The sequence below is a fragment of the Nelumbo nucifera genome, chromosome 2 (genome assembly GCF_055504915.1).
Source record: "Nelumbo nucifera cultivar China Antique chromosome 2, China Antique-T2T, whole genome shotgun sequence".
NCBI classification, from domain to species: domain Eukaryota; kingdom Viridiplantae; phylum Streptophyta; class Magnoliopsida; order Proteales; family Nelumbonaceae; genus Nelumbo; species Nelumbo nucifera.
This window is the reverse complement of record NC_142650.1, coordinates 44286672-44430850: the sequence shown is the minus strand read 5'-3', so window position 1 is coordinate 44430850 and position 144179 is coordinate 44286672. Positions and strand designations below refer to the sequence as shown.

At 38.0% G+C, this 144179-nt stretch overlaps 4 protein-coding genes and 1 long non-coding RNA gene across 15 annotated transcripts; all 5 read right to left on the bottom strand.

The window, feature by feature from the left end:
- Window positions 1–151: 151 nt before the first annotated feature.
- Window positions 152–13870, bottom strand: LOC104602668 (cell number regulator 8-like). The gene is made up of 4 exons (XM_010266452.2): window positions 13717–13870; window positions 13180–13533; window positions 11578–11780; window positions 152–611 (listed from the first exon to the last, which is right to left on the bottom strand). The coding sequence occupies exons 2-4, from the start codon at window positions 13451–13453 to the stop codon at window positions 378–380; spliced, it is 711 nt and encodes a 236-aa protein (XP_010264754.1). The 5' UTR covers window positions 13454–13533; window positions 13717–13870; the 3' UTR covers window positions 152–377.
- A 13474-nt stretch (window positions 13871–27344) lies between these two features.
- On the bottom strand, window positions 27345–28108 carry LOC109115044 (uncharacterized). The gene is made up of 3 exons (XR_016082221.1): window positions 27929–28108; window positions 27626–27810; window positions 27345–27513 (listed from the first exon to the last, which is right to left on the bottom strand). It is a non-coding gene; the product is annotated as an uncharacterized LOC109115044 (long non-coding RNA).
- Window positions 28109–45515: 17407 nt separating this feature from the next.
- Window positions 45516–53803, bottom strand: LOC104602669 (POLAR LOCALIZATION DURING ASYMMETRIC DIVISION AND protein). 2 transcript variants are annotated; one of them, XM_010266453.3, is made up of 4 exons: window positions 52935–53803; window positions 46784–47244; window positions 45895–46189; window positions 45516–45754 (listed from the first exon to the last, which is right to left on the bottom strand). In XM_010266453.3, exons 1-4 carry the CDS (start codon window positions 53482–53484, stop codon window positions 45609–45611), a joined length of 1452 nt encoding a protein of 483 aa, XP_010264755.1. In that variant the 5' UTR covers window positions 53485–53803; the 3' UTR covers window positions 45516–45608. The 2 variants fall into 2 exon arrangements, with proteins under 2 accessions (XP_010264755.1, XP_010264756.1); XM_010266454.3 differs by having other exon boundaries at window positions 52953–53803.
- Window positions 53804–58039: 4236 nt separating this feature from the next.
- On the bottom strand, window positions 58040–102581 carry LOC104602710 (E3 SUMO-protein ligase SIZ1-like). Of its 5 annotated transcripts, none has more exons than XR_016082352.1 (18): window positions 102307–102581; window positions 101905–101966; window positions 100060–100140; window positions 99275–99317; window positions 95034–95112; window positions 94372–94534; window positions 92404–92534; window positions 82589–82657; window positions 72632–72719; window positions 72442–72517; window positions 71240–71313; window positions 70992–71099; window positions 62803–62964; window positions 60818–60922; window positions 60655–60735; window positions 59393–60575; window positions 58379–58840; window positions 58040–58247 (listed from the first exon to the last, which is right to left on the bottom strand). XR_016082352.1 is itself a non-coding variant. In XM_088897563.1 (17 exons), exons 2-17 carry the CDS (start codon window positions 101926–101928, stop codon window positions 58695–58697), a joined length of 2613 nt encoding a protein of 870 aa, XP_088753689.1. In that variant the 5' UTR covers window positions 101929–101966; window positions 102307–102581; the 3' UTR covers window positions 58040–58694. The 5 variants fall into 5 exon arrangements, 3 of the variants coding, with proteins under 3 accessions (XP_088753689.1, XP_088753688.1, XP_088753690.1); XR_016082351.1 differs by having other exon boundaries at window positions 101905–102028; window positions 102307–102508; XM_088897563.1 differs by having other exon boundaries at window positions 58040–58840.
- Window positions 102582–107462: 4881 nt separating this feature from the next.
- LOC104591137 (transcription factor GTE6-like) lies at window positions 107463–142206 on the bottom strand. 6 transcript variants are annotated; one of them, XM_088898251.1, is made up of 9 exons: window positions 141771–142206; window positions 140147–140302; window positions 138676–138885; window positions 112216–112293; window positions 111607–111831; window positions 111301–111399; window positions 110323–110381; window positions 107950–108100; window positions 107463–107830 (listed from the first exon to the last, which is right to left on the bottom strand). In XM_088898251.1, the coding sequence occupies exons 2-9, from the start codon at window positions 140300–140302 to the stop codon at window positions 107636–107638; spliced, it is 1173 nt and encodes a 390-aa protein (XP_088754377.1). In that variant the 5' UTR covers window positions 141771–142206; the 3' UTR covers window positions 107463–107635. The 6 variants fall into 6 exon arrangements, with proteins under 6 accessions (XP_088754377.1, XP_088754379.1, XP_088754380.1 ...); XM_088898253.1 differs by having other exon boundaries at window positions 111313–111399; window positions 141670–142188; XM_088898254.1 differs by having other exon boundaries at window positions 111313–111399; window positions 141771–142188.
- Window positions 142207–144179: the final 1973 nt, after the last annotated feature.

Sequence of the window (144179 nt, the reverse complement as noted above, 5' to 3'; positions counted from 1 at the left end):
GAGGACCAAATCCTATCTCGCTTAGAGATTCACCAGCCCTGCAATCCTGGCCAGAAAGATGAGTTGAAAACATTGCCACGCCACTGATCATCCTAAACAAACTACATTTATACCGGAGCTAATGTTATCACAATCCTAGAACACTTTAAGCTTATTTTAATATAAAATAGATTATAATTTATAAAATATAAACATCAAACTATTTCCTCTCTTTCCTGTTAACAATCTTTATTTTGCTGAGCCAAAAACCACATGGTTGTCTTGCTCGCATCAGACAATACGAATACAAGTAATAGTTTGTCTATGTCACATACATAATAACATCAAGTACATATATAGGCGTAGCCTATGAGAGAAACGGGATCATCTCGGGTGCCCTAACGGCCCATCGTCTGCTCCATTGGGGGGATCATAACCAAGACAGGTCGACTATTGAACCCAGGATGAGGCAGCCTACGGCGAAGCTCTCGCCCTTCCTGGCAAAGGGAACATGTGTGGCAGAAGAAGTGAGTTGCAAAGTCACATGCTGACTCACAATTCTCGCGTTGCATGTCATCCTCTATTACACCTCTGCAGCACCCACATGATCTAGAGAGCGCCTCGCAGCTGCCCTGTTTTTGCGTCACCATGACCAAGAGGGCAAAGGGTCAAAAAGTAATTATAATTATGATCAAGGAGAAAGAAAAAAGAAAAAAAAAAAAAAAAAAAACCATAACCTACCTACATACATGCCTACCTATCATTCTCATAAGCAGAAAGAAGGAAAAGAAAGAAGAAAAGTCGATAATACATCACATAAGATGAGTTGTCCTTCAAATCTTAATTTTTTTATCAAGAATTAAAACAAAGATATAACAGAATTGCCTTCTTACCCCCCAAATAAAAACATTGCCTAATAAGCATATACAAAATATGCAGAAATATCTGTCGTCTGCCATAAACAAAATTGGTCTCAAATTCTCGCCGTAGTCATCAATGGAATCTCGAAACTAATCGTGAATATCCAGGTACATCTGAGCGCATCTAATGATCTAAGACTAATTTACCTTATTTGAGTCCAAGAGTGACTAGGGATGGCAATTTTCCCCATCCCCGACCCAATTTGTTTTGGCGGGGTGGGGGTGGGGGCGGGGATTAATGGAATCCCCGATCGAGGTCAGGGTCAGGGATGGGGATTGAGGTCCCCGCCCCACCCTGCCCCCGACTATATATTTAAATGTTATTTATATTAAATATATATATATATATATATCAAAATATATTTAAAACATAACTTATAATTAAATTTTTTTATTTATTTTAAGTAAATTTATTTTTCAAAAAACTATTATCTAAAAAAATTTCAAGGATTCGAACCCCCATGGGGAACCCATCCCCATCAGGGATCGGGGATGGAGGACAAATTTTATCCCCAGCAGGGATCAGGAACAACCCAAAATGAACATTGGCGTACTTGGGTTGGGTCTGGTCCAGGCTTGGTTTGGTTTGGTCAATTGGAGTCAAGTAGGCCTGTCAATGTACTAAAAAAGTTGCATAAACCTATTTATCATCACTAATTTAAACCTTTAAATAGATATTTTGTATATTTTGCATATAAGCATGCATGCATGCATGTGTGTAGTGTATGCATCAACATATGTAAATTATGTATGCAAAAAATAATGGATCTTTAAACTGCAAATGGGTGATCACCACCTAATTCTTGCCTATTCTCACTTCCTTTGGACGAAGCCTACTCTCTCTGCCTTGCAGATGAGCTAACTGAACACATCCAAGGTGAATAAAAATGGGCATAGTGGATCTCCTTACCTAAGTCTTCCCCTTGCAAGAAATAAATTCTATGTTGAACCATTAACTAATAAGTAGTGACATGACCGTGAAATAAATCCTTTGTTGAACCATTAACAATATATAAAATCATGATTTAAGCAAATTATATGGCATGCCCACACTCGTATCAGCGTTTGAGATTTTAAGAAACAATGTCATATCCCTTCTTCCATATTTGTATGTGTACATGTTCACATATGAGCATCATAGTTGTAGTCCGCCTTTAAATCACCTCCTTCATCTTTCCCCAAAACTACACATCAATCACCATATCCAAAATGGAACAATCCTACCCAAATATCTTGGGTACATACATTGGTTATAAGAATCTAGCCTATTATTTATCTCCTCTGAATGGAAGGCCTCTTGGAAATGTGAAATAATGGATGGGAGAACCACTTTGAACTGGAGTGAGAGAACCTTAGCAACTATTTTCTAATAACTTCTTTTATAAGTAAAAGACTAAAAGTAAAATTTCATTAAAAGAAAAATAGAATATAATCTGGATGCGTGTTAAGGCAACACCTAACAACAGCAACAAGTACAAAACTACATGTCTTCAATTATTTTTTATAGTAAAATTTGACAAAATCAGTCTCACAAACAAGCCGAAAACAACTCCTAACTATTGACTCCTTGCTTACCAAAAGCATCAACCATTCCATTTGCTGATCTTCTTGCCCATTTAAACCTCACGCCGATCTCCCTTGCTAAGCTCAAGATTTCTCTTAGTTGTTGTCTGAAAAGCCACGTAACCAAGCTTCTTGCTTGCAACCAGCCCTTAAGGAGTCCCCTACCCAATGATTTAAAAGGCATGCCTAGGCACAGAGGCGAGGTGGCTAGCATAGGTCAAGGCAGCTGGACTTTATAAAAGGCGCTAAGTCATGCGCCTTAGGCCAAGTGCCAGGAGGCCCAGGCGAGCACCTATTTAAGTTGTCAATTTTTTTATTTGTTTTTAAATTTTAAGTTTGTATATTATTATAATTGTCCAACAAAAGCATTTTTCCTTTTATGTATCCAAGTATTGCAAATTGTATGGCAAAGCATGAAATAAAGAAGACCAAAGGCCAAATCGAGAATAGGAAAAAAATTACCATGCAAGCAAAGAGAATCAAAGAAGCCAATCTGTCTAAGTCGAACAAGCTATATTTAGAAAATCTTCTTCGTCCAAAATGGCAAGTCCAGGACTCTTCAACCATCAAGCCATCGGCGCAAGGTGCGTTTTTCCTCCTTTTTTCTTTCTTTTCTACCATTATTTTGACAGTAAAACAGTTCACCTCTTCTTTCTTTCTTTCTTCCATTGATTTTGACAGTAGAATAGGGGCTCAGCCCATTCTTTATTCTCACATCTTCATACAAAAACAGGGGCTCCGCCCAACTTTTTTCATCACATTTTACATTAAAAACAAGGGCTTTCTCCGCCCCACTATGAAATGCTAATGGGTCTAAAAATTAATCTGTCCAAGAGTACCAATTGGAGTCAGGGAAGTAGAAAGGGAGGTGCTGGAAGTGTGTTGCAGTGTTGGAATGTCGATTAGGGGAGTTGCCTTTCCTCTATTTGGGTCACTCCTGGTGGGGACCAAGATTTCAAAAGTAGGGGTATGGAGGCCAGTGCTAGAAAGGGTGGAATTGAGGGCTTTCCTCAATTAGGGGAGTTACCTATCCTCATTAAAAGTGTCCTTTCAAGCATACTAACATACTATTTGTCACTCTTAAAGGTTCCAAGGAAGATGACGACAAGATTGAAAAACTACAGAAAGAATTCCTTTGGGAAGGAATTGAGGGCCAAAAGATGTTCCATTTGGTGAATTGGGACAAGGTATGTAGACCAAAAGGAAAAGGGGGTCTGGGGTTTAGAAGGGTAAGGTTGTTTAATAAGTGCCTATGGAGGTTTGAGCAAGTTAGAGAAAAGAATTCTTTATGGAGGAGGGTGGTAGCCAGAAAATATGGCGTAGTGAGGTTTGGATCGGGAATCAAAGAAAGTTCCAAATTCCTATGGGGTGAGTGCGTGGAAGGGGATAATGAATTTTAAAAGAGAGTTCAAAACTTTGGTCAATTTTAAGGTGGAGGGGTCAAGAGTAGATTCTGGGAAGATGAAGGGAAGTTGTAGTCCAAGACTTTATAGACTCTTAGAGTAGTAGGTGAGGGTAAATCAATGTTTAATAAGTGCCTACCATCGATCATCTCACCTTTCCAAGGTGCCTTTGTGGAAGGAAGGCAGATTGTGGATCAAATTCTAGTGGCCAATGAGTGTGTTGTAGAAAAAAGAAAGGGTAGAGGAAAAGGGTTGGTGTGTAGGACCTAGAGAAAGCCTATGATATGGTTAACTGGGAAGTTCTTCTTCAAATGTTAGAAAGGTTGGGCTTTGGAACCAATCGGGATCTTGGATTAAAGGATGCCTAAGTTTTGTCCAGTACTCAATTCTTATTAATGGTGTAGCAAAGGATTTCTTTCTGGCTAAGAGAGGAATTAGGCAAGGAGACCCTTTATCCCCTTTTCTCTTCACTATAGTTGCTGAGGTGTTAAGCAGAATGGTGGCGAAAGCTGCTTCCCAAGGACTGTTCAAAGGGTGGAGGATAGGTAGAAATCAAGTGGTTGTTACCGACCTCCAATTTGCAAATGACACAATATCCTTTTATGAGGGTGGGAATGAGGAAGGAGTGGTAAACCTAAAATTACTATTGGATAACTTTGTGGGGGTGACAGGTTTAAGGATAAATTGGACTAAAACAGGCATTGTAGGGGTTAATCTGGAGGAAGGGGAACTACATAGATTCGCAGAGACTTTGGGGTGTGAGATTAGAAGTTGGCCAATGAGCTACTTGGGGTTACCTTCAGGAGGCAATCCTAGGTTAGAAGGTTTCTGGGAACCAGTTATTGAAAGATTTGCTAGGAAGCTAGCTCCTTCATGCATAACATTTGGGAATTTTTTTGTACTCTCTTTGATTGCAGGTGGGTTTCCCCTCAAGATGTGGTAGGACTCTTCAACCAGGACTTTTTGAGTCAACCAAAGAAAAGTGGGAAGGTTATGTGGAAAGCTACAAAGGTAGCTATTTGTTGGGTGATTTGGAAAGAAAGGAACAACAGAATAATTTTGGACAGAAGTAGAACAATGGAGGAGATAATCGACACCATCAAAGTTAAAGTAGCTCACTGGGTAAGATCTATGCATATCTTTCAAGTTTTCTCAATCATAGACATTATGAGATCTTGGACAGAAGTAGCACAATCCTCAAGAGTAAAAGAGAAAGTAAGGATGGAATGGAAACCTCCAGATGGTATGCAGTTGGTTTCTATTTGAAACTGAATTTTATTATGATGATGTGGAAAGAATTGATTCAGATGAAGAGATTATAAATGGACTCTATAAAGTAATCCAGAAAGTGACAAGAACAAATTGAATACAATCATTGATGAATTATCAAAATATAAGAATGTAGAGGGAATTTTTTATAATAACATGGCTATTTGGTAGAGAAAGATAAAAGTACTAGGTAAATAATGATATCTAGTCAATTAATATTTTTTGTTTATTATTTTAGTGATTGTTGTTTTTATTTAATCAATTTGCTAGTTTAATTATTATTTATATTTTTTAGCTGATTGGTGAATAGCATTTGATGCTCCAGCTCCAAGTCTACAAAAAATTGATACCAAAATTCCAAGTTTAACATGTAGTGCATTTGGTTACAAGCAAAATTGGAGTGTGTTTGAGCATGTATGTTTAATTAATAAATTTACCTGTTTAATAATTTATATTAAAATTATATTTTAGTTTTACATTTAAATTTTATTTTTTTAGTAATTCAATGCTATTTTGTGAATTTATAGACTTGTACTAAAAAGAGGTTGGATCAAAAGCAATTAAATGATTTGGTATTTATTAAGTTCAACCAGATGCTGAAAGAGAGTTTTGATTCACATAGTTACACCGATCCTATCTCTCTAAAAGATATTGATGAGAGTAATGAATGGTCATAGAGAGAGATTGATAGGGCCGAAGATGATTTGGTGTTTGAGGGTGATTGATTAACATAGGGAGATGTTGCTCGTGCTTCTGGTTCTGGAGTTGAAGAGCTAATAAGATATACAAGATCTAGATGTTCAATTTTGCAGTTACTAGCAAAATCAATCAATGCCAAAAGACCTAACATATCAAGTTCCTAATTGCATTGGAAGATGAAGATGAATTTGACATAGAAGAAGAAATAGAAGAGATAATCAATGACTACAAATTTGATGAGTATGAAAATGATGTGGAATTTCCAAGTGAAGAGGAAAATCATGAGGATGAATGAGTGTTGAAGTCTTGAAGAAAGAAGGATCAAGAATGGATGAATGGACATAATGAAATAATATGGCTTTCAGATTTTGTAGGCAATAGACTTACTTTTTATATAGGTTGTGCATTGTGATAGTTATGAACTAATGATGAAAGAATCTCTTTATAAAATTCAAGATTTAAATAGAAACCAGTTCCATGCAATGGTTGGTGGAGTTGACACTCCCACCCCTTATCAATAATCTCAAAAATTTCTTTCCAAGATATTTTCTTTTTTACCATCAAATGCCTTCTCAATTGCTTCCTTTGCCTTATCAACAACCTAATAGATGTAACCCATTGTTGGATTGTTTTCACTATCTACCAAGCGTCGAACACGAATAAGAGGGATGCACACCTTAAATATATACAATATTATTTCAAAATGAAGGCATCCTTGCTATCTCTGCAACCTTTCTACCCTTGCTTTCCTTTGCCTATTTGCGATCACTCCACTCAATAGAATTACATTTCCCTCAAGTTCCTCCTTTTCTTATAAATGCTTTGTAATGTAAGGCAGGAGGTAGCAAATGGGTTTTGGCCAGCCTAGCCAATTCATTTTGACTTGTAAACCTTTTCATTTAGTTCAATAGGCCCGGATGATTATATATGTATCCCATTAGTGCCATAACCCTCTCAATAGTCCTCTTGGCAATATGTAATTTGCCAATGCCTTCCAAAATGAGATCCATACAATGGACAACACATGGTGTCTATGTCAATTGAGGATACTTAGCCATCAAATATTTTCCTAATAACACAAAAATAACAATTTAAGAAACAAGACAAGAAAAACTAAGTAAAAGTTGTGAATAAAATAAGTTACAAAATTACCTACCAAAAACAAAGTTCGAAGCGTTATCATTAATGACTTGAATGACATTCTTTTCACCAATTGAAGCTACATAGCCCCCTTATTTTTTCTCTTTTTCTTGCTACATTTCTTGTTATTAAACATTGAAACTAATATATTATGTAAATAATATATTTATAATGCCATGTTTATGTTTTTATATGAAATTTATAGTTAGTTACTCATTTAAATGGTTTTATTGCTAATAGGTAGTATACAGGCATGTTGGTTAGTATAAAAAACTAACAAAGTAGCTTAGGAGAAGTAGGGATCTTTAGATTTTATGCTTTCAAATTCAATCGCCTAGGGTGCCCTGTGGTTGCCTAGGCGAGCCTAAACGCTTTAACAACTATGGCTACCACCCTCCTCCATAAAGAATCCTTTTCTCTAACTTGCCCAAACCTCCATAGCCACTTACCAAAGAGAGCCCTATTAAACAGCCTCACCCTTCTAAACCCCAGACCCCCTTTTCCTTTTGGTATGCATACCTTGTCCCAATTCACCAAATGGAACTTCTTTTGGCCCACAATTCCTTCCCAAAGAAATCTCTCTGTAGTTTTTTTATCTTGTCAGCCACCTTCTTTGGAACCTTTAAGAGTGACAAACAGCATGTTCGCAAGCTTGAAAGGACACTTCTAATGAAAACTCTGCCCCCAAAAGACAAGTATTTTGCTTTCCACTTCTCCAATCTTTTTTCCACCCTTTCTAGCACTACTTTTGAAATCTTGGTCCCCACAAAGAGAGACCCAAATAGAGGAAAGGTAAGTCCCCTAATTGACATTCCGACACTGCAGCACGCTATTCCAGCACCTCCCTTTCTACTTCCCCCACTCCAATTAGTAGACTCTTGGACAGATTAATTTTCAGACTTGTTAACATTTCAGAGTTTGCCAGTATATATAGTATAGCCCTTAAACTCAGAACTTGGTCCACTGAGGCATCTAAAAAAGACAATGTCATCCGTGTACTAAAGGTGAGAGATGTAGAGCCCCTCCAAACCCACTCTAAAGCCTTCAATCAATCCCAGTTGAACATCCTTCACCAAACACAAATTTAACACCTCCATAACCAGAACAAAAAGCAAAGGGAAAATTGGATCTCCCTGCCGTAAACCTCCAGATGCTTGAAAGAATTCTGATGAGACTCCATTGAGAAGAAGAGAAAAAGACGTTGAAGATGCACAAGCATACACCCAGCTCCTCCATTTCTCCCCAAAGCCCTTCAAACGCTGCATTTCCTCCAATAAATCGCCTTCCACGTGGTCATACACCTTTTCAATGTCAATCTTACAAACCAGACCTGGCCTCCCACTTCTCAGCCTAGAATCAATACATTCACTAGCCACCAACACCCCATTAAAATTTGCCTTCCACGAAGGCCATCTGGGTTTCTCCCATCACTTCAGCCTCCATGGTAACACCTTAGCCAAAAGCTTATAAGAGCTGCTTATTAAACTGATTGATCTGAAACCTTTAATATTCACTGCCCCATCCTTCTTTTGAATCAAAGAAATAAAAGTGGCATTGAACCTTTTATCCAGCTCTTTTGTGTCACAAAATTCCTTGATCATTTGAACAAAATCCCCCTCCAAGAAGCTCCAATCAGCCTTAATGATGCTAAAGTTAAACCCATCAGGCCCTAGAGCTTTGTCTCTTTCAATCCTTTTCAAAGCTTCACTGATCTCCCCAGTCTCTACCTCCCTTTGTAACCACACTGTTGAGCTACCATTCAACTTTCTAGGCTCCAAGCCCCCCCAAGGACACCCACCTCCAACCCCTTTCTAAGAATAAATTCTTGTAGAAATCTACCACCTCTTGTTGTATATCCTCCCATAAGTCCACCACCACCTCTCCTACCTGAATTCTCGAAATGAGGTTCCTCCTATTCCTTGCGCTTGCAAAAGCCTGAAAATATGATGTGTTCTTACCTCCCTCCCTCAGCCAAATTGCCCTCAACTTTTGTCTCCAGCTCACCTCCTCCCTCAAAATTAACCTTTCCAGTTCTCTTTCCAAGGAATCCTGCTCTACAAGAGTCTCTCTTGAGAATTGCCCCTCTTCTTCCAGCCTAACCAATTTTTCTAGCTTTTCCAAAACCTCTTTTTTCCTCAATTCAGCCCTCCAAACACCTCTGATCTTCTACCCCTCAATTCTTCTTTTAGAACCTGAAACTTTCTCAATATCCTAAGAGCTGCTGAACCTTCCAGGGTTCCACCTCTCCTCAGCCCACTCCAAAAATTTTGGTTCTTGCAACCAAACAATTTCAAGTTTGAAAGATCTCACTCCATTTACAGCTACAAACTTTCTTAACAATATTGTTTTGTGGTCTAACATTCTTAGAGTCGAGGCTTCTTGAACCACCTCCCCCACATACTCCACCCAATCTCCTGAGAATAGGAAATTATCCAGCCTTCTAAGGATAGCTGGAATTTGACCGTTTGACCAAGTGAATTTCCCACCACTTAAAGGTGGACCAATAAGCCCGTTTCCTTCAATAAATTCTCCAAGTTTTCTCATTCCCACCAAAAACCTTCTCTCCCTTCCTCTTTTCATTTCGCTCCTCCTCCTTACCACATAAAAATCTCCTCCTACCACCCAAGGACCACCCACAACCCCCTCAGCTCCTCCAACTCTTCCCAAAACTCAGCTCTTTTTCCCTCTGAGTTTGGGCCATAGACGTTTGTTATACCCCAGTGCGATTCTCCATTCACCTCTTTCAGACAAACCGCCACAAAGAACTTTCCCACCTTCTCACCCACCTTTCTGAATACCCCTGGATCCCAAAAAATGAGTAAACCGTCTGACAAACCCACCGCACTCAGCTCCAGCCATTCCCCACCATTCCTTCCCCAAATCTCCTCCTTCAAACCCAGATTAAAATATTCCAGCTTTGTCTCCTGAAGCAGCACAACTGTAGGGCTATGTTTCCTAATTAAGTCTCACAGTCACCCTTCAAACCCCCACTTTTGTTGGACAGTTATAATCATATACAAACTTAAAATTTAAAAACAAAGAAAAAAAATTTACAACTTGAATAGGTGCTCGTCTGGGCCGCCTGGCGCCTGGCTGAGGCACACAACTTAGGCAGAGGCGAGTACCTTTATAAAGTTCAGCCACCTTGACCTATCAAGGCGCCTAGCCTGAATGCACCCTCGCCTTTGTGCCTAGGCACACCTTTTAAATCACTGAAACAAGGTACCTTGTCTTATTAGTTATTTAGAGGGAGTCATCTTGATACCTTGCCTTGTAATAGTGGAATTCAGGCTTTGAATCCTGGTGGATCCTTCTCTTATGTCACTCTCTTTTTAAGCTGTCTCTCTTTCGTTTCCCAATGGCTTTTCCTTTAATGCATTTGAAAAGGTTCAGTTCCTCCAAAAATTAAAGCTATTTGTTGGGAGAAAATTCATCTAGAAATTCATACTCATGAGGTCCTTTAAAGAACAAGACCTTATAGGTAAGTGACACCACATATGCATTTTTATATAAAGCAAACTTTGAGGCTACATTTCATTTACTAAACTCCTGCACATATGTCTCCAATATTTGGGAGTTCTCTCAATTCAGATGCAGGTGGGAACTTCTCATGGTTATGAAGAGACTATTTTTAGAAACCTTATTCTCTACAACAAAGAAGATTAGGAAAATCATGTGCCAAACTGCCAATGCACTCTGCCTGCAATTTTTTGGACAGATTGGGAAGAAAGAAAACAATATGGAGCTTCTAGTGTCTTGTGGCACACCCACCCACCCATATGAAATTTCAAAATATTTCATGATTAAGATACATGCAACTGCCTAATCCAATTAGTATGTCGACAATGCACAGACACAAATAAAGTAGATAACCAATAACACAGCTTCTAGAAAAGACACAACAAATCCAATTTTTTATCAGCAACACAGAAAATATTCATTAATTAAAAAGATCATGTACAACAAGTTGTGGGCGGACAAGAAGTCCAAAGTATCCCACTAATTACATCACAGCCCCAATCATAGCCCAAAGGACAATTCCTTTAATTACAACACAGCCCCAAAGGTGATCAAAAAGAAAATCCCACTAACTACAACATAACTGTAACAACATACTTTGCATGAAAAAGACACAATTATGGTACTAATTTTCATGGGCATTGAACATTCTACAAAATATTTAGCTGCCTCAAACCACTAGCAGGTCTCCTATATGCTCATTAGTCATTACCTAGCTAATCATATATATTATGCAAATAAAAGAGCAAAACAAATGGAATCCATTTTCACCAAGTTCATATCATATTAGGCAACTCAAAATTTTTAAAATCAGTAAGTTGATGTGGTCTTATAAGTAATCCAAAACAGTGATCAACATCTCATAAACTGGAGAGTTGTTTGCCAACAATGAGGCTCAAAAAGATACCTAGAACTCAAGCAACATATTGTAGTCATTGGCAATAATCAACACAATATATGCAGATAAAAGAAAAGGCATTCATTCCCAGACCCGTATAGCTTTCATTAGAGAAGAACTAAACAACACATAAAAACTAAACAGTTGATAAACATACCAACTCAATAAAAGAGTCAAAGAAACTTGCCTCAAGGTTGAATTTCCTGCGAATTGCTGTGCGGCTGGGATAAGAAAACCATGGAGCCAGGAAATTCGAACCAAAAACAGAGTTCCCAAGCATATAAAGGCCAGTGTAAGCTAGGCAGTGATTTGCAAAAGTCCCTGAACCAGATCCTAGTCTCTCCACATTACTCCCATATAGAATACAAGGGGCAAAGCTTCCAAGAAGACCTACCCAGATTATTGTTCTTGTCAGAATAAAAATAACCAAAAGCATATGGTGATTATGACAGAAACAAAGTTGGAACTCAACAACATTTTAGCAACTAGAAAAGCTTAATCTTAAAGTAAATGCACAAAAGAGCTTCTACCCATTCTCTTTAACTAACAAAAATAGAAATTAACACTGACAGCACTAGAAAGTCTCTTTTGTTTCAAAATGACTCTTCACTGCTTCAAAATATTAGACTATCAAGGCAAACCAGATATTGTATATAAATGGATGGATATAATGAATGTTAAATAAGCATCTTAATTTATTATTTAATCAGTATAAGCATCGCAATTTATTAATTATTACTGAATGTTTTACAATAAAAATTGTAATTTAATCACGTGTTTTTTCTTCAATTGGTTTTAGTCGATTGGCTTTGGATCGTGGCAATGTGAATTGCATATTGAGACCTAGATCGGCCCAATTTGCCTAGAGCTTAGGTGAAGTGAAATTCAAATAAGAAGCCTGCTTAGGTGAGATCCACCTAAGCAGAGAGTCTGCAGACTAATGCAATGGATCATGATTCTTGAATCAAAGACCAGACAAGCAAGCTCAGCTGGGCTCAGAGCTTATTGGGCACGCTAAGTATGATTTTCCACTTAAGCAAAACTAGGAAAAAGATACGCAAGATGGACTCTTGAAATCGTCATGTGGTTGAAATTATGCTTTATGCAAAATGCAAGATGCAAATTACGGAAGACACTCCGTCATCAATGACATCAACCAGATAGTTTATTCAGTCCAGAAGCTACAAGTGCCACCGAACATAAAATTCATAGAAAGTTATGCAAATAGTATTCTTTTCATCAGTCAATGAGAAAACACCATTAGTTTCCCAATACATGTATCTATCATCAAAACAATTTGGAAAAAACACGTACGAATAACATTCTAGAAATACCAATCGTTATTTACGAGTTTTTCTCTGTTTCTTTGGGCTATAGTGTCACTAGAAGGTTTTAAAGATCATTAGCATTCATCTAACGCCTAATGCCTTTATTTTGCAAGTACTTTTTAGCAGGTAGATTAATAAGTCTCTTTGTTAGTAGATTAACGCCTAATGTTTTCTGTTTTATAATATCTATCTATCTATATAATTGGCGCATCAATTTTCCAAATACCCCTATAGCAATACACTATTTTGTCATGCCTGGAAAGTTAATTGAATATAAAACCGCATCCATAGAAAGAAAAGCCTTAAACCTTGAAAAATATGGCGGAGGGCATAACAAAATCATGATGACCAAGAAGACGATCCATTGGAAAGTCCCTCCATAATTTAATCAAGGAAAGGGATATCTAAAACGAGGAAAAAAAAAAAACAATCAACTAGACAATTGGAAGGACAAAACTTACAAACTTCGAGATCGCTGCTGCAAAACTCATCGTTGCGACCAAGACAAGCGAACAGAGAGGAATCCCACTGAGCACGAGACACCGGCTCACCAACTACACTCCCGTATCCTAACGGCAAACCATCGGCAGTCCATCCTGCACCCCGGCCGACGTTCTGTCCAGATTCCACCGACACTGGTTTCGTAGGCGCCGCCTTTTTCTCGCCGTGCTTAGCATTCCTCTCTCCATCGCCTTGCTTGGTCAGAAGAGGGTTTGATTCTTCTGGATTAGCCATTGATGCAAGCCCTAACAAACAGACCGAACGAGCAAGAAAAATGCGAGTGCTCGGATAGTCGGATCAAAGCCGTGTAGACTCTGGCAATTATAAAATGTGAAGGAAAGAAAAATCAGATCCAAACCCTAACGAACGAACAAGAAAATAGAAACGTGACTGCTTGGATCGAAGCACTGGAGATGCTGGCAATTACAGAATGTGAAGGAAAAGAACAGAAAAATTAAAAAAGAAAGACTTCGAGTTCTGGTATGAGTCAAACGGACCCTGTCAACCGCCTTATGTTCGACGCTAGGCTTTTAACAGACACCCGCGGTTCTCTCACCGGACCAGATAATTTGCTACCGTATAGGGCTTAATCCAGACTAACAGGATGTATGAAACCGATCATAGTCCATCTTGACCGTCAATTATGATGGTCCATGGTAGTTTGGATAAGATAACATCACACGAATGAGCAGGTGAGACACTCTGTCCTCGAGCGGACTGAGACACTCTGTCCTCTATTGTGTATCCATTGAGGACACCCGTCTGCTCATTCTCTTCTAAATTAAACGGAATCATATCCGAGGCGTTAACTATCTAAATCTAAAAAACTAAAAATTAATGCGTTTTTTACAAAGACCCCCTGATACCTGAATCTTTATTTGCCATAAAAATCCCTATTCGTTAGAGTTTCATCAGTCAACTTTGGAAAAAAAGTCTCATTAAATTGTTTACATTTTTAAATCCCTAAACTATTCTTCTTATTTATTTGAATGGTGATTTATAATTTAATTACTTTTCATTGAAAATCCCTTTTTGTTATTCCTGTAGATTCTTCAAATGAAATTGTAGAAGTTTTTTTGTGATATATATAAAATTATGGCTTCGCTTCATCGCTTGGCTTCTCTTAATTTATTATTGAAAGGAATTGATAATTTTTATATTTTAAGATGGAGAGAGGCATTCATGAGAGAGATCTCAAATCTATTTTCGTTGTCATCACCATCATCAGTATAGGTGACCTCCTTCTTCTTCTTCTTTTCTCTTTCTCTCTCAAAGTCTTCCTTCTTTTCTAAGTTCTCTCAGCCAATAAAGCCTCTTCTCACTCTCATCCTCAGTCCCATTCTCATGATATTTATATTCATCTTACCCAGTATTCTAATCCAATGGGTAAGATGAGATATACATGATTTTTACTTATTGAAACATTTGAACCGTTTAACCAAGATGATCGAACCACTGACCTGGAAATTGGTGGTCAAATAGGTTGTTTTTTAAAACCTTGGTGGATATATGGGATCAAACCTATATTCTACAGTAACATGGTTGGTCAATGGTAAGGGTGCTCACGGTTCGGTTGGGCTAATTTTTGAAATCAAACCCGGGTTACTGATTTTTGGAAAACCAACAAACCGGTAATCGAAACCGCACCAAAGTCGATCGGTTAACCGGTTGACCAGTTCAATTCGTCAATTTTTCAATTTTTTTTATTATTTACAATATTTATTATAGAAAAATATATAAATATATAATAAAATACTAAAAATATATATAATATTATATTTTAAATAATAAATAATATATTATATATTATAAATATATATTTATATATAATGCATATTTATTAATTTATAATGTATAGAAAATATAAAATATATATAAATATATGTATACCGGTTTGTTGGTTAACCGAAACTGAACTGGTACCTTCAATTTTTTTTTAAATATTGAACCGAAACCAAATCGACCGATTTGGTTTTGGTCAGTTTTTTTTTTTTTTTTTTTTGCTCACCCCTAGTCAATGGTCTTCATCATGGCTCATGTGCATCCTCCCTCTGTATTCCCATTTCCCATGTAAGCACAGAAAATGTACACATTGAATAAGCACTCTATAAATTTTGTGACATTTGTCGCATAGAAAAGGGGTTTTAGGCAGGGCTATAATTTTAGATTTCTAAGGTGGACTGCAATCTACTTATCCCTAAAGAAAATTGTAAGACAGTTTTCAAAATATTTATTGAGTGCTTACGGGATATGCTCACAATGGTGTATCTACCCAACCTAGGGCTTGTTCATTTGCTTTGGAGTCTAACATCTGAAACTGCAATAATTACATTAAGAGGTATATTGGTATTAGTGAACTTTTCTTTCCTTTGAACTCTAAATGGAGAGAATGTTGTTTTGAATTTTGAAATTTGAATTCTTAAAATTATCAAATATCCATTTTGACCCCATATATGAGAGTTTTTGTTTATCTTTTTGGGGGCATCATTGAAAAACAAAAGTTATATAATTGCACTTTAAGAGATAAGAGGAAACGAACACCCATTTTTCTCTTAAAGTTAAAAGATTCCTCTTAAGAGATAAGAGTTGAGAGGAAACGAATAAGCCCCTAGTCTCATTTACAAGGGTTAAAGAGCAACAACTTCTGATTTCTATAAGGTAGGTCCCACCTAAATAACCTATTAAGTTATATTTAGTAAAAAATTCATATAGCCCAAACTAGTTGTCAATCAGCTATCTCAAGGTTATCCACTTCAGTCGCTTTTAATGGCTTAATTAAATAGTTTGGGTTCAATTTGAGTTATTTTCGGGTAAATTATACTAGTTATTCAAATTTGAATTTGAGCAATATAATATTTGGGCCTTATTCATTTTTTCAAATGTTATTTATCTAGGTAAATGCGTTTATCCAGATTTCAATTAAATGTTTTCTAGAAAATACATATCTAGGTAAGTTAATTTACTCATGTTCTTCTAATAACTTTATTACCCATAAAAAAGAAGCCATTAAAATGGAAAATTTTGTCCCATTATGTTTTGTAAACTTTTATCAAAGGTGAAAAAGTTATGCACTTGGGAGGTGGGTATCACTTACCCGGGTAAGTGATATATAAGGAAGCTTAGTTTACTATGGGGCCCATAGCTTACCAAAAAATGAATAGGGCCACGGTTTGAAATTTTGTAAATCTAGTTCAGTTGTATTAGAATAAAAATATTAGTTTTTCATGCTTTTGAGTTGAACTTGAACTTCTTAACTTTTAGTCAGACTGCAAATAGAACTTGAATGGAACATGAGCCCCACCCATAGAAACCTTTATAAGTCATTTTTCCTCGCAATAAGTGCTAACTCAATAATAATAATAATAAAGGTAAAATACAAAAAACTCCCTGAAGTTTCTAACAATCATAAAAACCTCCCTGAAGTTTCTGACAATCATAAAAACCTCCCCTTTAGTTTCACTTTAGCAAAAGTCTCCCTTGAACTTTTAAAGAACTCAACAAAAACCTCCCTTTCGTCATTAATTCATACGGTAAACACATAATGGTACAAAATTGCCCTTGATTAATTGTCAAGGCATCATTAAAAACATTTTAAAATGCCAAAATTACCCTTGTTTGATTAATCTACTTTTTACACTTTGTTACGGTTAAATTGTTTTAGTATTTAACTAAAGCAACTGTAAACGAAAAACCAAAACCGTAGCTAAAATTAAAATTATACTTAAATTGTTTAAGTATTTAATTACTCAAAACATAAAAGTTGTTTAGTACATGAAGAAAATTCAACAAAAATTAAAATTATATATGTTTGAATGGCAAGTCTTCCCCTCCTACCATAAAACATTTTTTGTTCATGGAAAAATTAAGGAGCTCACAACGTCTATCCCCTAGGTACAGAAAATTTTCTATCCCATCCAATTATGTTCGAACACATCACACTCTCCTATGTCATTTTGAAACTAATGGAGCTAAGGATCTAATGATAATATGGATGCCAAATTTTATCAAATATGTTTAACACAATCCTACCTCTCCCTTCGCTCCATCATTCCCGCTATTCTCTTCCCCTCCCTCCCCACCGCCCCTTCACATTCATTGACATCAAATTGCGAAACTCATTCATCGTCATCGGAGACGATTCTACACTCGAGCCATTGCAACCCTCGCCATTCCTCTCTCTTCTCTTCTCCTCCCTCCCGACCGCCTCTTCACACATGCATCGCGAATCATACCCACAGTCGAAGACAACTCTACAACCTCCTCGCTACTCCAATTAACCCCCTTCTTTCTCTTTTCTCATTCTCTCGTCCTCTCTTCTTCAGCCCAAATCTCCTCTGCCAATACAACACCTCCATCGGAACTGCCACTATCACAATAATCGGGCTAATGTGACATTAATTCAGTGTTGAAACCATCATATTGTCCCACTTTTGAGGTTAGGTTCTTGTGCCCACCATTTTTATTAGTAAAAAAAGACACCAGTGCAGAAGCAACATACGTTAATTTGTTAACGTCAATACTTACATGGTTATTGTTTATATCAGCAAATTCAATATTCTTGATTGTATTGAGTTCAACTACAACAACATGGTTGGAAGAGTTTCCATTGTTGGAATCGTTGAAGAGGCCTAGAGATTGGATTGGTAGAGATCTCGGGAGGCCTCTTGACGGTGCGATCATGAAAGCCATTCCATTGCCACCTATATCTGAGTACTCGCGCTAAGGAACGATGCTGAACAAGAAACTGGTAGAGAAAGAGAAGACTTCACCGTTCGATTGATTCTTGAACTAGAGCGAATAAGGGTAAAAGGCATGGCCTAACTGTTGTACAGAGCAGTTGGTTAATACCAAGGCTTCTTGGTGTTATTTGTGCTAGACCATCCATGCTCAAGTTAGCACCTCGAAAGCCATTGTAGATGAAACTGAAATTTTTTTAGTCTGCAAATGAGCCAACCAAAAGCAAAAACATAGACGACAACTCTGCAAGCGTAACAAACATAATCAAGTGCATTCTTGTTGATTAATTTATGAGTGTCATAGTTCCTTTTGAGAACTAATACAAACCATTTTCAATCAAAAGTAACGAGAAAAAGTTTTGCTATCATCCAAGGGGCATTTGTCTCAAATTTCTCTCCAATGTTCTTCATGGAAAGAACGAATGAATTCAGTATAGAGTCCTTTGGAAATACTAGTCAAGTCCCCTATTTCAACCTTCTATTGTGCGAGTTTTCTTTGTAGCCATAATAACCAAGTTGAAGTAGAAGAATTTGAGTAATTGATTCTTACAAGGAGGCGAGGGTTGCAAATCATCTTCTACAGCGGTGAGATTCAGACTGTATGTCGATGTTGTATATAGATGGTGGGGCTCGGGAGAAAGGGAATGAAAAGCGGATTAATTGTTTTTAATAAATTTTGGAGTCTAGACTGCTAACCTCGTCAAATTCAGAAGAAAGAGGGGAGGGTGGCATGTTGGTGTCATTGGACGGGATATAAATTTTTTCTGTCCCTAGGGGATAGACGATGTGAGCTCAAAACTATGGACTCAGTCGCTAGAAAAGCAAAGTTCAACAACGGACTTGCACACAAAGACCACAGCAGAATCTCGTTAAGCAGCTTCTCGTTATTGTCGCGATAGATGACACTAGAGAAATCCAGTGGGTTGACACTTCTCCCCCATCAAGATCGTCTTCTGCCATATCCCACCATCTCTGAATCCTTCGTCCTCTTCAACGTCGATTTCAGATTCTTCATTGGTTCTCTTCTTGTGGGGAAGGCAATCACTTGTTGCTGAGAGTCGTGAGAAGCCACTTTTGCATTTTCTAACGGTGACTTGAGCGGTGTTTTTGGATTGTTAGTCTCCATTATGAACTTCCTCGAAACTCGATTAGCTTGCTTGGCGCAGAGAGTTGTTGTCACTAGAAAAGATCATCGATGGAAAAGCAAACCTTGGCAGCGGACTTTGACACAAAGACCTTAGCGGAATCTGTTAACATAACAAGTGCAAAATTTCTAGAAAGCTAGGGTGGCAACCCGAGGATGTCCACCACATGATATTTGTATTAAGGGAAATTGTCTAAAACTCACAATGAGTTTTTAGCATTTCTATTAAACTCACCACAACTTTTCAAAATGTCTAAAACTCACCATGTCACCAACTTGACGTTAAACAAACTAACAGGTGTTAATGTATTACCATTTTAACCTTTACAAAAAATATAAAATATATACAAAACAAATTAATGGGTATTAATATATTACCATTTTAATATTTAGACATGAAAAAAAGGAAACAATTCAAAAAATATTTTCAAATATAAAATACATAAAAACATAGAAATTACAAAAAATATAAAAAAATTATAGAAATTGCAAACAAAATAAAAAATTATTTTCAAATTATAGAAACTATAGAAATTGAAAACCAAAATAAGAAAATAAAAATTATAGAAAAAACACAAAAAACTATAGAAAAACACAAAAATTGCAAATAAATAACAAAAATACAAGAAAATTTATAGATTGTAGAAAATAGAAAAGTGTAGAAAAATAGAAATTATAAAAAACATTGGAAATTATAACAAAACACTAAAAATGCAAAAAAAAAAGAAAATTGAAAACTGAAAAAGACCATTTTTCCTCTAACTCACCATTCAAGGGTAATTTGGTCATGAAAATTGTTATTTATGCTGACATGGACACCTCTATTAAGAATGGAAGGTGATTTTTGGAAAATAAAAACTTACCGACATGGTGAGTTTTAGACATTTTGAAAAGTTGTGGTGAGTTTAAGAGAAATGTTGAAAATTCATGGTGAGTTTTAGACAATTTCCCTTGTATTAATCTCATCACAATTACACCAACCTCATCACATATATATAAATATATGTCGTCATTCGACGAGCCAAGGATCGAATGAGACATTTCTTATCAACTCGTCTATTTCTACTATAATCCTCCCTTATCTTGTTTTTTTGTGCCATTTTTACATGGTATTAGAGCCATTTTGGGCTTCTGTATTTTGTTCTTCCGTCTAGTTTCCTTGTGATGGAATTGAACCACGATTCACCATATTTCCTGCATACTTCGGATAATCCAGAAACTCTATTGGTATCTTGTCCTCTTAATGGAGACAACTATCCGACCTGGCAGCGTGCGATGAGAAACGCCTTGAGAGCCAATAACAAGTATTGCTTTGTTGATGATTCACTACCAACAGATGCATTTCAATGGTGATTTCTTGGGTTTTCAATTCATAGGCACATGAACTCCATGATAGTGTTGTCTACGCAGACACAACCAGTGAAATATGGAAAGGTCTTGAGGAGAGGTTCTCGTAGAAGAATGTGCCAAGAACCTACCAACTCAAAAAGAAACTTGCAACATTGTAGCAAGGAAATTTTTCGGTAGCAGCCTACTTCACCAAATTGAAGGCCCTATGGGACGAGCTCCAAACACTGGTTCCTGTACCTGAGTGCACTTACGGAGTGGCTAAACAATTTGTCACCATGCGAGAAGACGAGAAACTGCATCAGTTTCTCATGGGACTCGGTGATGTCTTCAGTAATGTTAGATCCAATATTCTTGGATCGGAACCTTTGCCAAACATCAATAGGGCATACTCTCTAGCAGTTCAAGAAGAGAAACACCTTGCCTCCGTCAATACACTGATGAATGCAAATCTTGATGCCAAAGCAACACTCTTTGCAAATTTTTCCAAGAACCATTCGGGGTCTAATACCCAAACCAAGCATAAAGTGAAATGTGAGCACCGCAAGAAACCTGGGCATACGTGAGACTGCTGTTTTGAACTTGTTAGATATCCACCGAATTGGAACAAGGGTAAAGCACAAGGAACAAGATTCTGTTGCAAAATTTCTGAAAAGCCAGGTTGGCAAACCCGAGGATGTCCACCACATGATATTTGTATTAATCTCATCGCAACTACACCAACCTCATCACATATGTATTTACCCCATTGCATATATAAATATATGTCGTCATTCCACGATCCAAGGATCGAATGAGACATTTCTCAACTCGTCTATTTCTATTGTAATCCTCCCTTTTCTTGTTTTTATGCCATTTTTATAGAATCTCGTTAAGCAGCTTCCCATTATTGTCGTAATAGATAACACTAGAGAAATCTGGTGGTTGATACTTCTTCCCCATCATCTTCCACCATAACCCGCAATCTATGAATCCTTCACCCTTCTCTCCAATGCCAATTTTGAATTCTTCATTGATTCTCTTCTTATGGTAGATTACGATCGCTTTGTTGTTGAGAGTCGTGAGAACTGCTTCGGCGTTGCTAATGGTGACTTGGGCGGTGTTATTGGACTATTAATCTTTGTTCTAAACTTCCTCAAAACCCGACTAGCCTGCTTGGCATAGAGAATTGTTGTCATTGGATTGGGATTTGGACACAACGCATTATTCTAGTACTTAGGATCTACCCACAATTTGTTCCCACATAAGAAATTTCATCAAGCAAGAACAATCATCAATGAAGAACAATTGCCAAAAAATGAAAGCTATTCTCTGGCAAATGGAATATTCTGAGCAATGGCACCACTACAGGTGGTCTCAGGGTTTTTTTTTTTTTTTGCTTTGTAAAGGAACTATAACAAAGCGTAAAAGATAGATTAGTTGAACAAGGGTAATTCTAGCATTTTAAAATATTTTAATGATGCTTTGACGGTTAATCATGAGCAATTTCGTAACTTTATGTATTTACCGTTTGAATCAGTGACAGTGACGTAAGGGAGGTTTTTGTTGAATTCTTTAAAAATTAAGGGGAGGCTTTTGCTAAAGTGAAACTAAAGGGGGGGGTTATGATTGTCGCAAACTTTAGGTGAGGTTATTGTATTTTACCCTAATAATAATAATAACTTTAATTGTCAATAATGATGTTGGGGGCCTAGCATCCCAAAGGAGCTGTCTTGAAAGAGGGCAGATTCAGTCCTCACAAAACTATGTTTACACTGTTCTCATAGCCTTTTTCAGCCGTGTAATGGGAATATCTCCATACTTGTTCTTTTTATTCATGGGGAGATGTTCCCAATGCATGCCTAAAAAGGGATGTGAGAACGGTATAAACACAATTTTGTAAGCACCAAATCCGATTTCATCTTGAAATTTGAAAATGACTTTTTCATGAACTAAAAATCTTAGGCATTGTCCTTTTGGAAGATAAGTGCATTAGGGTGATATACTTGTGATGGACCTTTTCTATAGTCTACCTCTAAATAATGATATACTTTCACCTAGTCTAGAATATGGGACATCAGCATGCCTCTCCTTGCTCCATTACCCCCATCTTGCATTCTCCTTGACTCTCTCTCCTTTCCCCGTCCCACCACTCCCATTAAGCCATGTCACCATTCCCAACCCAACTACCTAAACAAATTTTTAGAATCTCTCTCCTAAGGTATCTTCTCTAAGCCGTTAGGAACGCATCATGTTACACCAATCTATATCCACTCAATCTCATTTAAAATATTCATATTAATTAATAGATAGTTAAATACAGTGAATATTTAATCCAACCCATATTCAATGGTTATTAAATAGTGTTATTACCAAAAGTTAATAAATACATTTAGTAAATTACCAAAAATAAATATTCTTATTAGTATGGTAAGTAAATTACCAAAATTTAATAAATATTGTTATTAATTAACTCATCATGAATTTTAAAGTATTTTGGGTAAATATTGTTATATTCATTCATGTTATTTAACAAATTTTATAGAAATTGAAAACTCTTTAACTAATTTCTATAAAATTGAGAATTATATTTAATAATTATCAAAAAGTATAAACTTTTAGTTATTGCTATTATTATAGTTAATAACCAAATGTAGATGGGGAATATAGCATTATAATTTTGGAAAAAATGAAATTACTAATTAATTTATATTGGAAAATAAAAGATAAAGTAGTGTAATTTTGTTAGAAAACTACCTAATAAAATATTTAATAACAATTTAAAAATAATTTTGTATAAATCTCCATAATTACACATATAATAAAATTTTCATAAAACTACATTTCTGTAAAATAACACTTTAGAAATTAAAAGATATAAAACTTTTAAAAGTTTATTAAAATGTATTAAATAATTATTGAAAATTATTGGAATATTTTGGAAATTTTAGGAAAATTTATTACATTTGATAGATTTTAGAAAATTATTGAAAATTATTAAAGATAAATGAGTATGGGAAAGGGAAAACAATAAATTTGAACCAATAATTACACAAATTATTAAGATAAATTAGTATAATATTGGAAAAAGAAAATGATTGATTAGTTTATATTAGAAAACATAAGATAAATTAGTGTAATTATGTAAGTAAACCATTTAAAAAGAAAATAAATTATTTAAAAACAATTTAAAAATAATTTTGAATAAATGTTCAAAATTACACAAATGTAATAAAATTTTCAAAATTTTCATAAAATTACATTTTTGAAAATTAAAGAAAATTTAGTGTACTTTTAGAAATTTACCATGCGGTTGATAATCTGTATATCCTTTTGATCATTTTTTACATCAAATTGAATATTGGGTTGGCAAAGAGTGGATGCCTTGCCTTGAATGGACCCGCCCGACACTAGGGATGAGGATGGGGAAAATTCAAGGATTCCCCATCCTTGATGAGGAGTGGGTGCCTTGCCTTGAACTCTCCCGACATTGAGGATGAGGCAGGGAAATTCGAGGATTCCTCATCCCTAGCAGGGAGTGGGTGCCTTGCCTTGAACCCACATGACACTCGGGATGCAGTAGAGTGTCTTGACTATGAGGTTGGGATAGGGATGTGGTGCCTCGCCCTGTTGCCATTCCTATATAATTGTTAATTATTAGTGAAATTAATAAAAATGTTAACTTTTGTAATTATTTTTATTTGTTTAAAGTCAATTAAATTTTCATTTAAAAATAATGAAAATAATAACAATTATTAAAATTACTACAAATGAAATGATTAATAAAATTAAATTTATTAAAATATTTGTTCACATTAAATTAACAATAATTATTTTCTATAAATCAGCATTAAATGAAAAATACAATTATTAAAAGAATAAATATTAAAAATAACTTTGAATACTTTTAGTTAATTAACAACACATTTTGGTTATTAATTTATCAATTAATTAATAGTAAATAAAATTATTAAATCTTTCAAATTTTTCTATTCATCATACAGGTCCCCGCCAGGTGTAATAATAATAATAATAATAATAATAATAGTAATATTAATAAAATAATAAATCAAAATATTAATAAATAATAATAATTAATAATTGTAATAATCATACTATTATGTAAAGTATTGTTATGATTAATTATTAAAAATTATTCATAATAATAATTAATAATTAATAATAATAAAAATAAAATAATTAATGAACTATATTAACTTTCTTTTCCATGAATTATATTGTTTATGATTATTTTCATAAACTATGCCATTGACTTTGTTTTAGGCATTTTTAATATAGTTTATTTTAATTTTTGTTTGTCAAATTGATCGGACCATTATTTTGATTCTTTTAATTTATTTATAAGTCTTGATTGTTTCATTCTTGATTAATAAAATACATGCTTCCCCACTAGTGTGTATGTATGTATAAATTAATAAGTGATTAATATTGTTTTAAATTTTAAATTTTAAATTTTTATTTTATTTTAATGAATTGTGTATGGGCTACAATCACTTGATCTCTCACTAATTAGCATTTAGTGACTAGCTAATGTGGAGTATGATCATTGGCTCCACAGCCTACTACGCATTCGACTAATCCCAATTTAATCAAGCCTTTTCTCAAAGGCCAGGAATATTGTGTTTTCCATTTTTGATATCAGCTAACATGACCTTGCCATCCAATGGGTCGGGTCCCATTTTAGAAGATGTGACCGGCGGAAGTATGACACAACCAAATTATCTTAGCTGTCTTTGGTGAAGAAGACCCAAAGCTTCTAGTTAGTTTGTAGGTAAGCATGTTTAAACCGGTGGATAATAACAAACAATGGATATAATTATAAAAAAGGGTTCGACTATGATATGGAAAAGATATGATATCCAAAAAACAACTGACCAATAAAATGGAATCATAAACGTGATAGTGAACCATGTGTTATTTATCAAAATTCATGGGTGAGTTTTGATTGGTCAAAACTCTTTTCATATCATATCTTTCACGTATCATAGATTTTCCCTTATAAAATATCTGGTTTTTTAATTTAAAGACAAAGTTATATTATTTATAGAGTCCTCCCCATGGTATATCGCTGCAATGTAAAGCCTACATCGTGCAGTAAAGGGGGGATAAAAAAATGCCCTTTTTAATATGGCTAGAACTGTTATTACTTTATTTACTTGGGAAATAAAAGAACACAGGTAAATGCATTTATCTGGGTAAGTGTTTATCAAGAAAAATTTACCTAGATAATTACATTTACCTGGACAAATAACTTACAGAAAAGTAAACAAGGCCTAAATGAAAAAAAAAAGGTAGCTTTAGCAGAAAATAGTGCTTTTTTACCTCAAATTAGATAAGCAGTACCTCGGTTAGAATGTTTCCCACAAGCGCTTAAGTTTGAAAAAGCTACTTTTTCAAACAAGCTCTTTGAAAAAAAAAGAAAGATTTTTTAGTGTCACCTGATCACCAACTTTTTTTAATTCAAAATAACTTATTACAAATGCTAAGGGCTAAATAGAGTTTTTTCCCCCTACTTTTTTGAATGGGCTTTTTGGATGTAAAAGTCCTTTTTGAGCTTTTACACTAAATGATGTTTTGATTGACTTTTGTCCTCCCTAATATAAAGGACAAATACCATTGGAGAAACACTAAAAAATAGGATAAGTGGCTGAACAGGCTTTTTGGATGGATCCGATCTCATAAAGCCTAGAGGCAAAAACAGCAAGGCCAGAACCCTCCCAAACGGGCACCAGATGTCCAATTAGGATGCTTTTGGCTTCCATAATCTTGCAATCTATTGTGCTTCTTTTACATTGTTAGGATGTAACTGATGAGCTGTTAGGATTGTTAGACAGTGAATGCCCTTAGCTCTAATCAACATGATGTACATTATGACATTTATTGTAAATGAATAAAGTACATATTTGATTCATGTTATTATGGTGTGTTTCTGTGTAATACCCTTAAATTGGACACATATGAGACTCGTGTTAGTTTAGAATATTCATAGTCGTTGGAAGATCTGGGGAGATTTATCCTACCAAGGTTGACACTAGTGTACTGCCAAGTTGGTTCGGGGTGGCTTGTCTTAGTTGCCAGGGTGAAACCTGAGGTACATGCAGTGTGGGTTTTCTTGAAACCCTGAACTGGACCAAAATTCCAGTATTGCCCTGGACCTTGGAGATAGATGGGAAAAACTGGAATGTTACACCTAACCTATAGACTTGATTATGATACTGCACTAGGTGTCGGATTGGACTGTCTTTGATATGCCAATCAGTGAAATCCTTAGAGAGGGTCAAAACCTGGGTATGTTGGGACAGTCCGAGAATTCATCTGAGTGGGTGATCATAGTGATAGAATAAGCCCCTTTGTCGAACAAAGTGAATGATCGGGGATGCACTTTCTTTGTGCTCACTGTCCTATTCGATTCTTGCTGAAGAATCACTAGTTCTTGGTAAAGAACTACCTGTTGATCCTGCCTCACCCTAAGTTGTATCATCTTCAGTGGAGGGAGGATTTGGTACCCTCTTTGGGCGTGAACACCTACATCGGGAGGAACATTCTTGTGTGGATTCCGTATCAGGTATATCCCTCCCTTATTTTTTGTTTCAGATTTGGTTTGGTTTAATTACAAGAACGAACCTTGAAAATGTTGTTTTCTAAATTGGGAATAGGATTCACGGATGGGAGTAAGGAAATTTTTGAAATTTCGCCCAACATTCCTACAATGTTCGGCCATCCATATGATAGATCTCTCATCCCTTCAAAGATCACCAAATCGGACGAGATTAGGCCTGATCTATCTCAGATTGTAGGGCCAATTGGTTGTCGAGTTAAAATGATACAATCTATCTGGATCCAAAACATAAACATACATACATATATATATTCACAACTTGATGACAATAAACAAACATCATCCAACTCAAAGAACTTATTTAATAGTCAAAGTGTTCGTTCAATTTAACATTCACAATTCTCATTTACAGAAACAGATCTAACTATTACATTTACCAGCATAGCAAAACAAGAGAACTCTTTCTCCATAAGTTGCTATATATTCTCTATCCATGAATAGTCTTTTCCTCAGAAGAAAACCAAAGATATTAACAAAATATAAGCAATCAAATAGTAGTAAAGCCACATCTAAAACCAAAACTAAAAATCAAACCAGGCAAATACAGCATGAGATCTTACATCTTTAACATTGTGAGCTCTTGGGCCTTTGAAATTTGGCTTCACCGTGACACTTCCATGATGTATGAAAGGGCGGCCACGTGATTGATTTGGCGGAGGAATGTAGGAGTGAGTCTCGGGACCTCTGTAGTCAATCTCGTACACTTCCCTATCTAAATTATTCATGGCATCTGAATCTGATCCTCCTAGGGAAAAGTCATTGTGTCCATACTTAAGCCGATCGAGCAGAATATTATAAATTCATATACGAGAGGAAACAAAACTTGAAAAGAAAACTATGACTAGATCTGTATGAGCGCGTACCATCTGCTGCTAAGCTTGGTGGAGGCAGAAGAGCAGAGAGAAGAAGAACAGTGGCGATGAGAGATTTGAGCTTCAACATCGGTGGCTCCTCTCTGGTTATTCGGAGGCGAGAAGGCTTTACAAATGATGGTTCATATAGCACGGAGGAAGCACGGAAAAGCTGTTTAATTTCAGCTTTTGGTAATTGAAGCCATCACCATCGGCACAGCAAGCAGTTGCAAGGTTGTGATGTGGACGAGTTGCGCATTTATGGGCCGGAGGAACCACAAATGGCCAAAGCTGAGTTTTTTTGGTTTTGGGTCAGGACTCAGCAGGACAGCCCCATGTGTGAATTCTACCTACTACCTACCTTCTCGTCTCTCTTTCGGCAAATTTAAAACCCTCCCGACCTCCTCCCTCTCCTACTCCCAGTGGCTCAAACTGTCAAACGAAATCCAATGTTTTCTTTCATTCTTTCCTTTATACTACAATGACTTAACATACCTACCCCGGCCCACTGTATGCTTCTTAAATTAAAGGAATTCGAGTCCTCACCGTATTAGCAGGCTTAATCTTTTCGTTGCTGGTTTAATAAGTTTTACATTTGATCAAAGATTTACTTGACATTTACACTGTTCTAAGAGAAAAAAAAAAGTAATTCTTTATTAACTTTCTATTTACATTTCTTTATTTTTCGTAAATTTTCTTTGCTTGCATAAATGGGTATACATTTTATCAAACTAGATGAAATAGTGAACCATTTTATTAACTCTTTTGGGGTGTTTTGTTTCTTGGGTTTTCTCCCAAGAACTCTAAAAGAATGTTATATTAGCTGGATGCAAGAGAGTTCCTTTCTGAAGAAGACGATGATCGTTTTGCTACAAGTCAAAGAAAGGGAAGAGGGACTGAGAATAACGTCCATGACCTACAAATACACCTTCTTCATCAAAACAGTATAGCAGCCACACGTCCACACGTGGGGGTGGCGACAATAATGTCCATAGCTCAAAAACATGCCTACAGATTGTACGAAAAATCCGGACATCATGTGCATGACAAAAAGCTCCACAGAAAATTTTATGGGAAGCTGAACAGAATTACAGAAGTAACAACATTTTGTCCCGGCCCCTTGGAATTCCGATCTACTAGAAGTGAGATCCAATCAAACGAATTATAGAGGAACATTTTCTTGGGGAGTCAATGATCCATCAACGATGACACCATTTTTCTTCTCCTTATTACCAAGGTTCAATTACATTCTTCTGACTTCTCCCACTTGACTTCAGGTCCTACGTGTAAAGCTTTTTACATGCATCAGTTCCTATGAAAATTCCAATATTCCTAATTCCTTCGTGAAATGTGAGAAAGACATACATTCATTAAAAACAACCATTAGAGAGGGACCAGCCGATGTAGATGATGGATTGACCCGGGTCTCGACCATTTATGACCCATTTGATGGAAGCGTCCACGTGGAGTTTTTTAGATAGAACATCAATTCTATGGGTCTTCTTATTTAACTTGGCATTGAACCTCAAGTACTGGAAAGGGTTAGGCCCATTATTTTTTTGTGTGGTCTCCATCCATTGAACGGTAGGAAGCATGAGTAGCCTTTTGAACTTCATGACACATTCAAACAAGATGATAGGGATTGTAAAAGGTAATTCTTTTCATTAAAACGAAAGAAAATAGATTTGTAATGGTTATCTTGTCAAAGTGTGTAAGAATGGAGAAGTTTCACTTATGCTTAGTTTGGAAGGAGTATAAATACAAATATGTGCAGTATAAATACATATAAAATAATATAAAATATAAGGTTTTGCACTTTACGTATTTATATTTGTACTCCTTCCAAACTGAGATTACTTTAGTCCGTTTTGTCATGGAAATTTTCTTAACAGAGTAGACTCAAATTAAATTACATTATTTGCATAAACTTTAGTTATAAGATTGCATTTTTTTTTTGGGACGCTAGTCATAAATTTGGTATAGAGAAAGAGTTTTGACCACTTAACTAAACTTAGAACAAATATAGTAGGTTGGTATTTCTTAATATGTAAAGTTTTGGCCTCTTGGGTAGGTCCAGTTGAACCCAACCAAATTTCAGTGGGTCTGTGGGTCAAAATATATAAATCCGTCGAAATTTTAACTATAGATTGGGCTTGTGAGTTTGGATGGGTAGGCATACAAGATGAGCACACTGAGTAAATTGAGTAAGCACTCGGGAAATTTTGTGACACTTGTCCGGATGTAGTAGGCATGTTAGGTAAGTACAATGAGTGAGCACGTAATAGCTGTGTGATACATGTCTCAGTTAATGTGCTTTTTATCTAAATGTTTTTGTTTCGTTAGACAGAAATTATCCATTATTTTATTTTTTTGTCAAAATAATTAAAAATAAAAACAATAAAAAGAAAAATTTAAACATGTTGGGAGTTGGAACTCATTTATATTTTTTTATTATTTTTTATTTTTAATTATTTTGATAAAGATAATAAAATAATGGATAATTTTTGTCTTAACGGAATAAAAACGTTTGAATAAAAGGCACATTAACTGGACATGTGTCACAACTATTACATGTCCACTCATTGTGCTTACCTAACGTGCCTACTACATTTGGACCCTTTATTGTGCTTACTAATTACTAATATGATCACAATGGTGTGCCTAATGTATCCCGTCTCTGACGCTCTCGGTTGACAAACTATAATCCATTGCTCACTCATCAGCTTGCCTTTATTTCAACTACTCTAGTTGACAATGGAAAAGAATAGGACATTTCTTTCTTTTAATAAAAAATATTATTAATACGGGCCTCATGTGAGTATTATGTAATACAAAATATTAGTATCATCTATCTATATTTAGCTATCTATACTATATTATATTATAAAGCGATTAGGTCCAACTCTTTCTTTCTCTCATTCTTTCTCTTCTCTTTAAACCTCTCTCCTTTCTACTTTACTCTTTTCCTGTCACATTCACACTCTCTCTGTCCCCTCCATTTCCCTACCCAAGCCTCTCAATAAGCCACGTGGCAAGAGATATATTAATCCAAACCATTTTATTCTAATTGGAAACTAAACCAAGAGTAACCTAGTTGATTAGGAAACTTTCCAAAACAATATTTGAAAATACTTAAAGCTATTATTCGATACCCCTGTTTTGAGAGTGTCAATGGACTAAAAACTTGGTATAATGTGTCGATGAACTTAAAGCTTGGTATAATGTTTTGAAAATACGTAAAACATATTGATATTCCTGAACTTTCTTCGATGCCCCTGTTTTGAGAGCACCGATGAACTACATACATAAGAATGAATTGGTTTTTGTATCATACTTTCACCATTTTTTGTATCACACTACCCTATGAAACTAACATTATTTTTCAATGCCATTATCGTTTCTTTACATCAATTTTCTTACCTTTTTTTCTTCTTTATTTTACCCTGTTTTGAAGATTTTGAACATAGTCCGAGATGGATGATTATGTTTTCCATTGCTTAAGGGTGGCCACACATTTTAGGGCTGTCAATGGACCGGTTTTGGATTGGGCTCCATTCAAATCAAAATCCATTTAGACAGATTGAACGGACCAATAAGACATTGAATTTGGACAGACTGGATAGACTAATATGACATATTGGATTGGACCTGATCCGTCCATAATGAATTTATATTGGATTGAGCCAATATCCATTCCATTGATAGAAAATAAGAAGATAGTTGTCAATGGAGCAGGTTTGAGTTGAAACCAATCTAAATTAACAGAAGGTTGAACAGATTGGACAGTCTCTGGATCGGTCTACAATGATCCAAAATATTCATTGGACTGGATGGACCAGATCCATTTGTAGTGGATTCACATTGGACTGGACCGGATTGGACCAAATCCAGTCCAATTGACACTTCTAATGCATTTGGAGAGACTTTGAGCACAATCAGATATCGATCCTGTTTAAAGATTCATGGTCTTTTATTGTTTACAGATGTCATGACTCATGATTAGTCTCACATTTCTGTAAACATCATTTTCGGGTTTGTTTAGAGAAGTGGGTCAAAGCCAACTCTTTGAAATACCTTTCTCAGAATTTTGAGATTGGTTTCAGGTTCGTTTTCAAATTGCTTGACGTTTGGATTTTCACTTTTTTGTTTTTGAATCCTCAAGTGAGACAAGGCTTCGGTAGACCATTTGTTTTTGAATCCATGTGCAAAATGCAATTTTTCACACATCTTTGAATTCCAAATATAGTGGAAGAGTTATATATGTGACTAAAATGGAAAAATATAAGGAAAAACCAAAGGAAAAAAAAATTATTTGGGTTTTCGCATAACCCGTTTTGACGTGCGGGTGAAGAAGACAATTGAAAATGGGACGGTCTCGACCCGTTTTCGACAATTATCCAGGTTGCATGTCGGGTTTCCATCCGGGTCAATAAGTTTACCATGTATCCCGTAGTTATTTTTAGAAATACCAATTGTAAGCAAGAGTTTGGTTTTCCAATGAGTCTCCATTGATCAAAACGCAGCCAACCACCACATATAAGCATTTCCAAGAGATGTTTGCGCTTCCCAACAGTTTCTCCCGTAATAATCCTTTCAGTTGCCAAGTGTTAGAGCATTTTATCATGCTACTTAATTTCGTCTAAATAAGAATTCATTATAATTTATTTTGTTTTATTACTTTATTAATTAATTATTTAATGAACGGCAATTTTTTTATAATTAATGAATAGTAATTTAATTATTACCATATCCATTTATTATACCTTAAGTGGGTGAATAGTACCACTAATCGGGATGCAATTTGGGTGCGCTCGGGCTGGGGCTTCTTTAAAATTTCAATGGGCCCGGTGTAATATCTGAGTTGCACCCCTACCCACTAAACCATAATTTAGGTTGCTTTATAAAACTTATGATGTTTTAAACTTTTTTTTAATGAGTTAATTAATTTTGTAATTTTAATTAATTAATAGCAATTCGGTAGAATTTTTAGTTTTGCTAATTATAATTAATATTAAGTGTTCCATCAATAACTCAATTAATTATATTATAATTTTAATTGAACATAATACAATCTAATTAAATTATAAAAGCAGTTTATTTAATTAAAATTTTCACTATGAAACTAATATTAAAAATTAACTTCCTTCTTGATAAAATTAATAAAAAAAGATAAAATAATACAAGTCAGTATTTTTTTTAATCTTAATGTTTATTTCCAATAAATTGTAACCACAGAATAATTAAAATGAAAAATAATAAAAAGTAAAAATTATAATTAAGTACAAAAATACTAAATATAAAAATAAAAAAGAATAATTATAATAAAAGTAATAAAATTTGTTTCTCTTAACAAACAATAAGCCTAATAATTTTAAATTTTGTAGAATTTCAAAATATGATTAATAAAACGTAAAAAATAAAATTAATTGAATAACCCTAAGAATCAATAACCTTAATTAAATTAAATTAATTACTAAGGTTAATTAATTAGTTATTAGTTTCTTAATTACATTAATTAACTTAACAAATTTAGTTCACTTAGAAAATGATTATATAATTAAAAAGATTAACAAATAATAAGATAATTATATAATTAATTAACTAATTATAACTTAATTACTAAAGCTTATTTGATTAGTTAACCAATTAATTAATAACATAATATATTAGTTAACTAATTAAGTTAATAATACAATAAAAATATAGATAAGAATAATATAAAATAGTAAAATTATTTTAATATAATTTTATTAATAAAGTTATTTAAAAATAAATTTAATACAAATTAATACATGTTTATTAATAAAACAAAAAAAAGTAAGAAAACTTTAGTTTCAAAATTAAATTTTATATTTTGATGTCTATTTAGATTTCATTTATAAAATAAAATGACCCTAAAAATTTGTTAATAGAATTAACAAATTAACAAAATTATTAGTCTTAAACTTAATTATTATTAATCTAAGATCCCCCTATCCACTAAATAAAAATATGTAAAAGTCAAAACCTCGATCTTAGGCTTGCCCAACTCAAGGTTAAGTTTGAGTGTACCAACTTGAGATTAACCCAAATCTTAGGTTGGGCTTGGGCTTGGGTGTGTGTAGCCCAATTTTTAGGTAGAATAGATTGATGACCTACAGATATGTATATCATAAAATGTTGGGTGGGCTCAAATTGGGTCGGGTCGGGTTGGACAACCCAAGGTCTCAATTCAAACCCAACCTGAGCTTTAGGTTTAAGTTTTTTTATCAAGACGAGCTTGAAGTTCGAAAACTCAAGCCCAGCCCTATGCAAAAGCTTTAGCTGAGTTGGGAAGGGCTCAGGTTGGGCTTACCCAAGTTGCAACCCTATCTTCTTTTGCTTTAAATTCCTTTAACAAAGCTCGTGCATCACACGGTCCACATCACCATGCCTCTCCTTGTTCCATTACCCCCACCCTGCATTTTCCTTAACTCTCTCTCCTCTTCTCTTCCCACCACTCCTAATCTTCTAAGTCACTACTAGACTTGTTCATGGGTCGGGCCGAGTCGGGCTTTTAGTCTTCATAAACAGGATTTTGTTAGGCCCGAGCCCAAGCCTGGCCCGACCAACGAGCCTACAACATGGGCCCAAGCTCGAGCCCAAAGCCCGACCTAACAAAAGAAAGGACTCACCGCCAGTGCTGAGTTTGCGTCTGAGAGAGAGAGAGAGAGAGGACTCACCACCGCCGTCGGTGCCTAAGATTCTGAGAGAGAAGAAGTGAGAAGAGGAATGGGAGAGAGAGAGAGAGAGGACTCACCGCCGCCGCCGATGCCTGAGTTCGCGTCTGAGATTTGAGAGAGAAGAAGTGAGAACTGAGAAGAGGAACAAGAGAGAGAGAGAGAGAGAGAGAGAGGACTCACGCCGGTCTACCGGAGTTTATTGGTTGCACCGGTGAGTGTTCGCCGGTTCTGTGTTTGCTTGAGAGTGTGAGGTTGTGAGTCACTGTGAAAACTGAGAAGAGGTTCGACTAACTAGCTTAGACAAGAAAGAGATGAATGAGAAGAGGGGTTAGGATATTAGGGTTTTTTTTATTTAACTATTTGTCGGGCCAGGCTTTTTTAACAAATCCTGAGCCAAGCCCGCAACATAGTCGGGCTTGGGCTTTTAGGCCCGAGGTCAAGCCCGTGGGCTCAAATGTGTGTTCAAGCCCATCCGGGGGCCGAGCCGGCCCATCGGGCTACCCGACCCATGAACAGGTCTAATCACTACCACCCAATTTATCTGTACGTATATTAAGCAATATGGATCAACTAGGTTATCACGTAGGATTACATCTTTTATTACGTCTCTATTAGATTTTTTTTCTCAAATTAAGAACCATTTTTCTTTCATGCTTTGTTTGTTCTCATGCTAATTAAATTTAAATTAATTAATTATGTTAAGTGTAATTTAGTTATAGTACTCAAATTTCTATAATGGATTATTTACTAATGGATTGTTTATTAATTTTTGGTTGATTATTACATTATTTAATATTTGTTAAAATGGGTTATTTCTAGAATAACTATTTCATAATTTTTGGTATAATATTTTCCAAAATTTTTTAATAATTTTCATAACTAATTGATTATTTAACAATAAATTATTATTTAAGAATATATTATTTAACAATAATGGGAGATGCCATGAATATATAAGAAACACCGAATTCTCCTTATCCCCCTCTCTTTGCCTAAAATCCCGTCTATAGATATAAATATTGTTTGGTTTGGAAAACCAAATCTTAATAAATTATGGCCTTATTTTTATGGGAAAGTGAAGAGAATAGGGGGGAATTAGATATAAAAGTGAAGGAGAGGATAAAACATATATTTAGCTAATTAAGGAGAGAAGTTAGGTTGTTATAAAAAGTGAGAGACGTGAGTTGTGGGGGGAGAGAGCCCAATGGGAAGGGAGAGGAATGAAGAGAGAGGATGCTGAGATGACAAATTATGAGTGGTGGGAAGGGGGAGAGGGGGGGGGGGAGGATAAAGAGTCAAAGAGAATGCAGGGTTGGGGTAATGGATGAAGGAGAAGCAAGGTGGCATGGACCATATTGTAGATGCTTATATGTTTTTTGGTAGAGTAGTGGCCTTATTAGGGCTAAGTTTGACAGTGCCTAAAAATAAGCCCTTATTCGAATAAGCACTTATTCTAGGCTGGGACTACACCAATAAACACTTATTTAACTTTGGAAAATAAGCCAAAAATAAATAAATGCTTATTTAAGAAGCCCAAATTTTGAACTTTCTGACCTATCTTGGCCTATTGCATCATTTTGAAAATGCCTATACTACCCGTTTGAAATTAGTGCATTTTCACAAAATGCTTATGAGCACTTACTAGAATAAGCACTTATTTTTCAAATAAACACTCCCAAACTTCACCTGAGGCTTCAATTGGAGTAAGAATGACTCTACCAAGTCTAAATGTCCAATAACTTCTTTTGCTTCAAGTTTGCTAAATAAATCCTGTGCGTTGCAGAATGTTCTGACTAGTGTAAGATATATGGTAATACAAATGTGCAACATCTTGTATCCAAATATTACATTTTATGTTTACTTTGAGGCGGTGTTCTTTTTCTGAATTTTGAGTAGGGGGAAAGTTGGTCAATGGGATTTTGATTCCCATTGACCAAGAATCCCATGTTCTTTTTCAGATTTATGTGGGAACCAGTGAAAGTTTATTTTCCTGGGTATCACTTACTTGTACCCTATCTCCTAGGTGGGTAAATAACTTTTCCACCTGAGGGGAAAGTTGCCAATACTTGAATGAGACAAAAATACTTCTTTTAATAATGGATTTTTATGACTAAAATGGTCATTGCCTTATTTACATGGGAAATAAAAGAACATGGGCAAATATACTTACCGAGATAAATGCATTCACCCAGGTAAGTAACTTACTGAAAAGCGAACTGGGCTGAAAGACATATTTTGAAAGCCTATTTCTCTAAACATATTTCACAACTAAAACTAAATAGTAAAAATATGTAAATATACTTATGCTTTCCCACTTTCAAAATCATAAAATAAGTAAATGTCTATCTAGGTGGTGCCTAAGATTTGTGTACCTCTTCACATTCACACAGCTTGAGGCGGGTCTTGTGTAATAAATAACAGGGATTTTTAGCCTGCACTCCACCTCAGAATTCATATTTGAACTGCAGGCCACAACAATTCAAATTTATGAACAGCTCCACCTATAATACCCATACCCGCTTGTGAATTGGCATCAATTCCAAATTGGCACCTACCCCCAACTGTACGGTGGAGATAGAATTTCAGAGGTGGACTGAACAGTAAAAACCCCAAAATAATATAGGAAGAGACAAAGTGGGAGGATGAATATCCTAATTAAGAGTCACAAATAATTCAGAGTTCGAAAAGAAATAGGGTATTTGTAAACATTGTCATTCCCATCCTCAAACATGCCTAAGCACCCATAAGACACTATAGCTGCACATCTAGAACATATGTGGGAAGAGACGAAGAGGATCCCAACCCACAAATAATCAGAGTTGGGATTTGTGAAAATTGCCATTTCCATCCTCAAACTTGCAAAAGCACCCTTGATCTTAAACCTAATTAATTTTCTTCTCAATTTTCCAAACCTGTCATCACATAAGTGAAATGCAATGTTCCTCCTAAATGAAAATGGTGTGGTAGGTTAATGGTAAAGACATTTATAATTGGACACAAGGGGAAAGATTTGAATTCTCTCTCAACCCTTCTTACTATATACATTATTTCTTATAAAACATATAAGATATATTTATTAGAATTTGACTATGATGCATGCCATAATAACTTATGACCAGTCAACTAATATCATACAAGTCCTTGGAGATCTTGGGAAGAGGATGCATAATATTTTACCTCATATGGAAATGCTAGAAACAGAAAACAGTTTGAAAACATCACATACACTCCCCAGGAAATTATAAAAAAATGGAGAACCTATCAATCACAAGAGGGGCAACAAGGCTTGAGCAGTTATGCAGATGTTCAGTCCTCCAAAAGCCTTCCTAATGGAGTGGCCACTTTGCAAATTGATGGTTCATATGACCCTATAACAGGAAGTGCAGGACGAGCTTTCATCCTCCAACGATCGCCAAGAGATGAAGCCATCTATAAAGGTAAACCATGCTGGGCAATTTGCCCTTATGATGCGGAGCTAAAAGCGTTAATTTCAGGTTTAGAGGCAGCGAGAGAGCAAAAAGTATTTACAGTAACAGTCTACAGTAACTCCATGTAGCTCAAGACATTTTTGCAAGACATACACAGGCCAAACCTCTGGATCGAAAAGCTACACCAACCACAGATGGCCAAACTTTTGAAAGCTTTCACTAGACTCTTTTTGGTACATGTAAATAAAACAAACAATCAAGCTGCCCATATTTTAACATACACAGCTTGCAAAGCAGGTTTATCAATAGTCTCTACTACAAACAGTAAGATGTATATTTACTTAAGCCACATCAATGAATGATAGCTGCCTCTCTTTTTTGAAAAAATAAAAAATAAAAAACTAGTATTATACAAATGGTAACGAATCATATGTTTTTTATTAAAATTTTTGGGGGGTTTTTGATTGATCAAAACTCTTTCAATACCTTGTCTTCCCGGCATCATAGATTTTTCTATAATAATATATGCACGAATTTATAATTCCCACAAAACTTTCATCCCTATTAATATGTATCATGCTTTGGGTCAAGTGCAATTTACAAGCAAGGATAATGAAAAAATATGTTGGAGTCTAGATGGGCTACAAACAAACTATTCCGGATCTCCTACCCACAGGACACGACAGCAGGGGAAACTCTAAATCTCCAATGACAACATACTTATACTTGTGGGTAGGTGTGCCGTGTGGGTAGAGTTCTTGTGGGCGAGAGATCTGAATGCCAAATCAAAGTCATGTACATGGGATCAATAAAGAGTGAATACACCACTATTCCATACACATGACGTGTGACTGTGGATTCCATTTTTACCAAAAAAAAAAAGGGTGTGGCCGTGTGGGTTTTCATTTGTAGGAAAACGTGGTTTTGTTTACTCTTAATTGGTCCCTCAGCCCGTTGTATATGATTTTGTCTGTAGCCCATCCCGTTCCAATGTTCTGGGTGTTGTGGTAAATGTTGCAAATCTGGCCCAAATAATTTAATGCACATCAATAAATAATTTTAAATATTTCTTGACATGAAAATCTTTTCCCCAAAAAAGCTGCCATTTTAGAGGAGAAAACTCAGAAATTCTTCGGCAAGAACATAAATTACCGTTTTTTATTCAATGGATTTTGAGAATTTTGCGTTGCGTGCTGGAAAAAGAAAATCCAATATCCTCCGGTTCAATAAATATCATCTTTTAAGTACTTAACTTGAGTCAGGTTAGCCTGAATCCAACCAAAAAAGTTAAATTGGGTTGAAGTGAACGACCTCAAGTTAGGTTTATGGCTGAAAGTTATAAATCCAGCTTTGACTTGGATTGGATAAGGGTTTAGGGACGTTTAGTTCATTTTGACAAAAAAACTAAAAAAAAATAAAAAATGGTCAAAATTGTTCAAACGGTTAATCGCCCAATTCAGCAGTTTGCTGACCAAAATCAATGATTTTGAGAAAAAATCCGGTTCTTAGGAAAAATGAAACCAATTCCCAGTTTTTCAAGTCTGACCATCTGGTCCAATTTTGAAAACCATGAATACAAAGTACACAGCAACAAAGAGTTTTTTTTGAAAGCCTAACAAAGAGAAGGTACCTTTGTATTATAATGAGGGCCCCTTTGGTTGTAGGAATAGGGGTCTAGAATTGAAATCAGAATGGTTTAATCATTTGATTGAATAGAATTGAAATTCTATTTCCAAAATGGCATATCCCTATTCCCTTAAGACTATATTTGGTTTAAAGGAAAAAATAAGGAAAGGAAAAGGTAAAGAAACCTTTACAAACCTTGTATGGGTTTTCCTACCTTTCCCTACTTTTTCCTTCAAACCAAACACAGCCTAGGGGAATGGCCATTCCTCGGGATAACATTTGATTTGAGTATAACAATATTGGATTGGATCACAATTCAATCCAATGTGGTCCGTTTTTGTGAGAGATAAATAGGAGAACTAGGGTTCCTTAAACAACAAGGCAAAATAAGGCAACATACAGCAAACCTTGTTCAATTTGGCAATTTCATTTGTTATTACCATCCAAATCCAGGACCAACGGATGTTGACCCTGCAGCTAAAGGAGTACGTAATCTCTTTATGAGGGGTAGGCTGAGTATAAATGTATAATATCCTTTTGTGCCATTCCGGGCTGCCTCATGCATTAATACCATCCATATCTCAGCACGACCTGGGATCTCCTCCCTCACCAGTCAGCACATGCTAACTCACATTAACAACATGCTATGTCACTTCTCCGCTCTGTCCGCCTGTCTGCAATTAAAGCTATAACAACCTGTCACGCATCGACCCAAATATGCTCCCACCATCCACCATCACCATTCATTGCTGCTCTGCTCTGGCCTTGTTATTTGTTTACACTTAACAATTAACAATGACTCTCGTGAGACAAATTGACCCACAAATAATGTTGTTTCGACATTAGGATCACATGGGTCTCTGAATTCTTTGATTTAATTTGATTTCATCACTCATCAGTTTGTATCTACAGCCAATCAATATCTAGAGATTAAATCTTGAGCAGAGTAAATTACAGAAAAGCAATGAAGTCTTGGTTTTGACTTCTACTAAATTAGCAAGCAAGACCTACAATTAAAATAATAACAGATGAGCCAAATTTATTGATACTTGATCTAAACAAATTAACATTGGAAAGGTGGACTACTTTTACTCCAAAGGAGATTTTACAAAAAAAGACACGCAAGTTCTTTTCCCAATAAAAGAGCTAAACAGAGTGTCGAGAGAAATTTTTGAACTGATTAAACAATTCCTAATTGTAAGAAAAACTCCACCAGAAATTAGACGAACACCAATCAATGATAAATTACTGTTGCACATAAACTTGAAGTGTAAATTAATACAAACAGCTTCATCATCTTTCCTATTACACTTAATAAGGAGATTCTCTGGCACATCCAAAGAAAAAAAGAAAAACAATATATAATTAAGTTAAATGTGTTTGACACTGAAAGAGCGGGGAGGGGGAGGGGGAGGAGGGAGGTGGGAGCCAGGGAGGTGAGGTGGGAGGATTATGTTCAGTTCGGCAAAAACACAGAAACAAAGAGTTAAATAAAAAAAAAGAAAAAAGAAAAAGTCAGTCAGAGGCTTGTGGAAACCGCTCACCAAAACGAAACCTCCTTTTCTTCCAGAAACAGGTCTCTGGGTCGAGCTTCCCCGATTTTCTCGCCGGCTCGGATTTACACCTTGTTAGTATCAGAGGTCGAGTTGGGCCTCCTATCATTTTCAATATTTCATCTTCGCTTTTAGCGGTGGTTCTGATTCTTCCACTGCTTGAACTTTCAAATCCTTCGCAAAAACCCAACTTTTCCTCGATTTCTGGATCTGTTCTCGTTTCTGCAATCGAACCTCCTTTTCCCAATCTGGGTTTCTCATCATCATCATCATCATCATCATCATCATCATCATCATCATCTTCTTTTTCTTCCTCTTCTTCTTCTTCCTCAACAGGGTCCCTTCCTCCCTGTTCTCTTCTTACTTCTCCATCTTCAGTTGTAGAGGGCGAGCCCCAGAAGCGACTAGCCAGTGAGGAGGATCTGTACGGCTCGGATCTACATCTCATAAGCAGTAAAGCGTTCTTCGGCGGAGAAGAAGAAACAAAGACCTTGGATTCGTCATCTTCTTCTGAATCGTACTCTTCCTCTGAATCTTCTAGCTTGGGTTCTCTCTTCACTGAATCTTCCATGACTTCGACCTTCCTCCGATAACTTAATTGGAAAAACAGAAAACATCTTCGCCAAACTGACCGAGCAGTCCTGGCTTTCGGCCTTTTAACATTACAGTTACAAAGCAAAGCATCCCGGATCCAATGGCACCGGCGTTTAGAAGTGGTGCCGGTGCGTCCAGACTTAGACGCAGCTTGCTTGGACCTTCTGACGCGAACTTGCCCGATACAGGTGACCTTCGGCGAAGAGGGCTCCTGGGTTTCGACGGCCGTATTCTTCTTTCTCACGAACAGGGGGCTGGCTCGGGACCTTCCTCTGCTTCTGTTCCCTCCATGGCTTCTTAGAAACCTCGTTAATGGAGGTGGGAACTTATCCGTTCGACATGGGCTGGAAATGGGTTTGGAAGAGAGACGCATTTAATGTTAATCAGAGAAAGACACAGAGGAAGAGATACCCGAACAGCTAGATTTCGAAGAAAGTTCTTGCTTTCTTCTGCTCTGCGAATTCTCACCGATGTCCTCGAACATTAACACTTACTATGACCCTAATAAACCAACATATGACATATCTTTTTTATTATTTATTTATTTTTTAATATTTTTTCTGGTGTTATTAATTAACTTGCACGGGTGGGTGAATCAGACCAGTCAGCTCAGTGGACTTTTCATCTCGAGGTTCTGTTTGGGTTTTCGAGGTCAAGATATTTTTTTATTTTTTATTCTTTTCACTCTTCTATTACTAAACAGTGATATGATTTTGCCATAAATTACAACATAAGTAATAGCAATTATCCATCCTTGATTTCATGTTTCTACAGTAGAAATCTTTACTCGTAACCGTTGGATGAGCATCCAAAGGCAGATTAACTTTGACTAGATATTGATCCAGCGTGACGTATACATGTGATGTCATTTACATATCTTATACTTGAAATATTGACGATTTGACATGGCGGAAAAAAAAGGAATGTCAAACCAACTATGGTGGGCCTGGGCCATCTAGCTCAGACCAGCTAGTCAAATCAGTGACATGATCAAGTGAATCTTTTCTATTTCCTATTTTTGATCAAATGGATCTTAAGTATACAACAATACAAAGGTCCGCAACCCGCAAGGCGCCTCCTAACCGTGGGATTGGGGTTCACATACCGCACCCATCAGCGTGCTGTCAGGCTTGAAATCCAATGGTTCATAGCACTTTGAAAAGTCTGTCAAGTGTGACGTGGCCCGTCAGTCTAGTCCTCTCCTGAAACCGACCGTGTAAAACTCGGGCCACCGCACGTATTCCTCTTCTCTTTCTCTGGATTGCGGAGTGAGGACAGTGGCACCACCACCACCATTTGTCCAAACCTCGTTGCCAGACGAGAAAGTCTGAAAAGTCAGGTGATGCATTTACATTAACACCCTCATAGCACCTAGCTGTCTAGCTCAATATCTACACAGTATAGAGTATACTACATAAGTATACAACACCGACTGGGAGTGTTTGAAGGATATTATAGTAACTTAACTCTCTGGCCTCTAGAGTACGGCATCTCATCGAACAAGAAAACAAAAAGTCAAATGAATAGCTTTTCACCAAACAAGAAGCTTTTGGGGGCTTTTCTTTCTTTAGCTATATGATTCCCATATTTTTGGGAAACTGTGAATAAGACTGATTTTAATCAATAGATAAATTTTATATTAGAGCAAGCAACAAAACATTACACAGATGGAATAAAATGATTCATCAGTCCTGAGGTTCAGAGGTTCATTAGTCCTTACCTACATTAGCTTTCCTAGATGAGCTGCTCTGTCATCCTGTCTTTTAACAACATTAAAGCACATTTTATCGAAATCGGAATTTCTCCTTACAGAGCACGCCTCACACATATCGCAGTCCTGCATTGGGAACATCATGGTACGAGACTCGCTTTGTGAGGAGGAAACCAGATTAAATTTATACAAAATTTTAAAATAAGACCAAGATTTGGATTTTTCCTTCAACACATTAACTGACTGCAGTCTGCAGCAAATGTGATTATTTTTCTTTTTTCTTTTGATTAAATCGTTATACTTGTTCATCCTTTGCCTAGGCAAACATCATACAAAATAAAAACTGCGAACACCTCTCGTAGCCACACAGAAATTACCAGTATCAGGTTGTGCATCAGAACCAAATGATATAGTAGATTTTGTCATTGTTCCACCGTCACAATTAATCCTGATAAACTCTCTTGAAGGAGGAGACCAATAAACAATTAATAAACTGTAAATTAAATATTTCAGAGTTAAATGAATCCTCTGTGGTTAAATTATAATCAACAAAGCTATTATAAATACCATAAACAACTAAATACGCTGCAATACCCAGTGAAGATTGTTCTATTTCCTTTAAAATAGATAGAACAAAATTAAAATGTACCGCTCTGCCAAACCAAAATAAACACCTTATCATGATGATTCTGAACAGACTCTACTCAATCAGTCTATCATAAAGTATTCTTCTTTTCACTTCTATTCACACAAAGACCCATCGAACCAGCAAAAAATATTGCTCTAGTAAAAACGACAGAAATAAAATAATAATTAATAGTTCCTACTTCCTAGATCGTTGCCACACAAAACACTTTTTGGTGTTTGGACTTTGGAGGTTACACCCAGTATCTAACCTACTAAGAGGATCTCATTCCCTACAAAGCCTCTATAGTCCCCTATAGATTCTCCCCAGTCCAAAGAATAGACTAAAATCTAGGAGGAATTCTCAACCGACATGTGTTAAAACTATCTAATTGGGCATTCATTAGTATCCTTGCCGTGAACAATCACGTGACTCCCCTCCAATAACGGGCCGGAGCCCGACTTCAATACATGATTGGAGATTCCAAGGGTGAGAGCATGGAGCTGAGAGCTTAAATGCCATTTGACTTTGATCTTACATCTCGTTTCATTGAATTAGCTTTAAACATCAGAACATATTAGAACTGGAGGCTTCACATCTCCGCCCCACCAGAAGCCGCCCACAGCATATTCCCGCCGTGTATCGGAACTGGTACTATCACCGGGAGATGTTTACAATACACGGCGGGGATGTATTGTGGGGCGGAGATGTAATCTGAGAGCAATGATACTGGACGACATTGAGGTTCATGTGGGTGGTTCTGGAGTTGGACTCTGGAATCTGGATGTGTGTTGCTAATACACCAAATCAGAAATAGACACGTCAATGGGCTATTACCAGGTATATCAACCACTGACGTGTTTATTTCTGATTTGTGTACCAGCTAAACGTGCGCTGACAACCACATCCTACATATTCATACTCTACAACCAACCTAATTGCAACCTTCTATTACCTTAAAAAAAGCAGCCTAATTGCAAGATTACAATTTTTTTTCGAAGCCTCAAAAGCAAGGACAACAGATACACGAACAAATAAAAATTAGATTAAACATGGAGGAATTAGTGCAAAAATGCCAATTAAGTTTTTTTTTCCCGTCAAAGTCTAAATATAGAATAAAAACATAATCGTTATCATGGTTCAAACAAATTTTCAGCACAATAATCTCCATGAGACTCGTGTTCGTCACCAACCTCTTTACCAGGGAATGCATAGCAAGTTATGGACCCCAGTCTGTTTAATCTTCTAGACCTCCATCCCAATCTTTTTCATGTGTGTGTTCTTGATGTCTTCCCAGTTCCTAGTTGGTTTTTTCGCAGGCAAATGCTAAATAGAGATATGCTTATGCTTAGATAAATTGGTTAATTCTCATGAATGAGCACATATAAATGGAACATTTACATGAATCCCATCTTGTACAGAGACTGCAAGTTATTCAGGTGACAATTACACGATTAGAACTCCATCACTCTTTTCATTCCTACCACCGAATCCTGCCCACCTATCTTGTTAATACCTGTAAGCAATTCTGAAGCTGCGGATGAGTGATCATAGCCCTTCTCCCCCTCTTTCCCAACCTTCCATGATTCTATTTCTTCATCTGAGGAATGACACAGGCATATTAGAAAAAAATACAGTTTAGGTTCATGGACCATGTCATGGATAGATTTTGATCCTGATGGAAAACCAAACAATAACAGAGATGGTAACAATCAGATCAATGAAGTCAGAAAATCTTGCCTGACGATGCTTCTAAAGAAAATTCTGTGAGTCGACGAACACAGTCTTTCAGAGTTTGGAGTTCTGCTTCTTTCTCGTGAAGTTTATTTTCAGCTGAATGGAGTCTGGATTCTAGCTCAATGATATGGCTTTCCTGCTGTTCGATAAGTAAATGGCATAGTTTCTGATCCAGTTCAGATGGAGAAACCCCACAAAATTGATGAGAGTTAGAATTTGTGCCTTCTTCATGTGGACCTGGTAGCTCATCAGCTAAAACTCCATTTTTTACAATGTCTGAAGGATGCTCTATGTCAAACTGAGATACCGAAGTTCCAAATCAGAATGGATGGAATTCAAAAACATATTGCCCAACATATATGCAAGTTCCTAACTGGAGGCTGTAAACATTTCCTCCTTACATTCACCACAGATGGGGCATAACAGTCACATAATGATGTTCAGATTACATCATCCATGAGCCACCTCATCGATGGGGCACAAAAGTCACATAATGGAATAATTCTAGTAAGGTCACTTTCTCTCCATTATTGCATTACATTCTTCAACCATTTAACCATATTAAGCAATTGAGTTTAAGATTTTATTTAATCTTGAACCATGGTTACAGTAGCTGTTTTATGTACCATATAATTTGTGGCTACCCAAGGGGTTTCTAACATACTGATTGGTCTCAATTGATACAGGCAGATATGTCTGACACAACTTTTGTGTCTGGAACTGTCACCAAAGTCTAGTACCATAAGACTCCTAGAATGCTGTGTGTGAACATGCTAATCTGAAAATAACAAAGGATGCATTTACTATGCCTTGTCTCATTGTTTGTCCATTTTGTTTTTGATTAATTGTCTAATAAGTGAATTTAATGAAAGGAGAATGAGAGAAAACTTACCTCACCCAGTCCTGATCTTTGTTCAGTGCCAATTGCTTCTTTGAAGTTGTGGCAAGTTATTTTCCGCAGTTCAGACTCAAATGCTGCTTCAAGCTGATCTACCTCTGGTACTTCTGGCTGCTGTTCTTCAGTAAGAACACTACTGGCACAATCACCATCATCACTTAATGGGAAGGCCATAGATTTGGGATAATTCAAACCTCTTGCCACTCCACCTGACTTAATGGTCACTGGTTGATTAGGCTTGCCCTCACATTCTCTGGGGTATGTATCACTTTTACCATTGCAATTTGAATCCTGCAGATCATGAGATAATTTTCTTTTGTGAAGCTCAGTTTTCAATTCCTGAACAACTTTTACGGTTTCCTCTATTGTAGAGTTTAGTTTATTGATCTCTGCTCTCCCAGCTGACACCATGTACATAATCCCAGCACCAAGCCCCCAATTGAAAATTTCTTCACCTATAAGATATAGTCCAAGGAAAAATAAGTTATACATACCATCCAGAAATAAAAAACTAAGAATTATTGAACAAATCAAACCTAAACTGAAGAGAATACAAGCCTTTGAAGCAACAAAAAGCAGAAAAACCAGCTGTCTCTAAGAAGTACTAAGTGAAGCTAGAAGTAGATAGGTGTCATGAAGTTACAAGATCAGATTAGGTTCTAATACAATTTATGAGCATCCTATTGATAGTTTTCAATAACTTGATGCTCTATTGATCCAAATGGTAGACTCTCTTGATGGACCATATCTCACATGCTATAGTTGCTGGATTTTCAATTTGTCAGGCTACATTAAACGGTCAAACATTCAATTGTTTGATGATTGTTTATTTCACTTGCAGCCATCAATCATCTAACTGGTAAGGTATCTATTAGAGTCAACATTCAGGAAAATCCACTGGTCTACTGCCTATCTTTGATAATTAATGACATGCTATTATAATGCTGTAAACAATAAGCAGAAACCTTAAAGCCTTGCTTTTCCATAGGATCTCAAGAATAGTTTATATCCACAGCTTGGTATCATGACACATAAAATATCTTTCTTGTAAAGCTTTACAATTTTGAAGAGATAATATTCTTTACAATCCATTTTGAAGTTTTAACTATGAATTGACGTCTATGTCTCTACCAAGGTTTATAATGTTGTGTTGGTAGAAATGTTGGAAATATCATATGGAAATATTGTAAAAATTATAGACATGGTGGAAACATTGTAAAATATGCAAAATATAGAATGATATTTTATGAAATGATAAAAGAAGCATAAGCACACTTTTTAAATTATTATTTTGTTCCAAATCACTAAATAAAGCTAAGAAACTAAGTTATAGACAAGAGAATACATTCTGAAGTTGCCCTATAAACCATAAGATTCAGAGCTTCATGATAGAATGAGTTAAAACAAAATTTAAACTCATAGAAAATGTAAATGGTTGTAATAGATCAATCAAAATTTAACTTCATGTTAGAAATGAATATTGAGATAGCTCAAAGTGGTAATCATGTAAGTTAGGTAGGAAATAACATTGTTACTCCACATATCTACAACATTGTTACCAACTTATGTTATAAATTTATAATACTATCTCTTGTACTCCACATAATGCTGGTAGTGTTCATTGGGGAATATATCGATTCCAATAAAATGCCATGTGCTTCCCATGGAAGTGGAAATGGAAATATGCCACAGAAACTATCTCTTATACTCCACATAGTGCTGGAAGTTTTCACTGGGGAATATGTTGATTCCGGTAAAATTCCGTGTCATTACCCATGAAAATAGAAATATGTCGTGGAAATTTTAGGGAAATCAGGGACATTTTAAACCATGAACAAAACCAACCTCTCAGTGAACCAATTTTTTAATGGTAAAATATAATGTATTATATATTAAAAAAAATGTATAACCCCTTTAGTACAAATAGACTTTGTACATCAATGGCACTAGGCTACAAAGAGTTGCCAAAAAAGTCTATGAACAAAAAAGAATGACTTAACTCTCTACAAAAACTCTACGGTGGAGAGCCAAGCCCTAATACACCAACCTCATAGTGAACCAAACTTTTTTAGAAATTATTAATTATAAACTATGAACCTAAACCAGAATCAAATAAACTAATGAACTGGGTCACCCTTACTCTAAACTAGACCTGTTCATGGGCCGGGTAGCCCGATGGCCCGGCCCGCACCCCGGTCGGGCTTGGTCATGTAATTAGGCCCACGGGCCTAACACAGTAAGCCCGACTGTGTTTCGAGCCGGGCTTGGGATTTGTCAAAAAAGCCCAACCCGAGCCCGGCCCGACTCGACTCAATATTATATATTTTATAAAATACATAATATGTATTTTATATATTATATAAAATATATATTTATAATTTAATATATACATTTTTATTTTTCTCTTTATAATTTCTCTCTCTCTCTCTCTATCTATCTCTATCTCTATTCAGCCGCTTCAGCAATAGTAACAACATGGGCTAAATTTCGAGCTCGGGCCCAGTCCCGGGCTTCGGGCTTTTTATGAGGGCCGGGCTCGGGCCCAAGTTATAGGCCCGATGGTCGGGCCACTTTAGAAAAATTTGTTAATACAGAGTGAAAGCCCAGCCCGAGCCCAGCCTGGCCCGGCCCATGAACAGGTCTACTCTAAACAATCCATCAAATTAGAGCCTTGGAAGATCATACAGTGGATGCCATATGCCAAAGAATAAATAATACTGATAATATCTCCTTTCAAAGAGGACCCAAGGAAAATAAGAGACAATATGAGTTGCAGAGTTGGGGTTTCATGATGAGAAAGAAGTTCCAACAAAAATAAAGAGATTCAGGTCAAATGCCATTTTAGTGGATGTTTGCCTGGGATAGATTGAATTGTTTTTTATCAATAACAATGACCAAAGCACTTAATTGAATTCAGAAATACATGTACCCTTCTTATTTAATGTTGGGAGGCCAGAAGGGCCACTACCCAATGCTGGCCCCTGCTATCTAGGGAAGGGTGCATTGGATATGGACCTGACCTCAGGCTTTTCTGCACAAAATGGTCAGACTTGAACCTATGTACTCATGCTTGTCAGCCTTTGGCTTCACAATTGCAGCAAGAAATGACCCCTTCTCTGTCAAGAGAACATACCAATGTTGTTAAAATCTTATGATTTACAATACGATTCATGATTTGCATCATGAATCCCAAGGGTTTCGATTCGAATCTTATGTCCGAATCCTTTTCTACAAATATCTTACAATTACGATTTTTGTTTGAATCCTATGATTTGTTTCTTAAATCTTACAATTTATACAATTCATTGTGATTCAAATCAATTTAATTAAGAATTGGGTCTCTACTTTGTCATTTTGCTTTGTTTATATTTAGTTTTGTCAAGTGTGACTTGATTTAAAGACCTTACTAGAAACTGATTTATTTGTGTTAGTTAAGACTGTATATTTAGTTTATTTTCTATCATGTGTTGGATAAAGAACCATTGCATGTGGATTATTTGACTTTCAAGTCAAACTCGATTATATCATCTTAGACTTCTTTTGCATAACTGGTAAGTTCTATTGTTTTAGGTACATATATGGTAGATATGACTTAAAATAACTCTTCTATATATATTTAGTCTTTTAGCATACCTATATTTAATTTTTGACATGCTTGTAAAAAATAGAAATAATCTTATGGTTCATGATTCAATTTGATTCAACTTTCTCTATGATTTACGATACAGCTATGATTTTCAGAACATTGGAACAGACCAAAAATTATAAACAAAAAGAAAGCAAAACAGCTTGATGAAAACATCTTGTGGATGATAACTAAAGCAATTTCATCCCTCACCACAAAGAGTCCTTTTTAAAGTATCCTAGTTGACTAAGATATAATGATACCTATGTAAAAAAAAAAACAAAAAGAAAAGTTGCATCAACTATCAAAGAGTCAAAATTTATGAACCACAAACTATGAAACTGTATGATATAATTAGAACAAAGATACAGAAGAGAAACAGGAATATTGAATATGAAGACTGTCTCTTAGAAAATTGATGACACAGTATAAAAGAATGTAAACAAATTCCGCATGGTTATTTTGACTAAATGAAAGCATATGATAGAGTTTCGAAAGACGATCTGATAAGCATTTGGAAAGAAAGACACATCAAGCAGTTAATGCATGTATGAGGAAACATTGACCAACGTGAGAAAAATGAGAGAACTTTCAGTTGCAGTAGTGAGTTTACACAAACAGATTTAACTAGATCTTATCCTTTTTTATTGGTGATGGGCATGGTAAACACCCACATACAAAAGGGAGCTATATATATTTTGTTTATTGTTGACCCAACCATTCATCAAAAAAATTGTTGACCCAACCTGCCATTCCACCTAATGTTTTTTCTTCTCCAAGCTCAGAACATTGTAGCTGAAACCAATCAATAATCAGGTAGCTTTTGAAGTTTGAAAATTGGAATTTAACTTGTGCTTGAACTAAGACCCAACCTAGTCATAAAATTTTAGCAAAAAAGAAAAAAAAAACTTGAACTAAACCTTAGTTGCAGTAGGTTTTTTTTGGAACTTAATCTGATCCATTGCTAACCATATTCCAAAGAGTATAGTCTTTGTTGATAAAATTTGCAAAGAGAGTCCAAAACTAGGAGTCAATAGTTGTTTCAGAGTTTAAAAACTTCAAAATAAGCTAAATTATGGACATGTGAAATGTAACTTAATAACTACATGTATATGATCCTAGACATTTCTGGATGACAAAAAGGAACTTAAGCAACCCAAATGGTGGGGCAAGTGTTGGATGTTAATGACAGTGGAATCGTACTTTGCTGACTTCCCACTTGACTCCTTGACACCCTCAAGTTGATTCCTCCATGATATGGGGAGCCATGTCATGGTAATGAGTCCAAATGCACATGACTTCTCCAAACCAAGTGAATAGCTACCATAAATCAAGTGATTAACTCAGATGGCTTCTTTGGTTCCTCCTAAGTCACTTGATCCTTTTGAGTCAAATGGCATACTTCTCTGGGTGGATGACTTCTATGAATTTTTGACATACACTACGTCACTACCAATAACAAAGGTTTAGATGTATGCTCTTTCAGAAATGCAGAAAATAGCATATTAGATGCTAATAATATCATGAAAAGATAAATCGAGCTTTGTGTTATTCTTTTTTTATGAAAGAATCAAATAAGTTAGTAATAATTCAAATGCTGTGCATACATTCCCTTGCTCTAGTTTTTGAATTTATAATGTGTAATAGTAGATGATGATCACATGTGCTGATTTAGAGACTTGTCCATCATCATAATTTATAATATTCTAAATTGTAATATTTCTCCAGAGTCAACTTCACTCCTTGTCTTGCTGAGACAAACCAATAGCTCAGCTGGAGAGCTATGGGTGGAGTTACATACTAATATCTCAATACCTAAAGTATTGGCCATCGCCATTGACCAAGAAATTAGCATATCACAAGCGATAAATCAGGTAAGAAGTTTTATCTGTGTAAAGCCACTATAAATTCCTAGCAGTTATTAGAAAGATGGCTCACAGTCTACAATCTGCATTGTATTAGAGAACAGCCAAGTGTATAAACTGCTCCTACATTTCTCAGTTTATATTAGCAAGTCCTTACAAAGGAATACTTTATCTTATTTTTCTTTAATGTGCGTTGGGAAACATACTTGTAACAAAACTTAGCACCTTATCAATAAACGAACAGAATCTAATTATCACAAGAAAAGACAAGATCAAGGAATAGAGGGGAACCACTCAACCACTAGGTGAGAACCACTTGGTCATCATTAAGGAATCACTCAGTTCTCAAAGTTCTTTCCGAAAATAATCTACTAAAATGCTCTTTCACCTATTCTCACAATTTCCACGTTTCCCATCCTATTGTAATTTCAAGTATTAAACCTTCTGGCATTTGATCATTGAGCTGCATCAGTTATTCCCCAAGAGATTCGATACATTGAAAATTATGAATAATTAGAACCCAAAACAAACCTGAAGAAAGAAAAGTATAGAGCATTATAAAGCATCCACGAATTATAAGGAGATATATGTTGAAAATGCTTCCAAGATAAAATGTAGAAGAAAAGAAGTTGGGGGAAAATTGGGAAAATTTTACCATTAGATGAACACGAACCTCGACTTCCAATTGCATTCTTTCCAGTCCTCCTCCTCTTCAAGCAAAGAAAGTATTTCCTTCCTTTCTTTCTCTGTTCGTCGAACACCACCACTCCATCACTGTCCGTAGAACCGGACTTCCCCTCAAGTTTCTGAAACCGAACTCTTCTCTTATCACCACCTACATTCCTCTTCCGTCCAGTGGACCCTAAACCTGCTTTCTTCCGTGAACGAGAGCCAGGTCCAGGCTCACCACCCGAACTAGAAAACCTGAAGATTCCCTCTTGTCCAGCCGTCGAATTCCATCTCTCGGAACTCAAAGAGCCACCTACTTCTTTAGGCCCACTTTGAACCGAAGGAGAAGAAGCAAGTGGAGAGGATGGAACTTGTACTTTGGCAGGATCTGAGAGTTCTTTTCTTTCTTCCTCAACCACGACAGCCTGTTCCTCTTCCTCCTCACATTTCTCAACAATGGAGTCGCCATTCTTAAAGAGCTGTCGTGCGAAGAACCCAGATCCCGCAACTGCTGCAGCTAACAAGAACTGCCACATTGCGATCGACAAAATTAGGGCTTCTCCAAATATCTTATTTTACTTTCTTTCAGTTTTGTTCTTTCAAGAGATCTCCGTCTCAACTCTCAAGCAATGGCGTATACAGGTACAGCTCTGGAATCATTAAGAAGGCAAGAGAAAAATGTCGAAGAAATTGAAGGAGAGACTACGGTCTGTTCACTCCCCTCTCCTTTTTGTTTGTTTCACTTTCACGACATCATGTGTTTCCTTCCCGCTCTAAAGTTTTTTCAGACAACTTTCAAAGGGATCGTGACTGATGTCGTTTCGTCGTGTCCCACAGGAACTCGGATTCAGTCCCATCCCACGGCCACAGTCCCAGGCAGGAAGCAAAGTTGGATCCCTCGTCATTTGCGGGCGCGTGGCGAGATTACATCTGCGCCTCACAAACGCCCAACATGCAAATCCCAGCGTGCATTGGGAACATCTCCCAAATTGCCGGTGGGAGATGTTTCCAATACACGGTTGGGATATGTTGTGGGGCGTTTGTCTCTCGGTGGGGCGCAGATGTATACGCACTGTAGTCCTGGCGGTTCACAAGACACCACGACCTACACTACAGTACCCACAATTCATTATAACCATACGTTGGGAACATCGATTAAACAAATACGTCAGATTACTGGCGTGTAATGTTATCACTGGTTTTACAGCCATCTAAACAACATTGCGTTCAGCTGATCCGACGTAAGTTGTACGTCGCTACACTACCCACAAGACACTACAACCGTAAGTTGTACGTTAGGTAGCGTTCACGTGGGTAGTAGATCCCAACCGTACTTGGGAAATAATTCATGTGCCTTCTACTACCCATGAATCGTGTACATGTAAATGACAACATACAAATAAAGGAGAAAATTTGCAAGAACAGTTTATTTGTTAAGGTATCCAAGGGGAATCTTATAATTTTAAAGAAGAATGACTCTCATCTTTTATTTTTTAAAGAGGAATTTTACAACTTTTTGTTTTTAAATGATATTCCTAAAATATAAATAAAAATGATCGCATATGAGATTAAAATGGATATTTAATAATTTTTAAAATTCAAAATTCAAAGGAAAGAAAAGTTCATCAATATTAATATATCTCTTAATATAATTATTGCATCAAAGCAAACAAGCTGATTCTAAGAATAAAAAATGGGATAAAAATAAAATTAGAGGACTTCTAAATGATAATTTGTGGAATAAAATAGGGCCAATTATGATACCCTCAGGTGGTGACATGATAAATTGATTTGGAGACTGAATCGGAAAGGGGGATTTTCTTTTAAATCAGTATTCAATCCAAGTGTTGGCCAGCACCAGTATCGCCCCTAAGAAAATAAAGTGTTATATGTTCCTTTTGGAAAATATAACACTTATTTTTGAGCCATGAATATTCTAGATAAATTTGGAGTCTTTTGGAAAGCTCAAATTTGGCCCTACTAATATGGATAACTCGATTCTAGGTTGGTGGAAAAGAACCCAAGATAATAGGGTAGTGTTTTCAACCAGTCATTGACCCAACTGGTTGAATTGTTCGAACTGTCACTTGACCATGATTCAAAGTTCGATTCTCCTAAATTTGGAATTTGGTAAAACCATTGACCTGATGAAACAAATGTCTAACTTGGGTGGTTGGACCATTGATAAAATATTATTTTATTGATAAAATACATGTTTACACACAGACATACATACATACGTAGGTTGATGTGGCATGGTCTGATCCATTTGATCTGGATGGTTGAATCAGTGGCCTGTTATTTGGAGGCACGAACATTTATTTGGTCACCGAGTCAGTTTTTAAAACATTGTAATAGAGGTGATGAAAGAAATTTGAGAGAGATATGATGGCTTTCATCCTATGAAGAGTGTGGGAAAATAGAAATGAGAAACTATTTAAAAATAGGTCTCCCCCTCCTTTGATTTTATTTGACAAGGCATGAGAGGAGTCTTTAGAATTAAAGATATAAACGAGTATAATCCTGGGGTCACTAAACCTAAAAAGAGAATTTGGATTAGATGGAAAACCCCGAGATCAACTTGTATTAAAATAAATTATGATGCTTCAAAAATATCTAATGGGTCCTTTGCTACTGGATGTATCGTAAGGGATGAATGTGGGCATGTCCTCATAATTTGTAGTAAATTGGTTGGCTTTTGCTTTACATTAATGTAGCAGAAGTTTGTTGCCCATGATATGACTAAAGTATCACCAATGTTAATGTTATAATCGAAGGTGATTCAAAGCTTGTAATCAACTGTATGAAAGATGCAGTATATTCCTCCTTGCAGTATTAAAAGCATCATCAATCGATTGTATGCTGGTTTTTAATGGAATACCTACTTTGAGTTTAGATTCCGTCCACTCTCCTTGCAAATTCATTGAAAAAAAGGAATAGCCTAGCTTAATCAAATAACATATTTCTGCGCCTTCTTGAGAATGAAACCATACCTTTTCTCCCCTTAATCTACAAGTTCTATTTGAAGTCAATGGCGGATGTTCAGATGGGCAATGCAAGACACCTTCACGTTACAGGCTGAGATCAACCGGTTTATGATGTGAGTGAATGGCTTCTTTCTTTGAATTATAAGTGCCCGATGAAGGGTTGACTTATTACAAATTGTTTTTAGTTTCTAATTTTGATGGCTAATGTGTTTGCTCAGTCTTGGTGATTGCCAGATGGTTCAGTTCTTGAATGAAGTGATAAATAGAGATTAGTATTGTGTTATGCTTCTTCCCATGCGAGTTAAAATTTGATGGTATTTAGAGGTTTAGAGCAGAGCATCAATTCTATGTTTTGAGTGCAAAATTATTTACAATCCGGCTTCTTTAATCCAACCAATGTCTTCAATACTGCATATGGTGAAACAATTAGTGCCTGCAATTAAGAATCCTTGGAGAAAAACTACATAAACAAGTCAATGAGCTAGCACCAAACTAATGGTTTGCAATCAGAATTGGAATTGAAATTGAAATCATCTGGATTCGGAATCAAAATGATCCATTCCCATAGTCTTTACTTCAGACAGGAATGAAAATAGAAATTGAAATCAACAGGAATAAGATTTCATTCCTGAGGGGCAGGAAATGGCCATTCCCTCAAATTGGAGAATGCCATTCCAGCAGGAATGGGAATAAGATTCTGATTCCATTCAACCAAACAATTGAAATTGAAATAGTCCATTCTGATTTTGATTCTAGATCCCTATTCCCACGAACCAAATGGGGCCTAGGTATTTTCCGCTAGTAGTTGCTGTGGGGTATTCGGATTCTCTGCATAGAGCACATCTTACACAACCTCACATAGCACATTGCAAGTCGTGTGGCATGTGGGTAGTATTCATATGGGTCCTCCTTGTGAGTGGTAGGGGTGCATTAAAAAACTGAAAAATCGAACCAAAAAATGCAATTAATCAAACTGACCGGTATATATTTATATATATTTTTAATATATATCACATTTTCTATATATTATATATTATTTATTATTTATTATTTATAATATAATATTATACATATATTTACATAATATATATTATAAATATAAAAGCCTAAACACCGAAGAACCAAACTGGTCAAAAACCGAAACAGGCGGACCAGTTAACCGGTGGTACCAGTTCGGGACACCCCTAGTGAGTGGGCTGTAGCCTGTAGGTCTATGGTGCCTCCACTTCACATCTGAATACGTGTCTAGATTTTAAATATAAACTACGTGGCAAACAACCTCATATATGCATGACACTCTTCTATTATTTTCATAAGGATCGTTAGATTCGACTATTCTATATATCTATCACATTTACAAAAAAATTAATTTTTATAATTGTGCCAAAGGAAAGAATTGTTCTGTGGATAAAATTGACCTCGACTTGTTACTTTATTAGTATTGCAAAGGAATCCATATCTAGTAGGCACACGCCACACGGTACGCTCTAGTGCTCAAAAAGGACACTGAGTAAGAACACAGCCACACTCTGCAATGACCGTGTACTCCCAATCAACCTGTACCATAAACACATTGCAACATAGGCGTTACACACTTTTTGTATGCTCACTTGGTGTGCTTATTGCTTAATGATCCAGACTTTAGTACTTAAAAAGTCAATTTTCAGTTGTGTATTCTGTATTGCCTATTTAGTTTGAGATTTTAGTGGGTCGGGTTAAATCAACTCACAAAGTCACAAGTGGCAAGCCTGCCTTTGGGCCCTCGATCCTATTCGATAGTAAGTCTTAAACGGGTTTTGTTTCAGATTCGGGTTGATACCAATCTACAACAAACCCCACCGGTTGACATGGAAGCATAAAAACATTTATAGATATCGCCTCCACAAAGTATATGGTAGGGATGGGGCAGGTCAGCTTCGATATCCCATTTTATTCAGCTGTGTATTCCCCAAGTTTTAACTAGTCAAGAGTCAAGACCACCAAAGAATAGTTTATTTCTATCCAATTTTATGTGCCAAATTCCCAATGCATATCACCAAGAATCAACCATGTCCATGTGGGTAGTAATATTAACAATACATATAGGAAGTACAGAAAACAAAGCAGGGTCAAAGCACACTTGCCAAATTGTTTCCATTGATTTCTGGTTCTCAGTAAAATGTGTGTATGTGTTACAACTTACAAAATGAATGCGGGGAGTGGGTGGCTTCCTCTTGCTTGCACCCATGGGATGGTCACTTAACTATATTTACCGACCTCATATGATTATCTCCCTTAATGTACAACTTAGTGCAGACACAACAAAACTGCACCTGCAAAATTCAATTTTTGGGGGAAAAAGTAAAGGTATTAACCCTGCTAGGTGGAAAAGGTTGTTAGTATGACATTCAATCCTAGAAAAAATAACACATAATAGATAAAAGATCTGGCTGTCAAGGCTCACCAACAGAGAATGAATCAGGAATTCCCAATAAAATTCTGAATGCAACAGAGATCCTTTTTTTTTGGATCAATAATGCAACAGAGATCCTGCTGGATTGACTTCTGTGCAGTGAGTACTTTGCACCATGTCAGAGAACCCTTTCTCATCAGGAGGAAAATGATGTTTTCGCTATCTCTATTTTTAAATACAGACACCAAATTGAAATTCAGGAAGGGAACCAATCACCAAAAATCTCTCTCAAGCAGTGCATCCAAATGCAGCCACTCCAATTTCAAAGCAGAAGAGGTTTTGATCCCACAGCCAGCAGCCATACCCCCTAATCAGAGTCTAGGTCTATACAGAGGTCCAACCTTGGTCTAACAGACCGTGGTTGGCGAGGATGTGAGAAAGGGCCATCTGACCTTTGCTTATTTGTGGTTATCCTGTCAGGCCTATTGCCGTTCATGCTCAGAAGCAAAGAGGCTGTAGAAACAGATTAAAAACATCATGTCAGTCAAAATAAACCCGAATGTTTCAAATGCCAATTATTGACTAGTAAGCCTTCGCTTATCTCACTGTAAATATAGCAATTCAGAGTTCTAAATTTTGATAATTACCACCAATAACCATTAAGCCTAAATTTTAAACAATCCTGCTCAATTTGATCTCCCATTCTTTTTCACTGTCAGATAGTGAAGAACAAGTGAGAAATGATTGCATGTTTTCCAAATAATCCAACAGGCCCGAACTACCTTTCCTAGTCTACCCAGTGTAGGGTATAATCCCCATTATGAGATTCTAAACCACACAGTCAAAAAAGCAAAGTACTCTATATAACACACTAGTTTTATGATCCTCAACCAATCAGTTGGATTGGCTTACATCCCCTACTTGTTGCCAGTCAAAATGGCCTTTGAAGTTTGAACCACCACATGATGATGAAAAACAGTATTCCAGTCTATCTTTTATACTACAGCTTTGACACAAACATGCCAAAGAAAGAACTGAACAATTGCATATTGAGAGGAAACGTACCAGTGTTGGCTAAAGCTTCCATCCTACCCTCCTTGGATGCAAGCTGGTTTCTTGAATTCAATCCATTTGTGGCTCCAGACTCACCATGGCCCCTACTGCCACCACCACTACCACCAAGCCTAAGAGAAATCCAGTCCTCAGCACGAATACCATTGGCTAAATCAGGTTGGTCTCTTGTATCAGACTGTGCTGAAACACTGGCTGGTTGAGTAGGAAGGAAAATTTGCAGGGAGGGATCATCCCCACCAAATGCCAAGGAATTATCAACCAAACCATCATTTATGTCAGTGTTGGAATGACAAGCAGAAGGATCTGGAACTTTTGTTGAAGAACCCAAAGGCATATCTGGAGTCAAAGTGTATCCATTCATTGATGTTGGACAAGAAGCAGAAGTATTTGGCATTCCAACTAAAGCATCTGAGACATCTGTATCCGTACCAAATAGTTGAAAACCTGGACCTGCTTGAGTACCAGATGGAAGTTGCCAGAGAGGCATCCCAAAGTCATCATTGTTGCCACTGAAGAACAGGCATGAGTTCCCCCCTTGATCTTCTTGGTATGAATCTGGAACTTTGGTAGGGGCAACAGGATAAGGAATCCCAGTGGCTACAGATTGACAGTTCTGATACACAACTTCATTAGAAGGAAATTTTTCATTCTCCTCTTCTGAATCAGTGAGAACAATAACATTTGCATCCACTACTGGCCCAGAAGAACTTCTGTTACCAACTCGATATGGATCAAAATTCAAAGACAGAGAATCTAGCTCATTGCCATTGTTGGCAGAGAAGTCAAAATGCCCACCACCATCCTGATTAACACTTGGATCTTCACCATCTCTACAGCTTCCAGTGGCACTACTGCTCATTGGAATGACCTTTTCTGGTAAGCAGTTCCCAGAAGAGGGGCAGTGCACATCCTCTGCTTTGCTGAATTCCCAAAATCCATTACTATTCTTCCTGATACCTAGTTTCAGACCAGTATGCTCCTCTGAAACACCTTCCTGTTTTATCTGCTTTGAGGTTTCCAAGTTCAGTTTTGCATCATTGTTTAAAGTGACAGAAAGAGAACCATCAGGGAAGTGCCACTGCGCAAGATCTCTATGTTCATTTTCATTCTTTGCACGCCAAGAACCATCTGGCTTCACATCAATCTCGGTTACATCTTCACTACAATGCAGCATCTGCATAAGAAAATTAAAGCATGTCAGAAATATATCATAAGGATTTAAAATAGATAAATGAGGCAGTCTAAAGTATTACCATAGTAGTGATACGATTGAAATATGGATCAATGATGATATTTTCCAAGGAGTAGTTCTTTAGGCAAATGGGGCATTGCCACTGCAGTAAAAGTACAAACATTATTCAAATATACCGGCCCAAAGAAGATAAAACAAAGCAAGCAACATGGTCAAATACTTGCCTTCCTAGAACGTTGGTTAAGCTCCACAAATGTTTCCAGATCAAAACAGCCCATATGGGCACAAGGTTTGAATCGGCCAGCAGTTTTTATTCTTGAGCCACTCATCTGCCATTGAAGTGCAAACGTACAGAAGACACCAAGTTACAAATTGGTTACAAACTAGATATAATTATGCTTATTTGAGCGTAAACTATTTACCATAAGCAACTTCCTTCAGTAGCTTGATCTGTTCAATGTGATCTTTCTTTTATGTGTTGGTTTCAAGTACTGCCTTGTTAATAAGAACCCAAGTTTTTCATACAATGAGAATTTTATTGAGAGTTGTATGGATAGTGGGCAGCCATGATCATCATGTGGCAACTAGTAAGCGAAATGCAAAACCACCCACTTACAGGATGAATGCTAAAAAAACACATTGTAAGGTTTTTGAGGCCCCTAGGTCCAGCCCAGCAACCCTGGCTTCATTATGATAAAAGAAATGTCTGAAAAAAATCCCAACACATTGTTTTTTTTTCTCAGTCCAATTCAGTTCATCCTTATCCCAAGATTCCCAACTATTAAGGCTTTTAAACAAACCTTGTTCTATTATTACACTATGCAGAGGATATCCACAATACTTAACATTCCATATCAAATCTTTGGAATATATTTTCAACTTCTTTTTCAAGTAGAAAATTTTATAATACACACAAAGACCCATCGAACTAGCAAAAAAGAATTGCTCTAGTAAAAACAGCAGAAATAAAATAATAATTAATAGTTCGTACTTCCTAGATCGTTGCCACACGAAACACTTTTTGGAGTTTGGAGGTCACACCCAGTATCTAACCTACTAAGAGAAATCTTATTCCCTACAAAACCTTAACCTCTATAGTCCCCTATAGATTCTCCCCAGTCCAAAGAATAGACTAACATCTAGGAGGAATTCTCAACCGACGTGTGCTAAACTATCTAATTAGCCACTCATCAGTATCCTTGCCGTGGACAATCACGTGACTCCCCTCCAATAACGGGCCGGAGCCCGACTTCAATAGATGGTTGGAGATTCAAGGTGAGAGCATGGAACTGAGAGCTATACCATTTGACTTTGATTTTTACATCTCATTTCATTAATTAGCTTTAAACATCAGAACATATTAGAACTGGAGGCTGCTATGGAACTGAGAGCAATGATACTGGACAACATTGAGGTTCATGTGGGTGGTTCTGGAGTTCGACCCCTGGAATCTGGATGTGTAACAGTTGCTAATAAACCAAATCAGAAATAGACACGTCACTGAGCTATTACCAGGTATATCAACCACTGACGTGTTTATTTCTGATTAGTGTGCCAGCTAAACGTGCGCTGACAACCACATCCTACATATTTATACTGTACAACCAACCTAATTGCAACCTTTTATTACCTTAATAAAAGCAGCCTAATTGCAAAATTACAATTTTTTCGAAGCCTCAAAAGCAAGGACAACAGGTACACGAACAAATAAAAATTAGATAAAACATGTTGGAATTAGTGAAAAAATGCCAATTAAGTTTTTTACCCCGTAAAAGTCTAAATATAGAATAAAAACATAATCGATATCATGGTTCAAACAAATTTTCAGCACAATAAGCGAAAAAGGGCCTGTTACTGATCCAGGCCATTGGATATCAGAGACTGCAAGGCACAGAAGTGCAAAATCACCACTTACAAAATGAATGCTCAAAAACCAGTCATCCAAATCCCTGAATAAGCCAATGGAAACAATGAAGAGCCAAAATGCAAGCTCAGTGGTTGCTATGCATTTTTGATGAAATTTGCATAGGGCTGAATATTCAAATGGAAGTACACTAGATACACAAGAGTACTGAATATTCAAATGGAACCTGAATTTTAACCAAGTAATCAGTGTTACAGTTCAACATCTACCTACAACGTAATTAACATGAATATGAGATCATGTACATCGTATATAAATGATGAATCAATATGAACGCATACTTACTGGGCAACGGAGGTTGACAGTAACTGAATCTGCAACAACTTCCAAGTCACTGTCACTATCAGCATTTTCTGTAGTATTTCCTCCGCCAATACAGCGGCAAACACGGGCAAGAGCATCTTCAAAACGCTCACCTTCTGTTTCTTTTGGAATCATGTTTAGGACCTAGGCAACAATTTTACCATTAACAAATTTAAGATGCAATGTGATGAAGCCTTGACGAAAACATATCCAGGCACACTAAGAAGGTATATAGGCACTTGCCATGTATACCATATGACATATGATGCTGATGATGCTTGATGACAACAACAAAGTGGACAGAACGAAGACACAAGTAGAAATAAAGATCACTGAAGACACAACGGTATATTGCTCATGCCATCACCTAAACATTATAATACCCCCTATCTGGTGCACTATAGCCGCAGATGCATAATGCAGAAAAAGATCAACAATACAGAAAGTAGAATAAGAGCAAATACTAGCAGAAAATCTGTAAAAAGAACTGCCCAAAACCTGTAGGTAGGGTTTAAAGCCCCAAATAATAGCTTCTGGCATAAATCTGTAAAAAGGACTATCAAGTATCAACTGACCCTTTTAACCTCATGTTTAGTGTTGTCCCTACTTATTAGGATTCCTTCTTTTAAATGCTTGTCATCATGCTTGCAATCTAAATTATGAATTTAATTAATAGGCAGATGACGGAGTTGCAAGCAGATTATTAAGGGAACCAAGGACCAAAAGTTGTGCAATAAAAAAGTCATATAATGTAGTTATAGCTGTTTGATTGGTTAATCTACTCTTCATAAAGTTATGCAAGAAAAGAGGAATACAAAGTACCTGTTTGATTGGCTTATCTATTCTTGATGATATAAAGTTTTGCTAAGCAAATGGAAAAAAAAAGGTTAAACCAAAAATGAATGATTGATCCATCTCAGAAAAGGAGAACCAAAATATCAGGAGCAGCCATGGCCCATGGCTAGGTCTCCCCTACAAAATATACCACCACCACTATCCATCACACCTTATAAAGAAAAAATAAAGAATAACCAGGAAGTAGAAGCACCAGAAATAGTGTGTTTGTCAGTACTCAGTAATTCCTTTCCCTTGTGACTGTCAACAGTCAAATTGGCTGGTCATTGAATCCAATGAAACACCTTATCATAAATTCATAACTTTCTTTTCTTGAACCTCTTATAACAAGCTCTGTATCTCCCTATCCTAAGGGAATTTCTTATTGCATGCAACCTGTGAAACCCAGATACCAGTACAAGGATGCTGCATTGTGCTGGATACTTCAACTTTTAGTGCAAATTCTGCATCCAGTTGTATCCTTTCTGTATGTGGGTAACATAGCACACAGCACTGAAAGAATTAGGTCTAAGGGCCTTGTGTTCAAGCATGATTTTGCTAAGATGAAATGAGCTGCATCTTTATATCTCATAGGAAGGGACAAGGGCGCAAGTTACTATGGAGATGGCTGTTTCTATGATGCACTATAAACACTAGAGTTCCATCACAAGAAACACTCAATCCAGTAAATCATTGAGACAATTCCTAGTATGATGGCTTACTGGATCACTATAGTTTTTTCTTTTTTTTTTTATAATTGAAAATTTAATTCATTACTCAAAGAAAGATCTGTTACAAATAAGCCCAGAGAGGCTCGAGGTGCAGCCTCACTCTTTAAGAACAAATCAGGACTACATGAGATACGAGTTACCACTAGAAGAGAGATTATACACAATCATAAAGCTGCCCAGAACAGAAAAAACCCTATTAACCCCTTGTTTTGCAATAGAATCAGCCATCTCATTAGCCGATCTTCTTACCCATTGGACCCTCACTATCATATTCCTAGTTACCCAAGCCACCTTCTTAAGAAGATCTCTGAAACCCCAGACAGTCGGATCTGGATCCAGCAACCATCCCACAACAACCTGGGAATCGCCTCCAATTATCAGCCTTTCAATTCCAAGTTGGCTGGCTAGCTGCTGAATCCCCTGTACATCAGCTAATAGCTCTACTCTGGTAGAATCTCCTAAGCCGACTGGACCTGAATATACTGCTAAGATATTGTTGCCCTTGTCTCTCAAGATTCCTCCAATACCAGAGGGGTCAGGGTTACCTTGGCTGCTTCCATCAAAGTTTAGTTTAACAAACCCTTCAGGAGGAGGGACCCAAACTGCAAGAAGCCTCTGTTTTGAAGATCCAAGGTTTAAAATGTCGATGTCGATGGGAATGTCGCTTACCCAAATATAGGACATATGTTGGTAATGTTGGAAATGTCGGATGGAAATATTGTAAAAATTATAGACATTGTGAAATATTATGAAATATGTGGAAATATGCAATGATATTCTGTAAAATGATAAAATAAACATTAATGCACCTTTCTAGACTATTATCTTCCATGATGCATATTTTTTTGTTTTAATAAATAATTAGAATTAATATAAACAATATAAACCATTTGATATTTTTATTATTATGAAAACTATTTTATTTTATTCTAATAAGTAATTAGTTTAAGTAATATTTTTATTATTATATAAAACATCTCACTATTTTTGGTTTTTATGAATATTTTATCTCAAATATAAACTTTCTTATTATTATTTCATTTTTTTTTTACTTTTATAATGAGGGTATACAATATCACTATATAAACTATTTATTAAATCATATAAATTAGACAAACCATTTAATATTTTATTATTATAAAAACATTTTATTTAATTTTGAAAAGTAGTTAGTTTAATAATTTTGTTTTTATGAATATTTTATATTTTATCTTAAATATTAATTTTCTTATTATTTATTCATTTTTGTTGGCTTTTATAATGAGGGTCTACAATATTACTATAGACCTTCATATACTTGTAATAAGACTATAAGAATATATTAAAGATTCTTTTTATATGTTTTCTATTAGGAGGCTTGTAGTATTACAATATACCCTATTGCACTATAACATACTTGTAATTATGTTTGTAGTATTACAATAGACCCTATTGCACTATAGACTTAAATAGACCATCATGTACTGTGGCATGTCTTTTATAACTTAAACATTTAGGCTTAAGGGTTCATTAGTCATTCGAACCCTCAACCTGAAATTCCGAAGACTCTACAAAGACACAAAGACGCAGTCATAGTTGTCAAGGCGACGCCTAGGCGACAAGGCGCCTTTTGAGGCTCGCCTCATCTAATCGCCAAGCAGTTTTGTACTATGCATTGTAAAATATTTTTTTATTCTTTATCTTTTGACATTATAATTATAAAATAGGTAATATTAAACTAAAATATTCATTTTGTGTGTTTATATACTAATTTGTTTTATTATTATTTTTATTTGTTAGGATTTAATCAATACAAACATTGCTAAATGCTGTATTGAACCCTCAAAGACTTTAAAACCTGAACCAATAAGTAAGGAAGAACTTAAAATTTTGTCTAATCAACACATTTTCTACTACTACTACAGTACTACAATACTACTACTACTACTACTACTACTTTTTCTTTTATTCTTTTCCTATAACAAAAATAAGGGTTCAGCCCCTATATTTTTTGAATTTTCTTTTCCTTCTTTTTTTTCTTCTCATGAATATGTTGATTTTCTATACTTTAACATGAACTCTATACTTTTCTTATGAAAATTATGAATAATTATTAAGGAAATATGGCTATGGTACCAAGGGAACTACCCTAAGATCTATTTTACTATATAAAAAAATCAATCGCCTAGGCGACTACGTGACAAGGCGCCCCCCAGACGCCCAACCTTGCCTTGGCGCCTTGAAAACTATGGACACAGTGCGACTGTGCGAGGATTTTAGGAATCCGCAGATGAAGATGAAGGAATAGAAGAGGAAGATGAAGACAAGCATTCTCCTCAACTCCTCATCTTCTATTTTTTCCTTTTTCCCCTTATTTTTCATGGTTATTCACTGTGAGAGGGAAATAGGGATAGTATTGCATACCTGAATCAAGATGAGACTTGAGAGTGAGATGAGAGCAATTTCTTTTGGAGTTTTAGATGTCCGGTGTCTTGCGTCTTGTTCCAATAAGGTATTTCAACGCAAGACAGAGGGTAGAAGCCACTCCCGTGCCTATTCAAGCCTAAAGTTGTAGTTCTTCCAACTTCTCTTTTTATTTATGATGAAATTTGATTGTCTTCACTTTGAATATATGCTGATTTGTCGACATTTGGATGAAAACTTATTTTTTTGTTTTTTAAATGACATAGGCGATATTTACCGAAATGGTCGAAATATCGACCGACATTTTGTATTTTTTTAATTCAAGTGAGAGTTCATGTCGGTATGTCTCGACACCGACATATGTCAAGCAACATTAGCGAAATGTCGCGACATTTTAAACCATGTTGAAGATGAAGTGCTAGCCACCATTGACCAGTTCCTCCAGAAGTCATCAAAGGAGAAAGACTGGGATGAAGAGGTTGTTCTCAACTAGTGTATTGCCCTTAAGAATATGCAATCCTTCAACTCAGAAAGGCTTCCCTCCTTATTGTGAAAGATTCTAGTGTTCCCTTCCTCCCAAATAGTACAAAGGGAAGCTGCCCTAATGCATCTCCACATTAATCTTCCTCGTTTTGATTGATCATCAAGGACTGAGGGTTCAAACAAATGAGAGACTTCCACAGGCAGCAACCACCTGCAACCAAAGAGGGCAAAAATCCAACCCCAAATAGTTGTAGCAACAGGGCAAGATAAGAACAGATGGAAACAGAGGATCCATTGGATTTGCAAAGAGAACACCAGTTTGGGGACAAGCAGAAGAAAGGCCTTTTCTTCTGCACCTTGTCCAAAGTATTAACCTTCCCAAGGAACACTTCCCACCAAAAAACAGAGACCTTTGGGGGAATGGGCTTCCTGGATCACTATAGTTGAGGTCTCTTAAATCATCCCTAGAGACAAATATATCATGAAGGTTCAGTGTCCATTTTCTAATCTAGGCACATCTTGTTGATGACTCATCATATTTCACAGAACCCCTAGACCAGCACCATTAAATTGAACTTTGATTGTTGCATCCCAAGGCTGAGGCGTTCAGTTATTCTTGGTCATAGCAGCATGATTGTTCTGCCAGAACCACCTAAGCTTTATGGTCCTGTTGGAGATGGAGATGCTTTCAGTAGCATGGGTTCCATAGGTGGCAATAATGTACTGGGAAGATGAAGATGCATTCAGTTTGAACAACTTGGGCATCCAATCTGACAAGTTGACTTGCATGAGTGCTGACGTTGGAAAATGAGCTAGCTGTCTTTAATTCCAATACCAATGAATCTGATCTCCAACTCCAAAGAGGACCTTTTTTTTATAAGCGACAATAAGTTTTAATTGTAAACAGAGGGTATATAATACTGTCTACTACCTCTCCCCATCAGCCATGCCATTAGCCCACCTTTGTAACCATTGGAAAGCCAAGAGCTCCATCTTTATGGAGCACAGATCACCCAACTCATAGTGAGCCCGAAGGCATTGCCCTTACCAACTTCATCTTTAAACACTCTTCCCACTTTTTGAACTTCCAAGAGCTCCAAAGCTGCTACAATCAAAATTGAACTTTTTGAAACCTCTATCAGGTGGTGCCCATCTCTCTTTAGCCACAACCTTTTTAGAGGAAGTTCCATTAAATTCTCTCCATTTTCTAATAATATCATCTGTTGAGAAAGCTATTAAGAAATACAACAATTTGATCCAATGTACCACCCTAACTGTGATACGATCAATCTTTTTTTTAAAATAAATAAAGAAAAAAATATTGCTTAAAAACAAGGTACAATAGGCCCAGGTAACAATGTATTACCACTAAAAAATCAACTAAAATTCAAAGTACAGCAGAAACCCAAACTGAAATCTTCTTTTCAGAGAATTTAAATTCTGGGGGATTAAAATCCAATCTAAGAGCTTTGAACAGATGATTGCCCCTATCCTTTCTTTGCTCTTCATCTTCCCTTCAAAAATTCTTTTATTGCTTAAAAGGAATGCAGCTCCACAGGATTTTGCTTTAATGTCCCGGGAATTTGAGAATAAACAGAAGAACATTGGAAGGATGATAGCTATGGTTGAAAATTTGGTGTCCGATTGGATTCAGATGCATCCAGAATTTCATCAGACTAACAGAGCAGAGTTGGGAGAGAACTTTTGGAATTTTCTTGAGCTGCAGACTTGTAATCTTGATCGGTTCCTTGTTTCTTAATTTGTCTCTTGTAGTGTTGGCTGTATGAGTTAAGGCTGTGGTTGGGCGCTATCTTGACCCCCCCCCCCAGATTGTATGAATCCTTTTTCTTTTAATGAAACCTTTTATTCTGATTCTTCAAAAAAAAAAAACTGTTGGCCATAATTCAAAGATCTTGAAGACCCATTAGGAGACTTCCGTCCACTCTGAAAAGTGGAAGAAATAGACCTAAATTCCTTTCACATAACTGCAGTTAACCAGCAAATGAAGAATATGCTCTTCCTCTTAAAGACATAAAACACATCTGTTTGGCAAATAAAATCCTCTCTTCTTCAACTTGTTTTGAGTGAGAATGTTGTCCACTGATACTAACCATACAAAAGCCTCCACTCTTGGGGGGAATTGGCTTCCCCCGAATTCCTTTTACTGAAGAGGCAGGAGAATGGAATCAATGGATTTCAAAAAGATACTCATTTTGGTACAAAGAAACAAAGTACAACGAAGGAAAAGATCCTTAAGAGAGGAACCAATCCAAACATCCTCCCAGAAAATGACTAAATCCCTAGAACAGACATCATATCTGATGAAACAGAGAAAATGGCAAAGGATTCCATGGATGGCCTTCCAAAGAGAAGCCAGAGTAGCCCGATGTGATACACCTGCATCTTAGCCAGTTCTTAACCCACCATGTATGCTGGCCACAACCTCATGCCACAATAACTCCCTCTCCAACGGCCATTTCCAAAACCATTTCATTAGCAAAGCCATATTCTTCTTTTCTACATTCACCTTCTTGAGTACTTTTGCATACTATCTCCCATATAACTAAATAATCTTCCCTTCACTGGATGAAGGCCCCTTGATGTTGACTAATTATGGAAGGAAGAACCACTATAATTAGTAAGCTGCTGGTGGAAGGAGACTCTCAATTGACTGTTGGTTGGTTGCAGAAGAAAGAATCTAGCCTGTGGAAGTTCTCAAATGAAAGAAAGAAAATCAAGCAGCTAACTCAGAATATGATTGTAAGGGTTCAATGGGCCAAGAGGAGCACTAATTCCATGGCTGACACCTTGGCTAAACAGGGGGTGGGAAGATCTAATTTCTTTTGGGCTATATTGTAATAGGTGTTTTCAGTTCTGTAAGTGAGGGTTAAGATGTCTTACCCCTCCAATCTGGTTGTAATTTCCATATATTTTTAATAAAACTACTGTTATTGATCAAAAAAAAAGAACCACTATAAATCTTAGGGATAGAACATTGACTATTATTTTGTAGATACTAGTCATTAATTGATTGGTCTAAAGTCCTTTGGGTGACTAGCATCAAGCTTCTTTAGGATCAAAGTTAGGAAGGTTGCATTAATCTTTGGATTGATGACATGCTTCTTTACAAAATCATTGAAATGGCTCTATCTCTGCATTTTTCCTTTTCTTTGCCACACCAATTAGTACAAAAGGATCTTTTTTTTCACTCTAGAGAGGACTTTTGAATGATACAGCTCCTAGTATAGCTTCTTCATCCTTTATCGTATTTCTTTCCTTTTCTCTCTTCCATGGCATTGTCCATTTCATTTAAAAGAATTCTTTTGCAAGGCTTGTCTTCATTATAGTTACTTTTTCTTTAGTCATAGAACCAAAGAAAAAACAAATGATGCAAGAAGAATTAGCACACAGGAGTTCTAAATCCTCTATCATTCATTAAATGTTAGTTCCTGTATGAGTAGTCAACTTTAATGGTTGATCCTCTTTCGGTCTTCAGCAAAGTCCTTTTGACCTTTGTTATGTACATGTACATACATGTATAGAAGGAGGGGCTTATGAAGATGGAAGAAAAAGTGACAACTAATGAAAAGGCTAAAAGGACCCAAAGAATCATGCCTAATATTATATATTACATTAAAAAAAGATGAAACAAAGTCAAACATAAGACCATGCTTAATATAGATTTTTTTCTGTACATAGAAAATGAAAAATTAGGAATACCTGTTGAATTGTGCACCGCTTTACAATTCTGATCCCTATACAGAAGATGCGAGCATCACATCCTTGTAAAGAAATCTTATTTAAACCCTCCCTAGTAAAAGTTTTGATCTGACAAGGAAACATAGAACTTAAGAACATAATTAAATGAGCAAAACACAATAACAATGTAAGTAATGAATTGGTATATGACATAAATTTGTAGCACAGATATCAGCACCACCAAGTCATGGTACAAGAGAGAGACTCACAACTGGACCATCATCACGACCATTAGCTCCTAGCAATTGCGAGCCAGGTCTATTAGTTGTGCGGACTGGAATACCTGCAGACCAATAATTTTCATTTTAAGTAAAAGAAAATAAGAATATCACCGAGATAAGGTGGATATTCAGAATTATGAAGATCATTACTAGAGAATATCCCTTTTTCATTTTATCAGTGGGAAAACATTCATCTGAACAAAAGCAGATCCATATTATAGGGATGGAACTAGGTTTCTCTACAGGAGGCCAGGGATCATCTTGGATACAGCCCAATCTGTATACTCAGATTAGCTACAATCTACCCAATATCATTAAGATGCAACTCTTCATTTCTTGATATCCAGGACGTGGATACAGGATTTAATGGCTTTATAAATTGCTTAAACATCTACTTCATTGATCAAAATATATAATTTAGCCATGCCAAATTTAATTAAACTTCTAGATAAAAAGATTTTTATGGCATAACTAATTCTAGCATATATAGATTTCTACAGTATAAGTAGTCAAAATATACTGGTTTACAACTTCACATACTTGAAAATGTCAGTGATATAACATTTTGTGAAACTCCTAGGTCCCAAAGTCCCAACAGAACACTAAAACATGAAATAAATAGAAACTAAGCTGGCTAACCCAACACAAATACCACAATAGAAAAATTATTTACTGTAGCCTGCAATACAGACACCAAACAAAAACCTAGGCAACATAACCATCAATACAAACAAATCATGACAAAAAATGACATAAAACATAATTCTCAATACAGGATGTGTAAAGGGTACTCAAGAATCTTACGGAGAATAGATGCCAGAGAGAGAGAGGTCAGTAAGGTGCTAAGCAGAGGCTGGATGACAGTGTAGCACATTGTTTCCAAGGAAACACCTAGGCAATGGTTTTTTCTATTTGATTTTAGTTTGTTTCTGTGTTTTTAATGAGTTATATTGTTTCTCTAATTCATGTAGCAACTAGAAAACATTAAAACCAACATAACAGAATCGAAAATTAAATGTAGAATCCCATAGCCTATGAAAATAGAAAATGGAAATAAAATTAGCAAAGCAAATTATTCACATTAATTGTTCGAACCATAAGAATGCGAAGGAAACCTGAAACAAAATGCATATTCTACATGTTTAGGAAAACCATTAGTGATGTAAACAATTAAAACAAAATATACATACCATTGACCTGTAGATCTGAATATTGAGGCCACTGCATTCTAAATGGAACCTTATCATTGAGAAGCATACACCATGCCTGAATTTACAAAAATGTCATCACATGTAAATTATCATTGGTGCATGACCTGAGTTCCACAATAAACATCAAACTTCAAAGCACACTTAACATAGTAAATAGTATAGCACCAACCTGCACGTCATGGTCTGGTTTTAGTAACATATCTCTGTCAGCTCTTGTCAGTTGAAATGATCTTTCCACATTCTGTACTGGGTTTGTGCTGCAAGATATTGCAAATAAAGGTGACATAAGAAATATATAATGATTTTGAAACTGTGAATGTACAAAATGTTCAAAGGGTCAGAAATGGTGGTGTGTAGTTGTCTAAAGGTTCAAGAAAGGTTGGAAACTTCCAAAAACGGTGGTGTGAGATTGTTGGAAAAATTGAGGAACTTGATGGCTTTGAAGCAAAAAAAAAAAAAGTTTAAGGAAGAAAGAGGAGAAACATGGAGGCTAAATCAGGAATTGGAGGAGATTCTGAGAAAAGAAGAGATAAATTGGAGACAGAAATCAAGGTGTGGGTGGCTAAAGGAAGGGGATGGTAAGTTTTTTCATTCTTTGTCAAATAGTAGGAAAAGGAAGAATTTCATTTCTAAGTTGGGTGGAATGGACAAATGTTGACCTAGGAGGAGGATATTGCACAAACATTTGTAAACCAAGAATGATGTTGCACAAAGATTTGAGACCCAAGAAATCAAAGATACTGTTTTTTTCTATGGAGAGATCCAAAGCTCCAAGTCCAGATGGATTCATGATTGCTTTTTTTTAGGATTGTTGGGAAATTATTGAAGCCGACTTGATGGAGATCTTTGAGGAGTTTTAAGTCCTCCCTTCTTTGATATCTCCAAATCAAGAGGCTTTTGCTTTTGGAAGGCAAATAATTGACCAAATTCTAATTGCTAATGAATGTGTGGAGTATAGGGAAAAGGAAAGGGGCTGATTTGTAAACTGGATTTGGAGAAAGCTTATGACACGGTGGATTGGAGCCTACTCCAGGTGATTTGAAGCTGCAAAGGTTTTGGGAAAAGATGGTGTAATTGGATAAAGGGTTGCATTTCCTCCAATCATTATTCCATTTTGGTGAACAGTGTAGCTAGAGATTTCTTTCCTGCTAGGAGGGGCCTCAGATAGGGACATCCTCTCTCTCCTTTCCTTTTAACATTAGTAACTGATCTCTTGAATGATCTGATAGCCAAGGCTGATGTAGAAAATAGGATTAAAGGCTGGAGAGTTGGGAGGGAAGGAGTGTTTGTTACACACTTGCAATTTGCAAATGACCCCATATTGTTTTGCCAAGGGGGAAAGGGAGGAACTAGTAAACTTGAAGATGCTAGTGACACATTTTGAGAGAATCTCTAACCTCAAAGTTAGTTGGGGTAGGAGTTGTGTGGCAGGTTTAAATAGAGGGAGAGATGAAGTACAAGACTTTGCTAGCCTGCTAGGTTGTGAGGTAGGGGAGTGGAGCTTTTGGGAGGGAGCCCAAATTTTGAGAGCTTTTGGTAACCAGTCGTAGAAAGATTCTCTAAGAAGCTTGTAGGTTGGAAAAGAAATTACATTTCTTTGGGTGGGAGGATTACTCTAATCAAGTCAACACTTGCAAATTTGCTAGTGTGCTTCCTCTCAATCTTTAATATTCCTACTAAAGTGGCTAATCAACTAGAAAAGATAATGAGGGACTTTCTTTGAGAACCGGGTGATACAATGAAAGAACATTTGGTAAAGTGGGAGGTGGTTTCAAGGAGTAAGGACAAAGGGACTAGGCATTGGTAATACTAAGATCAGACCAAGGAATGTAGCTTTGCTAGGAAAATGAATTAGAGGTTGCCATTGGAACAAGATAGACTTTGGCATAAAGTGATCGTGAGTATCCATGGAATGCATCTTGTCGATACGCTATGACTAGCACATGTGTATCAGTTCTTTACGATATCGATACGATACATGAAACATCCGATACGAGGCGTATTGTATTGAAATTTTAAACCTTGTCTAGAGGTTAGGCTAGGGTCAGGGGATAAGAAAGAAGAGGGAAGTCATGCGGGTGAGAATAGTCTCCTTTTGTCTCAACAAGCTGATAAAAAAAGGAGGGGTTTTTCTTTTGGGGAGGTGAAGAGTTCGCTATAAGAGCTTCCGAAGTATTTGAAAAGAGTAAAAAGGAAGAGAGAGAGAGAGAGAAGAAGATATGATGGAAACAAGATTTAGTTTGGGATGAGGATGATGATGGATGTGACGAGGTGTTTGAACTTGAAGACTATACAATCTTTGAAAAGGGGAGTTCCCTGTTTTCTTTTTGTTAGCTTTTGTGTCTTTGTAATCTCCTGTTACGGTATTTGGTTCGGGTGTAATCTTAACCCCCCTATTTGGGTCGTATCCTTTTTTTCTATCTATAAATTTTTTAGTTTACTCTTCAAAAAGAAATTACAGAATCAGAATTACAATTGAACCACATATAGTTCAGACTTATACACCCCTTGTTTTGCAAGATAATCAGCCAACCCATTTGCTGACCTCCTTTCCCATTGGATGATAATTGTCATATCTCTTTTTAACCACTTAAATCTTTTCATTGACTCCATGTATTTCCAAGTCACTGTTTCCGGTTCTTCCAGCCATCCCACTATCAATTTAGGATCACTTTCAATTTGCAATCTGTCACAGTTTAGGTCTCTAGCAACTTGTAACCCTTGCAGAACAGCTTGAAACTCAACATACACCAAATCCCCTACACCAATGGGACCAGAAAAAACAACAAGAATGTCTCCTTCAGTATTTCTGAACACTCCTATACCAGCTGGCTCTAGGTTTCCAAGACTGCTTCGATCAAAATTTAGCTTGATTAAAACCTTCTTCTGGGGACTCCAATCTACAACCGGTTTGTCCCTCACAGCAGAACTTCTAGCTACCGCTTCCCAATTTCTCCATATATCATCAAAGGAGAAGTCTGAAAATAGGTCTGAAGATTTTGTCCAATGTGTAGCTCTATTAACTACAAATTCCCCACACTGCCTCCTCACTTTTCTTTATCTTTAAAAAGCTATTCCTTTCATCCTACACCATCCAAAGCAGTGCAGCCCGAGCAGATCTCCACATAAGTTTACCTCTTCTTTTCAGCCAACTGAAGATCATAGGGTCAAAAAGGTTACTTATCTGCAAGGGCACATTCTACCTGTTACCAAAAAAACCAAAGATCTTTTCCCAAATACCTACAATAAAAAAGCAGGAGATTAAAAGGAGATAACAGCTTTCTCCATTTGCTGTGCAATGGGTACACCAATGTGGGGAGATACACATTTATTGGAGCCAGCCTAATACTGCTTGCCCACAACTCCAAAATAACCCTGCAATACCTAATACCCAGACTAGATTAACACCCAACGGGTATTCACCCCACATCAGTCTTATCTTTTCAATCCATGGGCCAAAGAATCAGCAAGAGAGTAGACTGAGGAATCCAGTAATATTCAGCTCCCAGCAATATGAGTGAGGTGACTTGTTTCCCTAATTGGATGTCTGACATTCCAAGGTCCTACCATTTTCCCTTTCAACCAACAGATGATAGTCTTGGATTCTACTACAAGCAAGCCCTGGAAGGCTGAAGAACTACAGTTTCAAGCCTTGAAACTACTTCTACAAGTTCTGCTCTTATAGAGTTTCCAGCTCTAATTGGTACCAATAAAACCAATGGAAAGCTCCCATCATTGTCCTGCCAGACTATGTCATTAGCAAAGTCAATATTCACCAGGATTTCCAAGGCTACAGCCATCAAAACTAATTTAATCCTATGGTGAGGGTAAATCCAAACTGTGTCAACACCAGACAATGTGCTTTTAGCAAAATTTAATATTCGATTTTAATATGCCCCTAAAACATTTTATCATAAATTTAAGAAAAGATGAAACCTATTACCATGGACTCCACCCAAAATATTGGTAGTATGCAAACTAAAAGTCAAACTACAGAATGCCCTTGCTCCCAGTATGAAACCCATTAATCAAAAGAAGCTTTCTTCTTAAAATAATCATGATATAATTTCACCGAGAGGAGTAACAGAACAAAGTAAGAAATTAGCAAAGAAGAGGGAACTCCACATTCAATTTCTCAAATATGGACCAATCAAGACCTCTTCCCACAGCTGGATGGATATAGTCACAGTTTAAATTTTCGGATAGATAGTGATGACTTTAATTAGAACATTTAAGATGCTATGATCAAAGTTGTCCTAATTTAGATGTACCATAAAAACCAGCTCCTTTTTTATTGATAATAGAAACTTATTGATTAAAATAAAGAATGAAAAGGATTTCCAGCATCCCCAATTTATTGACTGATGTCACCTACCCTTTGTTAACTGTATGCCCCTTTTATATTGTACAATTTGTGTTATATTACAAGTGCCCACCTGTTCTCAAATAAATTTCTTCTATTAACCCCATGTTTTGTCATTTCTTTATCAGTAAACATGTATTTTATTAAAATTCAGATTGTAAGCAGTTTATACAACTTGGTGATGGGACTGTTGATCCCCTTTAATCACTCTATGCTTTCCCTCATTACAGTGCAGCCCAAAATAATTGCTGTCTTAATGCCCCCTGTTTTGCTAAACCATTAGCTAGCCCATTTACAATTCTTCGGACCCATTTAAATTCAGCCTCAACCTCCTTTGCAATAATCTCCACTTCCCTAATCACATGTTTGAACGTCCATGGGGTATGGCTGCTGTTTGCTGCCCATGAAATTACCACTTTTGAGTCCCCTTCCACTTCAACATGTCTGCACCCTAGCTGTTTGGCTAGCTTTAACCCTTGTAGTAATGCCAGTAGTTCAGCCTTCAGCGAGTTTCCGGTGCCAATCAGTCCTGAGAACATACCCAATATCCTCCTTTCAGAGTTTCTTAATACTCCTCTTCCTGAGATGCCCGGATTTCCAAAGGAGCACCCATCAAAATTCAGCTTTACTTTATTGCCTTCTGGTGGTTTCCACTCTAGCCTTACTTTATCTCTTACTCTCGAAGACTGCGCTACTTCGGACCATGTTCTTAGAATGTCTGTGACTGAGAAGACTTGAAAGCTATCCAAGGGTTTTACCCAATGGGCTACTTTCACCTTGATACTATCAATCACCATGTTCGATTTCTCAAGAATTCATGGTTGAAAAGTTCTGCCACATCTTGAGGGGGAACCCACCTGCAGCCAAAGAGAGTACAAAAGAATTCCGAAATTCAATGCACAAAAGAACATGATATCATTAAATGAGAAAGGGTCTCACCACTTTCCTTACACAATGAACACACATGAGGAGAAAGGCAAATATATGGCCTTCTTTTCTGCAACATATCACAAGTGTTTACCTTACCAAGGAATATTTCCTAGCAAAAGGCTTGGATCTTCAGGGGTATAGGCTTGCACCAAATTTCTTTCACAGGGAAAACCCCACCAAGAGGGTTAGGGGAAGCAAGTACTTTGAAGAAAGAGGAGCAAGAAAAATAGGCCGTTTGGAGAGCCTACTCAAATTCTAGAGTCTTCCAATGAAGGGTCCAAGTGGATTTTCCCTAGGAGGTCCAGCAATCGGATTAAAGACTCACACTCATTTTCCCTTAGTCCCCTTCTAAAGCCCAAATTCCAGTTCACACCAATTGGACACGGTGTTCCCAACATGGATATAGCTTCCCCCTTGAGGTTAGTGTGTTCCTTAAAAGGATGTTCCCAATTCCTAAATCCCCTTGTTCCTTAGGTTTGCTAACTTGTTCCCACTTGATCAATTGGTCCTTCCTTTCCTCTCCTGGGTCCCAAAGGAAATCTCTCATATACTTCTCCAAGCACCTTGCTACCTTAGAAGGGATTCTAAAGGTTGAAAGGAAATAGGTGGGGACGTTTTCCAGAGTAGTTCTAATCAAGATTATTCTTCCACCCAAAGAAATATAATTCCTTTTCCAAAGGGCTAACTTCCTATCGCACCCTAAGATTTCCGCAAATCCTATTAGTTCTCCTTCCTCTAAATTGACCCCCACAATTCCACTTTTGGTCCAATTTATCCTCAACCCTGTTACTCCCACAAAATTATTCAGCAGCATCCTCAAATTTTTCACCACTTCCTCATTGTTTCCTTCACAAAAAATATGGTGTCATCTGCAAATTGGAGATGGGTAACAATCACTCGATTTCTACCTACCCTCCAACCTCTGATAAGGCCTTGAGCATCAGCTTTTGCCACCATTCTGCTTAACACTTCTGCCACTAGGGTAAACAAGAATGGGGATAGGGGTAACCTTGCCTAATTCCTCTCCTGGGCGGGAAGAAATCCTTTGTTGTACCATTGATTAAGATTGAGTAATGAACTGAACTTAAACATCCTTTGATCCAAGCCCTCCATCTAGCTCCAAATCCCAGCCTTTCTAATACTATTAGAAGGACTTCCCAATTAACCAGGTCATAGGCTTTTCCTAGATCTACCTTACAAACCAGCCCCTTTTCTTTACCCTTTCTTCTTTCAATGACATTCATTAGCCACTAGCCACCAAGATTTGATCCACAATCTGCCTTCCTTCTACAAAAGCACCTTGGAAAGGAGAGATGATCGAGGGTAACACCTTTTTTAGTCTTTCTGCTAAGACCTTTGACTGAATTTTGTAAACACTCCCAATGAGGCTTATCGGTCTAAAGTCTTTAGGAGTTTAGGCCTCCCTCTTCTTTGGAATCAAAGTGATAAATGTGGCATTTGCTCCTAAGGATACCTCTCCTTTGGAGAAGAATTCGTTAAAGACTTCCAATATGTCTGATTTCACCATATCCCAACACTCTTGTAATCCCCCGACTTTCTCTTACCACTTGTCCCTCCTCCACACTAAGGATTAAGTTCTTTCTCCTTCCAATTGCAAGAGAGTGAAAAAACTTAGTGTTTCCATCCCCCTCTACAAGCCATTAAGTGGCTGATATATGAATCCAGTTGAAACTGATAACTAAGTCCCTTGCCAACATTTTTCTCGCTCTCATACTGTTTCTGTGCTGTCATGGGATAGAACATCATGTCCAAGCCAACAGATTACCACTTTGGAATCCCCTTCAACTACCAAGTTACTATAGTCAGAAGATTTGGCAGCTTTCAAACATTGTAACACCACAGCTATGTTACCATTGGTCCCTAAAACTTCCATAAATGGATGCGGGCCTGTGTTTCCTCTACTACAGCCATAAAGATATAGTTTAATCAAGTTTAAACCCAATGGCTTCCGTTTAGAAACAACCCTTTCTCTGGCTGAAGATGAATGAGCTATCCAATACCATCCTTTTGAAATGTCTCTAAATGAAAATGGATAGAAAAATCTCATCATCATAATCCAATAAACAACCCTCACTGTGATGGATCCATTGATTGAACTCCTCAGTATTTCTTGATCTTTAAAGAGTATTATTCCTCTCTTCCCACAAAGTTCAAAGTATGGCTGCCCTGTACATCTCCACATGATTCTACCACTTTTCCAAGGTAGACAAAAGAAGAATAGAAGATGCCACTCAAATCAGATGGAGTTCACCTGCACACAAAAAAGACCATAAAACCATAACCAAATTCCAGTGACAAAGGGATAGGATATTAGCAATCTCTACTTTTTTTATAATAAGAAGTTTCTCCACTATGCTTTGCAAAAAAAAAAAGAAAAGAAAAAAGACAACTAACACGTATAGATTTTCTAGTGAAATATTTCTCAACAAAACACCCTCCCTTTTGGTGGCACTGGCCCACTCCAAATCTCTTTCCTCCTTGGGGGTCTAGCATCATTCATTAGCAATCATGATCTCATCAAGAATCCCCTTATCTTACACAAAGGCAAGCCAAGAAAACAAGATGGCCAAAAAAGCTTACAACCAATCAACTGGCATTATAAAAGAGGTTACCAATCAGGTGGTATTCATCAAAATTATATACTACTCTAAATGTGACAAAAGGATAAATCTCTTAAACTACCCGTACTGTTCACGAAATTGACAAACTGTACCCTTACTGTTTAGATATTGTCTTGTGGTACCCTTAAGTTTTCGGACAATTGACATTGTCGTTAAGTGCTAATAGAAGAAAACGAAATGTCGAATTTATCCTCCACTATTCCTCAAATTTCATCCCCTATTTCACCGTCCACCTCTACTCTCTCTCCATTCTCAGACCTCCCCCTCCGCATCTGGTCTCTCTCTCCTTCTTTCTCCGTTCTCAGACCTCCCCTCCGCCTCTGAAATAATTGTGGGGATCCTTGTGGATCGAGCTGCAATGAATAATCCCCAGATGTCAGATCGTCTGGGGACTTCAAAGATCAACCTCACGCTGCTTTCCAGCAAATATGAGCCTCTACTAATTTGGTGGGATCGCCGGCGATGAATACAGCAAGCACACACTCTCCAATGTTTCATACAGAAGAAGCGACGACACTGGTATCATGGAATGCCCTCCTCGTCCGGTGGAATGCCTGAAGAGCTCTGCAAGATTCTGTCCATCCTCAAGCTGCTTTCCAGCAAAAAATAAGCCTCTTGTCGTCATCTGTATCCTAGTGCGTGGAGGGTCCGCCGCTGCTGCAACTTGCTGCAGCAGCGGTGATGAAACAGTGGCGAGAGGGAATGGGGGAGAGAGAGAACGAAGGGGACGAAGGGGAGAGAGAACAAAGAGGACAAAGAGAGAAAGGGAGGGAGGGAGCCCTTCGCCAGTGGTTGTCGTCACCTGCGATGACTGTGCCGAGAGGGAGAAAGAACAAAGGGAGACTGCTCAGCGCAGGCAACGAGCCCTTCGTTCTCCCTCCCTCTCGGCACAACTGTTGCAGGCGACGGCAGCCACCAGCGAATGGCTCCCTCCCTCTCTTTATCTCTTCCTCCCCTTCGTTCTCTCTCTCTCCCCCCGCGGCGGACCCCTCCACGCACTTGGGTACAGACGGCTAGGTTCCTTCCCCGATCTCTCTCCTCTTCCCTCTCTCTTTCCTCTTCTTCTCTTTCTCCTTCTTCCTCTCCTTCTCCTTCCTCCATCTTCATCTATGTTCATCGTCTTCTTGACGGTGAATAGAGAACTACCACCAGCAACATCATCTTCCAAGAATGTCCGTTGCAGAGAGGAGGCCAGTTCTAGGTTGGCGAGAAGGAAAGAGGGTCAACTCTAGCACCGGCAACCGTGTGGCTGCCGTTGCCTGCGACGACAATACCAAAATCACTGCCACCGCTGCAACTTTCAACAACAGCGATAAACAATAAAGGTATTTTAGGGATTTTAAAATAACTACCACTCACGTGATGTCACATGTGAACGGAGTGTAACGGAGTGTAATGGAGTGTAACGGAAAATTAACGACAAGGGAGGTTTTAGACAATTGTTAGAAAACTTAAGGGTACCGCAAGACAATATCTAAATAGTAAGGGTACAATTTATCAATTTCGTGAACAGTAGGGATAGTTTAAGAGATTCACCAAAAAAAAAACATACTAAGGCAATATTCTATTTGTAAGAAAGCTAACACAATTAATCAAGGACCCTACCCCTTTACTTATGCCCTTCACTATGTTACAAGACATAATCGTCCAAGAAAAGCAATTCATTACTTGTTATTGAATGGAAGATAAGACCTACCATATGGTCACCTACAGTTTATGGCTTAGTTCTTTGTAGCAACCTTTAAACAAGTCCACTTCTAAAGATTCAGAATCTGAAGGTCTCTAAATCGTAGACCCAACCTAATTTATGAATTTGCCATTATTAGATACTACTTGCTTGGCTTTAAATATTGCAATTTCATAGTATTCAAAAATTTACAAGCTGAATGATAAGATTTAGTCAAACAGTGGCTCTCAGAATGGAAACAAAGAAGAACGCCTTGATGTGGGAAAGTTATGTTCCAGGACCAATAATAGGAAACAGATGTTTAGTGAAACTCAGTTTCTAAGGTCTCCTTTGACTTGAAACCTTAAAATCTAAATGGTTTCTTTCTTTGATAGAAGAAAGATCAGCTTATTTCCACAGTGAAATGAAAGAAAAAGAAAGGAAACAAAAGTAAAATAATCACTATAAGGTCAGCAGAAATACATGCATAACAAAATAATTAACAATATAGAAGGATGTGCTTACCCATCAGGTGGGGCATTAGCAATAGACAACTTCACAGGAAATAGTGGATGCACCACTGTGACCCAAAAACTACATGTGGCAAAAGAAGGCATTATTAGAAACAGGAAAGAAACTACCTATCCCTAAGATAAGAGAAAAGAGAAACCAATAAACATGGTATAACAATTCATACTAAACAAATGTAGGAAGATTCTCAGGCAATATCAGATTGGATATCATTAAGAGTAGATGGTCATTGGATTATTAGACATTTTCTGGGAGAAGAAAGGTCATAGGCATCCAATCTGAATACCTCATTCAGGTGGATCCCAGAATCTTCTCATAGACTCGTTGACACTCCAGCAAGGGCAGAGGTTACTAGAGTGGAACTAGAATCAAGAATACCAAGACCAGGGGCTCTATACCCAGAGTTCTCCCTGTCCTTAGGTTGTTGTGACATTCCCTCTCCTCATTCTATACAATTAGGACTGATTAGGTGGTTTTTCCATCTTTTAATAGGTGGGCGCCTAGGCGACAAGGCGCCCTTTGAGGCTCGCCTCGCCTAATCGCCAAGCAGTTTTGTACTATGTATTATAAAATAATTTCTCATTCTTTATTTTTTGACATTATAGTTATAAAATAGGCACTATTAAACTAAAATATTCATTTTGTGTGTTTATATACTAATTTCTTTTTATTATTTTCTTATTTGTTAGGGTTTAATCAATACAAACATTGCTAAATGCTGTATTGAATCCTCAAAGACTTTAAAACCTGAACCAATAAGTAAGGAAGAACTTAAAATTTTGTCTAATCAACACATTTTCTACTACTACTACTTTTACTTTTCTTCTTTTCCTATAACAAAAATAAGGGTTCAGCCCCTATATTTTTTTTAGTTTTCTTTTTTCTTCTCATTAATATGTTGATTTTCTATACTTTAGCATGAACTCTATACTTTTTTCTTCTCTATACTCTACATAAAAAAATCCATCGCCTAGGCGACGCCTAGGTGCTCCACACCCACATAGACGACTAGATGACAAGGCACCCCCCTGTCGCCTAGCCTCACCTTGGTGCCTTGAAAACTATGATTGGTATTGCTACTCAAAAGAGGGGTATCTATAAATATTCAACCATTAAACAACAACGCAAGCACTTCAAAAATCTTAAAACCATGTAAAATTTAGGTGTCAAAAGTTAACGTAACTAATTTTCCTTATTAAAGTGAAGGGTTGTGAACAACATGAGGCATTGGGTGTCAAAATTTAGGGCTTGCAAAACTTAAGCCCAGTTATATCAACTTGCAACAAATCACTAACACTGAAATCACCATTGGGTTTTCTCGAGTTTGTGACTAGCAGTGGTGTTTGGGTTGCCATCCCAAAACCGAACCAGATCATAATTGTATAGCTTTAGGTTGGATTCTAGTATTTATATTATATAATTATATTATTTATTTACAACATATATTAAAAATTCAAAAAAAACGAAGAACCAAACCAGTCAAAAACCTAATCAAAAAAATCCAGTTAACCAATTGGTTTCGGTTCGGTTTTGGTTTTCCAAAATCCAGTGGCACTGGTTTGGTTTGAATAAGAAGTCCACGGTTCGGTTAACCGAACTGTGAGCACCCCTAATTATTCCAACTTTTTTTATTATGGTTTGGAAAAAAAGTTTATCAATTTGGATGTATTAATAAATTGAGCATTTCTACCAAACAATATAAGAAGTTTATTGTAGAATGTAGAGTGGCAAAATACAGAAAGATACCCATGGCGATAGTAAGAGTCAAGAAATTAAAAATACAAAAAGGTATGTCCTGAGAGATGACAGATAAGGATTTATGTGTCTGTGCTAAACAACAAATGGTAAGAAATTGATCGAGTTCACTAAACTGAGATTTGCCCAAACTTAGACACATTAGACAATTTTTTCCTCCACTATTATAAATTTGTAAGGCTCTATGGCTATAACACTTTTTTTTATCAATAACAGAAACTTTATTAAGAATTAAGAAGCTTTAAGTACAAAAAAGGGGGAGATAAAGAGTCTTATCTCCCCATCAGAAAATTACAAAGAAAGAAGATTAAAAAATAGCCCAAAAAATAGCCTCCCTATTCACCCCTTGCTTGGCCAACCCATCTGCAAAAGAATTAGCAGTCCTTTTCACCCAGTTGTATTGTATTTCAATGCCTCTACATAGCCATAAGAATTTTTTTCTTTTCATTATTGTAACTCCACAAGCCACTGTCCTCTTTCTTCAACCAGCTAATCACCACCTTTGAATCACCTTCCAAAATCAGCCGACTGATATTTAGTTCCCTTGCTCTTTGAAACCCTTCCAGAGCTGCAAGGATCTCAGCCCTAATAGAGTCTCCTTCTCCAATAGGGCCTGAGAACAGAGCAATAACAATCCCTTTCTCATTCCTGAAAACTCCCCCAATCCCAGAGGGCCCTGGATTCCTTATGCTACTGCCATCAAAATTCACTTTTATAAATCCGGAGGGAGGAGGGGACCACAAGGGACTAAGAGTCCTCTTACACAGAGTAGAGGTTGCTATCTCTTTCCAGTTTCTTAACAGGTCAGCAATAGGAAAGTCTTAAAACAGTTCCATAGTTTTTAGCCAGTGGGCAGCCCTTAAAAGTATTAGGTCTAATAGTTCTTCCAAGGATCTTTCCTTTTCTGGAAATATTCGAGAGTTTCTTTCCTCCCATAGTGACCAACACACGGCTGCCCTAATACTCCACATCATCTTCCCTCGCTTCTTAGGCCATCTGAAAAACGAAGGGGAGAACAAACCTTGGACACTCTCAGGAGGGTTCCAAGTACACCCAAAACGAGAAAGTCCCCACTCCCAAACAGTTTTAGTAACCTTACAAGAGACCAAAAGGTGGTAACCGGATTCCCCATCATCTTTACAGAGAACATCTATTAGGAAGTAAACAAGAATTGGGTCTCTTTTTCTGAAGTAAATCATTTGTATTTATTCTTTCCAGGAAAATTTCCCAACAAAAACACCCAACCCGAGGAGGAATGGGCTTGCTCCAAAATTCCTTAATCGGAAAAGACACACCATAAGGGAAAGATGACTTAGTTAAGGTTTCAAAAAACGAAGCACAAGAGAAGGTTCCTGAAGTAAAAGGGATCCAAATTTTGGTGTCTTCCCTATTAGGATCAAGGAAGATATTCTCAAGGATGGCTAGTAAAGGTAAGAGGCTGTCCAAGTTTGTATCCTTAATTGCCCTTCACAGGCCGAGGTTCCACCCAAAACCAGAAGTGGAGTCTAAAGGAACTAAAAAAGAAGAGATAGGTTCATTTTTCAAATTTGATAGAGCATACAAGGAAGGAAACTGGTCCTTCAGAGGTGAAACCCCAACCCAAAGATGTTCCCAAAATTTTATTCGATTGCCAGAGTTAACATCGTACCTGATCCAAGGGGAGAAAACTAGAAGCAGATCATGGATGGATTTCCACAGAGAAGCAGTTGTAGTCGTTGCCACAATTCCAGAATCCCAGTCGTTGTCTTCCAGCCCATGTATGCTAGCCACGATCTTTGTCCACAATTTTTCCTTTTCCACAATGAACCTCCACAACCATTTTCCCAACAACGCCATATTCCTTTTCTTGATGTTTCCAATCCCAAGACCTCCTAGTTTTTTACATCTAATTACCACCTCCCATCTCACCCTATGATCTCTCTTCTCCTCTCCCAGCTCCCACAGAAAATTCCTCATTAATTTTTTCAATAAGTTGGAGACCTTGGTGGGGATCTTAAACACTAACAAATAATACACAAGTAAGTTAGCTAGGGTGGACCTAATCAAAGTGACTCTCCCTCCTAAGGAAAGATAATTTCTCTTCCAAGACGCAAGCCTCTTCTCAAATCTCTCCACTACCAGAGTCCAAAAGCTTTCATTCTTAGGGTTATCTCCTAAAGGGAGGCCCAAGTACGTCAAAGGCCATTCTGAGATTGCACAACCTAACACACCTGCATAATTCCTTAACTCCCTCTCCTCCACATTCACCCCCACCACACAACTCTTATCAAAGTTCACCTTGAGGTTAGGCATTTGCTCAAAAAGTTGTATTGCTAATTTTAAATTCCGGATCCAACTTATATTCCCACCCTCACAAAACAAAATTGTGTCAACTACAAACTAGAGATGTGTCAGTGGTACCTCCTCCCAGCCAACTCTCCACCCTTTTATCAGATTCCTCGAGTCTGCTCTATGGACCAATCTCCCAAGTACATCAGCCATCAAGGTAAAAAGAAAGGGGGAGAGTGGATCTCCTTGTCTTATACCTCTCGAAGTAGGAAAAAAGTCAACCACCGTTTCATTCACCAATATAGAATAGTGACAAGTCCTAATACAGCCCAAAAGCCATAGCTTCTCAACACCTCCACTAAAAAAGACCAATCCACTAAGTCATAAGCCTTCTCCAAGTCCAATTTGCATACCACTCCCTTCTTCTTAGATTTCCTGAAGCTCTCTAGACTCTCATTTGCAATGAGGATTTGATCGATGATCTGTCTTCCCTCTACAAAAGCTCCTTGGTTGGGTGCAATAATAGAGGGGAGGACCTTCTTTATCTTGAGGGACAACACTTTTGCAATTATTTTATACAAGCTATTCACCAAACTAATAGGTTTGAAATCCTTAGGTTGTGATGCCTCTTTCTTCTTTGGGACCAAAGCAATGAAAGTTGAGTTCAAGCCCGGATTAATTATTCCCCTACTGTGAAACTCCTCGAAGACTGACCTAAGATCCTTCTCCACTATATCCCAACAATCCTAATAGAAAGCCATTGTGAAGCCATATGGGCCTAGAGCTTTTGTCCTATCCATTGAGAATATTGTTGCCTTTATCTCTTCCGGACCAAACCTCTTCTCCAACCATTCTCTGTTTTCTGCACTTAGAGTCGGCCACTCCAAACCCTCCAACCACACCCTCTCATTCAAAGGCCTTCTGAATATAGATTTGAAATGAGTTACTAAGGCCTATGCTATTTCTATCGAGTTCGACAAGACTGCTCCTACTTCCAATTTTGATATGAGATTCTTTTTTCTCCTCCCATTTGCCATTGAATGGAAAAATCTAGTGTTTCTATCTCCCTCCTTTAGCCAATTACACCTAGATTTTTGCCTCCAACTTATTTCCTCCTTAATCAAAATATCCTCCATTTGCCTTCTCAACTCCCATCTCATTTTCCTGTCTTCCTCTCCAAAGGATCCCCTCTCTTCCTTCAGATCCAAATCCTCAATCTGCTCTAGCAGGACTTGTTTCCTTTCCTCTAATCTCCCAAACTCCAACCTATTCCACTCCTTTAATTGTGATTTTAGAAATTGAAGTTTCTTGTGGAACCTCATTCCCTCCCACTCTACTACCAGATTAGATTGCTCCCACCACTCCCTGATCTTCTCACTGAATCCTGGATAGGTTAACCACATATTTTCAAACCTGAATGGAGTGGGTCCATCACCTCTCAATTCCTCCTTACACATCACTATAGGCCAATGGTCTGAAGTAATTCTTGAGAGTGCCCTAGATACTAGGTTACCCAAATGTTCCTCCCAGTCTGTTGAGAACAAGAATATGTCCAACTTGGAGCATACTGGCCTCGACTGAAGGTTGGACCAAGTGAAGTTATTATTTAGGAGTGGAATTTCTTTAAGCTCAAAAGTATCCACAAAAAGGTTGAACTTTCTCATACTAGTTGTCACTCTCTGTCTGGGGTTGTTGGTTTCCTCTGTAAACCACACTACATTAAAATCCCCTCCCACACACCACGGTCCCTCCCAGAGGCCCCTAACATCACTCAATTCCTCCCACAATTTCTTCCTCTGCCTGTAGTCATTGGGGCCATAAACGTTTGTTAGTACCCATTCGTACCCATCTTTCACCTGTCTGAACTTTAGGGAAACAAAGTAATCACCTATTAGCTCCTCCAAGCCGATTAGTATATCTTCTTTCCATAGTGTTACAATCCTGCCTGAGGATCCCCAAGATGGAGCGGCCACCCACTTGATTCCCCTATCTCTCCACACACTCCTTGCCCATCTGCAATCAAAATCCATTCTTTTAGACTCCTGGATCATTACCACATCCGGGTTAAACTTCTTAATCACCTCTTTAATTGTTGCTCTCTTCCTAACACTGTCCAAGCCCCTCACATTCCAACTTAGAATTCTCATTTTAACTTCTCAAGCTCAACCCCAATTTCTCCACCCTCTACTTAACCCCTTTCCTTCTATCCCCTCTCACCTCAAACTTCTCGTCCCCCTCAATATCTCTTTTCAACCTCTCTACTTCACTCAGCTTTCTTTTCTTTACCTTACTATCCTCTTTTTTAAGCAGATAAACTTTTAGATCATTTGGATTCTTCAATTTACACCCCAGCTTTTGCACAAATTCTGCAACTGATTCTTCCTTGCTAGTTTCCTCCTTATCTAAAGTTCCTCTCTTCTCACTCCCAGGGATCTTCTCACTCCTTTCCTTATATCCTCCATCATTTGTCCTTTTTATCCCTTCTGTAAACCCCCTCTGCATTTCCTTCCTTTCCACTTCACCCATTAGACCCTCAATGATTTCCCAAATCTTTGTCTCCCTACAAGCTTTCTCCACCACTTCCTCCCCTTCCTTATCTCCTTGTACCCTCACTGTGGCTTTCTGACCATGGGCCTCGGACACTTGGTTGAGAAAGGAATCTGGAACAAGGGACACAGAGCACTCATCAGTAGCAAAAACTGAATTGACAGAGTTAACGGAAATACCTGAAATCAACTGAGGGTGGAGAGGGGTATTCAAACGAGGAAGATTGGTTGTCACTCCCTATTCAGAGAAATTGGAGCTCTCTATCTCCTCGGATTGGAGGAAATTAATTCCCGTCACTTGATCTGCACAAAGACCTCTTCCTGTACCCAATTGTTTACCTCTTTGTGATGTACTCTTGTTCAGTTCAGAGTAAACCCGAATTGACTCCTCGGATTCTTGCAAGACATTAGAACTTGGGAGGGGCACGTCCAGTTTTGGGCCAAGGACTGCTCTGTTACAGGTGTTTGTTTCAATCACCCACTCCTCCCCTTTTTCCTTTTGTTCCCCCACTGCCACCTCAAGAAACAGAAGTTCCAGATTTAACGTTCCCCTGTTTTGATCTTCAATATTATCTTCATTTTCTGAGCTGCCCAAACTTTCAAATTCTTCTAAATTCTCATCATAATCATTCTCTGATCTGCAGCTTATCCATCCTTTGTCTTCCTCTTCCCTCTCTTCTGTTCTATTCCTCACATAACGCGGGTTTGGGTGATCGAGACCAAGGCTTTGCTGCTCGTCACCGGCCTGTCTACATACCCAACTCAGAGTCCGATTACCCCCTATCACACGTCTGTTTTGGTGTTTCAGGTGTTCGGCCGAACCCTCCTTAGACGATGATAGATGCCAAGTTTCATCTATCGTCGAGTTTTCACAAAACCGCCCCACGTGATAACTTAAGTTGTCACGTGGGCTTCTTAAGGTGCAACTGGGTTCCCCTCTTGGCTCACCTCTTTTTCTAGTCGGATCAGTTTTTGTTACAGCCAATTCAGAAAAGGATTTCTTAACGTAAACCGCTCGCCCTTTTCCCCTTCTGGCCACGTCAGCAAAGGAAGGGCCACCCCCGAAACTCAATTTATTTTCAAAGAAATTTGAATTGATAGCCTTAAAGGGAAGGCTTCGATACAAGTACCCTCCCTGCGACTGTTCCCCTTCCTCTTTCACTCCCACATGCGCATCAGACTTCCCCCCCAATCCCTGAGAGCCATGTGTGCTCCAACCTGCGAGCTCCTCTCCGTCTCCTTCCTCTGTTCGTCTTCCCCACAGCGACGCCTCAGCTTCTAAGGCCGCCCAAACTCTGTACCAAGCACCATCTGAGTGCACTTCAAAGGAATGAGGCACATTTTCCGGTTTGATACCTGCAACTTTGAGTTCTACAGCACGCAAGCACCTCAAGTTCACCTCCAGCAGGACAACCCCCAAAGCTCTTGTGAGTCTTCTGAGAGTAGGTTCGTTCCAGAGATTAAAGGGTAGCCCTAGAAACCTGATCAGAAGACTACCAGCTTTTGGCTCTACTTCGTTGCAAACTGGAATCCAGTTTTGAACCTGTATTAGTCTTCCTTCTACTTGGACGGTGCAAGAGTTCAATTTCTTATTGCCAACATCTAATATGGCTTTCTTCTCTGCAAAGGGTAGCAGCGTTGCTTCTTCTTCTAGGCCCAGTTTCTCAGCAACTGCAACTAGTACCTTCGACCAGTCCCTTATCGCCTTATCTGCCATTAAGACCATCTTGTTTTCCCACTTGCCTCTCCCTTCTTCAAATGCTATTCTCCAGTGTTCAGTTGAACTAGCTACCAATATTTCTGGACTTTGATTCTTATGAGGCTCCAGGGAACAAGACTTTAAGGGGACATTTTTTACTGGCTTGCTAACAGAAACTTCCACTGGAACTTTCCTCTCAATCTCCACAAGAAACGCCTGAAGACTGAGAGCAAAGGAAGCCCAACCTTGCCCCTTTTTTCCTTCTGGAATACAAATCACTTGGCTTTTGTTAATGCCAAAATGCTCTGTAACCGAAATAAACCACCCTCTTCCATTCCTTCTTAGAACAGACTCAAAACTTTTTCCCCGACAGATCACCGAGTTCCTCCATCCTTCTTCCCGGATGGAATTAACAGTTCCATCAACAAATCCTTTCAACCAAAGACACACTTCACCTGGTAGGAAGACAGTCGCCCTGCTGCCTTCTCTGATTTTCAGATGAGCCTCCCCCCTTGTCCTTACCTGCTCGAATAGGAATTTTTTTGCTTCAATGGTCGTCTCCACACGCCACCTCCCTGTCGGCCTGAAGTTTCTCTCCTCTCCCATACTCCCCATCTCACCTCTCAATAAATTAAGCACATTAGGCATGTCAGAATCCCTTAGTCCCCTTCTAAACCCAAATCCCAACTGAAGCCATTATTAGAGTTTGAAGGAACCAAGAAATTGGAGATAGGAAGATTATGCTTAAAAGACAAAGAAAATAGCAAGGGGAATTGATCTTTTAGAGGGGAATTTCCAACCCAAACATGTTCCCAGAATTTTGTACGATCTCCAAAACAAAGGTCATACTTGACATAGGGGAGGAAAGAAGGTAGCACTGGATTGATAGCTTTCCAAGGAGATGCTTGAGTTTCCCTAGCTGACACTCCAGCGTCCCACCCATTGTCCAAGAGCCCATGAATTCTATTGCTATAACAATGCCAATGAATTAGCATCAACTGACATGACTTGCATACTATTCAAGAAGCTGAACTTGTACAACATGCAAATGTTTGTCATGAGTCTCAACTCTTAAAGAATTTAGAAGTGATCCTATCATCAATTACCTTAATCCACCTAAACCCCAAAATAAATATTGGTAGCTTAGGCTGCATTTGGCATGCTTTCAAAGAATTAATGCTGATGAACTTTGTGGTCCTAAGAATCATTTTTAAAGTTTGAATATATAAAAGTGCTGGAGCTAATTCCTTTTTGGAGTCAAAACTCAATCTACAAACAAATCCATTGAAGTTTAAAAAAATAGCTTTAGAAAAGATTTTTTAGGCTCAAAATTCGTTCTTCAAATAGTGATTGTTTGAAATAGAAATTTAACCAAATGTGGCCTTAACCTTTGTAAACTATCAATAATAAAAGACAAAGAACAATAATACTGTCCCAATCAAAGAAAAAGAACAATTATACAACCTAAGAGAAGTTCCTCCATATCTATATAATGAATAAAGTAAATTCACAAATACACAAGAAAAATAGACTGCACATACGGATCTGCTCGACTGAGTCGACAGATTTCACAATAAAATTGAAGTGGAACTGGCGGAAGACCCTCCATAGGTTTCTCTGGGATGATAACGCAAGCAATGTGTTGCCACACATGGCATCGTGGATCTTCACACTGCAACAGCAAATGCCACCAGTGAATACAGAACACATATGATAGCCTCATAAAGTTGCATAAGAACAATAAAAAACAGACAATTTTAGTACATACAAAGGAGGATAAAACAAATGTAAGCAAATTAAATAACTAATATAGTCTATGATGTATCAGTGCAACATCTTGATAAATTGAAGGTAAGAGAACAAGCACAAAACACCAATGAATTACGAATAATTCTTTTGAGGGAAAAAAACAGTTGGGGCTGTTCATGGCTAATTCCGAAACAGTGGGAAGGAGCTCTGTTATTTGGTGCAGGACTAAGGGTAGCATTTTATTTTTGAAGTGTGTGCTTTTGAGCTTGGGGTGTGTTGCCAAGTTGGGTCTTAACACACTTCAGTTCTTTTTTTTTTTATTTTACTTATGGGCTGTTATGTATGTTGGGCTTTGGGCCTAGTTACTTTGTCTTATTCTTGGAGCTGCCACCTCCACCAGCTACTTCTATCCATTCCAAACCTCCAAATCCTTCTAATACCCAGACCACCTTGCTCCAGCAGAGTACAAACTTGATTCCAAGTAACCAGGTAAATCTTCTTTTCACACCACTCAGTCCAAAAGAGGATTCTGTTTCCCTTTCCAATGTTATATTTGATTCCTTTTTGGAAGTCAGGGTATATTTAATGGAAACCACTCTATACTACACACCCTGAGAGAGAGACCTGTGCTTGGGTCCCAATCTCTATTGCTTGATCCATATACTTTCGTGTTATCACCTGCCTCTATAGGCTATCTTCTTCATTGCAGTACACCTCCAAAACCATTTCCCAAGGAGGGCTTCATTTGTTTTCTTCAAATTTCTTTTACCCAGAAATCCCAGACCACCATATTTCATGGCTGAACAGATTTCACTCCAGTTTACTAAACGAAATTTAAAGCTCTCTCTCCAACCTTCCCAAGGGAAATTCCTCATCTTTCTCTCTAAAACCTTGGCTATTGATTGGGGAGGGGGAACAATGATAGATAGTATGTGGGAAAAGAAAGAACACTTTTTATTAAAGCAAGCTTACAGATTTCACTCCAGTTTACTAAACGAAATTTAAAGCTCTCTCTCCAACCTTCCCAAGGGAAATTCCTCATCTTTCTCTCTAAAACCTTGGCTATTGATTGGGGAGGGGGAACAATGATAGATAGTATGTGGGAAAAGAAAGAACACTTTTTATTAAAGCAAGCTTACCCCCTTTCAATAAATATCTAGTAATGGAATCCCTTCTTTTTTATCAGCATTATGGGATCACATATCTTCTTTGCGTTTATATTTGCCCCAAGTGGAAGCCCCAAAAAAGTGTGGAAAATCATTTTAACCCATATAAAAGGTTCAAAACATCGATACACCAAAACATGCATATCACGGGTTTTGACCAACATGTGCTATTTTTTAGTTTTTTTTCCAAATTTTACAGGGGGCTGTGTTAGAAACACCTACTCCTGGGAAACATTAAAATTTTCAAATATTTAATATTTCACATATTGGGGCAAGGCCGATATGATACGATATGCCCGATATGCCGAAAATACATGATGAAATTTTGAACCTTGCCCATATGTAAAGTAATGCCAATGATTTGGTACTTGAACTTTTCTGGATTTATGCCTTCTAAATAATAGTCTTTTGTTTTATTTATCAAAAAAAATAAAGTTTCCCATTTATCAAAAATGAAAATAACAAATCCCTACCCCATGAAGAGATAAATCCACATCTGAAGTTGATTTTAAGTTTTATGAGGATAGAAAACCAAAATGATACAAAATAGAAAAACTTTCTAACACAACAGCCTCCAAACAGGCATAGTCTAACCTGAATCATAGACTCAGTAGCCAATGAACTTCCACATGGACAACGAATCTTCATATCCAATTGAAAAGAATCATCAACTTCCTCTTTAAGCTTTACATTATTAAGATCAGAACCACTCTGTCCCTTTGATGCTAAATCAGTAGCCCCAGGAACCTGCAATTTTCTGACAAGAACAGGAGAATTTATGAAGTTCAAAGTATCAAGAAAGGGGAAATGACAGCATCTACATAGCATTAAAAGTCTAGAAGACCAAGGTCAGTTAGGATTATTGTGGCTAACCAAAAATATTTAAGAGAGTTGGGACCCCAAGATTAGTCAAGCAAAAAAGCAGGCACAAAAGATATAGACATGAAAAGGATAAAGGGAAAAAGAGACAATCATGCAGTAGAATTAGACAAATGCAAATCAAATTGATCAGTAGTGATGATTCACATACTCAGGTTTGCAAAGAAAGATAACAAATAGAAAACTATGCAGCAAGACCCATCCATCTCAACATATGCAATACCTTGCAAATGCATCACACACCACACATCTAGAATGCTATATTAGGGATTCACCTGGACTGACAAAATGCTATAGATATTTGATGTATGATACATTTTCAAGGGTGTACAAAAAATATACACAAAAATAAATATCAAGACAAGTCAAAGGCTTACCTGTAAATATCATCAATTATTTTAGCTACTCCTTCCTTTCCAACAGAATTTTTTCTTGCCCAACCATGCACTTTGGAAACTACACAAAAACCAGAAAACATATAACACTTTATGCATAGATCCAATCTTTCTTTTTTTTCCTTTTTTAGAGGAAGAGTAATGCACGAGATGTTAGACAATGACTATATCTAGGTTCATCACAATCTAAATTATAATCAAGCAATCAATGATTTACCAGACAATGAAACCATGTATAAAACATCTATTTAACCAAAATGGTTACTCCAGGATGGTTTTAGTATAACCTGGGATTTATCCCAAAAAAAAAAACTTAAAGGGGAATCATTAAAACCCATCCTATAGATAACCTGAATTAACACGCACATCTGGAATGAAAAGCAAGTGCAAGCCCATTCAAGCAAGGTGCCATATTCACATGCACATCTACCATGGGCTGTGGGTTATTCTTTTAATCAATATTTTTTTTTTTTGAGAAAGAAGGTAAAGTATTGTATTAAACTTGACAAAAAGGTAATATTGCATCCACATGCACCTAACTGCAGTTACCAATCAAAGTAAAATTGCATCCCAAGTAATAAAAACCAAGTTGCATGAAAGTTGCCTTAATCAGAACCACTTTGCTCAATCTCAAATTTACAGCTCACTTTCTACGTCTACCATGCCACACCATTATAGCCCACAGGTTGGAAAAACCACAAGTGAAATTTCATGGCTTTGTAGAGATTTCTTGTATGAAGTAAATAGTTCATTTTTTTTGTTTTTCATTCTCTTTCTGTAAACAAACAGGGGTATTTGCAGTTATAGAAAATGGAGGAATTTTCATTGTAAACACAAAGGGGAAAGTGCTGATATGGAAAATGCGGGAGATGTCTTTTGTAACTTCCTTTGAACAGCCACTTGTACAGGGTTTTTTATTCTTTTGAATGAAATACTATACTATACCTTCTCTCAAAAAATTTCTTGTATGAAGTACCTGCTGGAGAAAATGAAGATGATCTATAAAGCTAGAAATGAAGGCTGCCTTATCATTTATGCTCTCAAAACATGAACCAGATTCCCTTGTAATGACTGTGAAAAATGCAAGGAGCTAAAATGCTTAGAAAGGAAGTTTACAGCCAGCATACATGCAAATAGGAAAACATTGGAAAGTAACACAACACAGTTTTAACTATTTGGACTGCTTCAAAAGAGTCGAAATGAGACAGAAACAAGCAACAAAGTGAGACTTTAGGAACATTATGGCATAGAAAGAGATTTCTGGTCATCTTTCTTTGTACATTCGGTTGCAACCCATTAATATGCAATTAGTATGGGTCACTAATGGGTGTGGGTCATTGATGAGTGGGTTGGTATTTCAACCTGCATCCAACTTCCAACCCAACCCAACCCACCCTTTAAAAAAATAAAGAAAATGGTAAAATATAACCCAGCCCACCCATTTGCCACACCTACTACTATAATCAGGCTGAGTTTGGGCCCAAGCCCAAAGTTGTACAGTGCAGGCTGGTCCTAGTTTTTTTTTTTTATCAGCAACCACAGAAAAATTCTTTCCTTAAAAATTAAAAGAGAGGAACACAACAAGAAGTTTTTAGAAACTACAAGCCCAGTACAAAGCAAGCCACCTAACCCTTATTACAATTGTACCCAGTACACATGTCATTATGCTGTTTTTGAACCCCTTCCTTAGCTAGACCATCTACCAACTGTTAATAGATCTTCTAACCCAACGAACTTGCAAGTTCATGTCTTTTGACAGCCATTTAAAGTGACTGAATTCATTCCTAAGCTGCCAAGTCACCCCCTCACCCTTTTACAACCAACCCACAATTATCTTCGAATCATCATCAATAATCAAATTACCTATTCCCAGTTCTTTGGTTTTCTCAACCCCATAAACTGCTGCCATAAGTTCTGCTTTAACCAAGTCACCTTGCTCAAGTGGGCCTGAAAACAAGGCTCAAATAATGCCACCCTCATCCCTAAAATCCCTCCAATTCCTGAGGGACCCAAACTACTGACATTACTACCATCAAAGTTCAGTTTCTTCCAGCCAACCACTGGGGGTGACCAAACACCTCTAGAATTTTAGTTTCCTATCCAGAAGAAGTCCTCCACTTTAAAGTCTGAAAGGAGTTTCAAAGTTTTTACCCAATGTGCAACTCTAAGGGTAATGAGTTCAATCACTGCCTTCAAACTCCTCTCCTTCTCCCTGAATATTCTTGTATTTTTTTTCCACACTGTCCATTGTCCAAATCACAGCTGCCCTCATACATCTCTACATAAGCATGCCCCTATTTTTTGTGCATCTCAAAACAGAAGGGCTTAACAGTCTTTCTAAACCAGCAGGAGAGTGCCACCTGCAACCAATAAGAGAAGAAAACCATTCCCAAATACAAAAAACAAAGGGACAGAAGATTAAGAGATGAAGAGCAGTCTCACCATACAGTTTACACAAGACACCAATTGTTAGACAAGGCCCAATTTGGTCTTTTCCTTTGTAGCCAAGTATTAATGCACCTATGGAACAATTCCCAGCAAAAGGCATTGACCTTTGGAGGAACAGGGAAACAACACCATATTTCTTTTATAGGGAAGGAGGGGGGGGGGAGTGGATACAATGGAGTTAAAGAAGGATTTACAAGAAAACTTCCCATCATGGTTAAGAGACCACAAACGAGTATCTCTCCCCTCAACAACAAAGACTACAGACTCCAAGACACTCATCAAATTAGACACCCAATGGATTTCCGATTCTCTAAGATTCCCAGCGAAGGCCAAATTCCAATTCAAACCAGAAGAAGAAGATTCAGGTTGTAAAAAATAAGTCACAGGTCTACCTTTGAGATTGCAAAGAACAAAGAGGGAGGGAAAGACATCTTTCAAAAGGGACTCACCTACCCACACATCTTCCCAGAACCTTATCTTACTACCAGAAGCCAAATCATACCTCACATGATTAAGGAAAGAGGGAAGGATGCCATGAATAGTTTTCCAAGGTGCATCTAGAGTAGCTCTTTGCAGACAACCAGCATCCTAGCCATTTCTTGGCAGCCCATGAATACTAGCCACAACTCTGACAATCTCTCATTTTCCACAGGAAAGCACCATAGGCACTTACTCAAAAGGATCAGATTTTTCATACTCACATTGCCAATTCCCAAAACCCCTTCTTCCTTCTTTTTATTGTTTTCATTATTGCGTGAGGCATCCTGAGGACTAACATAAAATAGACTAGGAGGTTAGCCAGAGTGGATTTAATCAACATTAATCCCCCACCTAACGAAATGTAGTTCCTTTTCCACCCGGCCAGTCTCTTCTCAATTCTTTCTACCACTGGACTCCAAAAGCCAACCAAGCTAGGGTTATAACCAAGGGGTAAACCTAGATACCTTAAAGGCCACCCCCCACTCACACCCCAAAGTCTTCTCCATAGACCTTAACTCCTCTTCTTCTAAATTGACACCTGTCACTACCTAGTCATCACACACACAAGAAGCATCACTCAGGAATTTTATTTTGTTAACCCCCAATTAAATGGCTAGGGAAGATACATATTCCACCAAAGTTCTAAAAGAAGGTCAAATTCTAAATTGGGGAATCAAGAAATTGATGCCCCCTAAAGTTGGTATAAGGTAGAAATCGATCAATTGAAAATTGATTCAAATCTCTAACTTTAATACCTTCACATGATCCACTTTTGACAAGCAGAGCCTCTTATCCTGCATCACAAGAAATCAAGCACATGCTCTACAAACATCCCTACGGTGAGAAACAAATTCAAAAGATGGTCCAAAACACACAAACAATGAAGTAATGATAAACAACTAACTCTCCAGCTTGCACATGACATAAAGTATGCTAGGAAAGTAATATCACTCTACAAATTTTAAGTATTAATACTGTAAAATATAGTTTAAACTATCCCTGCAGTGTCCAGCCACATATCAGTTATATATTGCATCTGACACAAGTAAGCTAGGCATGTAGAGGTACCCAGGTATAACAGTGTCATCATCATCATCATCTAAGACTTCTCCCAACTATATGTGGTCGGCTCCATGATTATAGACTATATAGTGTGCAATAAATAATTTTGGTTAATTTGTTAGGTAACAAAGCAGCACCATAAACCATAAATTAGCATTATTCGTGACAAATAGTAAGGCAACCATATTCCATCCACAAAAGTTGAAAGGTTAATAGTGAATCCAAGTTGTTACCTTGGTCATCAGACAGCACAGCCAAAATTCTGTCCACAAGATCCTGCACAATATTAACATAGAATAAGTATTTTCAATCCAAAAGAACTCCATGAGGAAAGAACACAGCTGAATTTGATAAAGGTCTCATGCTTTGGATGCTGGACCAAAGAATTCACAATTCAATAGACATAAAAAGTTGAACTTCCAGTGCTTGGCATCTTTGTATGTAAACAATTATATTGTTCTTTATATCAATCAATAGAATTTCAGGTACTAATAAAAAAGGCTTAATTTCCAAGAACAAACGACTCTAAAAATGTTCATTGGACACGGTGGAAGCATTTAAATTAAAGATAGTTTTCCAAGAAATAATTTCCTAAAACCAGAGTTTAGAAAAGCATAGTCATGTCCCAAATCATATAGAGGACTTCACCATATTATGTTTCAATAATGTAAATCATAAAATTAATTTGCCAGGAATTATATAATAAGGAGCTGAAATGATGATGCTGAGGTAAATGGGTGGGAAGATTAGGAAGGCTGCAATAAGAGAAGTTTTTATTGTTGTCAGCCTCCTTTTCTTTCTTTTGGGGAAAAATTTAACCTTGTTAGACATTTTTAATTTCACCATAACCCATAGGAAACTGTTCCACTGCTATAAATTTGTTCTTCCACATTCAAGCAGATGAACAAAGTTATCAGAAAATGCATCATGTGAGGGTAAAAGGCTACTCGTAGATTTTTCAAATAAATTCCAAAAAAATATTGGAGAACCAGAAATAAAAGCAACTCTAGCAGCATACCTGCTTCTTCCCTTGCTTTGCAAGACCTAGCTGACTGAGAACATCTTTAAGCTCTTTTATCCGGAAATATGCCAACTTGTCCTGAAACACAAGTGCAAGGTAGTGGTAATATACAAAAATGGATATTAACAATATTGGTGTAGTGGGACAACAGGTAAAAGCAACCGTGCAATTATCTCATTGGTTGACCAAGTAAGGCCAACCAATGAGATAAGCAAAAAGAACTTTAGAAAGAAAACACCACATTGCCTCAAAAAATGGGCTTGTTAGGTGTGCTTAACAAACTTTCTTTTCTCATTTCCATTTGATTAGCAATATTTTGTTTGGCATGAAGGTATGATAAGATGCTTGATCCTATTTCTTGTACTTCAAATCTTAATGAGGATCATGGTTCAAAGTATCGATGATACACCTCTGCATATTGGCAGAGGCATATCGGTACTTTGAACCATGCAGAAATATGTTTTTTTTATTTTTTTTTTCAAAATTTGGTTTTTGGGTAGTTTAATACCCATATTTTTCATTAGAAAAATAGTGGGGTACGAAACACCTAAACAGGCGTATCGGGACCCAAAAGATACGATACGATACACCCAATACGGGGCATATCGTATTGATTTTTTGAACCTTGATGAGGATAAAGAAATCTTAAGTGTTAAAATTTGCATTTCAACTAAAGCAATGCCCATGTTTCCAAAAGGAAGTCCACTAGCAGTAATCATCATCATCATCATCCAAGCCTTATCCCAACTATATAGGGTCAGTAGCATGAATTCTGCTTCGCCATTCCAATCTGTTTAATGTCATATCCATTGTTAAATTATTGGCACTTGAATAATTTCTATAAACTACTCCAGCCCATGTCCTTTTTGGTCTACCCCTATCCCTTGTAGCCCCTTCAACTTGCAAAAAATCACTTCTTCTTACAGGTGTTGTTGGTGATCATCTATGCACGTGACAAAACCATCTTAATCTACTTTCTTTCATTTTATCAAAAATCGGAGCTACTCCTTGGTTCTTTAAAATGACTTCATTTCTGACCCACATATCTTCAACTGAGGGTAGTTGTTTTACAACTCTAATCAGGTAATAATGCTAGCTCTGAAGAAAACTAATTGGGCCTCGAAAGACTCTTCAATGTTGCTTGAAGATGATGAGAACCGCATATATGTTCTTTCAAATGGTTCATTGCATGTTAAGCGGTTTCAATTTGTAAACTGGCATTTCCCCATGAATTTCACTTCAAAAATTTAGTCAAGTTCATTCCTTTGGAATCAAATTAGCTCACTCGTCAAACTATTTGAGGAAAGTGTTCTGTGTTTATTAAACAAAATAAAGATAAAGTGTTAATGAGTTATCCAAAAGGACACCACACTAACAGTTGTCCCAACATTCACTAAGTACATGGAAATCTAAAAAGCAAACAGTACAACTAATTGTTAACTCTAAGCTCACTTACAAACCATCTAAGTTAAATGTCTCATGTTTATTAAAAAACAAAAATAAAATTTTGTTGAGTTATGAAGGACACCACAGAAACCTTTGTTCGGTCATTCACTGAGTATTGAGTACACAGAAATCTTAAAAAATAAATAAATAAATAAAACCAAGCAGTACAACCAGACGTTAACTCTAGTAGGTCTTAACTGTTAACGTCCTTTAACCAATGCAAGTGGCATGAACTAATTTATCTGACTCGTGGCACTGGGATACCACCAATGACGTGAACTTATTGCTGCAAACAGATTTTTCCACAATTAAAAGCTAAATTAAAACCTAAGAAACCAACAAAACCTCGACGAGTCGAATCACATAATCAATAAAAAATAAGAAAATGTGAAATACCTTGCAACTAGAAACCAAATCCATCTTGACGCGTACCCGAACAAATCAGAGCAACCGAGGTCCTGCAGTAGACCGTGAACCGAAACAACAGGCGCTCAGCATCATTTCAGGCCGCAAAAACGGACTGATCAAATTTTACAAAATTACACAACAATCAATCAAGCAACATAAAAAAAAATAATAAAAAAAAAAAAAAAAAAACGCAAGTTATCCAAATTGTAAGCCAAAAACTATAAATCACCATATATGAAAACCCAAAAGGAAATATAAATTAAACAAATGAATAAAAACGGCAACAGAAAACATAAATTTAGAAACCCTAGAATCAAAGGCAACAAGTAAATAACTGCAAGCCCTAAACAATTCTAAGAATGGAATGGATAGAAGCTCTGTGAAGCGTACTCAATCAGGAAAGACGGAGAAGACCAATTCAGGACTACTTGAAAAGAAAAAAAGAGAGAAATTATGTTCTTCGTCGATAAGTTGATCGATTTGTTAGAGTTTCGAGTGCTCTACCCCCTCACGCCGACTTCTCCCATCGATCGCGTTTTTTTATTTTTTATTTTTATTTTTTTTTATTATTTTTTTTTTTTTTGACCCGGCCGTGGCCGGAGCTAGCCCCCACCTCCTCCAATTACAATGTAGCGGACGCGTAGCCGCTCATACATTTGGATTTTGCTTCCCTTAACAAATCCGCTCTTCTTTATGGGAAACGATTCGCGCACATCCCATTTTTTTGATACACACAGACTCGACAACCAAACGGACCATTACTTTTTTTTTCTAACATAAGAAAGCCATTACAGCATTACTTGTAACGGCTTCTCATTTATAGTGGCTAGCAACTTTAGCAAAATGGGTGTATAGTGTATTGGATTCGATTGTACACGACGACTCCGCAGCCACTGACCATCACCTCACGTCGTATGTTTAACCCAATAGCATTCTTCCACGTGGTTTCCACCATAGATAATAAAACCACGTCGGCGTCGTCCATCCGAAAACCTTGGCCGTTTATGATTACATGGGTGACGTCTGACGTGACTTTGATATCTACAATGAAAAGAAGGAATAATAGTGAGTAAGAATTACTAAGTTTGGCAATTACTTTTAAAGTTGATCTTTCGAAAGTAAAGATCTCCAAAGACACATTATATTTTTTTTGGGAAAATTCCTAATCAGTACCTGTATTTTGGCTTGAGTGACAAATTAGTTCTCAAACTTTAAAATGCGACAATTCAGTACTTGAACTTTTAAAATATGACAATCCAGTACCTGTCTTAATCAACCATTAAGTGATATTTGAAAAGTCAAAAATGCCCCAAGAATGCTATCTAACTTTCTTTATCAGCCATTCAAACATTGACAATAAAATGAATAGTCCTAAATTCTAGATTTTTCTAAACAATCACCAACTTTTTTAAATAGAAGAGGTTAGGATTTGGGACTATTCAATTTTTTGTCAACGTTTGGATGGTTGATAAAGAGAATTAGATGACATTTGAAGGGCATTTTTTACTTTTCAAATATCACTTAATAGTTGATTAGCGACAGGTACTGAATTGTCACATTTTGAAAGTTTGGGTATTGGATTGTCGCATTTTAAAGTTCGATGACCAAATTGCCACTCAAGTCAAAGTACAAGATACTAATCGAGAATTTTCCCTTTTTTTGAGATTGTTTTTCAAAATCAAGACCAAGTGGTGAGTCTGGATCTTCTCTTCACATAGCGCTTCTCACAATATGTTATAGTCGCACATTAGGAACATCTTCCATATTTGTATTTATTATTCATGGGGAGATGTTCTCAATACATGGTGGAATGTGACTATGAGGAGTAGATCCTAATTGGTGGTAACTGGTAAGTATCCTGAGCTAACTATTAAATGAAAGAGTTTTATGTGTGGAATGAGGAAGCTCCCTTATTGATTTTGGCCATTTTGGGTTTTTGTGAGTTGTTTAGGGTGCGTGATCTCTCTTGTTTTATATCTTTCATTGCCAAGCAAAAAAAGAAAAACAACTTTTGATCTTTGGAGTTCAGAAAAAGCAGCCCAATAAACCATGGAAAGACTTCCAAATGCACCTAAAGCTTCGTGCATGATGAGTGACCAGGATTTTTTTGGTAAGAAATGAGTGGCCAGGATTGGCTACATCACTTTGCATGGACCAAAAGAACAAAGGAGGAGGCCCAAAGAAATGGAACGTCCCACCCATAAAAGCATTTCTCCCTTATTGTTGGCCGGCACCAAAATTGAAAAGACGGTCTGGTGATTTATGATGAATACATTAACATTACAAGGAAAAAAAGGATGCCAATTATGCAGTTGAGATAATCTGATTCTCTTTAGTGGCATCCACTAAAGTGATTTTACAGAAAAGTACGGACAGACCCAATGCAGATTTCTGAATTCCAGCAAATTTATAAACATTCAAAAAGTAAAATACCCTCATTCTATGCACCAATGTCCGCCCGTGAATTGGCATCACCCTGGGCTGAACCGTCATTCTCCCTTGATTTTATTACTTTTTGTCACAATGTCACCTCTTGACCGGGCTACGACTACCCAAATGTCCAAATAGCCTCGATTATAACGGTCTGGGTCTACAAATTTTGGACCAAAACATAAGCACTCGGATCCAACTCAGATATCAGCAGAAGTTATATGGGAGAGAAATTAGCAAATGCATTATTTTTCTTCCGGATTCGACTATGATACCAGAAAGATATGATATCGAAAAAATTTATAATCAATCAATTGATATCATAAAAAGAGGTTACCAATCAAGTGGTATTCTTTACAATCCATATAATGCTTTGGATTAATCAGAACCATGTATTTCCAGTACTATAGATTTTAACTTTATTCAATATATATTTATCAATTTCCATATACCCCTCGATTAGTTTGGAGGATCTGGCAGTCCATTTTTTGGCCCACTTGTGGCATACCAGGCTCAAACCCTATAAACCATGGAACTCATGATTATAACAGGTGGGTTCCAGGTTCCCTGCCCACTACAACTCTACCTACACCTACCTAGGGATATTCATTATATGGTTTAAATCTCAAAGCCGAACCGAATCAACCCAAATATGTGGTTTGGTTCAATTTATACCTATAAACGGTTTGGTTTGGTTTGATAATTTTCTAAATTGCGATTTATGGTTTCGGTTTATGGAAATTTATAAACTGAACCAAACCATAAACCGAAATTTTATATACATATATATAATATGAATGTATGATATATAAATATTATATATAATATATCTAAATGGAATGCGTAAAATTATAAATATATAAAGAATTCTTTATTTTTATAATAAAATAATAAATAAAAGTTATAAGTTTTACTTTTTAGGGGAGCTATTTAGGCTTTCTAATTGGGTTAAGCCCAAAAGAATCAAAGAATGGTCCAAAGTCTCCAAACCATATTAGAAACCACACCAAACTGTAATAAAATAGTTTGGTTTGGTTTGAATTCTATACTAAAACGCTTTGATTCAGTTTAAAAATTTCTCAAACCGTAATTTACCTATTTGGTCTGAGATCTTCTCCAAACCACACCGAAACCGAACCATAAACATCCCTACACCCACTCATATAATATCACAGTCACACATGGGGAACACCTTATCCTCTTGTTATTATGCACGAGAAAATGTTTCCGGAGGTAGTATTTTGGGGGTAGGTGTGGGTAGAATTTCTCTGAGTCGAGATTGAGTCCCAGGTGTGCGCATAAAATGGGCCAATCCTCCTTAATTTTGCCTTGTGTAATATTTGAAGCATATGGCCACTAGTAATCCAATATCTCGGTAACCTGATGGACACAGCATGTTTGCAGCAAATCCAATTTACTTTAGATTTCGTTGGGCACATCCTTTATAATCTTAAAAACTGGTAGCTGCAATCCCCCTCAAAAATCTGAATTGCGGCCCCCTCCTAGTCTACTAGTAGCCCCCCTATAAATCACATCCTGCCTGTGGATTTAGCATCAGTCCATGGTCAGGATTCAGTCCACTCCTAGAGTGGAGCTCTAGATTTCTAGGGGCAGACTGACCTATAAAAAACCCAAAATAAAAGGCATTATAAATTTAAAATGATAAAATTATAATTGATATTTTTTATGATACCTGAAAAACTTTAACCAGCGTGATTTTTTATCTTTATTTTTTTGGTTCCATGTGGACTATACAATAGGGGATAGCGCATCTCCCATACCCGCAAGGCCATAACCACCCCAACGGCCCAACACAACACTGGCGAGGATAATCTCAACTCAAGTATCTACTACAGCCATCCAAAGACCTTACCAAAGTCAGTTGGTAGCTTCAAAACCCATGTGAATTTGGATGTACACTCGCCAATTTAATGATACTGGTTGATTAGTTTTTTTAGTACCATACCCTTTTTGAATAACAATTACAGTTGTGATCTGGCATTCATCCAAACAGCACCCTTCTTTTTTGACAAACAATTAGAGATATTATGTTATGTCTCTTATTTTGGACATTTCAATGTGATGCATAATTAGGGCCCATTTGGGAGGGCTCAACTTTAGTTCATCAGCTTTCAAGAAACAACTACAAGAGGCTTGCACAAAAAGCCATCTAAATGGCTGTAATATGATCAAATATGGTTGTTAGATCTCACTCTATGATTACCAAAAAATAAATATAAATATATATATATATATATCTAAAATTCACCATGACTTTTTTATATCTCATAAGCTCACCATGACTCTTCAAAACCTCTAGAGAGCCCTTAGTCATTGAGTTTTATTGTCCAAAACTCACATTCCATTAAGATTTTCATTAATCATTGATAGTGACCACTAATAAAAGTTGTCTATGTAGCATTTAAGTATTTTACATGATCAAACTACCCCTGAATGGCCAATCAAGCTTATTAATTTTTTTTACGACAAAATTACACCTGACTTGGGCCTGAGCCCACACTAGGCCCACAAATTTTAAAGCCAGACCTGAGCCTATACTTCAACCCTAAGTATTTAATAAAATTGACTGGCCATTTCAGGGGTAATTTTGTCATAAAAATATTTAATAAGATTGATTAGCCATTTTAGAGGTAATTTGGTCATATAAAATTCTTAAATGCTTACATAGACAACTTTTATTAATGATCACCAACGGTAATTTAACAGAAATCTTAAAGGAAGGTGAGTTTTGAACAATAAAACTAAACAACAAGGGTCTCTAGAGGTTTTGAAAACTCATTGCGTGTTTTAGATAATATCCCAAAAAATATATGGTCGCCCAATTTGATGATGGGGATATTAGCTGGAGAATCAATTAAATAATAGTGGAACTCAAGTTCTACCAACTCCTGTAATTTGGACGGTCGCTCACTCGCTCAGCGTCCCTCTAAAAGAGGAGGGGATCAAACCTGTGTAACCGCAGAGTTTGTGGTAAGGTCAGTAGACCTTATGTGCACCCTTCTCTGTCTGCCCCCATGAGCCCCTGTAATGTGTTATGTAACACCCAAAAGTTCTAATAACTCAACCCCACTTAAGGGCATCTTTTACCAAAAACATGGAAGAATGATCAATGATGGCCCCCCCTTTTTTTTTCTTTTATGGTGAATTGTTGGGGTACATCCCTTTTCTGACAAAATCAACACATCCCTTGCCACCTGAGTGCTGAGTGTATTGCATCAATTGTTCGTGAGGGTGCTGTAAATTCTTTTTCTACTCTTGAATGATAATACTACACGATAAAATACACATAGGACGATGGCTTTTTACTCCGTTTCTTTGTAGTCTTGGCAAGAGCATCACAAATTTCTCTCTTTCTCTTGGCATTGTTGTTGTCATTACCACGGCCACTCATGGAGCTCTTGCCACTACTACCTTCTAGAGCCTCCCTTACAAAAAACTTCAACTTCCACAATGTGGACTCACTCTGCATCAGTAATGCAGATATCACAGTCAAATAAAATTTTAATAAATACAATGACAATGAATTAAACTAGTGCTAGTAATCGAAGTGAACTGTATTCATGATAATGGTTTCATAATTACCTGAGCATCCATGTCGAGGTCAACCTCTTCAGCTGTGGCCTGGAAGTTTGGGTTCTTCTCAGCAATTATCTCTAACGCTTTATTCAGATCTTCAGGAGACAATAGGCCAAGGCCTGTACCAAGTTTTCTTTTCTCTTCTGTTGACATTTTCCTAGGAGAGAGGAAATTGACAGAGTAAGCTTCAATTCCACAAGGAAGCAAACAGTTGAGAAAAACAATCAACAAAGATGTACAGGGTCCAATAAGTGGATCTCTCCGTTGCTTAAGACCAACAAGGCAACAACCCCAACTGGTTGTACTAACCACATGAAACTCCATAGTTCAAAAACCAAATCTGGCTATAGCGGACCTCTCTTCATTGACTAGGAAATTGAAGGATCCATTTTGACTACAGAAGTCTACACATAAGTTCCCAAGAAAGTTATAAAACATAATAGCTGAAAAAGACCCTGCAACCAAATTTTATTTCTTAAAATAACAATGTGAACTCACTATTCCCAACTAGCTAATTGCTGGAACCTCTTTCCCTTAAGAGTTTGTACGAGTACAAATTAACACAATCCAGCTTGTAAGCAGTCAAGTCTGAGTACACCACACCTCCTGCAAGTCCTTTGGCTTGCTCCTTGTTCTGCTGTTCACTTGCAATCACCGTCACACTTTTGGCTTTTGTAGTGGGACCTCTTGTAACATAGAAGAATCAAGGGATCTCCCCATCTCATAGAAGCACATATACCATTCATAACTACTAAATTATTAGTGATATTTGCTGACAAAGTGACTTTGAATAAACAATAAAACTATTGGCCGAATTGTTAGAGGAGCATGTTCGTGCATACCAAAAGCTCTAAAAAAAGGATGGGATGAATGGAAAAGAAAGCACATATCAAGATAGGAGAAGCCTTACAAAGGATACAAGTCCTAGATGATACAATAAGGCACAATAAAATCAACAAAACTTGTGGATCTTTGACGTAAGGCATAATGAATGCAACGCTGCTAAAAAAAAAAAAAACAAAATTTCAATGTTAAAGAACCCAAATTCCAATAATGCTGAAGGTGGGTAATGCACAGAGGCAGGGTTTCCCTTTCTGCTTAGAGCTTATGCTATTTGAAGTCACAGGCTTGAATCTTGGTGGAAAGAAGCAACTGATGAACTTGAACTGTCCACCATCATAAAATAAAATGGAGACTACCTCTAGGATCCACTACTTTACTAGGAATATCAAGAAATACAAAGGTAACCTAACATGTGGAGTGATGATTTCACATAACCATAACACTTTCTTGCAGCCTCTAAAAAAATCCAAACATGCTATAAGTCAAAAGATAACCCAAATCACCCTGTGAGTGCATGTCTGGGTGATTTGGTTTTCATGATTTCACATAGTCACAACAATTTCTTGCAACCATTCAATAAAACACAAACATGCTGCTATCAATCAAATGAGAAACCATATGACCAGCAAAAACATGTCTACTATTACTACACCAAATGATACAAGAACCAACTATCATATAAAATAGAGACTGCCTCTAAGATATACCACCTAACTATGACAATCAGGTCATACCAAAGTAGCTTAACATGTAGAATGACGCCTAGGCAATAAGGCCCTCATGGAGGGTCATCTCACTTAATCGCCAAGATATTTTTTTATACTTATATACTAGTTTTCTCTTTATATTATTTTTCTTTTATGTTAGGGTTCAATCAAGATGTGTACCGTCTTTAACCCACGAAGACTTGAAAACTTGAACTAATAAGCAATCAACACATCCTTTCTTTTCTTTTCTTAGGACAAAAATAGAGGCCCAGCCCCTCTATTTTCAAATATTTCTTTTCTTTCATCCATCTTTTCATGAATATGTTGATTTCCTAAGTTTTAAATGAAGTTTATACATTTTCTATGTTATAATTGTGATAGATAGTTGCTACTTTCCATGAAACCTAGGGAATTACCCCAGAATCCGTGGTTTTTATTTAAAAATAAATCCATTACCTAGGTGCCTGCCTAGGCTACAAGGTGCGCTGCGCTCCTCATTGCCTAGCCTTGCCTTGGCACCTTGAAAACTATGGTGTAAATATTTGCTCTAAAAACATGCATTTTGGAGAAGAATTTAAATTGACCCTTTCTTCAGTTAATCTTCAAGGTGGGACTTATTGAATGGAAGGTCTTGATCATCCTAATCTACGAAAAATGGCATGTTATGGCCTCAAACTAGTTATGGGTTCTAATGTTCCCAGACCCAGGCTTTTTCCAAATAAAAAATCCTAAATTATTACAAATGCAACAAGATCAAATCTACACACACAAGATTCAACTTAAGTGAAGTCTGAAAATTATGTTATTTAATTTACTATAAGAAACAAACCTGCATTTTTGGACCACCATTTCTCTGAGTTCCTCCAAATGCATATCAATCTCACAAAGCTGCAATGCGTCCACACTATCTTTGTCAATACAATTTGTTTGTCATATCCCAACAAAAGTTCAGAGATGAAATAGAAATATGGACTTTTTTGAACAATAACCATGAATTTTATTAAAGGAGAAAAAGAGTGTACAATTACAACAGCTTATAAACAGTCAATGAGAGATATAACCTCTTATCTCTCCTCTATTTCTTCCCTCCTTTTCTTACAATTGTGCCCTCACTAAGAGCAGAAATGATAGCCCTACTTCAAGCCCTAAGGTTGGCCAAGCAGTTGGGGCTCCACCAAATTGAGGTGGAGGGAGATTCTAAGCTGGTAATAGGTTGGTTGCAAACAAACAGTTTGGGGCTATGGATTTATAGACAGCTTGTGAGGGAAATCTACTGCTTAGCAAGGTGGATTGGGGTTTCCTTTAGGTGGATAGAAGATCAGCAAATGGATTAGCCGGTACTTTGGCAAAGCAAGGCACATTTAAGGAGCATTTGTTTTGGGCTGCTTTGTAATTTTGTATTAAAATGTGGGGTCAGCACCTATTTCTAGGTAGTTGACATTTGTATCCTATGACTTTTCAATTAATGCAAGTAACTGTTTCCAATAAAAAAAAGCGCTCAGCAAACACCAAAGTGCACACAGAAATGGGCAGCAGGCCTATAAGTATACACTAGCTTCCATCAACAGAAGCCTAACAAGCACAAAAAGAAATAGGAACAGAACCGTTACAAATTACAGCCAGGTACTGGGCAGCTGAATTTCTTAATCTCATCCCTGTAATTCCACATCTTTGCCTCCCTGCATTGTAGCCATCCCACCACAATAGAAATATGGCCATTCTAAAAGCAACTTTGAAATGGTCATCGTCTATACTTCCCTAAGAAGGCAATTTTAATTTTGCACTTTTGCTTTGCACAAATACCAACCTCATTGCTTACATCTCTAGCCATCTTTGTCTTAGCAGCCTCCTGAGCAAGTTGTATGTCTGATTGGGCTTCAGCTTCCTCCACTTTGCGTCTTGTTTCCTGCAAGTAAACAGGTTTGAAATTTAAACCCTGATATTTCAAATCATGAACTAGGTGCATGAAATACACTCAAGGAAAGGAATTTTAAATTATAAAAAGGCAGCATATAATACATTTTTTAAAGAGAAATAGCATGACCTTTTCAAAAAAAAAAAACATAATTTCCTATAAGTTCTAGATAACTCATACAAGGATAACAAGTTTTACCTCCTCAATAACTTTGGGCAAAAGTTGAAGCCACTTCTCCTCAAATTTAGCCAACAAGGTTTTGGCCATCACATGAATATCATCTCTCTCGTTGTTATATGCCATTGCATTCTTGAAAACCAACCTCACATCAGCACATATTTCGCGGACATTCTTATATCCAGTGCCATCCTTAGCTTCCATTTGATTCTTGATAGTGCTAAAATCCATGGGCTTGTCAATAACCTAAAATATACCATCTACAACAAATTAATCCATGACCAATATTTAGAATATCCAAAACCATAACGACAAGGAAAAGAGAAGATTATTCATCAAAAATAAAAAGGAAAAGAGAAGATTATTAATAAAGGATATTACTCCTACGTCAATAGTACGGAACCCCATACCAAAACAAGGTGTATAATAACTTAGGAATCAATGGAAAAAATCTAAATGTATATAATAAACAGTTAAATCTTTGGCAAACCTGAAAAACACTTTCAGTGTAGACAATATCAATAATTTCAGCGTCCATTCTTAGAGTAACATATATATATATATTCATACCACAGAGGAGAAATGTGCATGCCATGCAGACAATACTGAGAAGATCACAAGAAACTTTACCTCATAGTAGTCATGTAAACCAAGACCTTTTACATCTACAGGTTGCATAAAGGGCCATGCCCATTTGTGTTGTGTAATCTGGCAAGCAAAGGAATACATAAAACAATTGTTTATAAGTCAGAAATGGGGAAAAGCACCAAGTTTAGTCCAACCTAAAAAATATTCAGGTTATGGGGCATGGGACACCATGGTGAACAATTAGGAATAAGAAGACATCACTAACACTTGAAGACAATCAAAATGAAATGTTGAGGTTTGCAACCACTTCCTTAGATGCAAAAAGTGACTACATTTGTAGAAAACCGGCACAACAGCATATGAAAGGCAGAATATATTCCAAGAACAGAATATTCCATATTGCATTTTCATTCTTAGTAATACCCATGAAAGCATAACAATGCATTAAATTATTAGCTAATTCTTAGTTCCATTTGTCCTTTTGGGCAGTTAAACTATATGATCAATGGAAAGTTTAAAGAGAACTGTATCAAACAAGAATAGGGGCCAGAAAACCCCATGTATAGAACAATCACATGGTCAGTGTACATCATTATATTGACAGATGTACAAATTACAAAATACATAACATGCACCTTTAGGAGCTCTGAAGATAATATTTGCATTCATTACAAAAGTGAATGAATATCAAATCTCTAAACCCCACAAAAATAGAGGAACAAAAATGAATAACTGCTCCAGTCTTCCAAAAATTGACCAACTGGAACAACTTTTGCCTTCAAAAATCCCACTATTTGTGTCAAAGGCATAAAAAATGGCAGGAGCTAAGCTCCATGATACATGACTTTTTTTTGAGTACCCTTAGTCTCACAGGCCAAGAAACAATAAGCATGCAAAAGTCGCCTTAAATTACCCATTGACACCTACCGAGATTAATAAAATGGACCAAGCATGACTTAACCCAAAAGAAAAATGGAACATACATTGCAGAGTAGTCGCAATGAAGAAGGTGAAGCACTGACTCTTAACTGAGTTGTGTGTGTGTGTGTGTGTGTTTTGAATGTCATTTCATGATGAAACAAATAGCTAATGATAAGAATTTTACCAGGGTACACATTCATATGAAGAAATATGAGGTACAAGGCATTTTTCAAGTTACAACACATTCCATAAACCATGTAAGATTGTGATATTCAATATAGCACTATTCTTTGTTTCCATTTCTTTTTTTAAGCAAGGAAAAAACTAAAAAATAAAATAAAATGCTATTGCTAAAACACAAATACATTAGATCCTTAGTACTAGATCTAGTATCACCACAAAGTGGTCGCATTACAAAAATTAGCAAGAGAGAAAGATACAAAGATGCAAAATAGATAGCAAGCAAAGAGAAGTTTGTCACATGGAAAACTCTCCCATACACTAGGCATGAGAAAGGGAGATAACAATGTTTACAAATTTGCAAGTAAGAGAGGAAAAAGTACACATTTAAATCATGTTAAGCATACCAAGAATGAGGATCAAAGAGTATTTTGTGAAGGATGATAAGATCAAGGTGGAGAAACTATTCTTAGAGATTAGTGTAAGAGGAAATTATAAAAACATTTAGATAGCTGAAAATAAGGATGCATCAGTGGCTTTGTTGTGACCAAAAATCGTACAAATTTTGTTAGGGTTAATGTTTCTGGAATAAAAGAGACTGAGGAATAAGAAATGGCCCAATGATATGCTAACAGAAATTGGAAAATCTATAGAAGAGGTGGGCTTCTCATGGCTGAGAAAGTTGTTTACAGAAGGCAATGCAGACAAAGAAAGAGACAAATGAATGGTCAAGAAGAACCTAGTGCCCACGTATAAAAATGAAGGTATTGTACAAGGTTGGAGTGATTATCATGGGATTAACAAAATTGAAGTAACCACATGGGATTAAATTTAGGAGCCATACTGTAAAACATTGAAAGGGAGCACATAGAAGGATATTTCTGATAAGTTTACAGTTCCGATGGTTCTACATAAAGGGTTGATCTTACTTGTTTGAAGATGGCATTGCACTAATTGATGAAACCCCATATTGCTTTCACCCTTCATCAGTTTGGATCCTTATGAATATAGTAATTAATATCCAAGTAAACAAGGTCTTGACACAGGAAAAATTATCCCAATCACTGAAAGCTGTTTGTTGCAATGCTTGTGTCAGCTTTCCCTATTTTCATTTTCCTTCTAACAAGTTTTATCAATGAAATTCCTTTTAATAATGTAGGGAGACTAGGCCTAGCCCATTACTATCTTATTGATTAGTTCTTGTTATTTGTTCTTAATGGGCCTTTAATTCTTTTTAGGTTTTCCAAGTATGCTGATGATGTGGACGCCCACTTAAGGGCAGACTTGTAATTTATGTAATCTTAGTAAGATCAATAAAAGATTAGAGAGGTGAAAGAGGAGATTATCGAACACCTTCTTTCTCCCTTCTTCTCCATTCTTCCTTCTTCTCTTCCTCTTCTGCTATAATCTGAAATATTTTTACTATTTTTATTGGTCTGAATCACATCTTGGTATCAGAGCAGGTCTTCCTTCTCTTTTATTTTTCTTCTTTTCACATACACCTTTTGATTAGAAGAGTGTATGGAGAGATAAGTTGCTGATTATTCAGAGAACTTGTATGCCTAGTTGGTAGAGGGTTTGGAGAGTCAAAATCTAGCTGTAGATTGCCAAGAAAGTGGGGCTGCTGATTTTTTTGCCCAAAACCCTAGCCAACTAGAGAGTTTCCAGTTATAGGTTAAAGAGACTGTTTGGGTGTGGCACTCAAGGCTTGGAGGTTTCCTTATGATCTCCAAAAGTGGGCGGTTGCCGTTGGAAGAGGTTTGGGAAGCTTTGGTTGGAGTGGCTATCTCTTATCTCTTTCTCTCTGGAGGCCATGTACAGTGAAACCCTAGCTTTGGGATTTTTAAGTGTTAGACTGACCTCAGTAGGTCTATAAAGCTTGAAAGCCGTGTTTTTTTTTTTTTTGTTTGATCAATGGAGCAATCTAGAAGTGAGATGAAGCAAATCCCAGTGTAGGGGGTTGGTCCCATAGATTCCATTTTGGCAAGAGTGACTACAATCAAACTTGATGGAACAAATTATTTAGCTTGTGCACAATCTATAAAGATTCATGTCTGTAGTAGAGGTAAACTGGGGTTTCTCACGGGCAGTAAGGAGAAACCGGGAGAGACTGATTCTACATATGAGAAATGGATGCAGGATAACTACACAGTTATTGGATGGTTGGTAAATTCTATGCAGCCCCACATAAGTCAACGTTATCTTTGGATGACTTCAGCCAAGGAGATTTGGGATAGTGTTACAGAAACATATTCTCAGAAATTGAATGTTGCAAGGGCCTATAATCTGAAAAATGATGTGAAAAAAACCTGTTGACTTTTCCCCTCCTATCAGGTCAGGTATGTTTGTCCATTCAGGTTTTGTTACTAATCGGGGTTTTGTGCCTGAAACAGGTACCTTGGCATCACAGCTGGAGAGAACAGCCGAAGGTGAAGGAATAGAAATTGAAAGGGTGAGGTCAGAAATAGAGGGAGAAGCTTCATTGTTAGAAAAAAGATGGGTGGAGGAAGTGGAGAGAATTTGGGAGCAAATCTGTGTTTTGTTAGAGGAATATAAACAGACATAGGAGTTGTTGGAGGCAACACCAAAAAAAACTAGAACCCCTAGGGAGTAACTATTGTGAGAAGAAAGGAAGGGGTAAATCAGTGATGTTAGGAAAAGAAACAATTAACAAAAGCAAAAAGAGAAAGAAAAGGTCCGAGGTGGAAAGATTAATTTCAGACATAGAAAGGGACTTAGAATTTAGTAGAAGAGGGGAGAGGAGGAAGGCTCTAAGGAAAATGGAAGGTGTAGAGGGTCTCATTCTACAATCGAGTTGATGAAGATCATTAGCTGGAATGTGAGGGGTCTAGGAAGTGCGAGAAAAAGGAGGGTGATAAAAGATCTGTTAAAGGAAAGACCCGACATTGTATTGATACAAGAAACCAAACTAGCTGAGCTAGACAAGAAATGGGTTAGAAGTGTGTGGAAAGCAAGAGGTGTGAGTTGGTGCTCAACTCCCTCTTGGGGAGCCTCTAGGGGGATAATTACTCTTTGTAGAGAGGATGTGGTAGAACCATTAGAGGAGTTGATAGGTAATTTTTCTGTATCACTAAAGTTCAGGATGGTGGAACATGGTTTCTTATGGGTGTTAACCAATGTGTATGGGTTGAATAATTATAGAGAAAGGAATGAACTATGGGAAGAACTCTATGGAATTCAAGGACTATGGGAAGGCCATTAGTGTTTGGGTGGAGATTTCAATGTAATAAGGTTTCTCAATGAGTCAAATAATCCCCAACAATCTATAACAACTAGCATGAGGAGGTTCAATGAATTTATCAATAGTTGTAATTTGAAGGTTCTATGCTACAGGCTAGCTTCACTTGGTCCAATTTCTAGGAGAATCCATCTTGTTCAAAACTGGATAGATTCCTCTTCAATGAAAGTTGGGAAGCACACTGGAAGGGTTTGGTGACTAGAGCTCTGCCTAGAGTTACCTCGAATCATTGCCCTATAGAGCTAGGCCAAGAGACCTTTGGGATTGGACCTAAATCCTTTAGGTTCAAGAACATGTGGTTGACACACCCGGACTTTGTGCATAAAGTGAAGGAGTGGTGGAGAGAAGAGATTAGGGGAGTAAAGTGAAAAGGGGTTAGATTCCACAAGAAATTAAAAAGTCTGAGATCCAAAATAAGAGATTGGAACAGAGAGGAATTTGGGAGATTAGAAGAGTTAAAAGCTAGATTGACAGCCCAAATTGAGGATTTAGACTTAAAGGAACATCAAAGGACCATGAGTCCACAAGAAAGAGAATTGAGATGGAAGTTGAAGAAGGATTTGGAAGAGGTCCTATTGAGAGAAGAGATATCTTGGAGGCAAAATCTAGGCATAAATGGATCAAAGAAGGGGATGGGAATACCAAGTTCTTTCATGCTATGGCCAATGGGAGAAGGAGAAAAAACTTTGTGCCCAAGATTGAGGTTGAAGGAGTAAAAATTGAGTCACAAGAGGAGATAGCCAATTGCTTTGTAACTCACTTCAAATCCATTTTGAGTAGGCCGCTGGAGAGAAGGGTGAGAGTGGAAGATCTAGATTGGCCAAGTCTATTAGTTGTTGAGGCAGCTTGGTTGGAAAGAGATTTTGAAGAGGAAGAGATAGGACAAGTTGTTTTCTCTATGGACAAGTCAAAGGCTCCTAGACCAGATGGTTTTACCATGGCTTTCTAGGAGTGTTGGGACATTATTAAAGAAGATTTGTTTGAGGTGTTTAGGGAGTTTGAAAACAACCATGTAATTAGTTGTGGAGTTAATGCCACTTTTTGAGCTCTCATCCCAAAGAGATCAGATGCCAAACACCCTAAAGATTTCAGGCCGGTTAGTTTGGTGACTAGCATCTATAAGATTGTGGCAAAAGTGCTTTCTTTAAGGATTAAAAAGGTCCTTTCATCTCTCATTACTCAAACCCAAGGAGCTTTTCTCCAAGATAAGCAAATTATAGGTTAGATCCTTATAGCAAATGAATGTTTGGAGGAAATGAGGAGATCAGGCAATCAAGGTTTTATTTGTAAACTGGACGTTGAGAAGGCCTATGACTCAGTGAATTGGAATTTTCTATTAGAAGTGCTAAGGAAATGTGGATTTGGGGATAGATGGTGCAGGTGGGTGAGTGGATGTAATAACATCTTGCCAATTTTCAGTTCGAATTAATGGAAGGGTCAAGAGCATGTAGAGGGCTCAGGCAAGGAGATCCTCTTTCCCCCTTTTTGTTCACACATGTGGCAGATGTGCTCAGTAGAATGATTTCTAAAGCAGATAGGGAAGGGCTAATAAGTGGTTAGAGGATAGGCAGGAATAATGTCACGGTGACTCATCTTCAATTTGCTGATGATATCATCATCTTTTGTGAAGGGGGAGACTTAGGGAGAGTGAGGAACCTAAAAGATCTTATTAAATCCTTTGAGTCTTCTTCAAACCTAAAGATTAACTTTGACAAGAGTTGTATGGTGGGAATCAATTTGGAAGTCTGGGAGGTAGAGGCTATAGTAGGTTCTCTAGAGTGTTCCATGTCTGATTGACCTTTAACCTACTTGGGTCTTCCGTTAGGAGCTAACCCAAAAGAAAGTCGGTTCTGGTATCTAATTGTGGAAAAGCTTGAAAAGAGGTTGGCTTCTTGGAAAAAAAGTTACATTTCAATAGGGGGTAGAGTGACCTTGATTAGGGCGACACTTGCTAGTCTTTCGGTACATTTTCTTTCTGTATTCAAGATACCCTCGAGGGAAGCCAAGAAGCTAGAAACGGTGATGAGGGATTCTTGTGGGAGCTAGGGGAAGAGAAGAAGGATCATTTGATTAGATGGGAGATAGTCAGCAGGAGTAAGGAAGAAGGTGGATTAGGATTGGGAAATCTAGTTCTCAAGAATTAAGCTCTACTAGGGAAGTGGCTTTGGAGATGGCCGTTAGAGAGAGAGAGATTGTGGCACAAGGTGGTGGTGAATAGTATTCATGGCTGTTTGCAGAATGGTTGGGATGCCAGGGTATCTCAACGGGAGACTCTTGCAACACATTGGAAGGCCATTCACGGAATTCTACCCCATTTTCTCAATCTGCTCAGGTGTGATGTTAATTTTCGAAACAATGCTCTTTTTTGGGAAGACATTTGAGTGGGAAACCGACCTCTTAAAGACCTTTTCCCTCTCTTTACTCTCTTTCCTGTTATAAGGAAGAGTCAGTTTCCAGTTTTATTTCCTCCTCAGCTTCTTTTGTGGCCCTAAACTGGGATTTTGGTTTCCGTAGAGGGTTACGTGATGGTGAAAGTGCTTGTGTTTCAGAACTATTGTCTTCACTTGAGTCTATTTGTTTAGATCCCCTCAAACCTGACACAAGAATTTGGATCCTTAACCCAAAAGGTTTTTTCACTTGCTCCTCTTTCTTCAAGTCCCTTTGCTCCACTTCTGCACCTCAGAACTTCCCAGTTAAAGAATTTTGGACTAGGCCCATTCCCCCAAAGATTGGTGCTTTTTTTGTTGCGAAGTTTATTATGGTAAGATTAATACCTTTGAAAACCTACAAAAGAGGAGACCAAATTGGTGCTTATCCCCTAATTGGTGTGTTCTTTGTAAATCTCATAATGAGGACTGTGAGAATTGGATATTAGCTTGTTGAGTGTAGGTGGAATTGGATTCTTACGTTGTTTGAGTGTAGGTGGAACCTACCATCAGATATTAGCTTGTTGTTTAGTCCGTCTATTTTTGAATGGCACACAAAAAGAGGGAGAATTATGTGGAAGTGCATAAGAGCAGCTTTGTTGTGGACAGTTTGGGAAGAAAGGAACACTAGGATCTTTTGTGAAAAAGAAAGGAGCTTCTCAGAAGTTAAAGAATGTATTCTAACAAGGGCAATTCAGTGGCTGAAAACTCTAAAGCTCTTTGATGCATACTCTTTTGATGACCTATGGAGAAGCTGGTTAGCAGTGGCTAATACTTCTACCAGGAAGGACAGACATGGGGTTGAATGGATGCCACCAGGGGAGGAGTTTATCAAGCTGAACTTTGATGGAAGTAGCCGACGAAATCCAGGACCTTCAGGCATAGGAGGAGTGCTAAGAAACAAAGACAGTAGCATTATATCTTTGTACTAAGGTCCTGCAGGTGGAGGAGACTCTTTAATGGTCGAATTACTTGCTGCTGTACAAGGAATCCAGCTTGCAAATCAGCTAGGCATAGAGCGTCTGATTATTGAAGGGGATTCCCAGGTGATAGTGGGTTGGCTGAAGGATCCGGACACTGTGATTTGGGGTTTTAGAGATCTTCTCAAAAAGGTTAAATGGTTAACAAGGAATATGACGACAATCAGAGTTTAGTGGGTAGGCAGATCAGCAAACTCAATGGCTGATTCACTTGCAAAACAAGGGGTTATCCGAGATACTTTATTTTGGGCTTCTGTGTAATTTCTTTTGTACTTATAATTCTGTAACTAGCTTTAAAGGAAAGGTCGCATCTCGTGCCTTTCCATGGGTTGCATGTAACTCTTATTTGTTGGTTTAATAAAATTTGACTCATTTATCAAAAAAAAAAAAAAGAATGATGTGAAAAATCTGAAACAGAGGGAGAAGAGTGTTGTCTACTACTCAATGTTGAAGTCACTATGGCAAGAGATTGATGTTATGGAAACAGTTGCATGGGAAAGCACCAAGGATGCAGAGACATTCAAGAAATTTGTGGAAAGAAACAGGGTGTTTGAGTTTCTTACAGGACTTAACCCTGAATTTGATATTACGAGACAGAATATTCTGGCCAAGGATGAAGTAACACTTGCTCAGGCATATTCTATGGTGAGTAGTGAAGACTAAAGACTGAAGAGAATAGGTGACAAGTACAGTTACAGGGTCCACCACCTTCAGAACATTTTGCACATATAGGATTAAAACCAAAGGGGTCAACTGAGAAGAAAGAGGTGATATGTGAATACTACAAGAAACCGAAACATACCAAGGATACTTGCTGGAAACTTCATCCAGATCTTCTCCCATATGGGTTTCAGTGCATCCACTAGTAAATTTACTTTTCACTTTTACAATTTTTTTTTTTGATCAATAACACCAGCTTCATTAAATTAAAAGAAAAGAGGGAATATGGATACAAAAGGGGAGATAAAATATCTTAGTTCCCCAAAAACAGAAAACAAAGGGAGTGCAAAGAGAAAAGATTAAAAACTAGCCCAAAAAACAAACTCCCTATTCACTCCTTGCTTGGCCAACCCATCCGCAAATGAGTTGGCACTCCTCTTCACCCAGCTATACTGAATCTCAATGTCCCTACCCAGCCATAAGAACTGTTTTTTTCATTATTAAAGTTCCATAAACCACTGTCCTCTGTCTTCAACCAACTAACCACCACATTCAAATCACCTTCCAGGATCAAACGACTGATATTTAATTCCTTTGCTCTTCGAATTCCTCCAAGCACTGCAAGGATCTCAGCCCTAAGAGAGTCACCTTCTCCAATAGGGCCAGAGAATAAAGCAATAACAATCCCTTCCTCATTCCTGAAGACTCCTCCAATCCCAGAGGGCCCTGAATTCCTTACATCGCTGCCATCAAAATTCAGCTTTATAAAGCCCGAGGGGGGAGGGGACCAAAACGGACAAAGAGTCCTCTTGCATCTAGCATTGGAAGCAATCTCTTTCCAGTTTCTTAGCAAGTTATCCACAGGAAAATCTGAAAACAACTCCAAAGATTTTAGCCAGTGGACAGCCCTTAAAAGGATTCAATCTAACAATTCTCCCAATGTTATTTTCTTGTCGGAAAAAATGCGCGAGTTTCTTTCTTCCCACAATGACCAGCATACCGCTGCCCTAATACACCTCCACATAGTCTTCCCTCGTTTCCTAGGACAACTGAAAAAAGGAGGAGAAAACAAACCTTGGACAGTCTCCGAAGGATACCAAGAACACCCAAAACGGGAGAAAACCCACTCCCAAACAGTTTTAGCAGCCTTACAAGAGACAATGAGGTGGTAGCCAGATTCCCCATCAGCTTTACAAAGAGCACATCTATTAGGAAGTAGACAATAGTTGGGTCTCTTTCTCTGAAGTAAGTCTAAAGTGTTGATTCTTTCCAGGAAAATTTCCCAACAAAAAAAACCGACCCGAGGAGGAATAGGCCTGCTCCAAATTTCCTTAACCAGAAAGGACAACCCAAAGGGGATAGGAGGCTGAGTTAAGGTTTCAAAGAATGAAGCACAAGAAAAGGTACCAGAGCTAGAAGGGGTCCAAAATCTGGTGTCTTCCTTAGCAGGGTTTAGGAAGACAATCTCAAGGGAGGCTAGCAAAGTTACCAAACTATCCATGTTTGTATCCCTAATTGCCCTACACAGGCCTAGGTTCCATCCAAAGCCAGAAGTGGAGGCTGAAGGGACCAAGAAAGAAGATATGGGTTCATTTTTCAAGTCTGATAGAGCATACAAGGAAGGAAACTAGTCCTTCAGAGGAGAATCCCCGACCCAAAGTTGTTCCCGAAATTTTATTCGATTACCAGAGTTTAGACCATACCTGATCCAAGGGGAGAAAACTTGAAGCAGATTGTGAATGAATTTCCAAGGAGAAGCAGCTGAAGCCCTTGCCAAGATTCCAGGATCCCAGCCATTGTCTTCCAGCCCATGAATGCTAGCCACAATCTTAGTCCACAATTTATCCTTTTTCAATGAAAACCTCCACAACCATTTCCCCAGTAAAGCCATATTCCTTTTCTTGAAATTACCAATCCCAAGACCTAGTTTTTTACACCTAGTGACCACCTCCCAACTCACCCTATTATCTCTCTTCTCCTCTCCAGGCTCCCACAGAAAGTTCCTTATTAATTTTTCCAAAAGATTGGAAACCTTTGAAGGGATCTTAAACACTGATAGATAGTAGACAGGTAGGTTAGCTAGGGTAGACCTAATGAAGGTGACTCTCCCACCTAAAGCAAGATAGTTTCTCTTCCAGGCCGCCAACCTCTTCTCAAACCTCTCCACTACCGGAGCCCAAACGCTAACACTCTTAGGATTATCTCCTAAAGGGAGGCCCAAGTATGTTAGGGGCCAGTCCAAAATTGCACAACCCAGCTCACCTGCAAATTCCCTTAGGTCCCTTTCATTCACATTCACTCCTGCCACACAACTCTTATCAAAGTTCACCTTGAGGTTAGATATCTGCTCAAAGAGTTGTATTGCCAACTTTAGATTCCGGATCCAACTAAAGTTCCCTCCTTCACAGAATAGGATAGTATCATCTGCAAACTGTAGAAGTGTTAAGGGAACCTCCACCCTTCCTACTCTCCACCCTCTTATCAAATTCCTTGAGTCTGCTCTATGGATCAATCTCCCAAGCACATCAACAATTAGGGTGAAAAGAAAAGGGGAAAGAGGATCTCCTTGTCTTAGACCTCTCAACACAGGAAAGAAGTCAACCACAATCCCATTCACCAGGAAAGAATAATGACAAGTCCTAACACAGCCCCAAATCCACTTACACCACCTGTCTCCAAAACCAAAACTCCTCAACACCTCAATCAAGAAAGACCAATCAACCAAGTCATAAGCCTTCTCCAAATCCAATTTGCAAACCACTCCCTTCTTCTTTGACTTTCTAAAGCTCTCCAAGCTCTCATTTGCAATGAGAATCTGATCGGTGTTCCGTCTTCCCTCCACCTTCTTTATCTTGAGAGACAACACCTTTGCAATGATTTTGTACAAGCTAGTCACCAGACTAATAGGTCTAAAATCCTTTGGTTGTGATGCATCTTTCTTCTTTGGGACTAAAGCAATGAAAGCTGAGTTCAAGCCCGGATTTATTACACCCCTCCTATGAAACTCCTCAAAAATTGATCTAAGATCATTCTCCAAAATATCCCAACAGTCCAAGTAAAAGGCCATTGTGAACCCAGCTGGACTCGAAACTTTTGTCCTATCCATTGAGAATATTGCTTCCTTTACCTCCTCCATATCAAAACTTTTTTCTAACCACTCTCTCTTCTCTGCACTTAGAGTCGGCCAATCCAATCCCTCCAACCACACTCCCATTCATAGGCCTTCTAAAAATAGATTTGAAGTGGTTTACTAGAGCCTCTGCAATTTCTGTCGGGTGGGACAACACTGCTCCATCAACTTCCAAATTAGAAATGAAATTCTTCTTTCTCCTCCCATTTGCCACTGAATGAAAAAACCTTGTGTTTCTGTCTCCCTCCTTTAGCCACTTACACCTGGATTTTTGCCTCCAACTGATTTCCTCCTTAACCAAGATGTCCTCCATTTTCCTCCTCAAAACCCATCTCAACTTCCTTTCTTCCTCTCCAAAGGAACCTCTCTCTTCCATCAGGTCCAAATCCTCGATTTGCTCCACCATAACTTGTTTTCTCTCTTCTAATCTTCCAAACTCCAGCCTATTCCACTCCTTTAATTGTGATTTTAAGTATTGGAATTTCTTGTGGAACCTCATTCCCTCCCAATCAACTACCGGATTAGCTTGCTCCCACCACTCTCTGATTTTCTCAATGAAACCCGGATGAGTCAAGCACATGTTTTCAAACCTGAAAGGGGTAGGCCCAACTCCTCTTATTTCCTCCTTGACCAACACTATAAGCCAGTGGTCTGAAGTAAGCCTTGGGAGAGCCCTAGAAGTAATATTGCCCCAATGTTCCTCCCAATCTGTTGAGAACAAAAATCTATCCAACTTAGAGCAAATTGACCTTGATTGATGGTTGGACCAAGTGAAGTTATTATTTAGGAAAAGTTCTTTAAATTCAAAAGAGTCCACAAATTGGTTGAACTTCCTCATACTTGTTGTCACTCTCTGTCTGGGGTTGTTGGTTTCCTCTGTAAATCACACTACATTAAAATCCCCTCCCACACACCAAGGCCCATCCCAGAGGCCTCTAATGTCACTCAATTCTTCCCATAATTTCTCCCTCTGCATATAGTCATTGGGGCCATACACATTTGTTAGTACGCATTCATACCCATCGTCCACCTGTCCGAACTTTAGAACCACCCACTTTATACCCCTAGAACTCCACACTCCTTGCCCATCTGCAATCAAAATCCATTCTTTTGGACTCCTGAAGCATTACCACATCCGGAATTAAACTTCTTAATTACCTCTTTAATTGTCGCTCTCTTCCTAATGCAGCCCAACCCCCTCACATTCCAACTTAGGATTCTCATTGAAAAACTCTTAGCCTTAACCCTAACTCCTCCAAGATCTATTTAGACCCTTTTCTTTTATCCCCTTTCCCTTCAAACTTCTTGTCCCCCCTCAATATCTCTTTTTAATCTCTCCACTTCACTCAGCTTTCTATTCTTCATCTCGCTGTCCTCTTTTTTTTTGCATGTAGGCTTTTAGATCATTCAGGTTCTTCAGCTTGCACCCCAACTTTTTCACAAACTCTGCAACTGACTCTTCCCCACTAGTTTCCTCTTTTTCTAAAGTTGCACCTCTCCTCACTCCTAGGAAACTTCTCGTTCCTTCTCACATTACCTCCAACAACAGCCCTTTTTGTCCCCTCCATGCTCCCTCTCTGCATTTCCTTCCTCTCCACTTCACCCAAAAGGCTCTCTATGATTTCCCATATTTTTGTCTCTCTGCAAGTTTTCTCACCCACTTCCCCCCCTTGTAGACGCACTATGGCTTTCAGACCAAGGGCTTCCGACTCTTGGTTGGGAAGAGAATCTGGAACAAGGGATAAGAGCGCTCATCAATAGCCAAAACTGAATTGACAAAGTTGAGGGATTTACCTGAGGCAGAGATGTGAGGAGAGAGCATAGGCAAAGGAGTGGTAGTCACTTTCTTTTTTGAGAAATTAGAGCACTCTGTCTCCTCGAGTTGGGGGAAGAAAATCCCTGTCGTTGTATCAACACAAAAACTCCTTTCTTTACCCAAGTATGTACCTCTCTATGAGGTACCCTTGTTCAGCTCTGGAAAGACCCAAGCTACCTCCTTTTCAGCCTCTTGCAAAGCGCTAGAACTAGGGAAGGGCTCAGCCAAATTTGGGTTAAGATCATTCACCCCACTCCTCCCCTCCTCCTTTCCCTCCCCCACCGAATCCCCTATGAACAAACAATCCAGGCTGAAAGAATCCATGTTCTGTTCTTCAAATAGAGCTTCGTCTGCCGCACTGCCTTAAACTCCCACAGGCTTCCGATCTTTCATCATAGTTAGAATCTGAGCCGCAGCTTATCCAACCTTGGTCAGCCTCTTCCTTCTCTTCTGTTCTAACTCTCAAATAGCACGGGTTCGGCGATCAGGAACGTTGTGTTTTTGCGCGTCGTCGGCTGGCTGATGGACCCAGCACAAAGGACGACGTCCTTCTGCCTTGCTCGCCATCTGAGCCCCTCCACAGTCGAGAGGGTGAGACCTAGACGATGATAGATGAATGTTGCCATCTATCATCGCCCCATGCCTGCCCCGCCCCACGTGCTGACTTAAGTTGTCACGTGGGCTTTTAAAAAAACCACCCGATGCCTGCCCTGCCCCATGTGAAGGCTCACCCACTGACCCGTCCGGCCCCAGCCTTCTTTAAAGCCAGTTCAGACAATGACTTTGAGCACACCCGAACCTTACCCCTTTTAGCCACGTCAGCATAGGATGGGCCACCTTCTTTAAACAACCCAACTTCAAAAAAATTTGAATTAGAAGCCTTGATAGGAAAGCTTCAAGACTTGGGGCACCCCTGCAAACCGTTTCCCCTTCCTCTGTAGTTCACCCATACGCACTAGGCTTTCCCGCCAGCCCCTGAAGGCCACGTGTACACCAACATGCTGACTCGTTGGCTCCTTCAACCTCTGTTCGTCTTCCCCAAAGCGAGGCTTCATCTTCTGAAGCTAACCAGACCTTGTACCAGGCATCTTCTGAGAGAACTTCGAAGGCGCACGGCAAGTACTCTGGCTTGATCCCAGCAACCTTAAGTTCCACAGCTCTCAAGTTTCTTAAGTTAACCTCCAACAGAACTCCACCCAACGCTCTGACAATTTTCCTTAGTATTTGATCATTCCAAAGGTTGAAAGGATGACCGAGAAGTTTGATCAAGAAGTTGCCGACTCTAGATTCAACTTCGTTGCAAACTGGAGCCCAATTCTGGACCTAAATCAAACTTCCCTCTACAAGGAATGTACTAAAATTCAATTTCTTATCGCCAGTATCTAATAAAGCTTTCTTTTCAGCAAAAGGCAACAACACTACATCTTCATCTAAGCCCAACCTCTCAGCTAAAGGGATTGAGAGATCCATCATATGGATGGCCAAACCCTGCAGAAAGGTTGGGCAAAATTTCAAAAATTTATCTCTCTCCCATGTGGGAATCGCATTCCCTATTTTAGAAAACTGCATTTTCAAGGATCAATCTTGAACCTAAACTAGACCAGATCTGCAACCAAAAGGGAGAGGAGGGATATACCTGATACGAAGTAGTAATAACCTCCAATGAAAGTGTTCACGCCCCAAGGAAAGATCCAAAGACTGCTTCCACCGAAGATGACACGGTGCAGGATGAAGCAGAATCAGCAGGATGATTTTTCAGCAAGAACCGAATTCTTCAGCAAGAATCTGATGGAGGGCAAGTGAGCACGACTTCATATTACCTTTTCTGCCAAAAGGTAATATCAAGAACTCTTCTTGATCGCTCCCACAGGTGGAGATCAAACTGGTATGGCGGCAAGAGCAGGAGGAGAAGGAGACAGTGCAATCAAACTGTGTTGTCTCTCTCTGAAATTCAACAGTCAGTCAGATGATTTCTGATGTGTGTTGAGGGTTCGCCCTGCTCTCCTATTTATAGCCTTAAAGAGAAGTTCTCCTAATCCCATTAGGAGTTTCCTAATCCAAATCTTGTATTTGGATCTAGACTCTCTTTTAAGAGATAAGGATAATCCCTTATCTTATCTGCAGATAAAGATCAGCCCCTCCTAATCTAATTAGGAGTTTCCTGATCCAAATATTTATTTGGATCTGGACTCTCTGAATGGATAGGGATAATCCCTTATCCTATCTGCTGATCTAAATCCCAGAACCGCCCTCTTTTAATTAATATCATTAAGCCAGTTCGTTTTGGGCTTTAGGCCCATTAAGTCTATCTGCTCACTTACCCTCCAAACTGCTGCCCAGTTGGATATCTTTGTCTGGTGTGGGACCCAAACATTGATCTACACATCAGCCACATGGGTTCAACCCAGCCTCTGTTACAAGGCCTGGCCGAATTCACTATAGGAGACAGTGAACCCCTGAGTCCATCACCATGGGCTCTTAATGGGCCCAACATTTACACTAAATGGTCCTTGGGTCAAGCCACCTTATAAAAACCCAAGGACTGTGGGCAGATGCAAGATTAGCCCATCAGGTATTACCTCAATGGTCTTGCACTTAACCTCTCAGCCCATAATGATCAAACACTGCCCGACAAGAGAGGACCTCTCCCTCGGCTGCAAGGAACAGTGTTGCACTCTCTACTCACATGGATCCCGGGAATTAAAACCTTTTGCAAACATTTTGAAACCATAATATATATATATATATATATATATGTATATCTCTATATAAATATATTTTGCAAAACAAATTTCAACGGTTGAAATCGACTGCCGGCAGTTTTGGTTTCCATCAGAGATAGTGCATCCCCGATCATTCACTTTGTTCGACAAAGGGGTTGATCCTGTCACTATGATCACCCACACAGATAAATTCTCGGACTGTCCCAACATACCCAGGTTTTGAACCCCTCTAAGGATCTCACTGATTGGCATATCAAAGACAGCCCAATCCGACACCTAGTGTAGTGTTATAATCGAGTCTAGGGGTTAGGTGTAACATTCCAGTTTTGCCCATCTATCTCCAAGGTCCAGGGCAATACTGGAATTCTGGTCAAATTCAAGGTTTCAAGAAAACCCCACACTACATGTACCTCAGGTCTCACCCTAGCAACTAAGACAAGCCACCCCAACCAACTTGGTGGTACATCAGTGTCAGCCTTCGCAGGATAAATCTCCCCAGATCTATCCAACGGCTGTGAATATTCTAAACTAACACGAGTCTCATATGTGTCCAGTTTAAGGGTATTACACAGAAACACACCATAATAACATGAATCAAATGTGTACTTTATTCATTTACATTAAATGTCATAATGTACATCATTCTGATTGGAGCTAAGGGCATACACTGTCTAACATCGGCAACTACTTCTAAAACCTTCATCCAATCTTCTATCACCCTATCTGCCACTAGGACCATCCTCTTCTCCTAGCTCCCACTCCCCTTCTTCCAAAGCTACTCGTCGGAGGACAGTCGAGCTAGACACTAAAACTTCAGGGTAATGCTTAAAGCAGGGCACCTGATTACAAAGGAAAGAAGGATTACAATCTTCAAGACAGGGACTTCTTCCACTCTCCCTTCGACCTCCAGAAGAAAAGCCTGAAGAATAAAAGCGAAGGGAAGCCCACCCTCTCCGCTTCTGGCCTTCCGGAATACACAACACTTGCCTTTTGTTATTACCAAAGAGTTCGGTAACCACTATAAACCACCCGTTTCCATTCCTCTTTGGCACGGTTTCGAACCTCTTACTCTCACAGGTCAACGAGTTTCTCCAACCTTCTTCCCGTAAAGAATTAACAGCTCCATCTACAAAACCTTTCAACCACACACATGCCTTTGTCCTTCCCTACTCGAATAGGAAAGATTTGGCTTCAATGATCAACTTTTCACTTTTACAGCTTGAGCCCAGAAACATTGATCCCTGTTCACCCCTTGTTTGGCTAACCGGTCTACAGGTCCATTTGCTACTCTATGGGTCCATTGAATTGAAAGTTGCATGTCCTTGGATAGACTTTTAATCTTCTTGATGTCATTTCTGAATATCCAAGGTGTACTGTCATGTTGTTTTAGCCAACCGATGATAACTTTTGAATCCCTTCCACAACCAACCTTTCTGCCCCCATTTCCTTAGCTTTTTGTATCCCATATACCATTGCCTTCAGTTCAGTTGTAATGGAATTTCCAATTCCAATGGGACCTGAATACAGCCCCAACACATTTCCTCTTTCATTTCTTATAACCCCTCCCGATTCCGGATCTTCCCGGGTTTCCGAAACTGCTGCCATCAAAGTTCAATTTGACAAAGCCTGGTTCAATTTCAACCCCATTCTTTCTCGCCCATTTGATTAACGGGATCTCCTCATATGATTGGCCTTCTTTTGGGCTTTTCACATCTGCTTCCACTTCCTTCTCTCCACCTTCACTTCCCCCTTTCTCCAATGTTGAATCCTTTGTACTTACCACTATTTCCCTTTCCTCACCTTTTCACATCTCTTCATTATTGGCACTTTCAATATAATGGGTTTCTCTTAGGTCATGGTTTGCAACTGAAGAATCCGTGAAGGCACCACTAGCACCATTAGTAACCCAAAGCAAATTCACATCGTTACCCGACAAACCTTGTGCCTCCGGGGTGGCTAAGAGGGATGGATTCGATGGATGATTTCTGACCATAGCCCTAGAATCCAACTTGACAAGTGCTTTTGTTAGGGAGTAATCCATTTGAATCAATTGGAATTGACCTGGTTTTGGTGCTTAATTCTTGTTTGGTACTATTATGTTTGTTTCTTGGTTCAAATCTTTCATTATTGCTAATTTCCTTTGAGTCTCGTAGTTGAATCTGGTCAAGGTTCTTCTCCCTTGAATGCAGATCGTCCATTTTACCCGATCGAACTTGAATCGAAGTAGGTTTGATACATGATTGGACTGGAGAATAATAACAGTCCAGCTTGGAGGTTGAAGAAAGCTTCTAGGTTGATATCTTCAATACCCCGATCGGTAGCTCTGTTCTGGTCTTGATCGCTCTCATCGCAGCAGTTTTCGTCGGAGTTAGAGGAATTGAACTCTTCTTCTGAACTACTCTCTTCGGAGTCACTCTCGTAGAATTGCTCCCCGCCTTTTTCTTGAGAATCTCGGGTTGGGGCGCTCATTCTCTTGTATCTGTCGCATTCTCCATATAAGGCTGCCCCCATTCTACTTTCTGGTTGAGTTCGAATGGGCTGGAGAAGAAGATAGACCAAGTCTATTGTCTATTGTCTCTTTGGTCGACCGGCTCACATGACTATTAAAACTTGCCTCGTGCCGGCTCACCCATCTCCTTACAAACCTCGTGGTCAGCTCTTCTTCCGGTTTGCTTCAGCGGTTCATTTACTTTTGAAAAATTGTCTTTTCTTATTAAAGTTACATCCCGCTTTTTTTGCCCCACAACTTGAATTATTCTCTTTTTCTGGACATTGATCTACCCACGGACTTGATGCTTTGTCTTTTTCCATGTCTCTCTTCTCCAATTGTCCGCTTATTTGGATAGTTGCCTCCTCTCTTTTACTTCCACATGTCACCCACCCAACCACATCATCTTCGTCTTCAACCATTGAGCTTCCCCTCCATAGCGTCGCTTCCAATTCCGATGCAACCCGGACTCGCTCCACAAACCCCGTAGCCGCAGATCGAAGGAACGAGGGATGTCTTCAGGCTTGGTTCCTACTATTCTTAGCTTGACTACCTTGAAGTTCAGCTTTTTGCAGGATATCAACACCCCTCCAAAGGTCGTTACTATTTTTTCCAAGAGAGATTTACGCCGGAGGTTAAAAGGTAGTCCTATCGGTTTCAGCCGGAAGCTTCTGTCATTAAAACTCTTCGAGTTACAAGAAGGACACCATCTTTCGATCATTATAGTGCCCTCCCAAGTTTCAATGGTGTTAAATTCTACCTCCTCAAAGCCCACATCCAGCACCGCCTTATTCTCTTCAAATGGCATGAGAATGATCATCCGCTTCAGTCCCAGCTTGTTTGACACTTCTTCCAAGCACCGACTTCCAGCCTTTCACCCCGTTTTTTGCATTGAGCACTACTTTTTTCTTCCAATCTTCACTTTTCCCTTCTACCCGTATTTTGGGTACCATAGTTGATAGAGCCACCGAAACAATATTCGCTTCATTTAACTCTTCCTCTCGTCCCCAGCCTTTTCTAATCTCCTTCTCTCCTTCATCTACTCCTTCGAGACCACCTTGTTTTCCTTCAATTTTCTTTTTTATGAATAATAGTAAGTTTATTGATTCAGAAGCAAATTAGAGTGAGTTCATACATCATCCCAAGTGAGAGGCGCGAGCTGCAGCCCCTCCTTGAAACTTACAAGTAAACTAGGAAAGAAAAACAAGAATCACAACCGAGCCCAAAATAATTCTTCCCTATTTACCCCTTGCTTAGCTAACACATTTGACAAGGTATTTGCTGATCTCCCCACCCCCCGTACAAGTGACCAACATATTCCTTGTCAACCAACTAAATTTCTTCATTTCATTCTTGTATTGCCACATAGCCTCTTCAGAATTTTTCAACCAACCCACCACCACTTTGGAATCCCCCTCGATTATTAGTTGTTGTACCCCCACCCTGGTTTGCAAATTGGACCCCTTGTACAGCAGCCTAAAAGTTCTGCCCTCGATGGAATTCCCAATTCCCAAAGGACCCGAGTAGAGCAACAAAATCTCTCCCTTCTCATTTCTCAAAGCACCCCCCATTCCGGATAATCCTAGATTACCCATGCTGCTTCCATCAAAGTTCAACTTAATTGAGCCTTCGGGTGGAGGAGACCAGCTTGTAATTGATTTGGCCTTTAAAGATGAGCACCTTGCTACCGCTAACCAATTTCTCCAAATGTCATTAAAGGAGAATTGACGAAAGATTTCCAAGGTCTTCAGCCAATGTATTGCCTTGTTTAACACACAGTCTTTCACATCTTGGTTGTTCCTTATCTTGAAAAATTCTGAGATTCCTTTCTTCCCAAAGAGTCCAAGTCAAGGCAGCACGAGCACATCTCCACATAATTCTCCCTATTTTTGTAGGCCAATAAAAGGTAGAATGGTTGAAGAGCATGTGAACTTCTGCCGGTAGACTCCAACTACCCCCAAACAACGAAAGTAGCCAAGCCCAAAGGTCTGCAGAAAAGGGACAAGATACTAATAGATGGTAACAATCCTCACCGTGAGCTCTACAGAGGATACACCAATTAGGAGAAATACAGAGAAAAGGTCTTCTCTTTTGTAGGTTGTCTAAAGTGTTTACTTTTCCATGGAAAACTTCCCAACAAAAAGCCATAATTTTTGGGGGGACTGGCCTACACCAAATTTCTTTTGACAGAAAGGGTTGGTGAGTAGAAAGTTGAGAGATGGACTTGAAAAAAGAAGCACAAGTGAAGGTTCCATAAGGGTCTAGGAGTCCAAACCCTCTTATCCGGCTTGGATGGATCCAAACAAACCCGATTAAGACACCCAAGCAAAAAAGAAAGAGACTCAATTTCAGCATCCCTAAGTCCTCTACGAAAACCAAAATCCCAAGTAGGATCTAAGGGTGTTCCCAAGGGTGAGACAAATTTTGAGACCACCTCTTTTTCCTTCAATCTTTCTTCGCCTCGTTTTTGAACCTCCCGTTGTTTTTGCTTCTATATCGTCCGGATCTTGGTTACTATTTGATATAGTTCATTGGCTATCCCAATCCACCCTTCTAATTTTTTACCTTCCGGTATAATAATTATCTGTTTTCTCCCTTTCTCAAACCTCTCTTCCAATGTTACGAACCATCCTTTTGAGTTTCTTCTTCTATTTGCCATGTATGTTTTATTTGGCAATCTTAGGGTACCCTTCCATTCCGCTAGCCAACTTACATTCGCTGCTCCATCAAGAAAGCATTGAAACCAAGCAATCGCTGCCCCTACAAGATAAACCATTCCTTTTCTACCTTCCCTAATCTTCACCGTTATCTCTTTTTGGTGGAATACCTCTTCCATCCGTAGTTCTTCTACACCACCTTGGTGAATCTTCTCCATCTGTCGACCTCTGCGAAATCCCCGGACTCTTTGTGTACCATCTTCCTGTTCCATCTCCGAGATTTGTCGTCATTCGCCGTTGGCCGTTGTTACCATTTTCCTCAACTTATTTCTTTAGCATTCCTTGATTTCGACTTCAACTTCTAAATGATGCTAACTTCAACCATCATGTCACACCATCTAAATTGAGTATTACATTATTACCAGAACCTACTTTCTAGTAATTGAATTTGAAACCTTATTATGAGATCCCACCTCTCCCATGAAGTGAAAATTTTCATACTTTTTTATGCATGCTTCATATCAGCTCCTCTCTGGTAGATAGAAGATTTCCCTTGCCGATGGGCCTCTTGCTCCCATCTCTAGCAAAAGGAATATTAGAGCCTCCCGACTCCCTTGTCTTGTCCTTTGTCCTTCATGTTCCCAAACTTAACACTAACCTTTTATCCGTTAGTAGCTTAACTAAATCAATGAATTGCAGCGCAACCTTCTTTCCTACTCATTGTGTTTTTTAGGACCGGAAAACTCGGAAGACGGTTGGGAGTGGCCATGAGGCAAATGGAATATATTTACCGGATATCTCTCGTCCGAAGTCCCGGACCACCTAGTGGAGTAGCTTTGGAGCCTATCTCATCGTAGTCGCTTGATATAGTCATGTTATGTAATTTGAGGTTTGGTCATTTGTTTTTTTCAACCTTGAGTCATTTGTTTCCAGAAATGTTTAAGGGAATATCCCTATCAAGTCTTCATTGTGAGTCATGTGAATTTGCAAAACATTGTAGACAATCTTTTTCAATGAGTAATAAAAGATTAGTTTCTCCTTTCCATATTGTGCACTCTAATGTGTGGGGGCCATATCATTTATCCGCTATGGGGGGTTACAAGTATTTCATCCTTTTCATTGATGATTTCTCTCGTTACACCTGGATTTACTTTATGAGATCTCGGGATGAAGTGCCAAATATTGTACAAAATTTTCATGAACTTATTCTTACCCAGTTTAATACTCGGATCAAAATATTATGATCCGATAATGCAAAGGAATATTTTGAGAAGAGCATTTCCTCCTACTTTGATACCTTTGGAGTTATTCATTAGAGTTCTTCCTACACTCCACAACAAAATGGAGTGGCGAAAAGGAAGAACCAACGGATGTGGTTGAGGTCGCGAGGAGCCTCATTTTTGCTTCTCATTTTCCCCGTTAAGTTTTGGGGGGCGTTGTCCTTACAGCTACATACTTGATAAACCGGATGCCTTCCCGAGTTCTAGACTTTAAAACCCCCTTTAGCCTCCTATTTCCAAATGAGGATCTCTTCTCTCTTCCTCTCCGAGTGTTTGGGTGCACTTGTTATGTTCATGTTCACAATCATCGGAGACACAACTTTGAGCCTAAAGTACACAAGTGTGTTTTCTTGGGATATGCCTCCACACAAAAGGGGTATTGTTGTTTTGATCCGGTTCGTGGCACTCGCTTTGTTTCCAGAGATGTCACATTTTCTCGAGTCCGTTCCTTTCTTTGGTACTCCCGAGGGGGAGCATTCGGAGGAGTTGTTTGCGATGTCACCATCTATCCCTCTTTCGTTCCCTATTGAGTCTCCTCTCATCGAGTCTTCTATTAGGTCTTCTTCTCATGTTCCCCGCTCCCCCTCCCCGCTCCTACTCATTCTCCCACATTTTCTTCCATGTCCAAAGGTGGTACTAGAGACAAAGACTCAAGGATGTGCAAGTTGTTTCCACACCTTTAAATAAGCCTCTTGCACCTCCCATCACTACCGAGGTAACAGGTCAGCCCTCTTCTACCACTTCGGATACCTTCCTTGACCTTGATCCCCCTATTGCTCTTCACAAAGGCAAACGGAAATGTACAACTCATTGCATTTCCAAACACCTGTCCTACAGCCTTCTTTCACTTACCTATTATTCCTTTCTTGCCTCTCGTTTCCACACATGTGACTCCCGGATCTGTCCCAAAAGCCTTTTCCAAACCAGAATAGAGGGATGCTATGATGACTGAATTAGATGCTTGCATAAGAACAATACCCGGGAAATTGTGGATTTGCCTAAAGGAAAAGAACTGGTTGGCAGTAAGTGGGTGTTCACTATCAAGTACCGTTCGGATGGTACTATTGAAAGATTTAAGGCCTGTTTGGTTGCTAAAGTATACACTTAGATGTATGGTGTTAATTACCTAGAGACTTTTGCCCAAATGGCCAAAATGACTTCAGTTCGAGTTTTGTTATCTTTAGCCGCTACTTTTGATTGGCCACTTCATCAATTCGATGTTAAAAATGCTTTCTTGAATAGGGAACTACATGAAGATGTGTATATTTCTTTACCTCTAGGGGTGTGTGGGAAGGAGATGCAAGGGAAAGTCTATAAACTAAAGGAATCCCTTTACGGCCTTAATCAATCTCCTAGAGCCTAGTTTGATAGATTTCGAACTGCCCTTGTTACTTTTGGGTACACACAGACTCGGCCCGATCATACCCCGTTTGTTAAGAGGAGAGATTCCTTAGTGACCCTTTGATTGTCTATGTTGATGAAATTGTGGTTACTGGTAATGATACTCGGGAAGTTACTCATCTCAAAAGATTTCTTAACACTAAGTTTGAGATTAAAGACTTGGGTGAACTCGGATATTTCTTAGAAATTGAAATTGCCAGGTCTAATGATGGTATCTTCATTTCTCAAAGTAAGTATGTTCTTGATCTTCTTGCAGAGACTAGCAACCTGGGTGCTCGACCAGCTTCCACTCCTATAGACCTAAATCATAAGTTGTCACCATCGATGGTAAACTATTGACTGATAGGGGAGTGTTCCAGAGACCGGTTAGGAAGTTATTATATCTTTGCATGACTCAACTAGATATTTCCTATGCAATTAGTGTAATTAGCTCATGCATTCTCCCGGAGATACACATTTAACAACTGCTAAGAGGGTTTTGTGTTATCTAAAAGGGACTCCAAGGAAAGGTATCTTGTTTGCTAAGCGTGGACACATGAAGATGGAAGCATACACCGATGCCGATCGGGCTAGATGTATTGATGATAGGAGGTCCACTTCAGATTACTGTGCTATGGTGGTAGGGAACATTGTATCATGGAGGAGTAAGAAGCAACCTATAGTGGCTAGATACTCGGCTGAAGCAAAGTATAGGGCAATGGCACATAGAGTTTCAAAACTTTTGTGGTTAAATCACTTTTAGAAGAATTGGGTATAGACTGTGAGAATCCAATGATGCTATATTGTGACAAAACATCCTAAAGGAAAGCTGGTTCACTATATAAGCAAGTTGGGCATGATTGATATCTATGCTCAACTTGAGGGGGAGTGTAGAGAAACCGGGTCGAATGGGCCCTAGCCCATTATTATCGCATTGATTAGTTCTTTCTTGTTATTTGTTCTTAATGGACCTTTAATTCTTTTTATGTTTTCTAAGTATGCTGATGAGGTGGACGCCCACTTAAGGGCAGATTTGTAATTTAAGTAATCTTAGTAAGATTAATAAAAGATTAGAGAGGAGAAAGAGGAGATTATCGAACTCCTTCTTTCTCCCTTCTTCTCCATTCTTCCTTTTTCTTCTTGTTGTCTTTTTCTTCTTCTCTTCCTCTTCTCGCTATAATCTGAAATAATTTTACTATTTTTTATTGGTCTAAATCACATCTAATAAGTTTCTTTGTTTTCTCTATTGGCAAAGGATATGTAATGACTAATAACATGTTTCATCCGTTTGGCAATCAATACGGTTTCATATCAACTACATGATAATTGGCCGGAACTATGTTGTTTTACCCAGTGTTTTAAAAGCGCAAGGGCCAATTTGCGCCGGAGGTGCAAGGCGCACGCCTTTTTAAGCAAGGTGCAAAATTACAAAAAAAAAGCTAAATAAAAAAAAAGTCAAAAAAATCAAAAAAAAAATTAAACATAATGTTAATAAAAAATGTAACCTTAAGTTTTAAAATAAATGTTTTAAAAAACCTATTATCTAAAATTAAAATGCATAAACATAACATGTAAAGCATATTCAAATGAAAATTTAAAAATAAAAGCAAATATATAAAGCATTTTCAAGCATGTAAAACCCACAATCTCTTTTTCTCCTTAATTGCATTGCTTCAAGTAGCTAATGTAAAACATATTGCATTCTTAATTCTATGAGTTGCCTTTGTACCACGCCCCTCGAGGCAAGCCCGAACAAGTCTATGTTAGGGTCTGAAATTCTTATTTCTCACATAAAAAATAATGATTTTATAACTTTCATGTTGTTGCTAATGTTGTTCATTCATTCATTGCAATAAAATGTTTTCTTAAAAGGCAATGAAAGTTATAAAATCATTATTTTTTATGTGAGAAATAAGAATTTCAAACCCTAACATAGACTTGTTTAGGCTTGCCTCGAGGGGCATGGTCGGGGGTCTGGGGGCGGAGACCCCGGCCCAGCCGTTAGACTAAAAAAAGAGCAAAAAGTGCAAAATTTTAAAAGGCACACGCCTGGGCTGAGGCGCAAGGCGCATCAGGCGTGCGCCTTTTGAAAGGGGTGCACCTAGGACCTGGGCAAAGCGCATACCCCAAAATGTGCCTCGCCTGTGCGCCTAGGCGCGCCTTTTAAATCACTGGTTTTACCATCTATATACAACTTACGCCAAACATGCTATCAAAAAGATTATGTAATGGAATATAAAGCCCACATTAGAAACTGAAAGAGAACTCAATAGCTTTTTAAATAAAGCAAAGATTACAAATAATTTAAAGAATTTCTTTTACAAATTCATTTGAGTACCATACCGAAGAGAAACATATATCGTTCACCACATAAAACACTGTTCAAAAATAATTGTCGGAAAGAATGAAAGAGGGGAATCAGTGAACACATTTCAAGATTAATATTGACATAATATACAGAATTCATTTTATTGTTTTGCTAAGTAATATATACTTTTCCATCTAGAAGCAATGATACATGTAAGCATTTAAAACATGACATATCACCCATGCATATAGTTAATGCTGACTATGAGAACAAATACAAGGGCCTGGTAATTGCCTGGCGCAATATAGTGGAGAGTTGCCGCATAAGCTCTTGCATTCTTTTTGCACTAGCTGCTTCCCTTTGTGTTGCATCTTGCTGCTGTTTCTTGATGTTAATGATATGTTTATCCTTGTCCTTGTCCTTCACAACTGAGCTGCCTTTGAAATTGATCCTTTTACTCGAAGTTAAGAAGAACTGTTCCACTTCATTCACTTTTTGCTCAAGCTGCAAATTAATATTAACAAAAAAATAAAATAACCGTCTGAGGGTGCCTAGGAGAAGAGAAAAGTTCAAAAGAGGGCAATGGAGGATTCCACCGAAGATCAGCTGCAATAACTAAACTATGCAATTCATACTTTGGTTGAAGCAATGAGAACAAATACTAGAAAGTCTCAAGAAATGTAAGCACATAATCCAACATTTCCAAAGCTATTTTAGAAGAAATACTTCAGGCTCACCTCAAGGAAAGGCACGGACAAAGCACCCTAAGATGCAAGAAGTGAATCCTAGTGAGGCCTAGGTCTCATATCAGTATTTTGAAAAAACAAAAAGTGATCCATTAAGACCATAAACCAGTTGTTACAGGCTTACAGCAGTTCAGATCAATCCCCGGCCTGCCTGCCATTATTTCAACTGTTAAAAAAATCAAGAGATCTTTATAAAAGGTCAGCAAATCTGAAAGAAGATAACTCTCCACTGGATTCTTTACAGTGTTATCCTCTTATGAAGCATTAACAAGAAATCAGGTTGATAATTTTCAGGTTAGCAAGGTTTTGGGTAATACAACCATCCTTGGGTGGAAGACTGGAAGCATTAGACAGCATTTTGGTCCTCGACCACTAGAAAATAGAGGATTTTGTCTGGCTAGTTTATGTGTTATGTCCAAGAGTTCTGAGGATGCATGTCTGGCAATACATCCTCCATCCCCCCACAAGATATTTACCATGTGGCCATCTCTTGATGGGGGTAGGAAAACCAAGATATATTAGAGTGTCATACTGCCACCCCATTTATAGTGTATTGGGGAGTTTGGAAAAAAGGGAATAAATGTGCATTTGAAAGAAAGTCTATGAATGAGAGATGCATGTGTGCTAATATTTGATCCTTGCTTTTGGATCAGATGCTGACTCATCCAGAATATAAGGATGTGTCAAAATCTTTGTTCGGAAATCCATTTTGTACTGTCTTGCACTAATTAATGAATCTAATAAACATGTGGGTTTTGTATAACCTCAAAAACACTTCTTTTATCTTTTAAGTTTTCTTTCAAAATTGATCATTTTTATCAAAGGAGGAGAGGGAAGGAAGATAAGAACATAAGACAGATCATAAGATGTTATACAGTCGACCCTCAGTATCATTCATAAGCACTGGGATTTTCCCCTACAGTACCTTTTTGCATCTATATTGAGAAACAGAAAAGGGAGAAAAAACAGAGGAGGGTGGGAATCATTGCCTGACTCCGAAATTGTCTATCAAAACTCACCTCAACAACCTTTGTAATCATGTTATCAATATGGTGAGTAATCCTCTCTATGTCTGCAGTATCATCTTCAGCATTGCAAGTTCCCACATTTCCAATCTCCATAAGATTACCATCAATGGGTGGTCCATCTAGAATTGGTATGTCAATAGGTTCCATCTGTTTAAAAATAAAGAATCACCAGAGTACCATTAACAAGTATTTTACTTATTTTTTCTAAATTTCCAATCAAATGCATTGATTATAATAAACACAAGATAAAATGTTACGAAAGGGAAAAAAAAGAGAAAGAGAGAATGCAAGAACAGGTAATAAGGAATCAACCAGAAGGAAGAAAACATAAGCAGTCACCCCAACCATTCCCCCATTGACAACACCCAACCACACCAACCCTGAATGCACAAAATAAAAAATGAATACAACAAAGACACACTTTGCATTTCTGCAACAGCAAAAGAAGGCACTCATTTAATAGAAATCATTAAAATCATGACTATAAGCCCTCAAGCTCCAAAGAAATAACAGAAAAAAAAAAGTGAAATGATACTTAAAAAATGTGTTTAACAGCCAGAGCATTCAAGCAAGTAATAAACAGGCTGCTAGCATAGCTGCTGCTCTGCCAACTTTGTAAATTCAAATAACAGTTTTCCATTGCCTTTCAGTATCACTATCTTCAATGCAATTTATAAACATGAGTCCCTTTTTTGTTCTCATTTGCGATAAATGTTAAAAAAACACTTTTGTTTCTGAATACCTCTCTGTAGAAATAACCTTTCAATATTACCAGGTTAGATTGAAACTGGTGAAATAATTTTGCTGGATTGATCAGGAACAACCTCCAATCTGTACCATCCAATTGCAAATTACGCACCTCCTTATCCTAACATAACCAGGTTAGGTTTTAATAGAGGCAGCCTTGGAAGCCCAGGCAATTCGGGAGTGGGAGGCGTGTTTAGAAACAATAATACGGACAGACATGAAGTGAGGGCTGCATCATTAAGTATAGAAACCTGATGATGAAAGGGGATTTACATGCTATATGGGCATAGCTCATGGCAGGTAGTGAATTAGGGAGGTAAGTAGAATGGCGGGAGAGCTGAATGTCGGGTACATACCAAGATATGTCAACAGTATGGGCTATGGCTGATGCTTTGGCAAGGCAATGGACAAATATTGTGAAATATCTCTTTTGTCGATTCAATAAAAAAAATGCCATATTCCTGGATTTTGGACAATCTCTTAACAATCTAAGAAAAGCATGATGAAGTCCTAATTTTATACAAACCAGAGCATGAAACACCTTCTGAATATCTAACTATGGGGGAAGAGAAATCGAATTCAACAGTATGATCCTATCAATACTTAACTTAGTTGTAGAAATGAAACAAGTACATCAGTAAATCCTCTAACGTGATACAATCATCGTAAAAGTAATCCAATAGCTTTGTTTATATAACTTCATCCACTTGTATAAAGTACTGGCATTAGCACAAAAATAGTCCGAAAAAACGACAATTCATCAAAACCTGAAAGACAAAAAGAGGTAGAACTCCTGTATTCCGGACCGAACAGCGGCAGCAGTAGCAGAAGGATAAATCAATAAGAATAAGGATGGAAGGAGACGTGCCTAGTATGAGCGGTCTCGTATAGGGTTACACCGTGAAGTACGAGGAGTGCTGTAAACAACCCTAATAAATGACGGTTGAAATTGATGAACTGAATGACTTTTGCGGTTGAAATCGATGAACTGAATGACTTATTCAGCGGGGGTAGCCCGCCACCCTGGTGCAGTCGGGATTCGGTTCGAAGCCACCCTAGCAATTAGCAAGCGCCGCACAAGGAGGCGCCCCACAACGTCTCACAGCACATCTCCGCCCTGGGAACATCTCTCGATAATGTATCATAAATGATGATGTCATCGTCAGGAGATGTTCCCAATACAACGGGGACGTGCCGTGGAACGTTGTGGGGCGTAGAATTTATTAGGAAGCCAGTTACTGGCTTGCCTGAACTGAATGACTACTTGTTTTTTTGGTAAAAGACTTAAACCTCTTATGAGGTTTGTGATAAATACTTGTATCTCCCCTCTAATTTTTTATAGGACTTAAACGATTCTGGATCTCCTGCCCACTTCTACCCACAATACAATACCACCCGTGAATTGGGAATATCTCCTCCTACATAATACTATGTAGAGGATGAGATATTCTCCATGTGTGGTTGCGATAAACGTGGACAGAGATCCAGATTCGACTTAAACCTCCCATCTAGAAGAATATGCCTTTATATTTGGCAGAATTCATTAAAAGACATTTTTACCCTCCATCACCCTTTAAATTTTCAAATAAAGCCACATAAACCATAAACTTAGGGAATAAATCAGACAAGATGCCTTGCAAAATTCTCCCTTGCAATCTATCTACCATTCTCCGCAAATCCTGCTTAGTTTCCAAAAGATTGTCATTTTGAATGCACCTCTCATGACAAGAAACAAACTTGTAAGTTTTAATTAATTACAAACAATACAAGAGCAGTATTGATTTTCAACTTCCTAGGTTTGAATGCCTAATCATTTATTTAATGGAGGGAACTCTCAAACCATCCCATGAAAGCCCAACAGATTTTTTTAAACCAGGGAGTAAGTAAATCCGCTACTTCTTGATAACTCATCGGTTATGAAGTGGATTGGCAATGCTTGTGGTTGTTTTATTCTGTTTCACAAAGGCATCATGACCAATCTTTCTTCCAAAACCATATTTATAGAATCTCCCGTAGTTGAAGCTAGTATAGATGTTGATGAAGGGAAATTTGGCCCGACCTCGCGATCGCCCGACACGTGGCAAAGGCTAGTGGCTCGGGGCAGTAGAGCGCCCAAAGCAATCGGAAGCAAGTCCAAGCCCACTACCAAGCCCGAACTCCGGACCGCCGTACTTAGCCCGAGCTCCCTGTTAAGAGCGAGCTCCCCCGTCAAAGGTCCGAGCTCCCGAAGAACCCGAGCTCCCTACTAGGAGCCCGAGCTCCCTCGTTAAGAGCGAGCTCCCCGAGTCCGAGCTCCCCAAGTCCGAGCTCCCTACTAGGAGCCCGAGCTCCCTATTAAGAGCGAGCTCCCCGAGTCCGAGCTCCCCAAGTCCGAGCTCCCTACTAGGAGCCCGAGCTCCCTGTTAAGAGCGAGCTCCCTAAAATCCGAACTCCCCAAGTCCGAGCTCCCTACTAGGAGCCCGAGCTCCCTGTTAAGGGCGAGCTCCCTAAAATCCGAGCTCCCTAAGTAAGAACCCAAGCTCCCTACTAGGAGTCCGAGCTCCCTATTAAGAGCGAGCTCCCTACCGAGAACTCGAGCTCCCTACAAGGGGCACGAACTATACCGGGCCCCGAGCCTCACAAAGCCGACCCGAGCTGGCCCATGGCAGCTCGGAACACTCCAAACCAAACTCAAGGCACCTCGCTCGCCACTCCAACACTTCACTTCCGGAGCACCAGGCCAGCCAAACGTACCCGACACCAAGGACGTCCATATCCAAGGGCGACGCACCCGACCGATTTGGGATCCGACACCCGATAGCCGCATTTCAAACGGCTTCCCCGCCACCGCCACCCGCAACCGTCGTCACTTGCCACAGAGACGGCTCCGACAAAAGGAACAAGTGGCGGTTCCGTCCGACCGGAGGAAATGACACCCGAACCGGCAGGAGTTCGGAAGTAATCATGCCCGACCCGACGGAGGCCTGGAAGTAAGTGCGCGAGGTGGTTATAAAAGGCTTCTACCCCCCAGGAATGAGGTATGCTAACTTTCGCGCTATCTGGTTATTCTTGCCTTTGAAGGATTCTAACTTGAGCTTCGGAGCCCTTACGCCGGGTTCTCCCCGGAGCTTCTCTTCTCCTTCCGTTTCAGGTCCCCGTTACTCGGTTCAGAGGCAAAATCATCGACAGCTAAGACCGGCCAAATTGTGCATCATCGATGTTTTTTACTACATATCTTGACTCACGAGGAAAACAACGATTCATTAATACACTAATTTAGAACAAAACACATTGGGAT

Coding starts and splice junctions, on each gene's coding strand:
- LOC104602668 (XM_010266452.2), bottom strand. CDS start 13,453: ATGGCTAATCCAGAAGAATCAAACCCTCTTCTGACCAAGCAAGGCGAT. Junction 11,781..13,179: donor CAGCAGCGATCTCGAAGTTT/GTAAGTTTTGTC, acceptor TAATCTGGGTAG/GTCTTCTTGGAAGCTTTGCC. Junction 612..11,577: donor GCAGGAAATTCAACCTTGAG/GCAAGTTTCTTT, acceptor ACGCAAAAACAG/GGCAGCTGCGAGGCGCTCTC.
- LOC104602669 (XM_010266453.3), bottom strand. CDS start 53,484: ATGTGGCAGTTCTTGTTAGCTGCAGCAGTTGCGGGATCTGGGTTCTTC. Junction 46,190..46,783: donor AAAGATCAGGACTGGGTGAG/GTAAGTTTTCTC, acceptor TCGGTATCTCAG/TTTGACATAGAGCATCCTTC. Junction 45,755..45,894: donor TTCTTTAGAAGCATCGTCAG/GCAAGATTTTCT, acceptor GTCATTCCTCAG/ATGAAGAAATAGAATCATGG.
- LOC104602710 (XM_088897563.1), bottom strand. CDS start 101,928: ATGGATTTGGTTTCTAGTTGCAAG. Junction 95,113..99,274: donor TGTGCTGTCTGATGACCAAG/GTAACAACTTGG, acceptor GTTTTTGTGTAG/TTTCCAAAGTGCATGGTTGG. Junction 71,100..71,239: donor GTCGTGATGATGGTCCAGTT/GTGAGTCTCTCT, acceptor TTTCCTTGTCAG/ATCAAAACTTTTACTAGGGA.
- LOC104591137 (XM_088898251.1), bottom strand. CDS start 140,302: ATGGAACCTATTGACATACCAATTCTAGATGGACCACCCATTGATGGT. Junction 110,382..111,300: donor CTAGAGATGTAAGCAATGAG/GTTGGTATTTGT, acceptor GACGCATTGCAG/CTTTGTGAGATTGATATGCA. Junction 107,831..107,949: donor ACCTCGACATGGATGCTCAG/GTAATTATGAAA, acceptor TTACTGATGCAG/AGTGAGTCCACATTGTGGAA.